General features: G+C 39.2%; 3 protein-coding genes across 9 annotated transcripts; 2 read left to right on the plus strand and 1 right to left on the minus strand.

The window, feature by feature from the left end:
* Nucleotides 1-5,101: 5,101 nt before the first annotated feature.
* SPAST (spastin) lies at nucleotides 5,102-40,583 on the minus strand. 4 transcript variants are annotated; one of them, XM_079327529.1, is made up of 17 exons: nucleotides 40,079-40,583; nucleotides 36,013-36,096; nucleotides 34,680-34,763; nucleotides 29,158-29,253; nucleotides 23,150-23,334; nucleotides 22,033-22,166; nucleotides 21,644-21,737; nucleotides 18,296-18,370; nucleotides 17,012-17,083; nucleotides 16,416-16,491; nucleotides 15,793-15,884; nucleotides 14,003-14,082; nucleotides 13,146-13,188; nucleotides 12,460-12,539; nucleotides 10,567-10,637; nucleotides 8,716-8,756; nucleotides 5,102-7,522 (listed from the first exon to the last, which is right to left on the minus strand). In XM_079327529.1, exons 1-17 carry the CDS (start codon nucleotides 40,485-40,487, stop codon nucleotides 7,400-7,402), a joined length of 1,839 nt encoding a protein of 612 aa, XP_079183655.1. In that variant the 5' UTR covers nucleotides 40,488-40,583; the 3' UTR covers nucleotides 5,102-7,399. The 4 variants fall into 4 exon arrangements, with proteins under 4 accessions (XP_079183655.1, XP_079183654.1, XP_079183657.1 ...); XM_079327528.1 differs by having other exon boundaries at nucleotides 36,013-36,099; XM_079327531.1 differs by lacking the exon at nucleotides 29,158-29,253.
* On the plus strand, nucleotides 40,372-50,305 carry DPY30 (dpy-30 histone methyltransferase complex regulatory subunit). Of its 4 annotated transcripts, XM_079327665.1 has the most exons (6): nucleotides 44,874-44,893; nucleotides 45,171-45,289; nucleotides 45,380-45,453; nucleotides 45,538-45,585; nucleotides 46,727-46,869; nucleotides 50,073-50,305. In XM_079327665.1, the coding sequence occupies exons 3-6, from the start codon at nucleotides 45,418-45,420 to the stop codon at nucleotides 50,143-50,145; spliced, it is 300 nt and encodes a 99-aa protein (XP_079183791.1). In that variant the 5' UTR covers nucleotides 44,874-44,893; nucleotides 45,171-45,289; nucleotides 45,380-45,417; the 3' UTR covers nucleotides 50,146-50,305. The 4 variants fall into 4 exon arrangements, with proteins under 4 accessions (XP_079183794.1, XP_079183793.1, XP_079183791.1 ...); XM_079327668.1 differs by lacking the exons at nucleotides 44,874-44,893; nucleotides 45,171-45,289 and adding an exon at nucleotides 40,372-40,375; XM_079327667.1 differs by lacking the exon at nucleotides 45,171-45,289 and having other exon boundaries at nucleotides 44,748-44,893.
* Nucleotides 50,306-57,019: 6,714 nt separating this feature from the next.
* Nucleotides 57,020-84,445, plus strand: MEMO1 (mediator of cell motility 1). The gene is made up of 9 exons (XM_079327653.1): nucleotides 57,020-57,372; nucleotides 69,240-69,321; nucleotides 71,224-71,292; nucleotides 73,163-73,275; nucleotides 74,580-74,691; nucleotides 75,621-75,763; nucleotides 76,903-76,979; nucleotides 82,329-82,433; nucleotides 83,748-84,445. Exons 1-9 carry the CDS (start codon nucleotides 57,312-57,314, stop codon nucleotides 83,877-83,879), a joined length of 894 nt encoding a protein of 297 aa, XP_079183779.1. The 5' UTR covers nucleotides 57,020-57,311; the 3' UTR covers nucleotides 83,880-84,445.
* The last annotated feature ends 21,650 nt before the right edge of the window (nucleotides 84,446-106,095 follow it).

The raw sequence follows: 106,095 nt of genomic DNA on the forward strand, positions 1-106,095 counted from the left end.
CAGAACAGCTATCAGATTGATCAGGTAATTGTACTCCATAAGATATATTTAATATATCAGACCTCATTCTAAGCTCATGGTTGTAACCAATAAACATTTTTTCCAGTGGATGGAAGTAGTTTTGGAAACTATTTGCAGAAAAATAGATTTGCAAACAAGAAATTCAAACTGCAGCTGCTGCCTCCATCCAAATTCAATGAGGAAATCAGAATTCAGGTAAACCACTGTATAATTTGCTCCACAAAGTTGTTTGGTTACTTCATTATTAACATAGTACTGGGATTTTTGATTTATCTGATGTCACAGGATGTTTCTTCCCAGAAGAGGCCAATAGTTATTAGAAACTGCACTTGCAGAAGTGTCTTCACAGAAGAAAAATTGTACAATAGCATTCTGCATATAACAAAACTAGATCTTCAAGAATGTCTTATAACTGAGGCAAGTTTGAGGCCTTTTAGAAATTGCTGAAACGAGATTTGAAAATAATAGAAGTTACAGACTTAGAACATACTGTTCTTACAGTATACACTTGCCAAAAAATTTGGAATTTTCAAAACTATGTGGTAAAAACATCACACTTTGCTTAATATGTTGGTTGTTTGTAGGCTGATATTCTGAAAATCATGTTAGGTTTTTTAACTATAACTACAATACAGCACCTGGAATAATCCCACAAGTGTTGAGAGATGGATTTTAGTTAAAATATATTTTTCTGCTTTCAGCACTACATGTATTTTCTGTTTCATCATGATACACAGAATAAAAAGTAACTTAGAGAAAGTTGCATAACTGTCTTCTCCAGAGCCATATGAACCCTTGTAGGAATCAGGCTGGATTTCACAAGTTCACGATAAATTTGGAAATTTGCAGAAAGATGGCATGATACGGGGAAAAGCCCCAACAAAAAATCCCAAAACAAAACAAACCCCACCCACAAAAACAAACAGAAAAAACCAACAACAACAACAAAACCCCCCAACAGAAAAAAGTTTTAAAAACAGCAAGTTTTAACTTATTTTTTCTGACTTTTCTCTGGCAAACTTGGAGCCCTGAAGTACAGAAATAAACAAATCTCCCTGTGAGATACACCAGCATCTAACAATCTAACACTAGGCATGAAGCCTTGCCTCCCCACCTTGGCTGGAAAGGAAACAATTTAATGAGAAGATAAACCTCCGCCCAAGGTATGCTCCCAAAAACAAAATCTATGCAGATTCCAAAAGAGCAAATGGTGGGATATATTTTTTCATGTTCTTCTTTCTTCACTAATTTTAATTTATCTGATTATGTCCTCTACAAGAATATTTGAATGTCTGTAACCTATACACAAAGTTACCAACAAAAATAATTTTAGTGTTTCAAAATCTACATCCTAGCAATATTACTTCAGCCAAAGAGAGATACCTTGGATAGACCCCAGTGATGTCTTTCTCTCCTAAGGAATTACTTCTTGACAGAAACAGGAATAGCTCATATGCTTCAACCCAAAACACTGTGTTTTTTCATCCTAGCTGTATTGATTTTTATTTGGTTGGTTTGTTTTAGCAGTGATTGACATGATGATGTGTGGAAGGCAGTGGTCATGGCTGGTTTTTGGGAGACCTCTAATGCTGCCAGACATGCCAGACATGTAATATTAAAATGAGTCTAAAAAATAAAAGTTTGATTAATTTTATCTTCAGGATGTAACTGTAAGAACAGAACACCCCTGGAGCTGTAAACAGTCCAGATGCAACCTCAAGACAAGAATTACAAATGGTAAGGCAATAGAGATAAGAAATTATATTGTTAAATCAGAATTAACAGCAGCACTCTCTCCTAAACAAAAGAAAAGCCATTTTGAAGCCAAGCAAATTTGCCTGAGATTTTTAAGGACTTCACCATGACCACAGGAATCAGTTATGTGAAACCTCCTGGTTTTCACCATGATCTAGCAAGACTAGGATAAGCACACACTTTCAGTTTAAGCACATTTATTTAGGAAGTAGCACTTCTGTTTACATTAGTTTTAAGAACTTGAGTTATGTTCTTTAGAAACTGATTTATTTACATATTTATTGTTCCATCATCTGGTATACAACACCTGATGTTTTTAAATTTTTTTTAAACCAGCAGCAATTTAATAGGGTTCAAGTTGAATGAAAAGGCTTTTAGTTTTGGACATTTTATCTGATAAACGGACAAGAAAACAGTAATAACAGGACAAACAAAACATTTTATTGTGAGCTAAAGCTATGTGACTGCTCATCATGCTTTTTTACATTGCTTCTTAGTAAAATGGTGTTTAACATTTCAGAAAACATTCTTAAAAGAACAATGAAACAAAAGTGCTTCTAAACAACAAAATACAAAAATTAGTCCCATCCCAGACTGGAGTTGTCCAATATATTTTATGGGGGTGGGGTATGGTGTTTTGTCTCCACCTTTGGTTTTCATCACTTTAATACAGATTTCTGAAAAATACTGACTAGCCCTTCACATGACTACAAATTGGAATCATGTGGCAAAAAGTTTCTGTTTCCAGTCCCTTTGAGAGGTGTACTTTATTCCCTACTCCTAATGGAGAAACCCCTGCACAGCTGAGAGGCCACACCCCAGCATCTCTGACGACCACACCTGTATTAACCTACTGCAAAGAATGCTGACCTTTTATCCTCAAAGCCACTTCTCTGAAGAAAGGATTTTTTAAGTGTATCATATGAAGGCAAGGAAAGTCTTACAGCAAAACAAGGCTCATGACCTGTTTCCAGAAGTGAAGTCAAGCATTTTCAAATCAAAACATCAGACTCTGAAGAATCTGCAGTGTTGTAACAGTATATTGAATCCACCAGAGGAGTGTATACCTTGCCAGTTATTGCTGAACTCAGGAGGTAGTTATTGACAAGGTAAGAAGTTTCCACACTAAGACAGTTAATGATTTCACAAGAAGCAGGAAAAACAGAATACACATTTTCCCATATTTTACAAGATGATTTTGACAGCTTAGGTTCCTCATCCTGTGGAATTATAATTACCATAATTAAACAAAAAGACACTGAAAATTATAACTAAATGAGAAATTCTAAAAGAAAATAGCTGATCAATTGGTCATCTCTTAGGATGTCTGCAGATCATCCTAAGAATGAAAATTCATATAGGTCAGTAAAACAGCATTCTTCAACATTAAATAGCAGCTCAAGAGAAACTAGTAATAAAACTGCTTCTAATTAGCACAATGACTGAGAAAACTAGTTGCATTCACCACCTTCTTGCTACTCTTCATTCCATTTTTAATATCTGGTAGAAACTCCAACAACTTAAAGCATCACAAAAGCTCGAGGCCACCAGAGAAAATGAAGGAACATCTGGTCAGGTACAGTAGCACTGGCCACCTCCCAAAGCTGCCACATGCAGAAGCATCACTGAAGCACTGGAGAAGCTAAAGAAGCACATCCTAGGCACAACTATACATCATCCATGTCTTGGGTAGGAAAGCACTATGAAAATCTAGGGCATGAAGTCTCACCATAGGTGATTAAGGAAACCCTAAGTTGAATGCTGCTTTCCAGTGGCAGAACAGATGTCTCAGCTCTATTTGCCAGCATATCTGACTTCAGTATTCCCAGTACAAAGTACTTAAATTTCACAAGAGGGACCTAACAGCATTACCAAGCAGTGCTAAACCCCACTTGTTTAGAACAGAAAAAATAGTATTTATTCTACATCAGAAGGTAATTGAGTTATATGTATAAAAACTGTCATTTTAAAAACATTTGAGAGAATGGAACAGTAAAACCAGCAATAGCCTCTAATTAATGTAGTGACAACCTACCTTCTCAGTTTACAGATCCCATTCTTACTCATTTTGAAAGTGTTACCACCTTTGTTAGCTACATAAAGTTGCAGGGCCTTATTCAACAGAACGGTATTAGTGACTGGCTTTGAGTCAGTAAGACATCTCGGGGCACAATGCCTATTTCTGATACACTAAGCACTGTAAAATCTAAGAAACTAACAGGACAGAGAAACTCATTTGTGCATATCCGAGTTTAAGGCTTATCTTTACTATTCTGTGTTGGTTTTGTCTTAGCATATGCAGAGAACTTGTACAGGTTTGCTGTAGTCCATAGGAAAGTCAGCATTAGGAAAGAGAGCATCATAACACACAACAAATTCTTTTTTTAAGGAAAAAGAGCAATCCACATACAATTCTTTTAGTATGTTGAAAGGCAAGAATCTGCTTAATAAAAGCAGAAGGATGTATGAAGAGGGTTGTTATAAAAAACACAAGGGGTTTGAGTTGGTTTTATTTTCTCCCTCCCGTAACTGCTACACTTGAAAGTCAGTAAAACACACTTGCAGAGAGACAGACGAGCTGCTTACTAAGCATGTCAAAAAAGTGGGTCAAGTCGCTCATTCACTAGCAGTGGGCAGATTCACAGGAAAAAAAAGGGGGGGGTTAGAAACAAGAAAAAAAAAAGGAAAAAAATGGTTCAGAGAGCTAATGGAATGGTAGTCTTCACAAATATTAAAAGCACCCAAGCTGCTGTCCTGTTTTTCCTGATTCAAGACATTGTATTTGAACACAACCTGATTTTATGGAAAATAGAGTTGTAAAGTTCTATGCAAGTACTATAGACTTGGGAAATACGGGTAATTTGAGAGGATTTGGGGTGGAGGGGAAGGTTTGGTGTTTTTTCCTGTTATGGTTGTTTTCCCCCAGATCTGGTCTTGGATTAACCAGAGTTAATCCAACATGTGGTGGGTCTTAGTATGAGTAAAAAGAGGAGTAAGATGCAAGATAATACCTTAAGTTGAACAGAATTATTCTTAAAAGACAGTATTCATAAAATAGCATTAAGACAAGATATTTAAAGGAGATTTATGAACCAAACAGCACTGGGCCACAGGCTAAGAGTCCAGCAGCTGTGGGGCAAACTGATGTTTTTCCTCTTTTACTGTTTTCCAGCACTAATTTATAGGGCTGTAGTTTATCCACTAAGCAGAAAACAGTGAGGCATAAGAGAAGACCAAAAAGCAGCTTTAGCAGTCACACAGATTCTCTTGAACCTGAACTGGTTGTAAAACTAGTGAAAGGGCTGGTCTCTTTTTATGTAGCAGCTGGTGATTCTGACTCTTTGTGCTGCACACTGGTGCTACTTTAGGAGATGGGGACTTCTATCCCAACATTTCAGGTACCTCTCCCAAGCCAAGGAGTATGTATTTGAAATAAATAAACAGTATATTCCTCAAAATTAAGTGGACAAAACAAAGAGTTTTATAACAATATTTCAGGAACACTTAAAACCAGAAGCATTATCTACAAAGTTCTCATTTGCAAAGGATGTCAAGGAATGTTTACCAAAGCTTCATGAATAAAACCAAGGCCCTTTCTTAGCTGTAGCTATTTGGCAGATGCTAATACAACAATAATATCCATGCTTAACATTACAAAGAATATTACAGATATGGATCAAGTCAGCCAGGAATCTCCAAAAACAGAGATGGTCTACAGAAGGCAGAACTAAGGCAAAGCAAGACATGAGATTTAAGAATCTGAAATCTTTTAGCATTTCTCCAGAAAAGTGAATCAGGGGAACCAAAGTCACATTTCATTTACATAAGATCTACATTTAAGAGAGTCCTATCCTTAGAAGGCTAGAAGTGGTTTGGTTAGACTATTTCAAAAGGCATAGCAGTAGAACACAATCTTCTCTTATTTGATTGCTTTTAATCTTAAGATCAGTTAAAAGCATCTCTGGTTGGACAAAAAAAAAAAAAAAAAAAAAGAATCCCAAATGTATTGCATATGTGCATCTCAAAGGTTTGACAGAGTTTCTGCTGTTTAGTACTCAATACCACACAGTGAGCACAGTCCTCTCAGAGTACTACTACACCTACAACTGCATCTATCAGCTAGGGTTGTTTTTTTTTCATATATACATATATTACTTATAGTCAACTTTCAGGTAAGTAGCTCCAAAAAATAAGTTAAATAAAAAATTAAAAACAAATTTTCTGTTAAAACCAAAAGCAAAACAACACTAACAACTCATTTTCATTAAAACAACAGTAAACATTTTTGCAGTATCACTATGTCAGGAGAGGTGCAAAAAAACCTTCCAAACCAACAACAAAAAAAACAAAACAAAAAACCTACAAACCTGCTTTAACAAGGAACTAGTGTTCTGCCCTGCAAACATCTGTGTCTAATCTGTGTAGAGTTTGTAAACAAGATGTTAGGCCTTTAGAAGTAAAGGCAAAAATGCTTTCCTTTATTATGGTATTTAAAGGCTATCATTTAAGAGTTTGTTTTTTTTTAATAGCTTGTCATTTATGTAATAAAAACAAGTATTTGTACAAAGATGCAGTTTCTTTTTAAAAAAGCAGATCAGTTGAGTGCTTCATACTTTAATATATAAACCAAAACATATGAAAGCTATAAAAACATTAATGTGTGCCATGTATTAAACATGTAGCCTTGTATTTTAATGCTTACATGTAGAGATTAAAAAAATTATCACAATGGAAATTTTACTTTCAATTATCATAAACAGACCAAAATACAGAGTAAAAACACATCATTTCTGAGACTCAACAATTAGCATCACTTACTCTCTCAAACATCAGCTGGGCTCAAGTTGTACACTGTAAGCATAAGCTAACATTCTACCAATGAAAGCGTTACAAAATGCATTAAGAGAAAATACTGCCAGTAAATGAATATCTCAGTCTATTCTTTTATTTAGTAATTTTTCTTTTAAAAGGCAGTTTGAATTGGTTTTACAAGGTTGGGGATTTTTGCTGTTCTGCTATCAAAGGTCTTCTTTAATCCTGTCCTGTGAACAATTCAGTCAAATTACAACAAAGCAAAAAGACAAATAATAACAGACCAGCTACTTTTAACATTTTAATAATCTTAGTTCCCCAATGCTGTTCATCCACTCTGCACAGGGAAATTGTTTTATTTGGCACATTACGGATAAAAAAGTCAAAAAAATGAACTGAAGTTTACAAACCTCCAACTGAACATCATTGTTCCAAGTTCATTGTTCACCAATGTCATGGCAAAATTAAAAACAAAAAAACCCACACACACAACATAGGGAAAGGTCCTCCAATGATCAATATCATCAGGGCCTTGTAGCAGAAACAATATACATATATTAATGTTCAAACCAGAATCGGATTGCTAGGAATCTTATCTCAAGTCCTGTTGTGCTCTTTCTTAGAGTGTGTAAATCCTCACTAAATGGCAAGGAGGCTTTAATGAACACATTTCACACTGTACAGTTTTCTCTTAATCTCAAGTTTTAATGCAGATACTTAAATATCTGTGAAGTCCTGTAAACTCTGGCTGCTTCCCAGTCGTCTGCACCATCTGCTCCCCAGGCAGCTCTGTTTCAGTTCCAGTAGTGTCTCACACTGTGGTATCTCCAAAGTCTTTGTTCCAGCGGATGTACGCTTCCAGGGTCTGAGGGCTCAAACTGCGCTTGATCTTCTTCAGTGATTCTGTGAAATCTGACAGTTTGATATTTCTCATCTAAACAGAAAATCAAAGACATCAGGGTCACAGGTGGTTTGTGCGCTTCGGTTAATATTCAGGAAGTACTTGAGGATTCACTTTTATCAAAACACATTCTATGTGTGCTGCACCTTGATGTCAGAACAAATTTTTTTTTTACAGTGAGAGCAGTCATTCACTGCAACAACCCCTCGAGAATGTGGCAGTCTCCATTGTTGGAGGTTTTGAAGATATGACTGGGCAGGGTGCTAAATAATCTCATCTAAGTTCTCTTTCCCACAAATGGATGGACCAGGTGATCTTTCAAGTCCCTTCCAAACCAGGGTATTCTGTTATTCTATAACCTGATGCAGGAGTCTGGTAATTCAAGACTACCAATATGTACCATTTTTAATAAACTAACACTTGCTAATATAAAAATCTGCCTTATTACTTAAGAGCTCATTAGACTGGGTTGTTACTTCCTGATTCAGTAGGTGGTGTGAGCTGATGCATATGAGGACATCACAAGAAAATAACACAGATGCTGTTCTCCTCCAGCAACAAATCCTTCCAGCTTACAGCTTTAGCCATGACCTCAGGCTAAACACAAAAAGCAACTGAGAAATTAAGTTTTGCTTCATTTCCCCCTATGTAACCATGGCTTGCACACACACCTGAACAGAAACTTTTGTAGACATGACCAATTGCTTCCTTTTATTTATGTGTACAGCTGCAGTTTGTTGTCAGGAGCTTAATCTTTTTAGTTATCATGGTCCATGTGAATGAATGCAACTATTATACATATATATGCACAAATTTGTTTTAGGTTCTCCCTATATGTAAAGATGGGGTGGAGGTACTAGAAATAATTTCACATAACACTTCTGGCAATGTTATTGGGAAGCAACACTGTGAGAAAATAAAAGCCAGGCCTCTGCCGTCATCAGCTAGGTAACAAATACTGCAGTTCAGTGTGAAGAAAAAGACAGGACAGTCAGCTGAAATGAAGAACAACAGATTTACTAACAGAAAAAGAGGTGTTCTGCAGCCTGAAAGCCAACAAAATACCCATTAAGAATTTTCTTTAATGAGGAAGTAATTGAAAAGGATAATACCCCCAAAATTTTTCCTATTTTGTATGATACTACACAGAAAAAAGGGGCCTTAAAAGTTTCTAGGGAGAAAACATTCTATTCAAAGGGGAAAATACAGCTGCTAGAACAGCTTACCTCACTGGCAGACATGTTCTTCACCTGTTCTGGTTTTAATTCTGTAAAAATAAAGATAGATGGGTGAATTTAATAAGAAAATCTGTATCACTTCTGACAACTAAAACATGTTAAAAGCACTTCTATTTCGAAAAAAAAACCTCTGCAGCTAAAAATTCTACCTTTCAGCCTCAACACAGTCTCCTGCACAGAAAGCTACATGGTGTTTTTGTCTCCTTCCTCCCCAGCTCCACAACCAGGCTGCTCCCACACTCAGTTACTGCAGATGCAGCAGAGTGGTAGCAGAATTATTCCCTCTTCCTAAAGTACAGAAAACAGCACACTAGCCAACAAGCTACCTTCCCCCTTATTATTCATGGTATCCACAACCTCCCTACTGAACTTCAGGAGACAGAAGATACAGTCAATGAAGAACACTGAAATAAAATCAGGCAGGGCACATCAAAGTGCTTCTTGCCCTATGTTGCACTCGTGGGATCTAAACATTCTTGTATCATTCACCAATTTATTCTTTTTACTTGCAATGCTCTCATGGTATCAACATGTAACAGAAAACATTTTGCTACCAGGGTACAAGAAAAAGAACATAGACAGGATTGGCAAGGATGGTATCACAAAACATTTTCAAAAATATATTATTTTATATGGAATACAGGAGCAAGTGAAAAATGTGTTGCACAATATTACACGGTCCTTTCTTGAAAAGGACTTGTGTGTGAAGTGAGTTGTCAGCAAAATAAAGCCTGCATACCTAAATGCATACATAATTAATTCCACCACTCTAAGTAAATATATTCAAATTCTTGGGAGACATGATGTCTCTTATGAGAGCCATTTAATCCAGTTCTGTTTCCCAGTTACTATGCAGGATTGTTAAAGATGTGCTTAATAAATTCAGCAGCTGAAACAAAGTGGTAAAAAACATTACATTCCAACATCTGCTTTCAGGAGAGGGAGTAAACTGGCAAAAATGCATGCTACAGGATTTAAAAAAATAATAAACACACCCAGAATACAGGAACAGACCTCTCCACCCCATAAATAATTTAAGAGAGTTGCAACACTTTTTATTTATGCATAATAGGCCAGTATTACAGAACACTTCTGCTCTGCCTGCTTTTAGTACCTTTCTGTCAAGTAGTCTTAATATGTCTACAAACAGAAAACCAACACCAAATCTTCACAATCTTTTCTACACAAAAATCCTACTACTGATTTCCACTAAACAAGATCGGTTCCCTTGGATGTGGCTACTGGATGCATAACTAGCTAGTTAAACAGAACAAAGAGAGGTGTTGGAAAAAAGTATTCACATTAAAACTGTGGGTTTTTTCTAGTTGGACATGTCAGATAACTCTAGTTCATTAACAGCTGTCATCTGGATCATAATTCAACACTAAGAATTAAAGATATAAAAAGCTATGCCATTCAAACTGTATCTAAAAAACCCCCCCAAAATTTCTTTGTTTCAGTTTTCCTTCCCTTAGACTTGAAGAGATTTGAAGAGATTTGACCCATTTATAAATACAAGTAATGCAATCAGCAATTGCTATTCAAGTAATAATTTAGCTACAACAGAACTGACGACAGCCTCAGAAAGACACTACTTAAAAACCCTACAATTCAGTGAGAAACACTTCACACTGCTTTTCTCATATGACACAAAAATTTTCTGTTTCATATGGTGAGATGCTGAAGGGTTTTGTGTAAGTAAATCTTATAAAGATGCTATTATGAGGAACAGACTAAAATCCAATGTAAAAAGTTACATTTTCTTACATTTTTATAATTCTCAAACCTCTGAAATGTATCTCCAACATCAAAACCTCAATAAAAATCTCTGCAGCTTACCTCGAATGGGGCCTAGGGCTGCATCCTTTGCTAATGCAGTTAGGTCACTTCCAGAGTATCCATCTGTCATTCTTTGTCAAAGGAAAAAGTAGGGTCAAGGAGGAAGGAAAAAACCAAAAAACCTGCTTCCAACCACATCAATTTAATTGCAGATAATCAAAATGTTACTTAATCAGGAGAAGTATTACTTTGATGTTATTTTGCAAGTTTAATAAATCAGAAGTGCATTCACTACAAGTGATCTATATTTCACTATAAGTGATCTCTCACAGATTAAATCTGAAGTACATATATTCAAGTTCCAAATAACATTCTAGAAAAAAAAAAAAAAAGGTAGCAACTAGGATTTGTGGATGAAAACTGATCCCAAGCACATTTACTATTTTTATTAGGAGAATTCTGTACCAGTAGTTTATCACTATTTGTCAATTACCATAAAACCAAAACCTCAACTGTCCTGTGCTTTTTCAATCCAATTAGTAAAATGAGAGAAACCAATACCATGTGTTTAATATGATAGCAAGTGAACTGAAAGGAAGGTAAATTCTGCTACCCACTAGGGTTGGTTGGTTTGTTTTATAAACCTGGCAGATCATCCAAATCCTCAGAACTACACAGTAGGGAGTAAAAAAAAAGTCAAACCAAGGAGCCAAACTCTGTGGAAGCTGTTCCAGAATTAGACCAAGTTAACCAATTAAATACTTTAGAGAATAAAGGCCTCCACTACAACAGGAAGCCAAAATGTCAACATAAGTGAAAATGAGTAGTACAGGTTACCTAAAAGAAAGTTTAAAAATGAAAATACCACTCTTATAGAGCAGTAGCTGGCTGCAGTAACAAGAGCTTAGTCTTCTGGAGATCATGAAGTCTGTTACAGTTTATAGAAGTTGCAGAGGAACAAAGGCACACAGAACCAGAATGGAGGTTAATGACTTCTCTCAAAACAAATAAACATGGAAAAAGAGGCAGGCAGGATGCTCAACTTTCACATTTTCTCTACATCCTGTAAAAAAGGTGTAGTCAAGTTGCATTTGTAATTTGGCTCTTACATTTGCAGTTAGAATACAGGACTCTGTTTTTCCTGCAGTTAGCTACTACTGCAGCCTGCATGTGGCCTGAGCTAACAACCTTCAAGCACAGAGGGAATATATTCTGTTTGATTACATATCAACTTCTGCAACATTACTAAGAGGCTGAGAAATGCTACATCCAGGAATGTACTAACCCCTGTATTACCACAAAGAGAAACAGACTGAAGTATATCCATCTATCTATCTTTGCTATCTCATGGTGTGTTTTCACTCCTTCCTGCCCTACCTGCTTTTTAGTCTAACCTCCTTCACACCCATTACTAGATTTAGGTGACTAACAGCAGTATGTGTCAATGATGAAAAACATAAAACAACTCAGATTCATTACAGGAAGGAAAAATTAACCCACATTTTCCCAATTAAATTGGAAAGTGAAAAGAACCAGTGCTTCCTCTGCTATGTTGGTAGTATGTTCAACAAGCCTAGTGAGGCACCAGGAAAGAGAACTTGCCTTTTATTTGAAATGAATGCCAAGTGCAAAACTGGTGCTATCTTTTTGCATCAGGGAGGAGAGCTGGACTCCTTGGGGGAGAGGGTGGAAAGAAGCATCCTCCTCCCTCCTCCTCAAAGGAAAGAGCTGATGGGCATGTTTCAACAACAGAAACCTGACTGGGTGTATCCTGCATATGTATACATATAAACATTTTCATACAGTCTGACAGGGAACCATCTTCCCCAAATGCACATAATTCATGTTGTCACTCTTGGATGATTTACATTAGTTATATTTTGAATGAATTAAACAGTCTGAATGAATGCAATAGAGGAACATATTTATTTAGTATGGTTACAAAATACTTACCTAGCTAGTTGAGCCAACTCTTTTTGGGTTAATGGACTTCCTTGCTTGCTTAGAAGATTTTTTAGCAAAATCAATCTTGTCTGAAAAGAAGATAAAATTATCAGATGTAAAACTCGTTTTCACGGAACACTTAAAATTGTGTTGCAAGATCAGAACTACACTTTTGTCAGTTTTGCTTTTGTGCTTCACCAGTTTAAACTTGCCTATAGTGCTTGTGCAATTAGACTGTACAGTATCATCTCTTCAGAAGCAGAGATAAGGACTGTGTAAAAATAAGATCAAGACCCTAATTATTAGAAGTAAGTATCAAAAGTAAGTCATTAGAATCTTCATCAAAAGTCCTCATCTCGTATTGAACTGAAAAACATTAGGAAAATTACTTTTATCTTTTACAATAAAACACTCTCCTTCAGCCAAACAAACATGCTCCTGTAAGTCCAACTTCAGACCTGCCTATGTCTGCCAGCGTGTTAGCAAAACCTCACAGAAAAACTGAGCAGCTATCACCAAGTTTGCTACTAGTATGAATGAAAAAACAGGCAAGAACTTAAAATAGTTCCCAGAATTAATGCACATTGTATATGATCAAGGTGAGCCAGAGGTTGGGTCATGGAATTGTAATCATCCATAAGTGCAAGTTAAGAACTGCCTGTGTCTTAAAAATATGAGTGAAAAACAACACTTACTTCCTCGTTTGGTAAAGACACATATACCCGTTTGGTGAATCGTCTGAAAAAAACCCAAACATATATACATAGTTCACACCATTCTCTAACTATTCAGCACATACAAATCTAACATTTGGTTAGGCTAAGTGACAAAACTTCACTTCCATCATCAAATTCTATGAAGTAGAACTGGAGCTTTTGAAAAAAAACCACCAACAACCAAACAAAAAATATGTACAAGTCACTGGTGTCACCTTCCTCTTATTTGAACTTGTAAGACTCCTCCCAGAGGGGAAACACTCTAAAGGTAGAAATACCACTGACTACCAGCAGTGAAATGAAGCATCTCTTAATTTTTACACAAAAAAATGTATTTGGAATAATTTCTTCAGGCAGTGCTGACATATCTATTTTCCTGAATCAAGAATGAAAAGAGAATAAAGTATGAGTACTTTTAACAAAAAAGTCCTAAAGTAAATCTACAGCAAGATCTGTAATTGCATGGGATGTCAGAAGAAAATATTTACAGAGAAGAAATGCTGGATTTCTGGTCAATATGCAACACTGATCAAATTTTCTCCTTTATTCTGCCATTTAAGATCCAAATAAAAAATAAAGAAAAATATTAAATTCAAGAAATTTAAAAAACACTGACTTGATCTCAACAAGTATTACTGCTTCAGACAATTCCAAGCCCATCATGATTGTGCAATGCATCTCAAAAGAAAAAAATTAAAGCTCTTCTTTGAGAAGTTAAATAATTTAGCCCTGCTGAACAGCTTTTACTTATTACAAAACTTGGCACCAGGACACTAGGCAAAACCTGTTCTTCATAATGAGTATCATCCTACTCAGAAAAAGAGATGTTTTGATACCTGAGAACAGCATCATCAAGCTCCTGAGGCCTGTTTGTTGCTCCCATCACAAGTATTCTGTCCTCTCCAGAAGACTGCACCTATATAATGTAGGAAGGCAAGACAGCTTTCAGTTTACATAGTCTACATTTCAATTAAGCAGAAATACAACAAAACCAGTTAGAAACTTGACATGTATTCAGCACACTGACAAGATCTTAATACATGTATGTTTTGGGGTTTTTTTCCATCAAAGTAGGTTTAAAATATTCCTCACAGAAATGTAAAGTCAAACCAGGAAAATATAGGAAAAAAAGAAATCTTTCTAGAAAAAAAAGAGAATATAAACTATAAAAGGCACTCATAAGTTTAGTCACCAGGAGATACTTATGTTGAAAAAGCCAGAGACTTTCTGCTGTTCTGGGGTTTTAACACCAAACACTGTTTTAAAGCCTACAGAGTGAGAATCAAAACTTTAAACTAAAGTATAGTGAGAACCACAAAATCAGAGCAGAGATCCATCTAACATAGGCCTCACATGAATCCAGTAACCAAAACAGGCTATAAATTAATCAAAACAGCAGAAAGAACAATTTCCTTCCCATTTCACTCATTTTATACCCAAGAATATGGAGACTTAGAGCTCCAAACTTCAGAGAAACATTGGGCTATCCAAGACATTATTATTCACTTAAGTGTTCAATGCTTCATAGATGTAGGTTCACTGCTACCATACCATGTTAAAAGGTTCCTCAAAAATGCTGTATGACATAGCTACACCTTAAATATTAAGTCAGCAAACTTCACATTATGCTTATTTTTCCCTTTTAATTTTAACAGTAAACTCTGCATGTGTGTGCAATAATTTCTGCATATCACAGTTACATTGCATTATTTGTCCTGATTCATCCATTTTGGAGTTTTTCCTGACCTTGCTGTCCCTCCATGTTCTTATCTGCTCCTCCTGTACCTCATTACCATTGCTTCACCACTGCAGCAATATTCCATTGTGCTAATGGAACAAAAACTAAAATTATTCAATTAAAGAATAGTGCTGTGACAGAAAAATATTCTGATACTCATTTGTGTGTGTGTGTTCCACTGTGAAATTCAGTTCCTCTTCCTGAGTATGTATTCATGCTGTTAAATACTTCTTACTGGATTCTGTCTTCCCCAGCTCATGATGCCAAGAAAACAGTTATAGTTCAATAAAAGGTGTACTGAGATGTATCAGAGTTGTGTATACATGGAGTACCTTGATATATATATATATATGTAATCTGAACTAGCCTCTTTGAAATCCTCATCCCTCAAGTCCCACCCCTTGACAGTGCATGCTTGTGACATATATTCCTTTCAAACCAAAAAGTATTTAAAAGCCATTTATTCTTGTTTTGCTTTGCCAGAATAAAGAGAAGTGACTCATCAAGCTATATAATTGCAAACATGGATGCAACTCTCTGTGACCCTCAAACGTCCCTCTTGCTCTGTAAGAACAGTTGTCCTCACAGCTCCTTTACTACTGCCATCTGTTATCCTTGCTTCTCTGTCCATAATCTTCCAGCACATTATTACAGCTCATCTCCAGATCACCACTTTTCAGTCCAGACTGTATCTTCCAGACACCCCAGTAAGCAGGCAGACAATTAAGACCAACCAAAAAAGGCTGTTTGCCAATTATGGTGAGATGGGAGGGAGGCTGTGCTAAGCCCCAGCAGCCAAACACTTTGTAATTCACCTATAGGTTGTACTGGCACCCACTACATTAGCCAGTTTAGCTAAATCAAACAATAACAAGACTAAATACTTACACCATCAAATTCTATTAAAAATTCTGTTTTTAGACGCCTGCTAGCATCATGTTCACCTTCTCTTCTTTCACACAAAAGGCTATCAACTTCATCTAAAAAACAAAGAAATACATCTTCATTAAGCATACATCAAAATCTTTGCATTTGCCTAAGCTCCTTTGCTAATATAGGGCTCCATTAAGAAAGACCAGATCTTTATTCTTTAGGAGAGTGACAAATCTTAGGAAAGTTAAACAACTTGTGTGATGTGCTGGCCTTTGAATAGGTAATGTCAAGCACAGATGGGGGGCGGGGGGGGGGAAATTAAAAAAAAATCTTTCTGATGATAAACTGCTACTCAGGACAAGAAAAACATATTTTCATATTTGAATTTTAATGGACTTACTCCATAAAGGCAGCACAGTATTTTTCTTTTTGAGAGCATCTCTTCCCACTATTACCACCAACTAAATAATATAACAGTAATCTGACATGCTTTATATGAACTACTGACTGGTCAGCAGGTAATACCTGAGACAGTTGTCCTGAGAGTACCCAACTATTCCAATAGTTAATTACTTACTAACCCTTAGTAAGTAAGATTATTTAAGAAAGCAAATAAAAGTTAATATCTAAGGTCTTACCAATAAAAATTATAGAAGGTTGAAGTTCTCTGGCTACTGCAAATAGAGCACGCACCAGTTTCTCTCCTTCACCCACCTAAAATAATAAACTGGTTTTGTAGGAGATTTAAATTTTTTAGTACAAGACAGCTAACAGAAGGACCTACAGAAAATCTTGCTGGTAACCAAACACACTCAGTCCATTTATACATATATATTCAGATTATCACTGGTTCCATACATACAGTATTGTTTATCTTAAAAAAACCACTACTACTTCTCCTATGATCACAACTGAGTTAACTGTCAAGAGATTTTGGTGCCTAAATTACCAGAGTGAAAGAGAGATGGGACCCAACTAATTTACTTTTTAAAGATTGAAAACCCACAATCACCTGTGTCTGCATTACTGCCAGTGCCATTGCTGAGCTGGAAAAACCTTTGACATTGATTTATCACAAGCACAAAACAAAAATTTTTAACTTCACAAGTCTCTTCTTAAAAACTATGCTCATTATAGGCAAACACTAAGTACTCATCAGAAGTCTCTGGCTTTCTTAAGCCCCAATTAAAGCAGGGGTGTTTTCAAATCAGTGTAATTTACAGTCACTACTTACATATTTTGAAGTCAGGCTTGCTGCGCTGATGTTAAAAAAAGTAGCATTTGATTCTGCAGCCACTGCTTTGGCCTAGGAAAGGGGATAAACAAAAGTACTTTTAAAAACTATCATAAAGAAGATAGTTCTCTTCATCTGTAGTGACCACTCATGTCCTGATGGACAGTTTTGAAAACCCCTATTTCTTCAAAGGGAGCACCTTGTAAATGGTACAGACAACTTCTGTCCAGGCCACTTACAAATGAGAATGGCTATGCAGTCAAATCAACAGAGAAATTTCCAGATCCCCATAGACTCCTCTAATCCCATTAGCTTCACAGCCAACTACAACTTGCTTTCAGAAGAGTAAAAGTCTCCATTTCCTTTCAATTTACCCTGAATAGATATCTAAGCTGGTTTTAACTAATTTAGGGAAGTAGTTTAAGGCATCAAAATGGATTTGGATCGAATGACATAAAAAATGATGGTGTTTTTCCCCCTCCTTTTTCTATGCAAAAGCTGCTTTTAGAGGAAAGCTAGGGCAAATAATCAGTTGGAATGCTCATTCAGACTACCCTCTTCCTTAACAGTTTCACCATATTCAAGAAATTATGATTCCCTGCTTATAGAGCCTAATTTTAGTGATTAGCAATTATATTCCAGCATGTCAAACAGAACAGATGAGCTTACATGAGCTGCTCTACATTCCCTCTCTGCACTTCAGAGCAGCTCCAGCTCCAATGTCAGCAGAGAGGATGCAGCTGCAGCCACCCCATGTGACCAGGCTGATGTGCCCAGCTCAGCTGCATGGGGACACTCAATGCTGCCTGCCTCCAGCTCCCCAGACCTAGCACAGCAGGCTGAGAGAAATGCTGTGGCTAGGCAGCTCCACAGCCCTTACACTCTGCACACCAGTGTGCCACTGAGACAATCCCTGCTTTTGCTACTGTGCTCCCTCCCCATTTCCAAAATGTACGTTTCAGTGGAGAGCAGAAAATTTCTGGTTAATCACTGCTGTACAAAACAACTAATCCACTTCCTTTTGGTCCCTCTGAAAATGAAACCTGGACTTGCTGGTTTAACTTTTAAAATACTACTTGTCATAAAGAAAATAATTAAAGATAGAACAGTTTAGCAATTCCCTCCATAAAATCCAAGGTTAAGAACAATTTTTATATATAAAATGACACCATAATACATATTCTGTAAGAATGCACAGTTTACTAATCCAAGCCCCAAATTGAAAACCACCCCTTGTGATTACATTTTAAGCCCATCAACTTATGCATGAAGTAATTTTCTCACCAACATTGTCTTCCCATTTCCTGGTGGGCCAAATAGCAATAAGCCACGTGCAGGAGCTCTCAGACCTGTAAATAACTGAAAAGAACATCATCCCAAATTATCATCAAAGACCTGAATAAAATGTTGCTTTACCTTTCTAAGAGAATGGTTTAAGACTGAGGACACTGGCTAGCACTGATAATAACAGTAGCAGTGAGTGCTACAACAGTACAGGCTTTGAGAGAACTACACTCTGTTAGTAACTTGACCTAATGCACACCACTATTGTTTCCCACACAGCAGCTAAATGATGTTCTAATTGTTCTGTGCCTGGATGCACTGTGAAAGCAGTTTAAAACACTTTCCACAAGACAGACTAGCCTATCAAGTTTAAAGCATCAATTCCAGTTAAAAATGGAGTAATGCAGGTGTACAGTAGAAAAGCTAAAGTAGTCTTCTTACTAACTCCATATGGAAGAACTCTTTCATCTTTCCTTATTAAATGAAACTTGAGAAGATAAGCTGTCAATGAAATGACTTAAAATATTACTTAACAACCACCTACTCTCTCCATGCTACTGATGGTCATCTCTCTCTCACTTTGCACTAGATTCATCTTTTCTACTCTATAAAATTGCCCCCACCATGTGAAGCATCACAGCAACCAAGTCTACAAATTTTCACAGAATACATGACTTTTAGTTATTACTCTTGCCTGTTTTCTCTTGCACCTTGTCTTTACCCCCTCCCTCAAAAGTTTCAGAGTTTCTCTTTTGGTCTCACACTCACCCCTCCCTTCCAGCTTCCAGTAATTCCAATAAACAAGCAAAAGCAATAGGAGGGTATCTCACATACATCCCATGTGTAAACAGCACACGTGTTGGCAGGCACTTCTTTCCACAATATCCATGACAATAAATAGCTCCATTACCAGTGTTGTATTTCTGTCATGACTGACCAACACGTGTTTTCTCTATTATTTCATCATCCACAGCATTTTGTTTGTGCTTGACTCTGATCCCTAAGAGTAGTTACCCAGCTATTCACTGAATGAACACTCCAGTGTTTCTGCTCTCCATGCTGCATACCACCATGTGCATTTTTTGTCTGACTTCTTTTGTTTGAAATAATTCTTGGGGAGTTCCACCATTTTCACACAGCCCAGATCAAATCTGTAATTCTTCCTCACTTTGATCATCACCTACAGTTCAGCTGCACTGCTATTTATTACTGAGATATACAAAGCTTTTCAAGTTCTTGTTTACAGACTAATTATACTGAACATGGTCTGAACTGTTACCATTTCATTAGCATCTTACCACTGAAATGGTTGCAGTCAATCTTTCCTGCTTAGGTACCTCAACTTTTGCTCTCCTACAGAAATACCATTGGCTTGTTAAATATGAATTTGAGTTCAAAACTCATTAAAAACTGAACTAGTGTAAATTTACTAAGTATCCCCCCTATAGCTGCCACATCTACTATCTTCATATGCAAGGAATAAAACCAACACTCTTAAGGAAAGGTTAAAAATTCATGGAATTCTCTGTTCTTATTAAATCTCAACCTACATCAAGGTCAGGCCCATTGCTAGCTACAGTAGTATGAGACAATCTTATTGAAGATACCATGTTACTGGAAAAGCTACCCCAAGCTGCCCATCTCCAAGTCCTTCCCAGCCAGCTCACAGTACTGGTGTCACTGAACAACACATTTGACCTACTATTGCACTGTAGTAACAGAGATGCTGTAATGACATCTTCCTTCTGCGTAACAACATCTGAGCACACACATTTGTTGCCAAAGTTTTGGTCTCCTTACAGTTCCTATTTCTGTGATGCTATGCCAGGTTTAGGGTTTCTTCCCTATGCTGCTTCAAAACTAATAGTTGCATTAAGGGGAAAAACCACAGAGCACCTCCAGTCACCTGTCCATGTAACAAATGAGACCCACAAGCAAACAAAAAGTACAAACAGCTATTTTTCTTCAATAAGCACAGAATCATAAAGTAGGGCTGGGTTGTAAGGAACTTTGAAGATCATCTGCTTTCAACTTCCCTGTCACAGATACATTTCCCACTACACCACACTGCTCAAAGCCCCTTCCAATCTGACTTTGGAAAACATCAGGAGAGGGTATCCACAACTTCTGTGGGCAACCTGTTCTAGTGTCTCATCATCCTCACTGTGAGTATTTTCTTCCTAATATTCAAATCTAAATCTTCTCTCAGTTCAAAGCCATTTTCCCTTTGCTGTCACTACCTGCCCTTGCAAACAATTCCTCACCAGCTTCCTTTTAGGTCTCTTTCAGATACTGAAATAATGTAATAAGGTCAGCCTGGAGCCCTCTCTTCTCCAAGCTTAACAACCCCAATTCTCAGTCTTTCCTTACAGGAGAGGTGCTCCAGCCCTCTGATCATCTATCTAGGTGTTCCTCCTCTAGACTTGCTCCAGTAGGTCCATGCCCTCCCTATGCTGGGACCCCAGAACTGGACACAGCACTTCAGGTGGGATCTCATGAGAACACTGCAACAAACCATTGCACACAACTTTCTCCAAAGTACTGCAGCTTTAGTAAGTTCAGCTTTATAAGATGACCAATTTAATATGAAAATTCCATTAGTATGTAGACTAGGCCTGAATCTAGGCAACCACAGCAGTTGAGGTATCATCTATGATAAATAAAAGCCTAAATTATCAACTTACATCCAGCCAAGTAAAGAAGAAATCTGCCCTCAAATGTTACATATCTCAATGTATTTGTTCAGTACACTTCTTTTCAACCTCTCCATCTGTGAATAAACTATTCAGTGTGTAATCAAAATCCTCACAGAGAGGCTGACAACAATAACAATAACACTTTTCCAATCAGATAGTGTCATGACCTAATTTACCTATACAAATCTCTCCCATGTCACCCTTCCAGTTGTGAGCTTTGTCCTTTACATGGCCATACAGGGTTGGACACACAGCTACAGCTATCTGGAACAGTCAGCCTGACAAATAGTGAGAAATTTTGTTTGCTTCTGTTGTTCGTTTGTTTTATGGGGTTGGGGGTTTTTGCTTGGTTTTTATAGGGGTTTGTGATTTGCTGATTTGATTTGGGCTTGGGTTTTTTGGGGGTTTCTTTTTTTTTTCTTGGTCCAGTCACTTTCTGCAACATTGATTAACCTAAGAAGACAAGGAATTACATGGTAGTATTTTAACACATAAATCCTATATTCTTATTTTCCAAGATGGCTAGGACCCCACAGCTACCTGTAGAAATCATAATCAGTGAAAACAGGACTCAAGAATCATCATTTAATGTGTAAGCACAGTACATTTCTTTGAACCTGTTACAGATTGATAACAATACTCTGTTACTTACCTCAGGTCTAAGTGAAGGAAGGATAACAATTTCTTGCAAAGCTTGTTTAGCCAGCTCCTGTCCTGCAATATCATCAAACTTGACAGCTGGCCCACTAACAAAGAAATGGAATACTAATTAGTCTAACAATGAGATACTCTTTTTCTACTGCAGCTGACTAATTTCATGCATTTGACTATTTATACAAAACCCTTCTGAGAAAATCTACAACTTATATTGTTAAGTATTTTAAAACATCCTTTTCCCAAAGTAATTATAAAAAACCTCATCCAAAAAATTCTCAAAAAAACCCAAAGTAGAAGTACTAATTTCATTCCAAGTGAACCAGGACTGTACTGAATGCAAAACTGATTTACTGGATTGAAAAGCCTACTATTCTTCCTACTTACCTATCAACAACTTCATTTAGGATAAGATTAGCAAGATTGCTGTCCACATTTCTAAATATCTTTGTGTCTTTCTTTTTCCGAGGAGCAGTGGTAGGAGTAGAAGGCTTATTTGTCCTGCTATTTTTAGAAGCAGCCTGGAGAGGGGGGAAGAAAACAAAAAAACCCACCAAAAACTCCAGATTAATACTTTGGAAGTGTAATGTTAAACTAAATAAGAGCTACATTTCATTTGCTCCAGCAAAACAACGTGTTAACAATTACCCAATATTCTAACGCTGTATTTTGCTACAAAATCACACTATCATATTATTCAGCCACGAGTATAATATCTTAGACTCCAGTAGTGAAGGGTCTTTGGTTTGAGGTTTTTTGTTTGATAATTCATTTATTTAACTACAGTATTTTCCCCCATCATACTCTGGAAATAAGCACTACAAACCATCTCAGGTTCTCAATATCTATAAGCAAGAATTCCTCCTGCTGCCATATTTAGTAAGAGGCCACTTAAAAGTCTTCATATTATATTATAGCAGGAATAATGTTTTAACAGAACAGTTATGTTCAGCCCATTCTGCTCTTTATTCTACTTTACTGGGTAAGAAGATGGAAGGGAAAAGATGGATCAACAGAAATGCTGTATTTTTCTGTATTCTTACTATAGATTTACTTCTGTGTTTCAGTCCCAGCCTAACCATAATTTGCTTTTCAATGTGGTTGCAAAACAACTTGTGCATGCATACAAACTTTGGAAGAACATGTAAGGTGAAAAATTTTGTAGTTCTGGAGTAAGAGGTTTTTCCTGCCATCTTTTACATACTAGAAGTGACATTTATTTTTTTTCTAGGTAACTTTCATTCAGCAATTTTAAAAACAAGTAGTAGGTATTACTGTGATTATACTTAAAATTCTTTTGCCCATGAACCCACCTGATGCCCTCCAATTTCTAAAGTCCACTCTGCAGCCTACCTCAAGAGGCTGGCTAAAAATTGGGAGTTTCCGATTTTTAAAAAAACTCTCTGCCACTACAATACTGAAATTAAGGCATTAAATCCAAAGCTTCTTCTGGAATTTACACTTGATTTTTCAAGTGTCTAGTTCCAGAATAACCTCACTATACCTTGTGAGCTGAAGGTGTAGAGTTAGATGTTGGTCTAGACACAGATGATGATACCCCACTGTAGCTGGGCGTTCTGTGGTGACCTGAAAGGCCTGTGGATCCGGATTTGGCAACAGTCTTTGAACGAGGAAGGGAATTACTCGTGTGTGTTAAGGGGTCCTTCTTTTTTGGAACTGCTCCACTTTCTATAAAGAAAACCAGTGTCATAAGAACATCTGCAGCAGTCATACTTTTACCAAACTGCAACTAGAAAACAGAATTGTTGAAACATATAATACCACATCATAGAAGAATAAGGCACATTTCTAAAGAGGTTTAGTATTTTTAAGGGGACATTGACTGCTGCTTTCACCTACAGTTAAAATTCTAATTTTTAGGATCTCTCAGAATGTACCTTAGCTGGCCATCCTAAAACCCAGAGATAAGTTAGTCCTGTTATCAAGGGAAGAATACAATCTATTCCTCATGATGTAAAGTCTTCTGGCTTGCATTCTGCTGTCTTCTTTCTCAAGAACTCTTAACAACAATCATTACAAAAACCCCCAAATTTCAAGCCTTTAGATTCAGAGTATTGATTCTTTAAGGTATGCTAGCAGGCTAGTTAATTGAATGCCACCTAACATTATCTAGCACTTTGCAAACAAAAGCTTCAGCAACGCATTTTAATCTGGAAAAATTATGGTAGGAATTATACTTGAAAGTGAGTGTCAGGTGTTTTTTCTCTCAACTTGCTTTCCCTTTAGGAATCTTGAGGTGTAAGTAAATCCTGAATGGACAGAAGCAGCTTACCTTCCTACATTAAAAATTAAGTCTTAAAATATATTTAAACATCACCAGACATTCCACTCACACTACTTATTCACCTTCATGATGAAGTTGAACATCTCAAATTAGGTGACAGATGAACTTGAAATATTGGCCACAGGTCATCAAACTACAAAAAGCCATTCTGATGCAGTGTAAACAAAACAGCACTTGATGTCTATGCTCTCCATATGGAATACATGACATAATAAAGTTCCTTGGCACAGAAAGTGTAACACATCAAATCAGAGATTAAGAGGAAAGAAGGTGATATAGCAAGCAGGTAGGGTGGTCAGGCTGGTTAAAGATTAGAGTATAGCTTTAGATTAGGGGTTTTTTTTGTGGTGGGAATACACTACTGGAAACTGTCTAGTACAGTACTGTTGTCTGCAATTAAATACTATCTTATTTTATATCCTTTTAAAAGGATTAAGGAGTCTTTTGATTAGGTAAGAGAAATAGGGCATCAGAGGTAAGGTAATTCAAAAGAGATACAAGTGTCTTCACCAGGATTGTAGAAACTTGCAACTCAGTTTGACCTGCAAGTCTTAAGGAACAGGCCAAAGAACTCTGATTTTTAAGGAAATTAGTGACTCTATGAAAAATTTTTAACTTACAACACTGCAGTTCAATGATAAATACTCTAAGTAAAAAGCCTTGTAATTTTAAATATTGTGCTTAAAAATCTCAAAGAATATTTCAGTCAAACAGTATAATGGAATGATCAATTAATTACTTCTATGCTGTCAGCCTCTTTAAACATATTACCAGGACCAAATCTCTACACACCCTGCAGGTATCCTTAACAAATCAGTGAAAAAGTTTCTGAAGTAGTTCTTCAGTCACAAATCCACCCCTTTTTAGTGTTACAGAAACTCTGCAGGGGTCACAATAAACAATGCAGATGTATCAATATGCAAAAAACAAGGCAACTTGAAAAATATAATTAAGTATATTTACCTGTAACATGTTTTTTCTTAAAAACAAATGAACAAACCAAAACCAAAACAGGAAAAACCACCAAAACTGGCTACTGACTAAAACACACAAAGCTCCAGAGTGGGATACTTAGTCATTCCTGCACAGGAATTTCCAAGTCAAAAACTCTTTTAGAATTAGGCACACTCAGTAACTTTCAAGTTTAAAAAAAAGTATATTAATCTATTAACACTTCTAGCTACTCAGCACTTTGACTGATCCAATTTAATCAAAAGCTTGCGCTCCATTTGGCTGGGGTTTTTTTAGGCCACCTCAACCTCATTTGCACAGCTGGCTTGAAGTCAATATGGGAAGGCTTCAAAAACCTAAATCAGTTTTTCTCCATGTCCTTTACCCTAACATGCTGCTCAATTATCTCATTCTCCCAGAACTACTCCCACACACTGAGAACAATACACAGATACTGCAGTTTTGAGGGTCATAAAATTGCACAGGTAAGATGTAGTAAGAAGTATTTCAGGAAGCTGGAAACAGAAAGGTGGAAAGAAGTGAAAAGAGACAAGAAACAATTAATACAAATTATGATTTCCTCTAACTCCTCCAGGACTCCAGACTGCTAAGTTTACATGTTTTGTTGTCAGTCCTGGTGAGTAGCACATAAAGAAGGCACTGATGAACACCTCCTGAACGTAGCTGTTTGCTGAATGTCAATTCCAGGGAAGCTTCATTTTATATGGAAATTTTCATTGAAATAACAAAAATGTTATCATTTCATTCAGAATTACAATTTTTTAAAGTTTATCAATTTCTAAAGCATGAGGTATTTAAGTGAACATCATATGTGAGACAGCTCCTACTGTTTCATTATGCAAGACAGATATTTTGCTGTAGCAAATGCAAACCCCTTCAAACACATTTCATACCCATTTTTATTTTTCATCTACTGAAAGACAGGAAATACATAGCAAATTACTTTAATGCCTTCATAATTTCTCCAGTAGCCTTTTGCCAAATGTTTCACTGTTCTGTTTAAAGTAAGGAAGTACCTAAAACATGTTCTCATCACAAAGAGACACCATGGAATTTTTTCAAGTGTGTCTGAAACACTGGACACTTCAACTGTCTACTTCATATATACTCATAGTATACTAACAGATGCTTAATCAGATTGATTTTACTCTCTAATTCTGGACAGAATAATTTACTTTATACCTCCAGGCTAACACTACTGGATTACACAGACATAATAGCTGTCTGGTCCTGAAAGCATCCCTGCAATTTTCATCTGCCATCCAAATACACACACAATATAAATTACAAACAAGCAAGTAGCAAAATTTTGTCTGGAGCTTTCTATGGGTTTAATTGTGATAAGCTGAAGACAAAGGTGCCCAATTTCAGACTCCCTTACAGAGAGAAATGTTAAAACTTATTATGTTATATAGATACTTATTACATTAAACTGGTTTTAAAGATAAAGTACAAATATGTTTGAACAAATCTAAGAGAAGCTTGATTATATTAAATATCTGAAAATGCAAAACAATCTTAGAATTGTGCAGCTGTAGCTCATTTATTTAATATAACAACATCTTTTATATTTCTAAAATGCAAATCCATTATATTTTCTTTTCTGTATTTAAACCAGATTAAAGCACATGTCAATAAACAAGCTTATATGAGTCTCTAACTTCTTAAGCATCCAAAAAGGAAGTTTAAATTCAAATTAACAGCAGCAATTCCAGTACTGCAGAACAATTTCTAGCCTTTAGTTGTGATATCTTAAAAATTATCAAGGAACATTCCTCAGAAATTCCCTACATCTGCCTATTGGTAAGTAAAATAAAGGGACTAAAACAAGTTACTGTACATGGGCTGTGGACACCAAGTTAGAAGAAAAACCCACTAGTCTAAAATTATCTGTAACTTTATGTATGTAGTTTCATTTAAAAAAACCAAAAAAAAAACCCCTTTAAATTGCTGCTTAAAACTTGCAGCAATTACAAGACCGATCATTACTCTTGATCAGCATTCACAATAGCCCCCGAAATTGCAATTCTTCAAAAATTCCATTTATATTTTTCAAATAGGTAGATCCAAGTAAGAAAAGCTGCTTTAACAGAAAACACCAGCAACTAAGAAGGACATGCTGCATGTTTTCACTGGTAGCACAGCTACACAAGCTAGAAATTACAGCTGTTCTCCTTTCTGAACTGACAGAGACACAAAGATCTGCTTTTGTTTTTAAGAGCATAATTTGACAATCTTACTGCTACTTGTTCTTCCACTTGGGGAACTCCTTTGAAAACTTCAGTATTAAAAATAGAACTTTTGCACCATGACAAACATTGCCAGTATATGTCTTCTATTAAAGACAAGCCAGCAACATCTTCCATGTCAAAACTGAGATGAAATGCTAGCTAGCTGCACAGTATTCATGCAGAGGTAATAGAAATGTAATGCTTTCTCTGGCCATCCATCAGGCTGAGATTTACATGTAAAATGGTATACACTGAAATTACTGTAATACTCTAAGTATGGCATGACTCATAAATGAGTTCATAAAACTTAAACTCTGCCTTTGGCAAGACTGGCATAATTCCCTTCCCTATCTTGTTTAAAAAAAAAAAAAGAAAAAAAATAATTCACAATGCAAAGGCAAACAAGCACATTTGAAGGGGAAAATATGGGCAAATGGTTTTACCTCTAATTTAAGACTGCTATAAGAAGAAGCATGATGAATATTAAATTAATATTATTTCCAAGTAAAAGTTTGGGTCAAGACTACTTGTTATTATCCTTTAGACAAGTTATTGATGTCTTGAAAATAAACTTTCAAGAAAATTCTCTAGCTATTCATGTAATTTTGGAAACCACAAATGCTGAAGGGATAGGCAGTCATTTGTGTAAGAATCAAGTAAATTGGTCACGAAGGCTGACACAAATAGAATCTTGAGAGAACAAAGAATCTCAAATCAGTAACACTTTGGGAATATAAAAAATGTCTAACATGCCTGTGAAAATAGAATCACATACAAAATTATGAAGCAAAAACATCTGTAAAGACTTTGGCCTTTAAAGGCAAATACAAGAAAGCAATGTAATTTTAGACCAAATGGGCAAAAAGACTCCTTATGTTAAAACTAGGAATGATTCATAAAATCCTGAATTTTTAACAAGTCCAACCTGATTAGGCAACAGGGCAGGTAATACTTTCCACAGACAGAAAACTAAACTTATGCCAGAGCCCTGTGGCTCAATGCCTCTGAAGTACCTCTACCTTCTCAGGTAGACAACAGCCCTCTTATCTGAAGTAGCCTGCAAACTGATTTCCTAGCTTTCTAAGAAATTCTGTCATCTACTTTGTGTTTTTAAATTATTAGAGCTGTCCATATGAAAATACTGTTTTACATGTATAAAGGAAGAACAGCAGGAGGATGATTAGCAGATTGAAGCATAACCACCTTTTTACCCAGCTTTTAAGGAAAAACTGTATTACTAGTAAGCTCGTATAAAAACACTCCCTCACCCTACACCCCAGAAAGAAAAAGCAAGCACAAGAGCACAGCCACCAGCCATTTAAAAAATCCAGATGCCTGTTAATAGCCTGACTTTCATGGTACTAGATCAGGGATCCCACAGCTGCAGAAGTTCAGTATTTTGGGTAATCCTTGGACTTCCACAACTTTACACCATGTTTATGGACAAAAAAAAAGTTTATTTCTGCTATGTTAGCAAGTTTGGTTCAGTCTTCTGGGAAAGGATTAAAACAATGTTTTTTGAAAAAATGCATGAGCTGCTGTCATTCCCCCTTCATTTCAATTGCATAACACTTTCTTGATGTAAAAACCACCTGAAATTTAAAGTTGCTTAATGCATATTCACAATATCATAAAGGAAGAGCTAAATAATGTAAGCACAACATATAACCTGCATATCCAACACTGGCACTTTCTAAAACAGGTTTGAGGTAGTTACTTGAAGAATATTACATTAGAAATATTTTCTAAAATGTTGCCTTGGTAAACAGATTTGAATTCTAGGATAGTCATTGCAAGAGAAAACTGAATACTACGAAATAAAACAGTGTTGTCAAAGCCGTGGAAAGGATGGAATGTACTTCATACAATGCCTTTAAAAACAGAAATACAAATAACTTTCTTTTAAAGCTAGTGGGGCCAGAATATAGCATTGCATTATTGCCTTGTAATACATCAGGAACTGAGAGACATCCCCTCAGCTGGTGCTGGTGAAACCAAACCCACCTGACTGGAGATGTCCATTGCGGCATGCCAGGTTAGTACTGTCATTATAGACCTCCATTTGCGGCTTGGAAATTTGCAAAACTGCCTGCAGCTTCTCTACACAGTAGAACAGAGGGGGAGGGAGGAAAAAGGACAAAATAAACAAACAAAAACCAAAAATGAACCAAGAAAATTTATGTATGTTGAACACAGAAATGTCAAGTTTGGCTTTGTTATAGTTAAAGATAAAAGGAATATTTCTATCTATTCTACACATTCAGCAAATGTGTAAGAAAATTCTGTTAGTATGAGTACGACTGAAAACAGCATTAAAACTCACCCTTTATGGCTGAGTCAATTACAACAATCTTTCCAGTCTAGTGATTGCAGTTACTTCTCAAAAACAATGTTCAGGATTAACCCAGTTTCATTTAATAAATATTTATGTTGATAACACATTTCTGAAAGTCCTCCTCAAGGTGTTACTTTCAAGCAGGTGTAAGGAGTCCTCACTTCTCCACATAATGAATGTTCCACTTAAGAAGTAACAGCCAGTTAACATTTTATAGGAACCTTCAAACTTCAAGCAGAACATATACATGTTACAGTGATATCTTTTGAATCTCTATTTAGATATTTTTCAATTGCCTTGAAATTAACTCAATAAAGTTGCCATGCAAATTGTGTTCTTCAGGAAGATTAACTTCAGAAACACCTGAATACAATATTTATAAGGCTAAAGGTTAAGGATAAAGAAATTAACTCTGAGAAGTAACAAATAACAGCCAAACCATAAGTCAAAGAGGTGTAAGGCTACAAACACAAAAGTTAAGGAGTACTTGCTCTCTGCAGCCCAGCTACCACTCCCACTTTTCCCACTGCAGTTAAAAACCTCTAGGCCATACTTCTGGGGCCCTTTACTGCCTCTCCAACCTTTATTTCACACACACCCCTCTTATTTTAAAAACCAACCATGGTCTGTAAGGATGCAAGGCATACATAAGGATACAAGTCATTCCCTGCCCTTTTTTTTTCATTCTGCTCTCCCCCACAAGATAATACTGCCAAGAAGCTGAAAGAAAAGAGATGCCAAGTAGAGAAGCAATGTCCTCTGATAATATGAAAGCATATATTGCAAAAGCAGACAAATTCTACTGAAAGTGTACACAATTAAAATCATAAATGACCTGGATGGAAGGAGTGCCATTCAGAGCCTGCAGATGGTACAACCAACAAGCATGAGCACTTCCTCTTCCTTAGGCTTCTTTACCCTTCACAGATCTTTTTCCAATCTTTCTGCTTCATTCCTTTCTTCTTCTTCCTGCTCCTCATCACTCACTGCTTAGCTTTCCTGAATAGTATCTTTACATCTCATAATTAAAGTGATAACTTAATAACATTTAGGTTGAACAAGATGTAGTTTAGAATGAAATCTTGGTAGTCACTGGCAAATACGAAAAGCTAAAGTTCAAGATTCATAAGTGTATACAAGGTTTTACTTCATTTAAATTGAAAGCTTTGAAGAGTCAAACAACAACAAAAAAAATGTCAGTCACACTGGAACAGCCTAGAAGTTACCTTCATTAGCTTTACTTTCCTCTCCAGAAGGGTAAGTAAATTCCTTTTAGTATGACTGACTGCAGAGAGTGTACTACTTTAGTGGACACAGCACTACCAAAGCAAGCAGCAGAATCATCTATTTCCTGCCTAGTGCATGCAACCCAAATGGAAATAACATAGAGAAAGCTTAGGAAGCAAAAGTAGTATTAATAGACTTTTAAGATAGATAATCAGCTGAGTTTTGAAGAGAACATTTCTGAGTTTAACAAAGAAGACTTTCTAGTAAGCGACCACAATAATCAATTGGCTTGTGCAGGAATTCAGGAAATACTACTTGTTTCAACACAATTTGGCATTGGGGTTCTACCACAATAATCAATTCAGGAACTCCAGAGCTCCAGCCAAAGGTAAAAGAAACAACGTAATCCAACTGTTGTCCAGTTTCAATTCACAGTCCTCTCATCACATTACCTATTAACATGGAATTTTAGTATTAAACATAAAATTTCAAAAAGCAAATATATCACCTTTCTTTAAGGACAGTACAGCTATAGGATCCTCTGGATTATCAAAAATAAAATAGATTGAGCTTTTAAATACTATCCCAGGGAATTACAGGATACCATCATCTTCCATTTAAACGCTTTCTCCCTATTTTTCCAGACACTGACAGAATGTTTCCATATTCTCATTCATTATTTTACCTTGATAACACAATGCTGACATAAACTTACCAAACAACACTACAAGCCACTGTCTTACTCAGGCAACACTAGAACTTGAATTCAAGGAAACTAATTTCTACTAAAAAAATACTACCCTGCAGCATAAGCCTGAAGCAAAAAGCTCCATCTCCTTCCTCCAAGAAAATATTGAAGAAATATTCCAAAAGGTGTCCATTGAAGATTCTATCTATACAGGCAGAATAGAGGAATATTAATACTCTCCAAAGTGGATATTGATGACATATATTTGAATTATGTGTCACATACACCCTTCAACTAAAATACACTAAATACACAGGAAGGTACTTGTCATGACAGAAATCTGTACCCCTATAAAAAGCCTCTCCTGTACCCCTATAAAAAGCCTCTCTAAAATGAGAAAACACAGATAGGTAAAACACATTAAGAGCATTAGAACTGAATAGTGCTGCACTGGCCATCTATCTTTAGGAACAACAAGCTTCCAAGTGTATTGATTGTAGAAAACAAATACCCGCCTGTCATTCTAAATACATCAAATTTAATGACTCTAACGTGGGTGATCAGTCATCCAGGAGAGGCCAGGTGAAGACCATGAAAGCAAGGTCAACTAACACACCCTAAGCCATGTCAAAAATGGGGTACCACCACCAAATCAAACTTGAAAGTCCCCTGACAGCCAGCACATCCCAATACTGTCAATGGACTATCCAAGTGATCAAGTCTCCTTGAGGTGACCTGAAACACACCAGCAGTCACTTCAGCTTTCAGACAGTGCCACAGTACAGCTTAAACAGAGTAAGATACATAATTTAGATTCAGGATGAAAACAGGGCTCAGAATAGAAAACCCAACATCCACTGTAGGTAGCTCCATCCTCTTTCAACATTAAAAGACATCACACCCTCACCAGTGGTACCCAGCACCCCCACCAGTGAGGTCGTGCAACACTTAAAAAAATAAAACAACAACAAAAAGACCAACAACACTGAGCACTTTCAATGGACAGCTGTCATCAGCATGATTTAATTTTTGCTATCTATGTACTACCAATGAAACGTGCTTGACTGGAAGGCATTTGAGTTAGGCAGTCTGCAATCACATCTCCATCTAGCAAGCAGGATGAAATATTTGGTATTATTATCTGGTTGGTTTTATCCTTTCAGCTAATGCAATAAAGGACTTGCCTATTCTGACTTAAGAAAGGGAGATATTTCACAAAGCTAGCAGATTACACTCTTAGGAGATCAATTCACACAAAAAATCCCATCATTAAACTATCATAGCTTCAAGAGCCTCATGTTTCATTCAGCTACAAAAGGATCTCTACATCACTCAAAAACTTCCAAATATCTGTTACTGTAAGTAACAGGTTAAAAGTGTGTTTAGAATGGCACATGGAATTCAACTCTAGATTACCTTAAATTTCTCCAAAATCCAAAATGACGTACAAAAACAATATAAAGGTGCTGCCAATACTTCAAAGTTGGATAGATGGCACCAACATATTACTCAAATAGAACCCTAATGATCAAACTTGCAGGGATTTAAAGCCACTGAAATATCTCTCCAAACCACACATTTTGTCTTCCTAAAGGGCCTATGACTTCACTTGCTCCTTTCATATCTGAACTTTGCTTTTAGGTACATTGTATGAAGCACCTCCCCAGTAAAAATTAACAAGAACCCAGGCAGAACAAAATACTAAATTGATAACTTAAAAATAAAAATAAAACATTATTTTACCTCAACTAACCTAATAAACACTATCCTATCTGTTTACCTTTCAATCTGCACTCTGAATGAAGTAAACAAATAGGATGTGATCACACGTTCTGGTAGTAGAGATGAATCTACTTCAGGGTTTTTTTGTGAATTTTACCCTTTGTTTCTTTTCGATCAGACCACAGCAAGTAAGCAACTTATCAACACTTCAAGCACTACTAAAGTAATACAAGCAAGGATGAAGCATTACTCACAAAACACAAACACTATTACTTCAATCTTTGAGGAACAGCAAACTTTTTCTTGAAATTCTCATAACTTGCCATTAGGATATGTGCAACAAGCCATACCTTATCAAAGTTTGCTAGCATGTAACCACTTTCACTCTGCAGTCCCCTAGTTCATATTACCTCTACAAGTCAGCCTGTAACTCTAGTAAGTGGAAAGACTCCATATAGTAAAACTGCAGCAAGAAACACCCATATTAAAGCATAAAAGACAGATGTCTCTTTTACCTCCTATCCCCTTCCGTTTTTTTCAAAACTTACTAAAGACATTAGGAACCCAAGGGAAACAAATGGGGCTCACTTCCTTGGGGATGTCACAACTTCCCTGTGAACCACCAGTTAGGACCACAGAAACACAAAGTCTAAGAGAAAAGAGCCAAAATTTGCCCATCTGCTCTACATGCCCCTAGAAGAATGAGTTAGTAAAACTACACACAAGAGAGGGTAAGATCACACTGAGATATGGAAGTTAAAATCAAGTACATTGGTTAGTGTACCCTTAAAGAGCAATTAAAACAAACAAACAAACAAAAACAACTTATTTTAATTTGACTGAGCTGAAAGCATTTTCAAAGTTTTAAATTTAGAGGAAAGACTACACAGAGCCATGGGTCAGTTGTTTGATGGGAGGATCTTTACTCTGTTAAGACCTTATATACAATACTTAATTATAATAAAGCTTAAGCTATATAACACTATGCTTCTCAAAAAAAAAGTGACCTTACCTTCTAATTTTAAAATAGAACACTACTAGAAAAGAATCAAAAAAATTGGAATTTCACAACCTTATGGTCTACATGATGTTAGATAATTATTATCATCATCATCACTATTACTATTTAACAATAATAAAGAAAATTGTTAATATAAGTGACAGCAAAATCAACAGAATATGAAGTAGTTATACTTATAGGAAGCACACTTGGCACTCACGATCAGCAATATATCATGAATTTCACTACAGTACTAATGAAAAATCCTGAACAAACTCCATCAGGAGTTAATCAAGACTTCCTCATTTTATGAATCAAGTGTGCTATGATATAAAGACTTCTCAGTTACTTTTATACCTGAAAGTGGGTCATGAAATTCCATTTTCAAAATCCATCAACAGCACTTACTCTCAACTAAAAATTAAACTAAAGAGATCCTACAAAGATAATGACTACTTCACTTTAAAAATCTAAGTAATATTTTAGAAGAATGCATTAAATGAAGTTGCACAAATAATTACAAACTTTCTAAAGTCATGAATTGTAACTGGTACCTAAAAGCTGCAACCGATCCTTGGCCATTGCCAAATTTGTCATCATTTTAGACTGGAGACGTCGAGCCCGTTCACACTGATCACCTTACAAAGAAAAATCCATGTTAAAACACAATTCCGTAAATTAACTTTAAGTGCCAAAATAGTGATACCCAGCCTTCCCTCTTCCCACCCCTTATCTATCCCTTCCACTATGGAGTTTCATTACATAACTAATGAAAAAAACCTCTAAAGCTTCCTATTAAATCAAGAATTTAAAGTTAGTTTACACTATCTGCTTTACAGTAGTGCTTATGGAGTGATGGGAACCCAAACACTGCTTTGCATATTACCTAACATTTCATGCTGATCTAGTATGTCCCTTGTCTCTGCATTTCTCTGAACAGAAACCAAATAAAAAAAGATTTTCAAAAAGCTTGAAAAGTGACTGAGAGGCAAGTACAATTTGAGAGAATTCTTTTTGGCAAAATTAACAGACTTAAATTCAGTTGACTGTGTCCCTTTACATTTCAAAACACACAGAATTAACACCACCACTTCCTAAGAAATATTGTCTGTACAAGTCAAGCTCTTTTTTTTTTACTGGGCAATTTATACATGTTCTATCAAAAGCCACTGGACTGCACCCTAAGTAAGATCACATATATTTATATACTTACAGCTGAGAAACAAAATGTAAGTCTGCAAAAACACAGGTTTAGATTTGGGGCAGGTAATTTGGGTTGCTATTATTATAATTATTATTTTGAGGACAGAAATTCTCAGCAAGTCCTTCACTACACCCATACTTCTATGGTACATACCTGCTTCTACTCTAAATATTAAAATGTTTCCACATAGAGAGATGTGGGCTTTCTTCCCTTGTTGGACATGTTCAGTTATTTTGGCCTAAGTTACTCAGAAACACAATGTCAAGCCATTCCAAATTGGGGGGTTTCTTTTTACATTATACTGAAGGGAATATAAAATTCTGCATAAGTGAGAACATGAACTGTCAACTTCAGCAAATCAAATCAAAACTTGGTATTTTGGCACTCCCGTTATATAAGAAATCATGTGTTTTGCTTAACAGTGTTCATGAACTCCTTATGATTTTGCAGAGTCTGAAAATATTTGGAGCAAGATTTGCAAGTGACATAAACCAGAATATTAAGGTGGAACAGAGAAATGGACCAGTGCTCACCTACAGCTAAAATGGGAGTAAGAAAGATCCTTATGAAATAATTCATACAGCAAGCTGCTCCTAGCCCCTACTATGTTTAGTAATATTGATTTCTCACTTCAAAGAAGCCATAAACCAAAATCAGTTCCACAAAACTCAAAACTGGCTTACCTTGACCAATTACTAAGACAGCTATTCCTTTTTCCAGTTCTTCAATTCCTTTCTTATACCATTCAACAGCTTGTTCCTTTTGTCCTGCTTAAAAAGGAAGTGAGCCCATTATTTTCTTGAACGAATTAAAGCTTAGGAATGATTCTATATAATGCTGCATAAAACAAGTAAGAGAGAGGAAGAGAGATTTGAACAAAATCCTGTGATTTAAATAAAGTCTTAAAGGGACACTGTCAACTTTATTAAATACCAAATAAGCTTTTCTATTAATATCAGGTACTACACCAAACTCAAATCACTTTTGCCTGTTTTAAGAAAAATTCTTCATCTGTCTTTCAGAAATAAATCCCCCCTCCCCCGGCCCAATTAAGAAAGATAAAAAAATCTCACCCCCACATACTCACTCCTAACAGGAATGATGAAATTAACAGTTTCTACTTCTGGAACATCAACAAGAGATGTGCCTCTTAATCTTCCAGTGACAGCCAATAATAACATTAACAACAGTCAAAATAACACCAGAAGCACAGAAACTCAAGAAAAAAAGCAACAAGTGTAAGACACTGTGTGAGAGAGATGAGAGACACTTCTTCTCTGGTTAACTCTTGTACAGTGCAGCTCATTAGTCATGAGGGTATTTCTTTGTTTATGCTATTATGAAACTGCTGCATTACAGGTGTGTGCCAGCTTTCACATGAAGCACAAGCAGAGTTAGAGCACACCTCTGCACCAGCCACATGCTGAATGGATATTACAGCAAACACAACCATGAACATGCCTATGCCTGACCTAAGCTATGTGATACCATGACTGCAAGTCAGCCACTTAAGACCTATTAATATCTGCTTCATATTCTCCCTTTCCATAAATACTCTGCATTAAAAATACATTTGCCTGCATATGGAAAAATACTTTTGCAACACAATTATATCACACTAAGTGTGCATTTCACCAGAGCAATATAACAGATTAGGTATCAGAATTTAAAACCTGATCAGCATTAACAAGCTACTATTGGTAAAAAAACCTAAAAATGCCGACCATGAACCTTCAGATATCATTACTCTAGTTTCAGATGACGTTTCACAAACCTATTCCTCAGTGACAGTTACCAGCGGTTGTGCTTCTACACTCAAATCTTTTGATAACTTCAGTCCCAAACCTATTTTCTAGCAAATTTCAGTGTTAGTAAAAATATTTCAGTTTCATTTTTAGAAACCTCTTCAGGGTTTTCCCTTGTTCTTCTTCAGATTAAAAAAAAAAAAAAAAAAAAAAAAAAAATCTCTTAATAGTAACATTTGGCAAGTTTGCCAGTGCAGATAATTTCATCCTTTGCTCTCTGTACCACCACATATCACAGAACACCTGCCTATAGTCATGAACACCACACACTTGGGAAGACATTTCATTACTGCCCTTTCTTCACCAGCCTCATATATCCTGACTGTTAAGGACAAATCTAGATAAATTACATCACCCAAGGTGAATTACTTCAATCCTCTCTTCAGACTTTTTCTTTAAGCATCTTCTGCTCACCACCCACAGAAACAGCTTCAACTGCAGTGTAAATCATAAATCTAATACAGATTATATCTAAATAAAAATCCAGTTTGAGATTATTCCAGCCAACTTTGCAAACAAAGCCTGAATTGCTTTGTTGCTCTTCGGGGCAGCTGCAAACATGCCAAGGTCATCACTAAAATTTCACTTCCAGCTTTTAAATGGAGGAAGTTTTAAAAGCACAATACCACACCGAGCTGTTTGCAAAGGTTGTACTCCAACTGCCCACAGAATGGTTGACTAGTTCTCAGTGATTATGACATTAAAAATACAATAAATGTCACATTCCTTGGAAGTTGCTGATTTGCTATACTGGCTTTATTGACTACATAGCTGCTATTGGCCATATTGAGCAGAAGGGAACTCATTTTCCTCCAACAGCCCCAATAGCACTGTGTTTTGGATTTGTGACTAAAACAGTGGATAACACAGAAACGTTTAGGATATTGCTAAACAGCACAACTTGAAGGTTTTCTTTTTCCCATCTAGATCCCAGTGAGTAGGCTGAGGGTGCATAGGAAGTTGGGAGAGGACACTAGCAGGATGACTGACCCAACAGAATATTCTGCATCATACAGTATAATACTCATCAATAAAAACCTGGGTAGATGAATAACTGGATGGGGGCTCTCTTCCAAGGGAATAATTGCTTAGAAAGATTTCTCACTTTTTTTCCCCCCTCACTTTTGATCCTCCTATGCTCTCCCCAGTCCCACTAAGAAGAGTAAACAAGCAGCTGTGTGGATGCGTAATTGCTTGCAGGGGTCAACACACCACACGGCCTTCTTAGGAAAAGATATTAAGCTTAATTGTGAAAATACCAAAACAAGAATAATTGCCCTACTAATTCAGAAGCATAAAACATTACCAAAAGTGCTGTCTAAATTACTAAAGTATGCATAGCTCCCACAACAGCAAAAATGGCACATAACTAACAGACTATTAGACAATTCAGAATTTCACACTATGTCTAATATACAGTTTTTTCTTTGAAGCTATAAAAAGCTTGTTTACAGATCAGAAAATTTTCAAAGACAGGCAAATATTCTGGTAAAATCAGATAAGCAAATGACAAATCTGTGTATTAAAGGGAGCTCTTTCTCAGTGGAATTACAGTGCAGTTGCAGGACTGTAACAGTTGTGCAACTGCTCATATTAGCAGCAAAGATCATCTTACTAAATGTGTGGCCTGTGCAGCTAATTCATGTATGATCACCCTAAAGGCATCTACAGAGTAAGTCCATGGTTAAAATTGGTATTTAAGGGCTTACCCTCCAAACCACCAGCAGTTAAAGGTCACAACACTGGAACAGGTGCCTGATAAGGCAAGACTTTGCTACTCCTCACAGAGCAATCATCAACACCACCGAAGCTTTCAGCTAGCTCACCTTCTTTCATGCTTTGCTCCTATGACCCTCAGTGCTCTCTCGCTGTACATCTGTGCTGAACTAACCTGGCTGCACATGGTGCAGATTTTTTTCCTCTCCCAGAGCACACCACTGCCACTCCCAAATCATCAACGTGAAGAAGGACACATCCCACGCTTTTATGGGGCTCTCAGCATGTAGCTTCAATTGAAGGCCTACTCCTATATTTTTAATCTCCTCCTCTAAGGATAGAAGTTTTATTACTGCTCAACTGAAAGTTTAGTAAAAAGCATGCTGACCTTTCCAGAGAATTTTAAAAGCCACCACAGCATGCCCCAAGGCCTACCTTTGGCACACTGACAGAATCATGCTTCTGCATTTAGAAAAAATAATTAAACTAAATTCAATATCAAGAGTTTTGTTTGGTTGGGTTTTTTTATTGCTCTACCAAAAAAAAAAAAAAAAAAAAAAAAATTCACTCCTCTGTTTTATTCCATTGAACCCTAAACATCTTCCTTAAGGTCTTCTCATCACACAGCAGTAGATTTATAGAATTTTTAAGAGTATGCGTGTCAAAGAATTTAAGAAAAACATTTTTTAAGAAACTGCCAAAATTCAAGTATTTCTTTCCTTAAAATCACACCACTCAAATGAGTATTCCGAGGGCCAAGTAGCCTGAAGCCTCGCTTCAGCACTCTCATCATTTGTCAGGCAGCGCATTATAGGATGCACCCTTATTATTGTCCTTGGTGCTTTTGTTGTCCGGCTGGCTTGGTGAAGGCTAGTTACAGTCACACACCCGCCCGCAATTTTTAAATCGCCTCACCCAGACCTCCGCGGCAAAAACTCGTAAGTTTTTGGGGAGAAATAGAAACACTTGTCTTGCAAGGGGAACGCGCCCGAGCCGCATCTTTGTGACCCGACCTGGAGGCTGCGGCAGGGACGGACGCGGCCGGGGACCAAAGCACCGCCGCCGCATGCGGGCACAGCACGGCTCAACCCCCGCACGCACCGTCCGCAGCCCGCATTTCTCTCACCAGCGGTTTTTGTTCGCTCTCGGCTGAACGCGGTCTGGGAAGGCACAGGGCCTTCCCGCCCTCCCCCCGCACCCCGAGCGGCCGCGGGCGCTCCCTCCCTACCTGTCTCGTCCTCGTCGATGCGCAGAGCCATGGAGATGCACTCGAAGGCCCGCTTGTGGCACGCCCGCACCGTCTCGGGCGCCCCGCCGGGCTCGGGCGCGTCGCTGGCCCCGGCCCTGCTGCCCTTGGCGGCCATGAGGGCGCCGCGGGAGAGGCGCTCGCAGAGCCAGGCGAAGAGCAGCCCGAGCTGGAAGGCGACGAAGCGGAGCAGGGCGAAGGCGGCGAAGAGCGGGTACGAGAAGTAGTACAGGTTCCGCTTGTGCGGGGACGCCGCCGCCGCCGCCGCCCCCGCCGGCGGCACGGGGGGCGCCGGCCCGGGCGGCGAGAACGGAGAGGCGCCGGCGGTCGGAGGCGCGGAACTGGAGCCGGCTGAGCCCTTCTTCTTCCCTCGGCCGCCCGGAGAATTCATTCACCGCCGTCGCCATAACCCGCTGCCAGGGACTGACAACAACCGGCCATGGCGATGGCGGCGGCGGCGACGCCCCTTTCGGCCGGCCCAGGGGGAGGGACGGGGGGCGGGCTGCGCGCGGCCCCGGCCGGGGGCGGGGAGAGGCGGCGCCGCGCCTGACCCTGTGGAGGGACGGCATGGCGCCCGCAGCGCCGGGGGTGCCGGGCTCCCACGGCCCGAGGGGCCGCCCTCAGCGCTGGGCCGGGAAAGCACGGAATCACAGAATCCATGCGGTGGAGAAAGACCTCTGAGATCATCGACTCTAGCCTCTGGCCGATGTGAAACTGGACCGCAGCACTAACTACCACGTCCGGACTTATTGAACGTCAGGGACGGTGACTGTACCACCTCCTCCGGCAGTCCATCCCAATGTTAAATAACCCTTTCAGTGGAGAAATTCCTCCTAGAGTCTGGTCTGGACCACTGCTGGCACAGCCTGAGGCCATGTCCCCTCGTCCTTTCGCCGGCTGCCCGGGAGAAGAGGCCTCGTGCTCCAGGCTCCTATGGGGAGCTGTGGAGAGCGCACCTCCACGCTGGAAGCACCAGCCGCTCCAGCCCTGGCCAGGCCCTCCAGAGCCGGCCCTGAAACGCACCGAGTGGCCGGGCGATGAATAATTTAACAGGATTAGTTATTGTGTCTGGGGTTGCGAGCCGCCCCCCAGGCACGGTGCAGCGCAGGTTCCCGGCGCCGCTCCGCCTGGAGTCACTGGAGCGGCACACGGGCAGAGCCCGGGGAATTCCCGGCACGGAGAGGCGGGAGCAGCCAGGCTCCGCCGGTGTGCCTGCTCCCGGGAGTGTGCGCCCGTGCTTTGTCTGCTCCGCGGCTCTCTAATGGCAATGACAGCCTGCCTCCTCCCTGCAGCGAGCTAATGGAGGGCACTATGCATTATGGATACAGCGCTCTGGAGGAGAAAAAATAAATCTTTACTCCACTCTCCTTACCAAAAGTTGTCCAAGCCCCCGCCAATTATTTACCCAGCTATAATGTTTATTTGTGTCTTTACCAAACAGATAGATCCTCCAGCTCCCTACTCCTTTGGTTATTTCGAACCTTAAAAATGCTCTGGTACCTTTGGTCCAGCACCCTAGGGGAGGCATCCATACACCAGCATTTCTGTGCCTACTGCTACATTCACCGCTTGAGCAAACACCTCCCTCTCGGCTCCAATCGTCCCCCCGTTGTGGTTGCCTTATCTGTTGGCTGATCCTTTTCGCCGTTGTTTTGCTTTGTTGCACGCTGTGTGTTCTATAAATAAAATACTGAGTGGTACTAGGTTATGTCAGATCATCTGCCTGCTGCACCTCTGAACTGCATGCAGGAGCTGAGACAGTCCCAAAACTGTAGACAGGTAATTCACTGCACAAGCAAGTGGGGTATGTTAATTAAAAGGACATGCCAAACTAAAATCACTACTGTCTGCAATATTTTATTCATTCTTCCAAAATTACTATAAAACTACTGGGTTTTTTTTCTTGTTTGTTCATGCCTCATAAGGTTACTTCCAGTTTTCCCTGGTAACATGTATTTATTTTCTTAAATGACAGAGTGGTTTTCCTTTAATGACAGAACAGTACACAGTATAGTTTTCTTGCTGTATGAAATACAGAATTTTATCATATATAAAATAATATACAAACATAACTATTAATGACCTAGACCATTATTAGTGAACCTATCAGTAATGAAAAAAATGCAGCGATGTACATTAACTATTTTTATTCTCTATTTTGCAAGAAGGATTATGTATTTCTGTTTTGAAAATATTATCAAGTATGTTCCAGCCCACTCATGAGTGGAGAAATTTCTTTTGTATACAGTATAGTATATATGTAGTATATTTCTATATATAGTTTATTTCTTTAGTACATGTCTTTAAAAAAAAATCTCTTGTTTACTGATATAAAAGTTTAACAGATTTTGTAGTACCAAAGAAATTCCAGAAGCTTTAAGTGGTGTTAACAATAAGTAGCATTGTGAAATGTGAAATAAACCTGTAAAAACAGATTATTGGTCTGTTGTCTTTATTATCCCACTACTATCTAAAGTATCATCCCATTCCTGAGCAAAATAGAAAAGCCACCAAAGGAGTAAGTTTATTAACAAGGACAGATTGAGTGACAACATCTCAATCAATCCTGACTAGTCAGTTTATTCCCTTATTTTTACTCTTTAAAAAATTTAGAATGACACCTTTGTGAATCATGTGACTGTATCATGACAACAAAAGAGTGCACCTTTTAGGGGCATAACAACATGTTAAGCCAAAACACCTTCAAAAGCAGAAATCCGTGAGAAATTGTGAAACAGTCTTAATCCTTTTAGTGAAAGCCTACAGAACCAGTTCACTATTGTAGCTATTAAATATTTTAGTGCTCTGCAAGTTGAATTTCCCTACCCTTTTTTATTAAGATCACGCTAGCAGTCATTTGACTTGCCAGTGAACCATTGTAATTAATAATTTGGCAAAAATTCATGTTAGTTTGGGAATAAAAAAAAAAAGGCACAAACCCTTAAACCACATCAGAGCAGTGAGTGGCTTGTGGCTTTCTGCTGGTTAGTGAGATATCCTGGCTCATCAAGGGTTCTGATGAACACCAGCAAGGGGTGGAAGAGGTAAAGCCTTCTTCTCTGGAGTGGGCAACTGTTGACTCTACTCTGAAGATTGAGAACTTGTGAAATACAGGAGATATTTCTGGTGTCTCGGCAAAAGATTTGGTAACCTGAGAAGAGCAGCATTACAGTCATAGGAATCAAAGGTGCAACTACCTTGACACCACGATTCACCATTGCACAAAAAGGCAAGTTGGAAAACCTTTTTTCTTCCCCAACACGACCTCTAAATACAATTTTCTAAAACGTCATTACTAGAACACGATGAAACATTCAGAGAGAGGCTCAAAACTGACTGAAAAGCTTCTACCTCTTCACATTAAGAATTTGTTTGTATTCCTGTTCTAAGTTTCAGTGAAGAAGTCTCAGTGTTTTCACCTCACCTCTTTAGCATCAGGCAAGTTTGGCAGCACTAGGTACTAAAATAGACACAAAGACAGGACACAGTTCTGCTCTAATTCCAAGTTCTTCAGTTGACTATCAAATCTGTGATTGACTGCACTAATTTTTGAGTCTGCTTATCACTGCAGTAACATTGTCAGTTCTGCAAACATTATTTCAAAGTTATTTACGCACTCACCTCATTATTACCACAACCAGATGATCACATCAGAGCAGAACCTATTGAAAAGACAGCATTTTCTGTTATGCCTCCATTTCACTAATTTTTTGGGAGCATCAACTAGATCATTCACGTGCATAGTCATCACTGTAGCAAGAAGACAGAAAAAGAAGTAGACTTATTTTTGTAAAACAAAAAAAGAAAATTTATTTTAAAAAAACCCAAAAAAACACCTCAATAAAAACAAAACACCCCAAAACCTACAGAAATAAAACTACTTCATCAGTTTGGACCTAAACATATTCTTAAGGCATTTTAATTCACTAGCACAAACCACAGTACCAGACAAAGAATTCAGAGAGTCATTAGGGTTGGAAGGATGTCTGGAGATGATCTAGCCCAGCCCCCGGCCAGGGGAGGTGACACAGGAATGCATCCAGGCAGGTTTTGAATCAGATTGTCTCCTCTAGAGAAGGAAACCTCATGACCTCCCTGGGCAGCCTGTGCTCCAGGGCTCTGCCACCTTCAGTGTAAGAAGTTCTTCCCCACATTTAATTCCTAATGAAAAGAAAACAGAGCAGCCGGGCGCAGATGTTCAAACAGCAGTAGGGTGCTACAGAAGCAGCACTCTTCCATTTCCTGACAGCTTTAAGTCGGGACAGGATGGCTGAAGCTGACCCCTAGGGAAAGCTGAGCAGCTGCGATTTTCTTAACAGAGAGACAATTTACGGCCCGCACTCACCTTTATGCAAAACACACTCTGTGCAGCTTAGGGAGGTTATTCCACTAACAAAACCCCGCTTTCAGACCTAAATCAACTTCAGCAATGTTATTTTTCGTGAACTCTTCAGTGACCTCCTCAGACAGCAGGCCGCATTGACCACGAGCACACCTGCATACCCCAGAGCCCCAGGCTGACCGGGCAGCGAACACAGCCCGCCTTTTATTCCCCTCAGGACACCTGGAGCCGGAGCCCCGCCCGCCTCGCGCCGCGCCCCGCCCCGCCCTCCGCGCGCCCGGGGCTGGGTGGGGCCCGCGCAGGCGCAGTGCGCCGGGGGCCGGCCGCGCGACCGCTTCACTGACGTCAAAACAGCTCGCGACAGCGGCCGCGGGTGCTGCGGAGCGGCGCGGGGTGTCTCCCGGATCCAGTGTCCTTCCGATCCCGGCGCGCCGCCCATCCCGGACCCACCGGCGGTGAGAGCCCTGCGGCGGGGCCGCCTCCCCCCGCGGGGGCCGGGGCACGGCCGGGGCGGCGGCCGCACGTGGCCCGCGATTGCGGCGGGCCCCCAGCCCGGCCCTGCCCGAGGGGGCTCTGGGCGCTGCGGCGCGGGGTGGGCGCGGGACGGACGGACGGAGGGAAGGAGGGATCGACGGACGGGGGGAAGGAGGGAAGGAAGGAGGGAAAGGGATCGCTCCGGCTTCCGGGAGGAATGAGTGCTGTGTTTTCTAATCCCCTTACTGCTCTCCTTAGCGGACATAACGCGAAACTTAAAGGCACTTCTGGGTTCTGAGTGCGGGAGAAACCAGTTCAAGTTTGGCGCGGGGGGGAGCACGGAGCAACTCTCTCTGCTTTCTTGCAATTGTGCCTTGGTAACCATTGGTAACCAAGTGATGCAATACCATTTAACTCTCATGGGCTTCAGCTTAGCCTGCTAACCGGTTGTTTTATTGCTTTCCAAGATCTTCCTGTACGTCCATCAAATTTCACTTTTCGAAACATGGAGGGAGAACAGATTATGGAGGGACAGCCACAGGTATTGCAAGAAATGCTTTATGTGATTTATGTTATATGTGTAAAGGGAGCATCTTATCTTTGCTAACTATGTGTTATTTTACAGGTTCCAGAAAATCCTCATTCTGAATACGGCCTCACTGAAAATGTAGAGGTAACAAAGATTTTGTTGCAGTGGAAGTCACTTTTCTGATCAGGAGAAAAAAGATGAATCCTGAGTCTAACTTCAGAAAATGTAATACTATCTGCGGTGCTAAGCAATACTTGTCCCTTGCAGAAATGGCTGTAAATATATTTTCTGTTGTGCTACTTCCATTGTACTAAATGGCACTGAAGTAAATAATGAGTCTTTTAATTAGTTGGGTTTTATTTTTTTAAGTATCTTATAATTATTATCTGTTTTATTACTATATATTATGGCACAAAAAAAGCATCTACATTAAGCTCAACGTGTGCTGGGTATACTGGGACAATCACTTTCTAACTCCATGGCATTTATTTACTCTTCCTACTAAAGAGAAGCCTTCCGTCTCTCTTTGGGATAAGTTGCTATTCTGTGCTAAGCTTTTGCAGAAACTATTCTTAAATCTTCTGAGACTTATCTCTGATAACTGCTTGTCTCTGTGCCTCAGCTTCCATGGTTCCTACAGAACCATAACACATTGGTCCTGTGTCAGTAGATTCATGTACATTACATTTAATATACTTGGCTTACTAGCAGTGAAAGGCTATCACTTTTCAATTACAGTTAATGGCATAAGATGATTCAGCACTTCTTGATCAAAAAGTATCTGGAAGCATTTTGCATATGTTTTCTTTAAAGTTTTCATCCACACTTGGGTAGAGCGCAGTCACAAAGGATTAACTTTAGCAGAGTCCCGTTTATCAGGCTTCACCTGAATTCCTTGTGCTTTTAGCATTTTTTAGAAGCATATGTCTACAGGAGCCATGTAACTGAGACTCTTGTTAGTACTCACTCCTGTCTTAGTGATGTAGAGTCCAAATCAGTGAATGCAAAAGCAGAAATAAAAATTACTGTGATTGGATGTCTTCTCTTGTAGAAAACTTAAACCTTCTAAACAATGTTTCGCCAAAGCATAGGAATTTAACAGAAGGTTCCTTTGGATTAGGTTTTTGTGCAAGGAAAAATGTGCAGTTAAATATTCTTAAACTATGTAAAGAAATTATGGCCATCGAATTGCAGAGATGGGTACTTTTCACACACACTTCAAAGTAGGTGTGGCTGCTATTACCAATGTTCATTCACCATTTTGGTGTGTTTTTTTTTACTTCAGAGGATAGTAGAAAATGAGAAACTAAATGCCGAGAAAGCATCAAAGCAGAAGGTGGATCTTCAGTCATTACCCACGCGTGCCTACTTGGATCAGACAGTTGTACCTATCTTGCTACAGGGACTTGCTGTTCTTGCAAAAGAGAGGTAAGATGCTTCTGTGTTCCTTGTGTTCCTAGGAAAATGTAGTTCTCAAACTTGGGCAGTGCAGCCCCTTTGAGGCCTCACACACTGAATATGGTTTTGCTCTTTGTAAGATTGTCATTGCAACAGGTTTATGAACCTGTGAATTACTGTGATTGACTCTGCAGGGCGTTCTTTATTGAATTCTTTATTGAATTCATGATCTCCCAATGAGATATGCTACTGCAAAAGTTTTAAAGGGAAAAATAGAAGGGGTTTTGTTAATTTTATCACATAATTCACCTTAGAAGCAAGGTAAGAGGATGTTCTAGTTCTGAAGATTTTTGTAGTGTGGAATTATAAAGAGTTCTGCTTAACATTTAAAAGAAGGAAATACTAATCCGGCATGACATGCGTCTTTGACAGAGATTAAAATACTTTCTAAGGGTGAGGCTGAGCCTGCTCTGTCTACACAGTAAAAAGCAGACTAATGGTTTATCCTCTGAGTAAAGATTATGCAGTTGAGATGCCCCACCCCTCTTTACTAGTCAGTGTAGAAAGTATCCTTCAATAACAACCAACAGGTCTTTCTCTTAACAAAACTAATTTCTAGCCTTTTGGTGTATCCTCACTAGTGGCAAATTGTACTGTGTGTAACCATCTCTCAAACTGAAATAATACAATCAAAACCTGGTATAGATGGCCATAATTGATTGCATCATGGCACCTATAGTTAGAAAAAACATCTACAGTTTATGAACTTCAGAAGGAGTTGGGAATTTAAGCTGCAGTGTACAGACAGCTAATTAAGCAAAATGAGGCACCTAGGGAGGTCCACCCATGTGCACACCTGCTGGATGTGCAGATCTTCAGCTGACAACTGTGGGAGTTCTGCTGCAGACTCAATGTAAAACACAGCCCAAGGTTAATACTCCACCCTTACACTCTGGATACTTGTGTGACAGGCAAACTTTTTCCTTCCCTTCCGCATGCCTTGATTTTTTTTTTGGCTTCTGTATGGGCACTCATCACAGGAGTGAAATTGGATCATTGATAGCAGGGGTTGGGGAACATACAGGTTAAAATGTGAATAGTATGAACCTGCCAGGTCAAACTGGCTGTTCAGCTGAGCATAATAAACCCTCAGGAGTAAGAAAGCTGAACTGTCAGCTCTGCTGTGTAATCTACTGCTTAAAATTGAACAGGAAAGTTACTAGTGGATGCTAAGTTCTTTTTCAAAGGAATATTGAAATGTTCAGGGAACACCCCAGTACGTCTGATGATCATGCCTGGAATTCAGTAGAAATTACCATCCAGGATAGTGAGCATATGGATAAATGACATATTTGGGAGGAGGTCAACACAATTTTTGTCAGGTCTTTTAAATGTCTTTGAGTTTATTGAAGGAGTCAGCAAACATACATAAAGAGGAATGCAGATGATGCAGTCTGTCTTTTAAATCTCAAAAACGTTTTTAACATAATTACTCACTAACAGCTTTTAAAGAGAGTTAATTGCTGTTGGTATTAAAGGAAACACCTTTATATGGATGAGGGACTCATGGGAAGGAAGATATGAGATAGAGGGTAGAAGTAAATGTTGGAATTTTCATGGTGAAACAAGCTCAACACTATAATTATGGAAAAGATTACTTATAATGATATGACAAAAGTTGATAATGAGACTTGAGTTGGTAATGAGTTTTACAGAATAGATTAGGGAGTTTTGTGTTTCAGTTTCTGTTTGTGTGTTAAGTTGATAAATTGTAAATAATTGTGCAGGAACTTCATAAAACCGTGAAGACTGCCATGAAAAATTTAAGCTGACAGAAAGTGACATTGAATTCAAGTAAAGACAAAATTGTGGACCTCTGAGGGTAGTGAAAAACACTACTGACAAAATGTTAGATTCTGAACTGAAAGCTACCCTTGTGGAAAATCGTCTTTAAACTGTTACATGTATATGCCAATGGACTGCTTTAATCAAAAATAAATTCTGGATGGTAAGCTTAGAAATTGAAGGGGTAAAATCAACTTTAAAATAAAGGGTAAAAAACAAGCATAATGTCACTCTTTAAATTTGTGAAGTACTTGTATTTTTAGTATTATGTGTAATTCCCCTGTATTCTGGTAGAATGTGAAAAAGTCAGAAGTATGGAATGCTATGTGTATACAGAGTGACTGATTAGATGATAGAGATTAGAAAAGAGACTTCTGTGGACGAACATATTAGGAGCCTGTTAAATCACACAGCACAGAGATGATGGATTGTGATGGAGTGTTTATTATCTCTTGTGATACAGTAATCAAATTAAACAAAACAAATTTTAAACAAACAAAAGGGCTGATCCTGATCAGACAATTCAGCTTTTTTTTTTTTTTTTCTTTTCATTGAGGACATTAACATTTTATCTGTTCTTAAGAGGCAGCTGGTCAAAACTGTAGAGGAATCCATTCAGGACTATTAAGGTGCTAGCTCAGGAATTGGTACAGGCTTGGAAGTCAAAAGGGTGGTCCCGAGAAGTATCTCTGCATGTTTTTGTTGTTGTTTTTGTGCTCTTTATAGGCATATTTGCTCACTGCCAGACCTTTGGTTTGACCTACTGTGGAATAAGTATGTGATTTATTCTGTGGACAGAATCCAGATTAGCAGGATTCACATGGTATAGCTGGAGGAGTTATTAAAAAAAAAAAACAACCAAACTACAGACTAAGGCCAGTGATGAAAAGTGTTTATTATTTACTACTTGCAAGTTACAGCACTTCTCAAACTTGAAGATTTGTTGAGTTCCTTTTATTTGCCAGAAACTGTGAAAACAACTAATACACTGAGATACACAATAACCACTAAAAAAAAATTTAAGGAAAAATCACAGATTCAGTTTCACTTTAAATGGCATAAGTTAAAGAAATGAGCACATGCTGTCATATCCAATGATGTACATACAGTATTTATGCTTACAGACTGTGGTTTTAGGTATGTAATTGTTGTAGCCATTTTGTAACACTGAACTTGCAGTGACTAAGACCTTTTTTTAAAATCTTTCTCATTGGACATACTATGGGAAATTTACAGAGTCACTCTTGATAGCTGATCATCCCTAAACTGGTGCTTAGAAATGTTTGGGAGAAGTTATGTTGCTTTTAAGGGAAGATGATTCGTCCTTCAGCTACCTAATTTCATATAATAAAAAATAACTGCTTTTGATTTACTTTTTTTCTTTGCAGACCACCCAATCCCATTGAATTTCTAGCAGCATATCTTTTAAAAAACAAGTCACAATTTGAGGACCGAAATTAACTCCATAAAAATGAGGACAGTTTGGCTGCTAGACTGAAATGCTCATTTGCCGCTATTTGTTTTCTGCTGTAAAAATCCTTTGGCCACGTTGTTGTCTTTCTTAACTGCACAGTTTGCTTTATCTTTTAAGTTTATTTAATAAAGAAGACTTTACATTTAATTGTTCTCTTGTTTTAAACTAGCTACTAAGAGACTTTCAGAATAAAGTACTGAAACTGCACTAGTGGACAAAAGTCTGAATAAGTCCATGAGGCTCTGAATGCGTGACATAAAGGGGAACAATTTATCACAAGAATCACATGGCTGGTAATGTATGTAACTTAATTGGATTTTATGTACCCTCTAGTGCAACATGCCTAAAGAGAATGCAAACAAATGCAGAACAATTCAAATTTATTTATTTATTAAGTAGAGAACTTGCTTCAGAACACTAGGAAATGGGTTTATTTATAATAAACAGTGAGATCCTGCAGCTGAACAGATCTACAGACAGCATCCAGGATCTCACATAGGTGCATTAATGAGGTTTGCTGTTCAGGATTTCTCACTGATCTTCTATGACTGGATTCAGTGAACTGGATTCAGCTGAAACACAAAATTAATCTGGAAGTGATGTATAGTGTGGGTAGCTAGGCTGAAAAGATAGTACAGGAGGGAATCTTTCCCACTGACTTGCAGCTGTACTGATTACCAAGGAGTGGAAACATCTGTGTCTAGCCAGTCAGTTTGGGGGATATAAAAGGATGGGTTAGGTGGCCACTAGTTACAGGTTGTTGGAGCTGGAGCTTGTGATCTGGGGTGTGCTGTAGTTTGGGATGGAGTCTGCTGGTTGTGCTGTGAGGAGGAAGGGACATGTGGTCTTGCAAGGGACAGACAAGGTAAGAAGAAGCTGTATGAGGGACAGATGGGGTTAGGTGGCTGGGTAAGGGACAAGTTGAGGTTAGCCAGTCATGTAGAAGGAAGAACGAAGAGAGGAGAGAAGGAGTCCTTGCTGTGTGGAAATGCCCAAAAGACAAGGACTCAGTACTGTGTGAAGCTGCCTATAAGAAAAGGAGTCAGAGTTATCTGAGAGGTCTATGAAAGAAGGAGTAACAGTTAAGAAGGCATGTAGAGTTTGCCAGTTAAAGGGCTGGTGGTGATGCCAGCTGTTTATGTCTTGACATATTAACTGCAGCAGTATAGGAGTTCAGTAATTCAGTTCTCTGTACTGCTGCTCTTAGTTGAATTGTCTAAAAACTTGCAGGGACTGAGGTCTTACTGTTAGTAGGAAGGCTCTCATTATTTTACATACATCTTAATATCTTAAAATAGAAACATTGCATTAGTACAGTCTAAGAGCAGTAAGAGTGGGGAGAAAAAATTGAAAGAAGCCTGCAAACCCCAAATCAAGCCTAAAAGCTGTCTTTTGGGAAACGTACCAAAATTTGGAAGATTACTAATTCTATTGCATTGTGGTGAACAGGGTCTCCAGCAAACAGTGACACTGAAAGGATTTTAACAGTGTTTTGACTGTCTGGAATGAGTAATAACATTTAAGTGAAGAAAAGGAAGCATCATAAGGACGTGGTACTGCTATTTTTATTGCTAAAATGGCATTTCCAATATTTTCCAGTAAGAAACAACTTTGCAAGACTGTAAGAACTCTTAAATGCAAAAAGAATTTATGCTGCTTCCCAGCTTCTATGCTCAGAATTTGTGCAAGACTGAACAAAAACAAGCACTTTGACTTTTAATCCTTCCCAGGCAGAGCAATCTTGTTAGATTGTTGTACCTGAATTCAGAATACAATCAGATTTCTTACCTCACAGTAACACCTGTCAAGCAGCTGCACAAAGCATGAAACACTCTGGCTTTCTGCATAGTTCTTGCATCAACCTGGAATTTCAAAGCATCAGTCCCATGCTAAGGGAAGCTGTCCCTGCCAGCAGCATGCCATCTACTCAGCTGCTGGTGTCACTGGTATGTAGTGTCATCTATTATTTTCCCATCTAGGCTAGGGATTTAATTCAAGAGAATGAAAAAGCCAAGTTAACACAGTGATGATGTTAGAAGATTTACTACTGCAGATTTTCTGGGCAGCTGCTTCTAATAAATAAACTGAAATGAGACTAGCAGCAGTGAACTCACCAGCTCTAAGAATTAAATCCCTTGCTAGATGGGAAAATAACAGCAGATGAATTTCCTCTGTAACAGGAATAAGTAGCAAGTTAGTACCTGTATTATCTAGTTCTCACTTACAAAAATAAGGATAAAGTCTAAATGTTGACAGTATTTACTTGTTTTACTACAAAACAATGAAAATTCTGTGAAGAGACTTGACAGATGCTTGCTATGCCCATTTAATTTAGAAATACTCTTCCACAGGAAATAGCAGTTCTGAAAGCTTAAAGATATGTTGTATTTAATTTTGAGATACAAATACATTTAGAGTAAAATCTTAAAGAAGTACTTGAAAATGGCAAATTTAGATGTATGACAGGCCACTGCTAAGTAGCTGAAAGCCATTTTCTATTTTTTTTTTTTTTTTATATTCACTACCCCAGGTAACTGAGTGTATACTCCAAATGGCAGTAAAATTGAGTAGACAATAAAATGGAATACCTAGTTTACTTGACAATATGCCTGTCAAGATGACTATTTTAGATCTCCAGTATCCAGAACTGTGAAAGAATTATATATGAGTCATATGTAGTATTTTGAAGTGTGCCTTTTTAACTGCTTCCAGTGAGAGCACTGTCTTTTACCTGGAAGGGAACAATGACAGAAAAAAGGATTTCCCACTAAAAGCAATTCTGATCAAAGGATTCTAAATCCTGCTATTCTGAAGCCTTTTACCACCTAAAATTACAGTTTGATTTGCCAAATCCTTTTTTTTTTCTGCTCCTCTGATTTATCAAGGACTTTCTCCAAAATCAGTACTTGTCTTTGAGCAATCAATTTTATTTTCTGAGGTGCTGTCACCATTGTAAAAGCAGTTTGATCAAAAGAACTTTTCTCTCCCCATCAGACTTTCTAGAAATAAAAGACCTGCTTTCAAACAAATGAAAAATCTGAAAAATTCTGGAAGATACAAGCAGCTGAAACCTGTAGGTTGGAAAGGAAACATAAGAAAAATTCCTATGCCTACCACGCTTCACAGAGTGGAGGTTTTGATGTATTCTTATCATTGTACTAATTGCATAACAAATTATTCTTAGCCAAACCTTAGCTTGTGTTCCCTATTCCATTTCATAGTCAGTATTCATTTTAAGAGTGACTACATAGCCTAGATCACAGAAATACAGAATGCCAGCTGTTACAAAAAGAGGCATTTTACCATGATGAAAAGTCTATCAGCACCGTTTCTGTCAATGTTCCCATTCAAATACAGTTGTAAGCAAGGACTTCAAATGTAAATGTACCATGAATAATTATGGGGCAGTTTACATCAGTGCTAGTGCAACACTGACTAGGAATGTGTCATATCCCTATTCCAAACGTGCTTTTAGATCTCTTCTTGAAGTTTGCTTTGTAATTGCATGTAACAGACCTGTTTTCCAAGAGGATCCTAAATTGATAAAAGACTGCTGGGTAATTGAGAAGTATTTACAAGATGGATAATTACCCACTGATATCAGATGCTCTTATGTTACATAGGAAGTGGAGATATTTCCCTTGTAAGGACTGTGAAGGTGGGGGTGTCTGCTTTTAACAGTAGAAGGAAGGACTGGTAGGAACAGCAGGTTCCTCAGATGCAGAATAACAGTTTGTAAATAGAAAAACATAAAGTAACAGTGAACAGCTTCCTGAGAAGGGAGGGGACAGGAAGCAGGCATTGTGAAAAACACACCATAGGAAAGAACCACATGCAAGAGGATAATGAGAGCAAAAACCAAGAAAGTAACAGACCATGGAAGCTGGGCCAGCTGAACGTGTCCCATCCCAGCTGGTCAGAGGGTTTTACATGCTAAGGACTCACCAGTGCCTTCATGCCTTTCTTCCAGATAAGGACCAAACTGCCAACAGACACACATGTGCAGCAGAAGTCTGTGCTTTAAGGGTGTGCAGACTTGGGGGATTGTCCATGCGTTGTGTCAGCTCTCCTGTCTATGAGAGAAAAATGACTGGAGTAATAGCTTGGAACTGTTATGTGCTCCTGTTACTGTTCCCCATACAAACAGGGCTTGGAAGAATTGTAAATGAATCAGGAGCATCTCCCAACTGAACCCTTGCTTCACATCACTCCACTGAAAGCTGAGCCTTCTCTGTTTGTGGCTAGAACATTTCCAAACTCTATGTCCTGAGCACCAGGAAGCCCAGCACTGCCACTGGTGGGATCCCACCCTGTGGGAAGGGACCCACAAGGATCAAATCTAATTCCTGGCTCTGCACAGGACACCCCAAGACTCCCACCATGTACCTGAGAGCATTTTCCGAACAATGCTTGAAGAGCTGACTGCTTTTCTGTTTCTGCCTCTTTCATTTCCACATGGTACTGAGGGAGCACATCACTGGCCCTTATCAGGAGAGGATAGTTACAAACAGGAACCCACAAATCACTAAACACTGCTCAGTGGTATTGTGACCACTTGTGATAGGGTACAAATTAATATCCTATGTCAGCCTTAGCAGTGGAAATGGCAGAAGTTCCTTTTGCAGTGTTATGGCTGACAAGCTCTCTCAGGAGCAAGCAAAAACTAGAGGACGTTCTCCAGCTTCCACAGGCTCTGGATTGACAGTGCTAATGGATAACAGAGAAGGACAGAGATTCACCTGTCACAGTGTTTGTGGCACATACCACAGTTTAAGGATTAGCAAAAAGAAAGCCTGTGCTTTCTGTGACCTGCTAACACTGAGCTGTAATGCTCCTCTGCATCTACATCGATGCTGCGTTCATGTTACAACCAGTAAAAACTTCATCCTAACCTGTGCCTGCTCTAGGAGAGATAAAACTACACACAAGGAAAGAAAGGTTCATGAAAGCAAGGGAGAAGGAAGCTTAAAAAAGCACAAAGAGAAAAGGAATCCAACCTGTTATATAGCAACAAGAAGAAGAAATATATTTAAGGAATTTTAAAAGGCAAGCAGAAGAAGAAAAAAAACACTAATAAAGAAAGGTAGTGCACACAGAAGAAAATACTTATAAAATACTTTTCCTTACTAAACCATCTGGATTACTACTCAGTTCTTATATTTCAATTTAATGGGAAATGCATATAGAAAATGGAAGCTGTCACTCTAAGTAATAGAAAACAATACCAGATATTTAAAAATTATGTTTTATAATAAAATGTTACTCATAGTATCCTCTTCTGTTGGTGATAGACTATGGGACAATGGTGTATCAATAATTTGAATATACACTGGTGTGACTCATTTTTAAAGTATATAATCACAACATCTATTTTTCTCTATTCATTAATATTTATCCTCTGCTGCATTTAGTTAACATTATTGATGTATTAGTTTATTGAAGGATCACTTCAGGAGCTACTCTTACTACTGAAGTTTACATAAACTATTTGAGAAATATAAATGGGTATCACAACTACCAATATAGTTTTATGTTAGCAGTCAGGTATAGTAGTTCTTCCAGCTTAGGTAGCAGTTATAATCTGCATTAACCTTTTTGAAGACTGTAAAATAACAATAGAATACTGTAAGGATATGTAGAGCAGTGAAGGCTTCATAAAACATTAGACATTTGCTGGGATAATTGGGCCCCATTTCCTCATGGCTACCGATTAGAATTATTATTAATTGGAGAATCCAGTTCTGGCAAGGCAGTGACATGAGTACAGAGGAGGATGCTCACTGATAAAAAGACCAGCCATGCCTGCAGAATGAGCCTCCAAGGCATACTGTGAATGATGCCTTTCCCCCCTCACTTCCTTTGTTTTACTGCAAAAAAATCTAAACCAAAGCAAAACCAAGCAAACAAAACCAAAACACCCCCCCCCCAAAACCTCCTTATTTTGCACGCATTTATAACTTCCTGGAGGACTTTTCGAAGCATTAGATGACAAAGGGGAAGGAGGAGAATGTGTTTCCTGGCCTGGCCCACACGTGCTCCACCCCACCGAGCGCCAGCCTGCCTTCATGGCTGCAGCCCCTCATCTCTCCTGTTGTGGTTTCCTCTCTGCTGGTTGCATCTCCCACGTTACCGGCTCACATTGCTTTTTCCCTTCCCCCTTCTGTACCGGCCACACTCCCCTTTTCAGTTCTGCCTCGTTAGCTATTTTGAGCCACGCTTGATGTCTCCATGGCAGCAGTCCATTCACCCAGATAATTAAAAAAGAAGAAATATTTAAAGGGGTGGGGAAGTATTAAGCCGAGAAGAACCGGAGTCTTCCACACCGCCGTACTTCCACGACCCTCGCTCCGTGCCTCGCTGGCACGGGCAGGGAGGCTCAGGGAAGGATCCCAGTTCAGAAACACGGAGCCCCAGCGCAGCAAAATCCACGTTCCCAAAGATGCCTTTGGGAAGCGGCGCTCCGTCCCTGTAGCCCCCAGTATCCCAGCGGCTCCCCCGGCCGTGCCGGGCGCGGCAGGCAGCGGCGAGCGGGGCGCTCCCGCGGGTCACCCCGGGGGGTCTCCCGGCCCCCCCGCGCCGCTCCCCTCACCTGACCCGCGCCCGGAATCTGCCCCGCCACCACGGAGACACGGCCCGGCCAATCAGCGCGCACGGCACCCATCGCCACGGCAACGCGCCGGCCAATCCGCGCCGGGGTCTCCCGCCTGACCCCGCCCCCTGCGCCCTCCCCCGCGGGGCGGTGCCGCACTTGTCAAAGAGATGGGCGGGGCCGGCGGAAGGCGAGCGGCCAATCAGCGCGAGGCTTTTGCTTTGGTGCCCAATGGGGGCGCGGCGCCCGCGCGGCCCTTAGTCCACGGGAGCCGAGCGGGGCCAAACCCAGCTGCGGCCGCGGCCTCGTTCTCTCCGCGCCCCCCCACCCGCCGGCGCGGAGTTGGCGGCGGCGGCTTCGGGCTCTGTCCCCGCGTCCCCCCTCCGCGACCCCGCCCGGCCCCGCGCCCCCGGCTCGCGCCGCTCCGGCAGCGCCGCCTCCGCCCGCGGGGCCCGGGCCGTGCCGGGGGAGGAGGGGGAGCAGCGCCGCCGCCGCCGCCGCCGCCGCGGGCGGGCCCGTCCCCCAGCGCCCCCCCCGAACACCATAGGCGGCTCCGGCTCCAAGATGTCCAACCGGGTGCTCTGCCGGGAGGCCAGCCACGCCGGCAGCTGGTACACGGCCTCAGGTACCGCCGCCGGGAGCGGGGAGCGGGCGGCGGGGGCTGAATCAGCACTTTGGGGCCGCCGGGGCCGGTACCGGGCGCGGGGAGGGGCCGCCGGCTCCGCCCCCGCCGGCACATGGCGGCGGCCGGGGGGCTGGGGGCCGCCGGCGGCGGGAGCGGGCTGCGCCGGGGACGGGGTGCCGCGGAGCGCCCCGAACGCACCTGCCGGCCGCCGCCGTCCCTCTGCTCCGGCACGGTACCTGCAGCGGCGCCTCTCGGCGGAAACCGGGATCGGGCCCCCGGCTGCGCCTCGTGTGCCTCGCCGCGGCTCCTGTGTCACGGCACAGCCCGGGGCTGCGCTTCCTACCGAGCGCCGCTCTCCGGCACAGCCCACGGACCGATTCCAGTATTTTCCGCTCCTCCTGTTTTGTCTTTTTTTTTTTTTTTTTTTTTTTTTTTTTCTTTGGTTCTGTTTTGTTAATCTTTTAAGAAAATACCGGGTGCTGGCATTAGAAAGCAGCAGGAAAGGTGTGAGAATAAGGAGGTTTATTTTACTTGTTGTCGAGGTGTGAAAATAGGGAGATTTATTTCTCTTTTGGAGTCCAAGGAAACCTATTTTTCCTTCACGAGCGCTTTCTTTAGTAAGAGTGAAAAGTTTCTAAGCAATAGTGCAGAGTGGCTCTGTCCATTTAAACATGTGGTACTTGCAGAAGAATAGAAGAAAACGTGGTGCATTGGAGAGCGAGCTACAGATCCCCGCACCCACGCCGAAAAAAAAAGGCAGAAACACATAATAATGGCTTGATAGCACATGTGTTTGGAGATAAGTTTTGTTCGGTTTGGGGGCAGAGCCGCTTTTGTGAAAAGGATGCACATTTGTCTTTTCAGAGCTGTTAATAAGATTTGTAAGGGATGTTCTTTTACTGGCCTCGGGAGTAAAGATGATTACAAAACTGCAGGTGAACGAGCTTAGATGAACAAGAGGCTGTCGTCATGAGCAGTTCAGAAGGATAGGGGGTACAACTGAAAGGAAACCAAACCAGACAATGAAGTGTTGCATTCAGAATCCTAAATCAACATCTAAGAAGAATTGGCTGTGAAAATTCATACGCTTCTCTTGGTTAAAATAAATGTGTTTTCCCCTCTCCTCCATAAATTGATGAACGAGGTATGAGGCAATAAATGGAAGAAAAGAAATACAGGGAGGAGGGTAATACAGGAAGAGGCGGATTGTGAGATAAGTAGCTGGGCTTCAAATGGTTGGGTAGGCATTTTCGAGACAACAATAGAGGATGTTTGTTTTCTTTCTGAGCTTAATATTCTAAACATAATTCTTGTATCCATTACAAAACTGGCCTCAAATTTTTGTGCAGCTTGCAACTATATTTATGTCCAATGATCTAGAAAAGTAGGTAGTACTCCCTTTGCAGAAAGTGTACAAAATCATGTTAAAGGTATAGATTTAACCATGTGCAAAGACATCAAAACGTCAAAGCTGTGTTGTAATCACCTTGGTCCTGCAATTTATATTTTCATTTATGAGTAAGGCAGAAAACTAATCTGTGATATGTAATGGCTGCATGACCTTATATGCAAATTATGTAGTTTGTTTGGTATTGGACTTGATATCAAGTTATTACTGGATGCTTGCAAATAAGAATTTTAATTTTTAAAAAATAATTTAAGAGGCATGGATACTGTCTTTGACTGTTTTCTATAAAAATTCAGTGCATAATTTAGTTAGACTGTACTCTGGTGTCTGTCTAGTTTGGCCAGTACTAGTTGTTTGTAGTAGGACATCCCAAAGCATGTTACTCCCATTGCTTTTGGGCAGCCCTCTGGCAATTGCTTGTTGAGGAGATGAGGGATAGTTGCACAGACACACTGCATGAAAAAAAAAAAAAAACCCAAACTTAATAATGTTGTAATAATGAATTATGACAGCTGTGCTTGTGACAAGTTAAATTGTTACAGTGTCTACGGTGGGGGTAGATGGTTGATGTTGCATAATCTGGGGATTTTGGAAATATATTTTTCCTTAAATGAACAAGAAGTATTATGTGTCTTTTGCTGTTTGCACTGGTATGTAGGAATTGTGCCTGTTCAGCAAGACAAGGACTACCTATTGTTAGTTGCTTGAAAGCTGATTTTTCTGTGCCATTTAGGAAGGTCCATCAAAACTCGAGAGAAAACAAATGGGAACCAAGAGGCTATATGTTCATCATAGATTTAACTTAAACTCTTCCTGTATTTCGAGCCAGATTCACATGTCAGCTGCTACATCAAACTTGCAACACAGGCTCCTCAATTGTACTACTTGAAGAAAGTGGATTTTACCATGTGTTTTCAGCCTGCATAACTTCAAGGCTGGAGCTGAGGCAGGGATTAGTTTGAATTGTGATAGTTCTTCAATGTGTTCCCATGGTTCTCTAGGGATTGTCTTTTCAAGTCCTCCTACCTCCTCTGTTCTTTGTGCTACTGTCTCGGCCCAGAAGCGATTTGCTGTGTTATATATAAACTGGTGAGCATTTAAGCTTCACATTTCCTCCAAACTGCTCTCTTTCTACAGAGCTGAGTTTGATTACACAGGGTGAGTGGATGCCCTGGCTACCCTCATCCTGCTCTGCAGTTAAGATGACCCATCTAAAAGGGTAATAGAAATGTGATTTTTGACGGGTATGTCCAACATCTTTACATCTGAAAGAATTTTAAAGGGACTGAGTGAGGATAAGGTTTTTAAGTGGTAGTTTATACTGAGGTGTCTGGTACCTAGGGCTAAAATATCAACACACCATCCAGGATGGTGCATGGCATCCTGGACTTGAGAGAGGGTTTACTGTAAAAGTGAAGCATCCATTGTTATTTGGAAAAAATAAAAAGAATTCTCTAAAATCTGGCTGTAGAAGTCAGCTCTGGGAAAGAAGGACCAAAGCCAGCTGAGGGAGAAGAAGACAAAGCAAGGATCCAGAATGTAGTCCAGCTTTTGTGGTCAGAGGATATTCTTAAATTGTTTTAGCTGTCTCCTCTGCACTCCAGGATTGGAAGCAATATCAGAAATTAAACCACAACCACGAGGGAGCTACTGCTCTTTGTGGATGGTCAATGCAGTGCATGTGAGAGGGTTTGGAAGAAATGCTACTTCTTGTGTTTAGAGACTCCTCATTTCCAAGGGACAGCAATTGCTTCAGCTGAAAATAGACCATTGCTCCATGATTTGCTTCAGCTATGAGATATGCACTGCTTAGGTTCTGCCTTGGAAAATATAAACATGCACTCCATTCTAGTATGAATATGCTACCTACTTGTATGATGCTAATGAATGCTGTAGAGCAGGTGGGGCTGGCTGAGCAATTATGCACATCCAGGCATGTTCACATGTTACAGTGTTTCATCTAAGTAAACAACTTTGTATTAGAGGCAAAGTTAGGTCCCCGAGAGAAAGCTCACTGCTTCCTACTCACTGAAGCTGAGAAGGGGCAAGTTGTGGAAGATGAGCTTCACCATGATTTTACAGCATTTCACTTCCCATATGTTCTTCATTGTGTGCTGTTGTAACAACAACAACAACAAAAATCTAAAAATTAAGTTCTTTAAGAAGTTGCCGCAGGTGAGTTCAGTACCAAAATTTTAATCAAAATGATTGCCATGTCTTTTCTTCTAGAATTCTTGGTGTAGGGAAGTTAATGTTCATTCCACATCAGTCAATGCAGCATCTTATTGAATTTCAGGTGTGTACCTCTGGAGCATTTGATGGGCAGCAAAGAGAACAGTGAAATCTGGTCAGTTGTTCCTCCTCACTTAGCAGCACTGCTGAGCATGGAAAGCTTTACAGCCGAGCTTCCAAACGGAAACTGTGCTGTGCCCATTGCTAATAGTAGGCCACTGGTCTAAACAAACTTGTTCTTTACTTGGAGAGCTTGATCTGCAGATGTCTGCTTTTAAAAAAAGTTAATGGTATATGACATGCCATTGCTTTTGTGGACTAGCAGTTTGGTGTTTGCTGGCCACTGAAAATATTTGCAAAATTTAGATACAAGTATACAATGTAAATAAAACTATCACACAGCACTGCTGTCATGTATATTGTTAAAAGAAAAAAAAAAAAAAAAAAGAAAATATCACTGTTGTGTGGTAAAAAATAGTACACTCTCATTTATTTTTGGAAGGAAGTCCCAGTCCTCCCAGTCCTGCTGTGTTAATTCAACCACCTAGTATCCAGACCTCTTGAGAAATTGATTTTTAACCAGCAGGTGGAAGAGGAAGATTAAGGACAACTTGAAACAAAAATGGCCTAATTTTCAGTGTCTTTGAATGCAGGCAGAGACATTCCTAGATACAAGAGGAATAGATGAAATGCAATGGAAGTAACATGCTATCCTAAGCATGGACTGTATGCAGGATAGATGTGTTTATTCTTCACTGTGAGTAGCTTCAGTAAGTGCAGGGCAATTACTGCTGTGGGAAATCAATCTGTATGCTCCTGAAATGGAAATTAACATCAGCTATGTGCATATTTTTTTCTTCTGTAGCATGTCATGACAAGTGGGATGTCACATTATGGTGCTGAACATGGCTTATTGGCTTACAGCTGGCGTCCCTTGTCTGGCCCCTGGAAGTGCTAACTGAATACTGTACTGCTCCTTATTAATGTGTGTGATAAGAGTTCTTGTTCCAACTTTTCCCTAGTCAGTGGCATGGTGATACAGGTAAAACATGAAGGTTTTTATTAGGCTCTTCTAGGTCACAGGAGAAAAAATCAAATTGAGAGTGTGTATGAATAATAATACTATGTGATGTGTAACTTGCCCTGCAAAACAAGTCTGTTGTATTACTTAGGGCTTATTTCTCTGCTTTCCCTGATCAAACCATAGTGGCCAGAGGTGTGCTGTTAGCCTGTGCCAACTTGCTTGAACTAGGAGAACCTTCATTTCCATAAGCTTATTAATGCAAATGTGAGTTGGCAGAGTAATTGCTGTTTCAACTTGAAACACCATTGCGCTCATTGTCTTCAAAGCTTTTTTTATGATGAGCCAAGTAAATGGCCAGTAAATATTTGAAGAGACTTTCAACTTAATGGTGCACTTGTATTTACAGTTTTCTGCTTGTCAGCAAAAGAACCCCGAAGGAGGTAGGCACTGACATCTTGTTGCTACCATTTATAGGGATTAAGCTTCTAACTTGTTTGGACAAGAAGTGCCAGAACTCTCGAATAACTGGCTGTCATACAGCCAGTGATGTTTTAGCCTTGTCTTTTGGGTGGAAGACTGCATGATGGTGTGTAGATCAGCAGGAAAGTATAGTGCCTTGTAGAATTTCAGCAGCTCAGAAAATAGATGAAAGGGCAGTTGTATGCCATGAATGATCAGTTTGGAAGTTGCATTTCCCTCCAAGTTGGCCACTGTTTTCAAACATTTTCAACCCCTTGTCTTCCTTTGTAATCCCCAGTAAGACAGGCATTAATGATCTTTTACTGCTTTTGTACCACGTGCTGTTTTTTCTGGTGTCTAAACCTATGTACCTGTTAGTAGCTCTGTGAGGTAGGCAGCTTCAAGGTGCAATAGCAGTGTGATTCTGAGATAGTAAAACTGTTCTCATTTGTACCTTCTGGGGCTTGGGGGCATTGAGGAATGAGGTGAGAATGCCTGTTAGTTTTAGCGAATGGTGCTGTAATCCCAGTATTTGTATGCTTGTTGGCATAGGCTGGAACTTCTCATCAGCATTAGAGAAACTGCGTACATCAGTTGCAGATGTTTCTGCTTTGCTATGATGTTGCTGAATGTGTGTAATCCATTCCCCAGGCTTGCTGCCCACAGTTTCTGAGGGCAGATGCTGCTGCTGGGTTCACTGACCCTGAGTGGCTGTATCCCCCTTTAACTTGGGGCAGAATCTCTTCTCTGTAGTCTGTTGGATATGGGTCTCTGCTGCAGCTAAAGTGGTCAGAAGGGAATCACGTGTGACTCTGTGGTTTAGGCTAGGAATGCAGATGAGAGGTTGAGGAAGATGTTCTCTATGTCAGAAAAGAGTCTATAAAAGAGGTTTACTGTAGCATGCCAGGAACCCTGGCATAGTCCCCAAAATTGGAATAACTCATCACAGCTCGTTCATAAATGTAATGTAGAAGTAATGAATCATCATGTTGTTTGTAGATGCTTGTAGACAAATGGATCCAGGAAAACATGGAAAAAGCTTGTGGGGGTCACTGAAATCAGATGTATTTTAGTGGTGGACTTGGCAGTGTTAAGCTTATCGCTGGACTCTCTGATCTTAAAAGTCTTTCCCAACTTGAAAAATTCTATGATCTCTTGTAGTGAACAGAGCTTTCTGCAGTAGCAGGATAATTAATGTACTGATCATGCAATCTTAATGTTGTGACATTAACTGAAGCATTACAAATACAACTGTTAACTTAAGTTCTTACCTTGCAATCTGTGAACAACTAATCATAGTGTCTTACAAATTCATCAAGTATTTGCTTTGCAATGTTAAATACCAAATGTAATATCTCTCTCTCCCTTTGGTCGTTTATCTTTTTTTAGGCTTTTTATGGAGAAACTGGATGTGTCATTACTGACTCTTTTATGAATTAAACATGGAACACAGCATTAATATGCAGACTGTATTATTCAGCATTGTATACTGAAAAAGTGGACTGGAATAACTTGAAATACAATTTCTAGGCTATTATTTCTAGCTGAATCACTTAAATACTGTCAAAATCAACATACTTCAAGAAAAGAATGTAGATTCAACTTTCACTGTACAATTGGAATTGAAAAAGAGTTGTATATTTGATGTAGTTCTGGTATCATTACAATAGGACTGCAAGTGTCACTTAGTGAATACTTTCACAAATTTCATTTACATTTAGTGTGTATTAGAGCCAAAGTCATTCTCAGAGGCATGGAACAGAACATCATTTGTTTGGATCTCTGAATAATCAGAGTATAAAGGTTTTTTATGAAGCTAGGTAGGTACATGTTGGTTGATATTCTTATTGACTGGTGTTATAGATTTAGTTTGTTTTTTTTTTTTAATTCCTGCCTACTTTCAGTAAAGGAAAATCAAGAACTAGTGGAATACTGGAAGACTGGGGCATGCAAATAAGAACTGCCACCAAAGCAGATTTCAATGTCTGTTTCAATGTTTCTGTTGTGGCTTCGGTTTTATATTCTCCTATTCAAGCACTACTTGCAGTTTTAGTTCCATCTTACAATACATATAAAAAGGAATTGATGTGGCATTGGTGTAATCTCTATTTGCATCTTAATTTTCCCCCTGGCTCTTGTTTGCATAGGTTTCTATAGTCTGATTTCACCATTTTGTCAGTATTGGAGGAGGCAATATGCTAGCAGTGGAGATTGTGCCCATTAACACGAGTTGTTGGAAATCACCTTCTATTCCTGACAAATCCTAGTCTTTGCATAACTGAAACTTGTTCTTCATTCAAGGATTTGGCTTTTGTTGCATTGAGAAATTGGTTTGTTGATTTTTTTTTTTTTTTCAAATCTGTGTTTTCTGAAAAATCCTTACACTTTCTGCAATTTTAACTGTTAGTCCTCTGTCATGTTTCAGATTTTAGTTTGCCTAACAATTTAATTGTTTCAGATTCACATCCAGAATCATGAAGGAGTTCCCTAAGTTCCAGTTGCTAAACTAATTGTATTCCAGCCCCCAGGGTTTCACTATTACTTTGATTTTTCTAACACCCTGCAGGAATAAAGACTTGTTCACTCCTTACCACACGTTTTAGTTTTTATTAGACACATTTTAAGGTATAGACTTTTCATCGGTGGGAAAAGATAGTTAAGAAGGGGAAGACTCAAAGAAGGGTGGTGTCTCCTACAGGTAGGAGACATTCTTGAACAAGTAAAAGCTGTCAAGGCTGGGGACTGCAGTATTCCTGTCATTGTGCCCCAGCATTACTTACCTTGCTGCAAGTGCTGTACATGTGCAGCCAAGGGGGGCTTGAGCAATTTTCCCTGGTGCTGCTCTAAATTTTGATTGATGCTTATGCTCTTCCTGTAAAAAAAAAAAATAAAAAAATTCACTGAGACTGAGGATTCAGAGCAAATACTAAATCTTCCCTGCCAATGTGCAAAAGTATGTTTTTATGTGTAATGGTGGCTGCAGGAAAAGGAGCAAAATGCCATTACATTATGTTGACACTTGGCATAAAAGCACTTCAGCCTCACTGACAAGGTGAGACTGGCTGTGGAAAGAATGTACTGGTTTGGCTTAACCTATAAAGTCTGGGCCATGACAGCTGTAGATTGGGGTGGTGAACTTAGCTGACTCACTACCAGATGTCTTTGTGTTATTATTCCCTGGGTGACAATGGCATGCAAGTCATGTGGAAGGATTCTTTCTTACTTACTCTAGGGCTTTGTGATGGGATAATGTTGATTGTTAAAATAAGTTGTCTTTTTAGGCATGATAATTGAATAAATGCTGTTTGTAGTCACTTCCATAAATTTGACTAGTGGAGACTTGTGCTTGCAGTTATTTTAAACCTTGGCATGGCTTCTATTGGTTTTCAAAACAAAACAGGATGTGAAATGTCCATAAATAATGTCAGTAATCTTTTATTGCATGCCTGTGTTTATACCTGCCTTCATAGGTTTGAAATGCAGATTCTAATGTTACATACTTCAGTGTAGCTCATATTTTGCTGCTTAACCTTCTTTTGATCAATGAAAGGTCTAATCTTACAGTATTAATGCTAAAATATATTGATTGTTGCATTCACAAATTGCATCTGTAAGTCTTTCTGCCCTCTGTCTGGTTTAGCTTTAAAACCCCTGTTCTCATCCTGTCAGCTTTCTCAAGATGAGCTTTCCACCTGAGCCTCAAGGAGCCAGGACCTATTTTACTTCCCACCACAGCAGCAAGAGAATACATGGGTGGCAATGCTGCTCACTGTCCATGCTGGTCAGCTAAGGAGATGCATGTTCACTGGATTGTCTTGATGACTGTTTTTCCAGTTAAGCTTCATTTAAATATGAACAAAACTTACTTCTTTATGAAGAAGTTACTCATCTCCTATAATATAATTCCATATGGCAGAGCATAGCTACTGTGATAGTGTGGGTTTATTTATATTTTGTATAGCCAATTCAAATATTTTGACTTTAGCCTTAAGCATCCTCATGTTTGAGAAATTGGGAGAACAACTTCTCTGAACAGTTCAAGAAGAAGTTGGTGCTAATTTGGTAGCAAGAAAATTACAGTTATAGAGTATCCCCCTTAAAGTATTTGTAAGCCTAGAGAGCTGTAGGTAGCAGCTTTTGTCAATTCATGTGGGTGCTGCTTGTTTGTTGTCTTTTTTTTCCTTTAGCTAAAAGGTCATGGGTATGTTGTACTCTCCATTCTCTCTGTTAGTTCTCTGAAGAGACAAATTTGATTGCATATTTTATTAAAATAGTGCAGATAAGTATAAGTTGAAATGAAATCTACATTAATTAATTATTTAAACAGGCAACTTATACTTGGAATTACAGGGAAAAAAATCTGAAAGCAGATGTGTTGCTTGGTCCTTAAAGTAAACACTGACAGAAGTTTCATCCCTTGGGTCATACTTGTCTGTTATTTTACTGCCTCCAGGAAGAAAATGGTACTTTTTTAGAGTGTGTATCTGTAATAACAGACTAGGCAAACCTGGTCATCTTACTCCACTGCTGCACTGTAAGATTGGAAGTTCTAGTCAGATTCGAGCAATCATGAAATTTTAGGTTATTAACAGATGTTCTGACATTTGTCTTTAAACTGCTCAGCAGGTTACCTGATTTGTCTCAACCAAGAGCAAATTGCCTTAGGCACATCCTTAGTGGAAAATCCTTGTTAAAGAAGAGATGGAGGAGGGCTGAGCACAGTGCCTTGCAGGGGATGAGTTCTCCTTGCTTAGCAAATTCATTTTGCAGTTGTGCTGCATGTGGATCCTCTTTTTTGAGGAGAGTGGATCAGGTGGGGCACACTAATGTTTAAGTCAGGATAGTCAGTGTTGGGAAGAAGTGTCCTAAAGAGCTTTATTCAGAAAGTGTTTTATCTTTCTATGTATTTTGTGGGAATTAGGAAAAAATTGTTATAGGTGATTTGTTTCTTCACTCAAATATGTAACAAATAAAAGTGGTAAAAGAGTTGTGTTTTGTAAGTCTATTATCTTAGATGAAGGGTGGAAATAGAGACTTATATATTTTACTTAGCTTCCCCAATAGCCTCCATTTTCTGAGATGTCATTATGCTTCTCTCTATTGCACGTCAGCTGCTTGTCATTTCCCCAGACAACAGGAGCAACAGAACAAAGTTGGTATATGGTGGAATTTTTATAACAATTCCATCATTGCACAAAGTCACTTTATTACATGAGTGATGTAATTATTAGAGTTGTAGACAGTAAGGCTTTCAAGGTGTAAAAGAAGGCTTAGGAAAATGGTGCTTAGGAAATGTGGTCACTTACTTCATGTGAGAAGGTAGGGGTTCTTCACAACTGCAGAAGCTGTCCTTTTCCATTAAACACGTGGATTTAAGTTTGGTATGAAAACTAGTGGCTTTAACACCTCTACCCTTCACCCCTGCATTTTCTAGGGAAAGCTTTTTAACTATGCCTGGTCAGGGGCTGATTGGATTCTGCAAGAGTTGACGTCTTTTCTCTCATTCTCTGTGGTTCTTGTCAGCGTTTTGGAGAGCTGTCAGCCCTTGCCAGGGCTGTTTGGGACATATCTGTGAAATGGCTTCAAATATCTAATTAGGTTTTGACTCACACTGGCAGTTGGTAGTTCAAGACCTGCTTGGGGAAGATAGAAAGATCTGCAATGTGCATGGAAGAAAAAAACAGGGTACTGCACCATACTGCATAAACTCTGCTGGCATGGAGTTTTGTCAAAAGCATAGTATCACCTAAAAAAAGTGCATCTATTTTCTTTGTTTATTTGTTACAGTATCAGCTGAATGAGTTTTACTTGAAAGCTTGTTTAACGTTCTTTAATATGAAAGAATTTTGTACTGTATTTACCAGACTTGCTTCCTGAAGGATAGCTTAACATCGGAAAGTTTTCTTGTGATGGGAAATAATCAAAATGTGGCTTGTCTGATTTTCATTTTTAAATGCTGTATTTCTAGAAGACTCTTTTATCATCTATGAGGTGATTGAATTAAAAATATTTGCTGAGGTACAGACTTCATAAAAAGAAATTAAATTCTGGATTGGCCAGTTATTGAAGTTAGTGTTGATGGAGTGACTGTGTGCTTGTAGCATATGTTGATTGATCAGAAGTTGTTAAAGTGTTAGGATAAGTATAATACCTTCTCACTTTTAGCTTTTTCCTGTGAATTTGCAGATTTTCCAGGTTACAGTCTTTTGTATTATGCTCTTGCATTTGCTTAATAAAGGATTTATCATCATAGACATTGGCTATCATGCAAGTGTCAGACCTTTGTATTATGTCATTTTCTCATATTGGGCTGTCTTGATAAAGATCATAACTTTTTACTTCTGAATTCTACAAATCTGGTTATGAGAAGAAACAATCATCTGTTAGTGATTCTTTTGAAATTAGCAGCCATTCTTTCAAATGGTGATGTGTTCATTAGTCTCCACAGAGCAATAAACAATAAAAAAGGGTGTGTTTGGGTGTGCAGTAAATGAACTTCCCAGACCAGGTGGCTGAAACTTTCCTGCTGTAACCTTCAATGTTACAGGGTTGGGGTCTGTTTTTGTTGTTGCATTGGGTATTTTGGGGGGATATTTTTTTTCTGTTGGTTTGTTTATAGATTTAAATCCAGCTTTTAATGTTTAAGATGACATTTAAATCTGCTGAAGTTTCAAGCTTAATTTGTAAGTTTTTGAGATGTATTAGGTCCTTTTATGGCTTCAGTATTTCCATGTCTCTTTACAGGACCCCAGCTGAATGCACAGCTAGAAGGTTGGCTTTCTCAAGTACAGTCCACAAAAAGACCTGCAAGAGCCATTATTGCACCGTAAGTATATCTAATACTTGATTGGTTAAATGTGGGGCTTTATGAATGATTGTGAAAACTGGTAAAAGCTAGTATTTAGCTGAAAGGAGTGTTCTGTGGTTTCTAAATAATTATTTGGGATATAACATAAAATGGCAGAAATCTGTGCATGTTTTGATGTATGTTTAGCTTGCTTTTGCACATGGACTGCACGCATAATTTGTCTGTGATCTAGTAAGATGGGTAAGAGTTACATTACTGGGTAAAACAACCAACCCCCTCTAATAACAGGAAAAAACCAAGCCCAAAACAAAATAAGCGAAACTCCTGCATCCTTCACACACCCTAAATAGAGTTTAGCAAATCTTAAAAGCAAGAAGTAAACACTATTCAACTATCCAAAATGGTTTACTTTTGTTGTTTTTGTTTGGTTTTGTTTGAGTGTTTGTCCACAGCTTGAAATAGAAATCATCTGAGCTATTTAGGGAGAATTCAGTTTCCTGAAGATAGCTGAGACATGTAATGACAAAATATGTTGGTCATTCCAAGTAATGATGAGTTGGAAGGAAACACTAGAAAAAAGCACCTTAACTATGATGTTTTTTCTGTGCTAGCATAGTATTGTCATAATGTTTGAAGTATTGCATAATGGTATTGAGTGTGCAGAAGAAATTGCCCCACATCTGCCTTAGACTTTCTTACAGGAATGTCAGGAAAGAAGACCTTTCAGCTACAGATTATGTAGTTTGGTTCTTTTTCCAGAATTTCTGGGGGGTCTTCCTGTCATCTCACCACGTTTTTTTGTTAACTGTGTGCTTTTTTGCCACTTGTGAAGTGGAATGTGTCTGATATTTTTGTGGAAGGTGGAAGAAGCCTGTAGCAGAGGGAACATTTCAGCAGGCTCTTTTGACATTGTCTAATGACATACCTTGATCATTTGTGAGGTCTCAGTCTCCTGTTTCTCCCCTAGTATGTGAGTTAATACTTTTCTGAGCTCTTTGGAATGAGTGGGATAAGTGATGTTGAAGTAAAATCCCAGGGTCATTTTGAAGGTATCTTGCTCCAGGTATCAGTTTGTGGATGAATACAGGTGCAACTGAGCATACATACATATAAATACATATAAAATCCTTCCTGTATACCTCAGGGCTTGCAGCATGCATCATTCTCAGTCTCATTGGGTAAAGCTGTGGTGTAGGCATACTGCTGAGTGACCTGGAGCCAATTTCTGCCACTTGACCTGGGACTCTTAAGAACAATATTTGAAACAACTAGTCAAAGTAATTGTAAATTGTTTTGGACCACACACAGAAACAGAAGTTGAGAAGGACCAGGCCAGGCTGATAGGTAATGATAAAACATGTAGCTCATCACCTGAAGTAAAAGCTAGTGTGCTACCTTCCACTCCTTTCCATTCTGTCACTGAGTTATTCTTCAATGACAGAGCATTTTTATTCTCTCTTTATCTGCTGTGACATGTAGTTCTCTCTTTGCCAAGACCTCTCTACTGTAATTGTATTCAGTTACTGGAGTTCTCCAGGAGTTTGCCACTCCCTTGTTCCCTGGCTGCACTGTTAGCATTATCATGAGCTTCTGATAGCCACAATTGTACAGTCTGCATACATCCTTTGCAGATAAGGGAAGGTCCTCTGGTCTGGGGGTTTCCTGACTGTTTGATGGTCACTGATAGTTTTTTAACTGGTCAGTAGATGGTCACTGCCAGTTCTTCAACAAATACCTGTCTTGTATGATCAATATTGCAGCAGTGCTTTCCTGTTCTTTCAGGAGTTTTGGATCACTCTTACGATTTCTAGTTCACTGGGGACAAAAAAATAAATCCTGAGAGATTGGCATTGAATATCAACATATTTAATATGTTAAGCAATATTTAAATCTTAACATTTTGTACACTTTGGTTTGTAGCCATGCAGGATATACTTATTGTGGATCTTGTGCAGCCCACGCTTACAAACAAGTGGACCCCAATATCACGTGAGTGTTACAGCTTTCTTTATAAAGCCTAAGACCCTGAGGTTGCAATTCTCTGATAAGTAGAATGTTCTTGTTTCATTCTTACAGTTTGAAGTATTCAATTTTAACTTTGTATTCTTTTTAGCCTTCTATGCATCACTTCTGTTCTAAAATCATAAATGTTCAAATAGGATCTTACAAAAAGGGAAGAAAAAGGAATATTGTTAAAATAATTGGTAAATAACTTTTTTACAAGGAAGGGATTAAAGATTGTGGCACTGCTTTTATAGAAGCCCAAGCTGTTTTTTGTTGGGTTTTTTATTTTTTTGGTGTTGTTTGTTCATTTTTTTGTTATTGTTGGGAGGTTTTATTTGTTTTATTAAGTCTATTAAATACTTCACCATGATTCTACATTGGTTTTTTAGTGGAGGATAATGGGTTGAACACTGCCAGGATTCTCTTCTGGTGTGGAGGAAGTAACCAGTGTGTTTAGATAATATATTAAGTCAGTGAAAGTTAATTGTTCCAATAATTTTAAATGGACTTTTGTTTCTAACAAGTTTAAAAAAAGAAAAATTAAAAAAACCCCACCATGCTGTTGTAGCCTGTGCCTGCCTTTGAAAATATGAATCCAGTTATTTTTGGGTAAAGGAATATAATTCTTATGTTCTGCTGACTGCAACTATTTTTAGTGACAGAAATATAAAAGGCCTTCGGTATTTACTCAAAGTATTTATTTTGCAATGCCAAATAAAAACTGGCTAGGCTTCCCAGTTGTTCATAAGATAACACACTGTAATACTTTTCAAAGGCAATGGTTTTGATCTTTCTAAACTATTGTAAATGATGTGAAAATAGCTCATGATATGACAGATAGCTAATTTCTCTAAAATTTCCAGAACAAGCTGCATTCCCTAGGTTTCCTGATAAGGAAATGGTTGAACTTGCTGGATCATTTGCTTTTTACTGCATGAGATGTTTAGAATTCATCTTTGAGCTAAAATATTGCATATTTGGATATTTGCTTTTATTAGCTTTGCAGGAAGTTTGTGTTTTAGTATACTTTGTTATAGCACTCCATGTGTAAGGGATTAAAAAAAAAAAAAACCCTCGGGACTATACATGTCTCCCACCCCTTTAATTCATTGCCAGAAAAAAGATTATATAATCCTGAATCTGAAAAGCTAAATTGCCTATTTTTTTTTCTTTTTTTTCTTGTTAGTCTTGTGGCAGGAGACCCTTAACATCTAATCAAGAGCCAGGAACTGAGGACTTGATGAAATAAAGATGTCATGATGACATGTAAAGGTTGCAGTATCAGCTAAAGCTATGAATGTGCAGGTCCAAGTCTCTGTTGTTGATGCAACAGCAAAAAGCCATAACATATACAACATAAATCCAGCATTTGAGAAGGACTTAAAATTTAATTTAGTGAAACATAAGTAAGGCTAATCAAGTAAATAAATGAAAAACTCTGAGTAGATGATAAACCCATAGTAGTTATTTGATCCTGTATGTATTGAAGGTGGTGAGTAGTTGAAGGTTGTGTTGATTCAAGGAGAGAATTCGAAAATCTATGTGGCTGTAATATGTCATTCAGCATCCAAATGAGTCAAGTCAGACAAATTTCTAACTGATGAGTGCCCTCTGATATATAACCTGCTTAAGAGATTTGAGGCTAGAGCATTATTGAATGGATCTCATGATAATTCCTGAGATACCAAACCAGGTTGGGCCATGGATTGATCTGGGGTCTTACTGACAACAGAGTAAAATTATTGTGGCCATGAGAAAGTATTACTTTGTATGCTTTTATTAAACTTGTTACTCTAAGCTGAGTTGCTGTGCAATTGCAGTTCTCTAAATTGTGGCCTTGTGTTAATTATTGTAGCCGAAAAATTTTCATTCTTGGGCCTTCCCATCACGTGCCCCTCTCCCGATGTGCACTTTCCAGTGTGGACATTTACAGAACACCTCTGTATGATCTTCGAATTGACCAAAAGAGTAAGTGCATTGTAAAGCTTGGACTTCACTGAGGCTTGAGTATTGACCGTGCTACTGCAGTGCTGAGGATGTTCTTCTTGTTGGGCACTTCCTTGTTGTAAGTGGCATACAAGTGCAAATCTGGTGCAAAAACTTAGTTGTGAGTGATCCTGGTTGTTTCAGACATGGTCACACTATAACCATAGTTTCTCTTTCTTCTGGCAAAATTTCTGAATTTTTGCTTATCTTTTCAATTTCGAGTGTGTGCTTCAGAGTTTTAAAACTAAAAAAGTGTTACATCAAATAATAACTCACTAAACATCTTCTCCATTCTCATGTGAAGTGTTCTGGCTGGAATGCAAGGTTCTTTAGTTGGTTTGAGTTTGATTTCTGATCAAGGAATAACAGAGAACCAAATATTGCTTTTATTTGGATTGTATGTGACTCTTTAACTTGCAAACTTAGAAACTGTTAGTCCATTAAATGCCAGCCTTTTGAACTAAGTACAATGAAGATAAATTTGATATTTTGGCTTTTATGTATTTTGAGGTACACCTAAGTGATACAATATCTTTATCAGAAAGGCTAATTAGCACAGATGTGCTGTTTAATTGTAACTGTGATTAAATGAGCTAATTCAGGCTTTCTACATAGTGCCTGCAGAAATTTCCTTGGTTGAGAAATTTTTTGCTTCCTGTAGAACTCTTTTATGGAGTTGAGAAGAAAGCACAGCCCTACATCAAATCTTTCATCCAGTGGAGAATTATCAAAATGTGGAGATAACTCTATATTCTCAAGTACACTTGAGAATAGAAAAGATAATTTTCAAATGTGAATTACTTAATCAGTTGTGGCTCTTTCTAGATTTCATGATTCAGTCAATAATAAATTCAGTTACATAGTAACAAATCAAGCAACAGCTCATCTGATGGATTTTTATTTTTTTAAACGTATAATGGGCAGTTTATGAAAATTAAAATTCACTGTCAGGGCAAATGCATATATATTTTCAAATGTGTTTTATTTCTGTAATTAAATTTTGTATCATAACTGAAAGTCTTTTTCAGTATACTAATAAGGTCACTGATTTAGCACATTTTCTAAACTGAATCAATTATCTGAATATTTTAATGACTTGAGCATAATTTTAGTTCTGAATTTATTTAGAAACAAATGGTTTATGATGATAGCCCTTGGAGAGAAATAATTTTTTTACAGTGGGTATATTCTGATAAAGGTACACTGTAGCTTGTTTTTTGCACTTGAAATAGTTTTCAAAAATAAACCAAGAAAAGTAATAAAAACTGATCTTGATTTCATTTCAGTTTATGGAGAGTTGTGGAAGACTGGAATGTTTGAGCGCATGTCCCTCCAGACAGATGAAGATGAACACAGTATTGAAATGCATTTGCCTTATACTGCTAAAGCCATGGAAAGGTACTGGGGCTAATTACTTCTGCAAGAATGAACATTATGTGCATTAAATGTTTGAGCTGCTGTGAAGTGCAGTAGGAAATAATAATACATTTTATGGCATAAAACCTTATGATGCATATGCTCATACTCCCCTGTCCTCCAATAAAAATTTTGGTAAGGAGAGGGTCAGAGACTAGGATAATTGACTGTAATTGCAACTGTGAGCAGAGCAAACACCTAAATGATGAAGTTACAGCACCTCCTATGAACAGGTTGATTTATTAAGGTTAGTATTAGATATGCTTTCCTGAACTTTTTTAATAGCTGGTTTTTTTCCCCCATTTTTCTCTGAAACAAGTTCAAATAGTTTTCTGTGGGATTTAAAGTTTGTTTGGAGCCTTAATACTAATTTTGAAATCAGTGGTGTATTTATAGCTGCTGTTTCAGATGTTTACTTGAAGTAAAAATTGTTGGTCTGTGTTGGGGTTTCTTCCCTAATAGGTGCCCCTTTTTTTTTTTTTTTTTTTTTTTTTTTTTTTTTTTTTTTAATTTCCATTGTGTTTTGAATTTTCCCAGAGTATCAGTATATACCTGGGTACTGTGTTGAGCATTTTCATATAAGTTTCATACACTTTGGAGAATTACCCAACATGCAGCATCTATACAGGGAAAATTGAATTCTTATTTTACTCCTGATTTCACTGTGTCTTTTCTTTTTGTTTGAGTGGTATTTTTACTTTGCAGCAGAGAGAAATACTGGTTTGGGGGGGGGGGTGTCTTCTGAAATTAAAGTACTTTGAGTTCTAAAACAACATCCTAGTACAACCTTACCACATTGCTATCCTCAAATCAATAGCAACCTTTTAAAACATTCTGCAGTTTCAGTTAGCAAGCCCTGAAAAATCTTCAGATGTTACTTGAATTACAACCTGTTTTCTTTTGCTTATAAGCCATAAGGATGAGTTTACTATTATTCCTGTGTTGGTCGGAGCACTGAGTGAGTCAAAAGAGCAGGAATTTGGAAAACTCTTCAGTAAATACCTAGCTGATCCTAGTAATCTCTTTGTGGTTTCTTCTGACTTTTGCCATTGGGGTAAGTTTCATATCTCATTATAAGAGTGTATTGAGTATTTTGTAGCTCTTTTCAAAGAATGTATTTTATTAAACATTTTAACTTTTGACAAATTTATTTTTGCTACTTAAATGCCTTCATGAAGTTAAGAAGTCTTTAAAATCTGTAATAATAGGTAAAAAAATATTAATGTGGTAATGTGTGTTCAGTGTAGCGGAGAAAATAAATGGTGAAGGTGTGTGGATTTATATGCATCTCTTTACTGTTGCAATGAAATAATTCAAGTTGCTTGCTCCTTTTACTCTTCTTTTAAGCATCTCAAAACAACTTTCAAAACTAATTAGCTAAAAATTCACTGGGCACAGCCATATTCCTCTGGCAGAAATAAGTTTTGTATGTTTTACTGCTGGGTAAGATAGCAGATGGATTATTTATGCCAATTCACCAGTGCTACCCCAGTTCATCTTGGTGGCAGAGCTATAGACTCCAGAAGCCTTGACTTCTGTCCTGCTTTATCATTTTATTTTTCTTTTAAGTGTGATAGTAGCTGGAAAAGAGACTGCTTCAGAAAGATATTTGGCACAACAGACTTTCCTTTTTTTCCATTGTCATCTTTGGTCAACTTAATAAAGTGCATGTTTCACTCATCTTTGAATTATGGAGTAGATGGAAGTGTATCTAAGAATGACCTGGTCCTGTTGTGGTTAATGACCCATCTAGAACTGCTCATTGAATTATCATGAATTTTTTCTTTTAACCTTCCTTTACTGTGGATACTGTACAGGCAGAAGTAGCCTGACTCCATCGCTGACTTTGTCAAGAGGGATAGGGAAATTAAATGTTGCTTTACTTCTTAATTTACAGAATCAGATTCTAAGGCATTAAGAGGCAATTAGTGAGTGATACTTCAGTGTCAATTCTAAGTAGTAGATTTCTCTTTAAGAATATTGCCACCCATTGTGTATTTTTTTACTTTACTTCTGGGCTGCTACTACTACTTCAGCATTGCCCTGGAATCTCCTCAATGGAGCTAAAAAGTATAAAATAAATGAAGATTACTACTTTATAAGTATTATACTTTCAAATATTTAGTAAGCATTAGGGAGTGGTTTAGCTACAATTTTTCCCTTTTTTATTTTATACATGATTTTTGTTTCAAGGTCAGAGGTTCCGTTACAGTTACTATGATGAATCCCAAGGAGAAATTTATAGATCCATTGAGCACCTAGATAAAATGGTAAGTTTTCAGATTTGGTGGAACTAACTAACAAATTTCTCCTGTACATTCCATTTCTTTGAACACGTGAGAAGTTTCTCTGACAAGGTATTATAGATCAGCTATTTTATTCAATGTATAATTTTACTTTGTTTACCACAATAAGAATTTAGCTGCTGGTTTTAGCTAGTATCCTCCCTTTTACTGACTGCACACAATTATATCATGGGTATAAACTAGTAAGCATAATTAATGAGAATAAATGCATGTTCACCTCCCTAAAATGCTCTAATGTCATGTGATTTCTGTCCACATACCCTCTTATGCTTTTGAAAATCAATAAGAATTATGTATTGAGAATTATAGTAGTTCCAGCTTGGTAGCTGTGATACCTGCATATAGAAAGAGCGTTGTGATTATGCAAATGTTTCAGCAACATCCATTTGGAGGAGGAAAAGCTGTATGGCATTGCACTGGTCAGGAAAATGAAAGCCAGCATTTCCTTGGGAGTAGCCTTCTCCCTGCCCCTTATTCTGTAGGCATGGTGGGGAAAAAGCAATAGACTATCCTTCATTTTGGGTTTGGCCAAAGGCTGAAAGGAATGCTAAATACATAAAAGTCTGATGCCAATTATGTTGCATTTTTTTTGCAGTCACAGTAACCAAGGAGTTATTTATAAAATAAAATCTTAATGTTCAACACTGAAGGCACAGGATAGAAGTAATTTTTCTGGAAATATATAACCTTAAAATCTGTTTTACAACTGTTTGCTCATTTATGTAGCTTCCGTAGAATATGTTAGAAGAGAGAGCTGTTCTTATTCATGGCATGTGATTTTCTGCCTTGTCTTGAAGGAGTAAATCCTAACTGCTGGAGAGATCTCTAGACTTTTTTGCTTTGTGTATACATATTAACCTCTGTTTTTCTACTATTCATCGCTAGAATAGCAATAATAATGGTAAATAATTTGCTTTCATTCTGTTAATCCCATTTTTAATAATTGTCAATTGAGAGGTTTCTCTATCAAGAAGAGCATTTTTCTATGGAATTCCAGAATCAGCAGCCTTGAGTGTTTTTGCAGGAGAGCAGATTATAGTGCATTAGCAAACATTAGTTTCCCCTTGTTAATTTCTGTGGTGAGAGCTTGAAGAAAGACTGGACTTTGGCATTTAATTACTTTTAGGGAATATATTGTTGCACCAACCCTTCCTTTTGGTAGTTATTCAGCTAAATGGAAGTGACATTTTTTTGTAACGTAGAAAATCATGTCTACTGTTCCATAACTATGAAAATGCTTTTTCAGTCTTTAGTTTAACTGGAAAACTAAACATGCTGTATAGCAGCATACTGTGGTTATTTTTTGCTTGTTTATATCATGCCATATCTGAACACATGACTCCATATTCAGATGGTATATGGAGGAGGTTTTGCTTTGGGTGATTTTCAGAGATGTCTTGTTAGCAATATCACAAAGATCTTACTCTCACATTTTTCCAGTTTTTGGAAGTTTGTTCAATTTCATGTCCCACTTGGCTACTTTTTGTTTCCATAGATAAGTATTGGATTTTTTCATGTGGTTTGATGTGCTAAACAAACTTGTACTTGTTGTAACCAATAGGCCTTTACACAGACAAAATAGCATTAAGACAGAGACAAGACCGTACTAAAACTGTCTTGATTTTATTGGCCCTAACTAGGAAAGCAGTCAGCTGAGCACTTTGTAAGCAGGAAGGTATTCTGGGGCAAGATTAAATCAATTTTCCTTAGAAATGCCTTTGTGGGAGCATGATGGCCTTTTCCTTAATTGGATTGGACCTTATATAGATGTATAGATGCATTTTCTCACTTGGTGCATAAAAACTGCAGAACATTTTGGGCATTGATGTTTAGAGCCATCATACTCCAGCACAAAACAAATACAGAGTACTAAATATTGCTGGGCAGACATCAATTTCTCCATAGTAATTGTTGATCTGACCACTGTCACCACAGCACACTTTGTGATGTAATGGCAAAAGGAGGAAATAGGCTTGTGGTTAGAAGGGGAAACTTAGGGGAGAATCCTCAAATGGAGAGTTATAACTGAGCAGCTGATGTGCAAGAGTTTGTATATCATAACCTGAAACATGCTATCTTTTTACATAGAAGGGGGGAAGTATTTTTTAAGACATTGCTGAAGAGTAATTGTTTCTGACTAGTCAGAAAATGCAGACTACTCACTTCAATCTTCCCTGCCACATTGCTCATTTTGTATGAGCATATATTTGGCATGGGATACTTTGTGCCTCACTTGAGTCAATGGGAGGATTGTGTTACCCTGAATGCTGATGGGGGAAAATGCAGGCACTGAGGAGTGCTGTGCAGGAATAGCCAGTACTTGTTGTTCAGGAAAAATGTTCAGCACCAAGGGCTTCTCAGGTACTTTAATGACCTGCTGAGTTGTGGTGGCTGCTGCAGTGCTGCTGCAGTGTGCCAGGACCTTCCACAGTGCTGCAGCCTGGGATGGCTTCCTGGGCTGGGCATAATGTAAGATGATGAGTCTCTGCCTGCATGCCCAGGTCCCTGTTCTCTTCTCTGTTCCCAGACAGTAGTTTTCCTGGTGGTTATTTATTGTGTAGTCTGAGTGATTCACACATGCAAAGATAGTTGAGCTAGATAGTACTAAGACCAAGTTTGTTTCCACTACCATTAGAGTGCTATTAGTTTAGATCTTTAAGTGTGAAGAAACAGCTGAAATAACTGATAACAAAACTTTAACATGACCAGCCAAAGCATTATTGGCATATAGTATAAAATGAGCCTATTGGTTGTTGGAGGGCATTTTTGTTTGTTTTGTTTGTTTTTGTGTGTGGGGTGAATATTTTAAAAGTTTTTTGGTAGGCTTGTAGATACTCTTCAAAAATATTTTAAAATGTAACTTTTATATTAATTATATTAATAACATTAAGTGCACTGTTCTGGGATACTGTAGATGCCATTACCCCTATCTGGATAACTGAGGTATGCAATTTCTATGTGATGCCATAATGACCATGTGATAAACTGTGGAACTGTGCTTACAGTTTTATCATGAATGGGTGGGTTTTGTTGTGTGTTTTAACTCTGTTCTAAGCCGTGCCTGGCTGAGTTGTTTCGAATACTGAAAGTTATTAGGTTCATACCTCTGCTTTTCATAAAACTGAACCTGGCAAAAGTGTTTCCTTTGTTCCTCAACACCATTTTAGAATGAGAAACAAGCTTGATAGTCTCTGCTCATCTGCCACAATGGTTTTTAAATCTAAAAGACTGAAAAATTCAGTCCAACCTAGTGCTTATAGGACATCTGTTCATACCAATTCCCCATAGATTTTCTCCAGTCTGTGATGTATGGAACTCTGTTAGCATTTTCTGGGATGAACTGCATAGCTGTGAATGTTTTGCAGTGCTGAACTGTGCATTGCAATAAGCTTACTAGGCATTCTCATAAATCCATGTCCATTCATTTGAGACAAATGCTCAAATGCCTCTGCCCAGTACGTTCCAGTGACTTACAACTGTAAAATGAGTCCCTCAATTGAGCTGCCATTTTTCACTTTTTTAAAAGGTCATGAAAAGGTTTTAGAAAGAGATAAAATATATTCTCATGAACTGTTCAGTATCTGAGTAAGTGCCTTATGCATCTTTAGTTTCACTGGAGTATGTAGTCAGGTCTAGTTCTGCTTTCTTTAGGTGTGTATAGACATGTGCAATCTACAAGTAAATGGATGGTTGAAAGATATGCTTTGGAAATGCAGTGGTATCTATGTAATCATTGCTAGGTAGAGAATAGCTACCATTATGTTTTTGACACTCATTTAGACTAGATCTGGAGTAACAGCTGTAATTACTGGCAGGGGATCCAAACACCCTCTCTGTGACTCCAGAAGAACTGAGCTCTTATCACCAATTGGCCAGCTTAGTTTGGTTTTGTTTTTTCATAAAATCTATTTCTTTATTAATTCATCTAATGTCTGTTTCTATTTAAAAGTACACAAGGGTAGTGGTTATCATTGCTGTTTTAGAATTCTCCCAGCTCTCCTGGGAATCTTCTGCTCCTCCATTGTAAGCTGTGATCCAGCCTGAATAATTAGCAGATATCTGCCAGATCAGCCAACACCCTTGCAGAGTGTGCTGGAGATTTCACTCCTGTGGAGACTTGAGACTGACTGCTTCCTGCATTGTGGGTTATCCAGTTATCACTCAAAAGTAGGGAAAGAGCTGGGACAAATACAGAAATTTTGGAAGAAATTATCTCCCTTTCTGGTATCAACCTCTAGTTATTCCCATGCAAAGTATGTTTTTTCTAATCTCTAAGGAAGAACTTGCTGTTTCACCAACAGAAGCAGCATAACTATGTGTTTTATTGAGTTAGTGAGTGTCTGGAGCTCATTTCCCTGGTGAAGGCAAGTAGTAATTTTCAGAGGAAGGAAAAGAAGACGATGGAGTCTAATACAGGGAAAAGAGCAAACTTGTGATGAAACAGACAATAATTGATTTAGACTTGTTTTTAAGCTACTTTCACAGTTGTTGGTCTGCTTTATGGGATGGGGTAAGAGTAGGCTGTATCTAGAGTTGTAAGATTCTTTTTGCTTTTAAGAATGCAAATGTTTGTATATGTGGAAGGTTTGCCACACATGGGTCTCGCTCTCAGTGGGGGAAAGGATGTATACAAGTGACTGTTGCATGTAAAGTGGAAGTAACTTCTCCTGGTTCTTACATTTCCATTGTGCACCAACTTGATAGTGCTTTAGAGATTTTCTGGATCTGATTTTTATGCTCTGAGCAAATGGCCAGGCCATGCCCAGATGAACTGTCTTGCTTGCCCGATGTGTCTGGGATATCTCACACTTTGTTATGCGTGTGAATTGCACCTGTGTAGTGTTGGTTTCATCTAGGATTTTTTTAACATCTGGAAGTCCCAGATGAGTGCTTGGCCCTGAACTTTGTTACCAGGGAGAGCAGATGGAGGCACAACTTCTTCCTGCTTTGCCCTTTTAGTAAATTTGTCTGGCTATAGTTGCACCAAATCTTATAGAAGTAGGGCAGTCTTGGATGGTGGGGATCAACTAGTCTGCAGGATGAGCTTTTTTAACATGAGCTTCACTGGTATTTGCAAAGATAACTTCACAGATCTGTGGATTATTGGCAGCTTTGGAAGAGCTCCTGCACTTCTAGTTTGGCAAGGAATGGAAACAAGATGACTGCAAGCTAGAGCTCACATGCTGAGATTCCCTTAATATCCTTGGTACAAAGTAGAGGGTTTCTCCTCCTGCTCTGTTGTAACAAATAGATGATGTATAAAGAGCTGCTTGTGAATGTGTGATGTAATTATTACTATAAATTCTTTTTCAGGGTATGAGCATTATAGAGCAGCTAGATCCTGTATCTTTTAGCAATTACTTGAAGAAATACCATAATACAATATGTGGAAGACATCCTATTGGAGTGCTATTAAATGTAAGTAACCTTTGAGTTGAAGAATGTAACTCCTGGTAAAATGCTTGTATTTGTAAAATAAAATATTGCTGCAGTATTCCTTAGTTCTGAAATATCAAGCCTTGAATTAATTAATTTTTTTAAGTGATCTTGATTTGGTCTCTGATTTTTGTGTCTTGCATATAGACAAATGTAAGCTCTTGAAAGGGCTGAGAGCTTTCAGTTCCCTAAGGGAGATGAGATACCACAATCCTTTTGAATTTCAATGAAATGCAATAATTCACTTTCTCTTGGCCCCAAATAAATGAACAAATAAATCCATCTCCCTGAAGAAGCATGTCCTTACTCTCTTAAACACACAGTTCATAAGTACAGATTCATTTTCTGTATATTGTTATTACTAGCTATTGTGAGTGCCTTGTGTTGTCTGGCAGTGTTTTTGAGTTTTGCTAATATGGTGAGAGATGGCCTCTGTAAGTATTAGTGCAAAGCATGATTAACTCAAATTAACAGCAATTAGAATTCAAATTACTTTCTGGTTACTGGTTTCTGGTATTCTGCTTTGGTGATGCAGCACAGACATAAACCTGGCTTGACTTAGTTGTCTAAATTTGGTTGCAGCTGCTTTACAGCACTGCTGGAGTGCTGCAGATTGGTCATACTGCTTGAATGGCTCTCACTGTATTTTTACTGTAGTTCAAATCTGAAACAGGAAACATGTTAACTTTTTTAAAAGGGAAAACTTAACTCACTGGGAATGTAGTCTGAATGGAGAACACAGAGAGGAACCTTTAAAAGTGGACTCTGTAAAAGTTACTATGAACAATAACAATGTTGGGGATGCATATAGCAAAGTTCAGTACTATGACAACTCTGCAAATATACCCGACTCTTGCCCTCAGCTAATTATTAGTTTTGCAGTGAACCACAGCTAAATTCTGTTCATTCACTTTTGTCAACTGTCACACTTTAATAAACTGTCCTTGTGCCTTCTTTCTCCTTAATAGAAGAGAAAGAATCTGAAAAGTGTTAATAGTGTTAGGTTTTTTTCTGTTGCATCTGTTTTTCTACATAAATTCCCCATGGAACTGAAAGCATTGTTTCTAAAGGAGGTAACATGAAAGATTTAGTGTTGCTTTAAAGAGCTGCATGGATGTGCACAGTGCAATGGGGGAAGCATCAGTGAATGAAACAGCACAGAAATGGGTTAGGTCCACTAGTTACTGGGAGGTGCTTATTTAATGAGCTTATGAGAGATGGTGCAAAGACCTTTGAGAGCTAGGAAATGTAATTTCACTGATACCTCTTGTTAAGCAGCTCTTTTTCTCTCCTCAGGCTATCAACGAGCTCCAAAAGAATGGAATGAATATGAGCTTTTCATTTTTGAATTATGCTCAGTCAAGCCAGTGTCGAAACTGGCAAGACAGCTCAGTGAGTTATGCAGCTGGAGCACTTATGGTCCACTGAACTGCTGAATGCTCAGGGATGGCACCTGCACACACTCTATACGGGGTCCCAGCCTAGCCCTTACAAAGATACAGTCCCTGGTCTTTGGGTATACTGAAACCTCAAACTAATAGAACTCTGTTCTTTTCTAGTAGGTGTAGTCCTTCCTTAGTTTCAACTCATTTAAGAATGCTTTCTTGTTTAGGACAATGGAAGGAAGACTGGTATCAGAGCTTTTTGTGAGAGTTTTTTTTTTTTCTTTGGAAAAGATAATGGCTATGAAGGCATGGTGGTAGACTGTCCTTAAAATACAACATGTAAAGCATTTACCATATCCTAAATTTGCACTCTTTGCAGACCTGTGCACATATACTCAGCTTTCAGAATAGTTTTGCAAGTTGTAAACGGAAAAAGGGGGGAAATGGGGGTGGAAGCTTTTTAATAAAAGAAAAAAAAAAGAAAACAACGCATTTATAAATGATTCTGTATTAGAATATAATAAAACTCCAGTATAGTCAGTTACTACCCGTGATGTACAACAGATATCTTCTATTTTAGTTGCTAATAAAGGGCTACACAAACCAAAATAGTCTGATTTAAACTTATTGCTTTGTGTTCTGTATGTGGCTGCTTGTCATTAACATTCTTTATCCTCAGTTCTTATGCTTGATAATTCAACCATTCTGTAAAATACTTTAGAATGTATTTTGTATTCAACATTTGTTGACTACATCATTTACAGATTTTTTTGTCTTAAACCTGCACTATGAGTTCAGCTGCGCAAAAGAATTTGGAAAACTTTTTGTATAGTATCATCTTTGTTTCACAATTAATCTATGAAGTAGTATCTTTTAGTATGTGATACAAATTTGTATCAACAATAGACTTAATGATTTTTATACTCATTTTGATTATTCAAGTCAAATAGACTAAGTATTTTTGGTTTGAAGTTACTAAAAATTGAAGACCAACAGTAGCTTGAAAATGGTAATTCTTAGAGTATCTATCTGGCATTCATAGGCCACAGAAGCCATACAGTGCTAATCTCAAGCAATTATTCCTCAAAGATTATTTGGAAGGGGAAGGTAAGGCTTCTCTTTTTTCCCCATTTTTATTTTTTTATTCTTTGACAGTGGGTAGAATTGTTTCATGTTTTTTAAACATCCCATATTAAACTTTATTGCAGCCAAAATAATGATGGAATGATTTCAGTTGTCATTCCCAAAGATTTCCTTTTGTTCTAATAAGAAATGCAAAGTAGGATGCAGTATTGGCTCATTATCTAAATGGAGATTCATTCCTTGGTATTTCACCTGCTATCAAGAAACCTCTTGGTACATTCAGCTTTTCTAAGTAGCAGAGGGGAATTTCAGAATTCAATTTAGTTTATCTCAAAGTTTTGAGAATTGCTTCATGCAAAGTCTTAGCTGAAAGCATGCCAGACATCTTGTTTATTCCTATTAAATTACCCTGTGCTTGCATCACTTTCTATTTACCTTACCACAGCTGGCCACCATTTTAATAATAGCAGGTGAATGCTCCATTTATGAAATGAACTACTTTGCAGGTGTTCAAAATCCATCCCAAATGCCAAACTCCTGTGCATGCCTGTTCTTTTAGTTGCCTTACTGCTCTGCCTTGTTTTTGGAAAGTCTCAGCAGCAGACAGGAAAACAACTTTCACATTACTGTTGACAGACCAGCAAGAAGGCTATGCAGGTAAAACTGAATTGGTAGCCAGTCTTTGTAAATACTTGTCTGACTGTGCCTTATTAACAAAGTAGTTTGATCATGAAGTTGTTTTTAAAAACCTTTGGTGAATACAAGTTTAATTAGGGCTTGGGATTCTTTCAGTCTTGTGCCAAATGCTTAACATCATTATTGAAACATACTGTTAATTGGAACAGTTAAGTATATACTTTCTCCCTAAGGTAAACATAGTAATTAGCTGCTCAATACAAATGCCTAAGTTGCATCAGTTCAGTAAGATAGTTTTAATGAAAAAAGCCCATAACTGGAAGAGCTTTGAGGAAATTGGTCAGCCATTTTGCTCAGCATAATGTTATTAAATATCTTATAATGAAAGCACTTCACATGTGAACTGTACAATGTATTTCAAAATAAAGTTTCTAATTAAAATGGGAATTTCTGTGCCTACTAGTAATAACCAGTAATGACAGTTCAGAAATCCACTCAGAAATTTAAACCTTTGTGAAACCTGTTCTAATTTTAAAAGCCATTGTAAAAGCTTATTTTTTTATTTTTATTTTTATTTTTTTTTTAAGCAGGAAATACCTGATTTCAATGAACTCAAGATTGTTGTTTTGTTTTGTTTTCCCCTTTTGGTGGGCTTGGAAGGAGTTGACTTCAGTGCTCTGTTTGCTGGTGTGTTTAAGATGTGTCAAGAGGAAAAGCACAATCTTCTGAAAAATCTTCACTGAAGACTATTAATTCATTATTTTAGCTTTACCACAAGTTATTCTCATTTAAATATATATTTGTAGATAACGTGTTGAGACAAAGAGTGTCTGGTTTAGACAATACTGAATATTAAATCCTGTTCACTTTTCTGGAGGTTTCTTCTAGGCATAGAATGCCTGAGCTTTGACTGCTCTTTTGGTGCAGGAAATCCAGCCAGGGGCATGATTCCCATTTGAAAATTGTGGCATTTTAGAGAAATGTTCACTCTGAAAATATTGATTAAAATACTCCTGGTGTTCTGTTCTTGTGTTGTTCACAAAGGAGCTTTATGTGTTTTATTTCCCTTAAATACTTCCCTTAAAAACTTTTTTTTATGTACTGTCTACTGAGTTCATAGTTCTTCAGTTCAATGTTTTTGACACTGAAGTGGCACAATAGGTCTTCCACTGCTTTGTGTTTAGATCAGCAGAATAGGAGGAAGCAGAGGCAGAAACAGTATCATTCTGTGGGGCAGTGAATGGCTCTGTGGACATTGAGAGCCACCTCCTGCCTTGTGGCAAGGAGTGAGTTGGGTGCAGCTGCTCCAACTCTCAGCCTTTGTCAAGTTAAAATGACAGTTTGGCTGTATTTGTTTATTTTAAAGATCACTTGAGTGGCTTTGATCCAGTGTTCTCATTTAAGTTGGACTTCTACTCCAGTGCAGCTCTCTTTCCTCAGTGCCTTCAGAAGTGTTGAGTCTGCCCTCACCTTTTTAGACAGCTCTTGCTCTCACTGGTTCCCAGTCAGGGCTCATTGCTGTGTCTGAGGAGCTTGCATATTGCTTTAGGCTTTACTTGGGAATTTTGGATTGATGTGTCAAGTAAGTAGTGAGATTGGGGAAGGGAGAGCAGGGTGTCTATTTGACACTTGCACACAGTCTCACAGTACTTCAGTGTGGTGTTTCTGTAGCTGTAGGGTTTTTCCATTTCCTGTTTCTAATTTTCCCTTTGTTCCCTCAGGAAAAAAAAAAAAAAAAAAAAAAAAAAGCTCTTCTCTGCATCCAAGGAAGCTTGGCTCTGAAATGGCATCAGTTACCATGATTTGCAGTTGCTATTTCCTCAGGCTGAGTTGTGCTAACTAACATCTGATCCACTCTCAAAAAATTGCCAGAACTATTGTGTTTCTGGAGAAATGTTTGAAATCCCTTTGCATTCCTACATCAGTGGCAAAACTTACTGAAAGTTAGCCTTGAAAAGTTCTTCAGTGTGACTGAGTGCAAATTTGGGGGTCCAGTGTAGTGCATGTCAAAGCTGTGAGATGTTTTGGGTTGGGACCCACAGTGTAGCCAGATGGCCTTTTCAAAAAGTGGTTGCAAAACATGACTTGGAAATAGTCTGTAGGGGTGAAATTACTTTATTCTCTCAGAAATGAACAATCTATTGTCTCTAAATTTTGTTTTATTTAGGTTTTTTTTTTTTCTTACTTGATTTTGCCTGATTGTGAAAACAATTTGTCTCTACAGACAACTTCCAGATACCTGATTTCATTTGGGGGTTGTTTTATGCCAGGATTAGCTGAAAACTCAGTGTTTGTTTCTTTGTGTATTTTCTGGTACCTATTTAGTGTGTGCATTCTCTATTGCTGGGGTCTGAGGCATCTCTGCTATTGCTTATGCACCAGGAATGAAAATGCTCTGATACTGATATATAAAATTAAGAAGGCAGTTATGTCAGTTTATATGTTTTCTTGCAGGTTGCAGGAGGGTGTGGTGGTAGAAGCTTAGATTTCTTTGGAAGGGGTAGAGAAATGAGGAGAATATGGGGAAGAAAATGGTTGCTTTTCAAGTTTGATGTCAGCAAAGTGCTATCCCACTTGGGAGCTGACATGCTGCCAAGCACTGTCCAGTGCAGCTGTCAGTCAGGTGGGCAGGGGGGGCAGCCTGCTACTGCAACTTCAAAGAGAAGGAATGCTGGAGATCTTGTCAAGTGGAGCTGTGTTTGTTGAAATTCAGGGGTGAGAATCCTATGCTGACATAAACTTTAAGTTCTAAAGATAATGGAAGTATCTCCACCTTTTTGCAAAGGTGACAGATGGACCTCTATACCCCCCAGGTTTCTAAGGTGATGTGTTTGATTCTTGGTGGATTTGAAAGAAGATATTTAAATAATTTTCTCAATCCTGTCATATTTATTGGTGAAAAAATGTATTCCCTATAAACACTTCTAGATACCTTTTTCAAAGTTTGTGGGGCCCAAGTTATTTTAATTATTCTAATTCTAGTAGTTATGTTTAAATCTCATTAAAAGAATTAGCCAGGGCCTCAAGTTCTGCAGTGACTGAAGCCAGTAATGAAACTTTAGATTTGAGTGATCTATTCTGTATATGACAATGACCTAAATGACAGAAAGAATAAAACATTGTGTTAAACATCAAACTAAGAACTCTACAAACCTAAACTTCTCAGATTTCTTTTTTTCCTCTAGTGAGTTTTTAAGAAGTGAGAAATTACTTTCCCGAGTCTGTGGCTATAACTTCACAAGACTGAAAACTTGGATGAAGTCCTTTTTTTGGTAAAAGATGTTTATTTTTCTGCTGAACTCTTGCAGCAGGAAGTGTATTGTTGGCATCTTAGTGCCTGGGCTGCACAGGCTTGTCTGTGCTCCTGATCTGTGTGGGCAGGTAGGGAAAACCATCCCCTGGGATTTGTCGGCTGAAACTTAAACTGCTTTTCATTTGTCTCCAAGATTGTTATACAGATTTTGAAGAGTGAGCCTTTAACCTCAGCTATGATTAATAAGTGTTGAACTTGTGCATATTTTTTACTGTTAATTTTTTTTTTTTTTTTTTTTTTTTTTTTATTTTTATTTTATGATCACAGCAAAGAGCTGGTGTTACAGATAATCTGTCAGTAAGATGTCCGGTCTAAATGGGTGGTCTGGAAATGCAGTCTGGCCTCAGAACTGCTTTCAGGGAAAAAGCCCATTTCTGCATTGTAAGGAATGATTTTCTGTTTGCAGAGCTGCAATGTAACCAAATGCTGCTTTCAAGCTGTCCTGAAATAAACTGCCCTAGTTGTTATATGTAAGCACAGAGCTCTGCAATGGGCTCAGCAGTGCATCCATCAGATGGGCAGCAGGACAGCGAGATGCATTACTGACAAGTGCCCCACGTATTTCCAAGCCAACTTCAAAGCGCTGGGCTGCCGGGGGAAATAACTCCGTTTAAGTGGAAAACAGCTATGTTGTGGCAGCTGTAAATCTACTTTGAGACTACGAGAGTAGTCTCATGTTCACATAAAGAAAAAAATTAATGCAGACGGCAGGAACGCAGACAAGTGCCCAGGGTTTAGCCAAAATCAGGAGGCAGCAGTGAGAGAGAGCGAGCGAGCGGAGGAGCCGGGCAGGGCTGGCCGGCGCTAGGTGTCAGTGTGGGAGCGCGGCCGCGCAGCTGCGGCATGGGCAGCGCCACACAGCCTTGCCTCTTCTCGCTGCTCCTCAGCTTATTGCCACCCCAATAGCCCCTTTCCAGCTGCTTCTGTGCTGGAAATGCAAATCCTGATTTGTTATTTGGAGATGGTCACCTGCTGAGTTACCTCTGTCACAAGGGAAAATGGAAACAGCATCTGTTATGTTCTAGTGTTTCAGCTGACAAAGCTCATAACCAAACACTCCAAGAGAAGCAATGGCACAGCTCCCACTGTACCCAGACCTTCCTGCTCTGCTGTAACCAGTCTGTGTTTTGAGTCCTGCACAGGCTGCTGCACTTGGTCTTGTGGTGTTTCAGAAAGGGTGTTCTTTAACTCAGGACAACGTGGCAGCCTAGCTGGGTTACTAGCTCTTGGGTTTCTCCCAAGCTCTGCTACAGGTGGCACTGCAGCTGGCAAGTGTTCAGCATGTGCTCCTGCTGCTGTGAAAGGTGTGGCAAAGATCCAGTGGGTTTTGGTAGTGTGGGCTCACAGAGGCAGCTGCCTGAGCTGGGGGCAACAGGAGGGTTGTGAGCATCTTCTGTGGCTTCTCCCACCCTTGCATCCCAAGGTCTTGGTGTGTGTGTTTGGTGTAGCCTGGCAAGTGGAGGGTTCCCTCCATGGTGCTGGGAGACACCCACTGAGCCATGATCTTTGAGCATCCTACCTCTGCACATATATTTATTTTTTCAAAGATTGAAAGAACACTTCTGCATCTGACCGAGCTCTCACTGAAGTCAGTGGGAGATATATTAAACTTCACATTCTTAAGGAGATTTGGAACCACTCAAAAAAGTGGTGAGGGAGCCAGGTCTCAGCCATTGTAAGCTGGGGAGGAACTGTGGGAGGAGGATGCTGGCATCCTATGCAGTGGAACAAAAACAGAGATGAAGAAGATGTGCTCAAATTGTACCTGGAGATAAATATCCATGCTGTCTAGCCCTAAGCAGAAGTTTTGTTTATCTGATCTTCAGTTAATTTTACAAGATTATTCTGTTCATTAAAAAAGGAATAGGAGTCAAGCTGCTGAGGTTTTTTTAATTTTTTAAAACATGTCTAGATTTTCTTGACATATGAGCTTTTCCATAACTGGAGTTTCTTTTAGCTAACCTCATCTTTATCTGAGAAAGAAATCTCAGGCCTGATCCAGCTTAATTTATACTTAAGCAGCATTCCAGAATGAAGTCAGAAGGTGAGGGTCTAAAAAGTCACACTGGAAAAGACAAAAATAGAAAAGAAAAAAGAGAACATCCACTTTTTTCCCGCAACTGTATCTAAGTGGAACAGAGTTGACCCAGTGAAGAAATCTTGAAATTCAGTTTTTTTCCTTTTCCATGTTGTGTTTTTATCACTGGAGGGCCGTGGCAGCTCCTGATGTACTGGAGTGTGCCATTACTACCAAGACTAGTTTGCTCTCTGTCCAGGAGCAGGAAGGTGTGTGCTGAAATGGGCCCTGTAGCTACTCTGTCTAGGTTTATATTTTTTTTTTTTTTTTGCATAGGTGTAGCTGACAGGATGCTAAAGATGCCCTTTTGAGGCTGGCTGTTGCTAGTGCAGAGCTGTAGCCTGGTAGGAGGAAAGGTAAAACAGAGGTAAGAGGCAGTGTGTCTTGGACTCTCCAGCATCTTGCTATACTGAGAGAAACAAAAACTGAAGGGGAAAGCCCAGCTTGACCAGGGCCAGAAAGCACAGTTGGACCTGGTGAGCTGGAAGCTGTCCTTAGGTGATGTAGGACATTGCCAAACAAAGCCCTGCATGTTCCATCTAGGGTGATACCACCACACCTCCAGGCAGCCTCTGCCAGCCTTTAGCTGGTCTCAGAAGGGTTTTTCTGTGTCTGGAGACAAAATTTGCCCTGAAACGACTTAACTGTCCATCACAGTGAAACTTTGTGAAGAGTATGCCCTCATCTCTCAATATCTAACACTGGAAGGCAGGAGTGGAACCCCCTGAGCCCTCACTTCACCAGGCTGAATGAACCCAATCCCTTCAGCTTTTCTTCATGTGTCAAGGTCTCCAGTCTTACAATCATCCTGGGGCACTTACCCCCACCTCCCCACCCTCGCCTGCTGGGCTGGCCCCAGTTTTTTAATGTCCTTCTTGACTGTGGAGGTAATACTGGTCACAGTGTCCAGATATGATGTGGGATCAGGAAGGACCCCTTGACGTGCTGGGTTCAGTCTCACTGATACAACAGTCAGGTACTGGTACAGTCACTGCCATGGGGTATTTTTAATTATGAGCTTTCAAAATACTTTGTAAGAATGTTTTAGTATTAGCTCTCAGTTTTGGCTGTCCTGAGATCTTCCAGGGTATGTCAAAGCTTATTCAGCCTTATCTACAGATCGTAAGAATTAAGTCTTATTTTAGCTGCCCTCTTCATTTTGGCATAGCAAACAAATACTTCACCTTCTGCAATGTATAACTCTAGGATGAAATTTACTGGGGGAAAAAGACCCCCTTAAAGAGTAAGAGTGGCACATCAATTTTGCATGTAAATGAAAGGTGATGAAATCTTGCAAGTTTCTCTTGTGTCTACACCTCATAAAAGGAATTAAACTTTTTCTAAACTGTTCTATAAATTAAACACCATCTTTTTCTTGAATATTTCCCTGAGCAACATGATGTTGGCATACAAAGAAGTCCTGATTCTAATATTGATGATTTTATCCAAAAGTCTATGCCAGCTAGGCAATTGCTCTGCCAGATCCCTGGTGCTGGGTTGCATATTCTGTATGAGAGTGCACTGACCTTCTTGCCCAGCTCTGTGCTTGACCAACTGTTGAACTTTCATCCAAGCAAGCATCTAGAATGAGGTTCCTCCTGTTTATACCAGAAACTATGGTACTTGTCTTCCTTTTGATAGCAGAAAGACAATAGTAATCTCTACTATATTTGTCTGGGTCTTTACACAGAATCACAGAACAAACTAGGTTGGACTAGACCTTTGAAATCATCACGTCCAACCTATGACCTAACACCACCTTGTCAACTAAACCATGGCACTGATTGCCACAGCCAGTCTTTTTTTTAACATCTCCAGGCCCATCACCTCTCTGGGCAGGTCATTCCAGTGCCCAATCACTCTTTTAGTGAATAATTTTTTCCTAATGTCCAGAGTAAATTTCCCCTGGTGCAGTTTAAGACTGTCCTCTCGTCCTGTCTCTGGTTGCCTGGGAGAAGAGACTGACCCCCACCTGACTACAAACTCGTCAGGCAGCTGTGGAGAGTGATAAGGTTCCCCCTGAACCTCTTTTTTTTCCAGTCTAAACAGCCCCATCTCCCTCAGCTGTTCTTCACAGGACTTGTGTTTCAGACTCTTCACCAGCCTTGCTGCCCTTGCAGGCATTTGGAGAGATGGCAGTGTTACATCGTGTGACATTTGGGAGGTCCACCACCCATCTCTCATTCAGGACGCCCAAGATTAAATTGTCTGTGGCAGATGTTTCTCCACTGTGTTTGTGGAAAACCTTTGCTGTGGTTATCCCCAGACCCCCAGCACGATCCTGCCAGGGCTTTGCTGCCTTTCCTGGGAGGCATTTGGGTGGAGCTCTCTTCTCTGCAATTTAATCCCATTTGCTTTCCTATCCCAGCAGATTTATTAAACTCTTCCACCTCCTTAGCAGCTGCTGGTTTTGATTGTGAAAATCTTATTGTACCTCTTTTCATTTTTCTCTTCCCTGTCAGGAACAGCCCCAGTTCTCCCCATCTCTCCAATACACCATGACTAGTTGCTCTTGCTGCTTTCCTCCTGGTCAACTGGAGCATCCACAGTGACTCATTTATGCTGAGACCAGACTGGTGCCAAGTGTGGGGGAGTATAATGTCGTGTTTTCCCATATGTCACCACTGCACGGTGTGACCCAGGATGATGCTCCCCCTTGCTTAGCAACAAGTCACTGTGACACACACTGACACCTCAATTCAACAGAACAACTGTATAGCCCAGTGTTGCCTTGTTAAATGTCTGCTCTTCCAGAAAGCCATGGCAGGTTTGCATTTTTGCTTGTCCTTATCAAAGTGCCTTCTATTTTTCAGATACTTTCTCCAGTTTGGCTAGATGATTTTGAATTTCTAGGCTCTCTCCTGTATACTGGAAGTCCTTCTACCCTATCCATCACCTTCAAATTTATCAATGTATTTCAGGAGCTCAGTATCCATTAATGAAGATGGAGTGTAGTACCATAGATTGGCTTCAGTGAAGTCCATATTTAATGCACCTTTCTAGCTTGACAAGAAATTTACTGACCCATAGAAGCAAGTTTTCTAACCAACTCTGAACTGTCCTTACAATGGTGTCATGTTGACTCAAGTCACCTCCCCCTCTAACACCCCATGTAAGAAAATGCTAAAACTTTACTGCAGTCAAAGCACATCTATTGCTTATGTAGAATGGCAGTTTCCATTTTTATCATCTCACAGAAGGAACCTGCAAAGGTTTGAAATGTTAGCTCCTCATTAATCCATATTTGCCATCACTCATCTGCTTGGCACCTTTCATGTATTTGCAAGTATCCTGGTTTGTTCTTACAGTGCTTTTATGGATACTAAAGTTCAGCCAGCTGGTCTGCACTTGTCTTGTTTCTCTGTCCCTCCTTTATTAAACTCATCACTTCATTTGCCCTTGATCAGTTTTGTGGGACCCTGGTCACCCACCCCAAATTCTCAGGTAACCTCAGCCAGCTCTCAGGTAGTTTCTGCCAGTGGTGGAAATACCTATGGGGAATTTCATTAGATGCAATCAGTTTGAAAATGTTTAATTTATCGAATTTTTAAAATAAGTGTTGATGGCTTTCTATCTTTTGAGTACTCTGAAATCTCAGTCTTTTGATGGCAGTTCTGTCAGCTGTCCAATCACAGCTTGACCCCTCCAGTGGAAACAGAAAAAAAAATTAGACAAATTTGACATTGACAGATTTAAGTGATAGAAAGGTGTGAAGGCAAGGGCAACCTGGTTCAGCAAGTCCCATCTCAAGTGCCCATAAAGTGGACTACACAAGCCTCTGCACTTCACAAGCCAAACCTGCTTTAGCATGTTCCTATCCTGTTCCTGTCCAGGAAGACCTTACCCTGAGCTGCTAACACTGAAAAGGCAGGCTGAGCTTTAGGAAGCCTGGGGTTTGCCTTTTGCCTTTCCCCATCACAGAGGATGATGTTCCTGTGCCTGTGGCTGCTGCCTTGCTGGGTGGGCAGCTTCTGCAACACTGCAGCATCACTGCTGGGCTGGCAAAATGGGCTGAGGCTGGAAGGGGAGGCTGGGGGAACAGTCCCCAAGGAGTGTGGCCCTAGAGTGGGATGTGACAGCCAAAGGGCCCCTCCCTCAGCCCTTGGTGCCAGGGGGGATCAGTGCAAGGCTTGGACTTGTGATCCCTTGGTGCAAAGCTTTGGCTGGTGGTGGAAAAGAGAGGAGAAAAAATACAAACAAGAACTCCAGCAGAGAGCCTGGGGTAATGGCAATGCTCATCCTTTAAACAATGCTTTTGCTAACTTTTATACAGGTTCTTCTTCTCAGAGTAAAAGACACTTAATTCAGGGCTTCACTCTTTTTCCTGTAGCAATCCACAACTTGCCTATGGCTTTATGATGACTGTACAATTTCTAGTTATCCAATTTTTTTCTGCAGCATCATCCCAGATCAGATACCCTCAGAAATTTCCCCAAGCTTTAAAAATGGCTTAATCATTTAACAATCTCTTGTTTCAAATTCAGTAAAGTATTATGCAAGCATTCACAAATTATTATCTTTAAAAATAAGAGCAGCTTTACATGCAATTGTTTGTACAACCAATGTACAAAGCAAAATGTTTTTGGAATGTTACATTATTGTTATTTTTTTTTAATACTAGTTGTCCTTTAGTGAGTGTTAATCTCTGACAGATGGCTCTGTCCATCTGGCACTACTGAAAAGCGTAAAAATCTAATTTATGTGGAAAATTTATTTAAAATTGTGTATTAATTAGAAACAACTAAAACAACTGATCTTTTCATCCTGGGAGAGCATGATGGTGCCAAAGCACCACTAATAAATTCCACTGCCAAGAAGTGGGGGAGAGCTTGCAGACAGAACTCATGGCATGAACACTTTTTCTCCTTTCTTAGTTGTGAAATATTTCTAAGGATAAAAAATCCTGTGAAAAAAGTGCAGTGTCCCTCAAAGACAAATTCACACAGGTTCTGGCTTGTGCTGAGGAAGGTGTGATATCAGCCTGTTCCTCATTCTCTGGTATGAGTGAGAGCATCCCTCGTGGAAAGGCAGACTTGAGGTTCTGGATCCAAGTGTGCCTGGCTCAGTACAGACCTGAAGGGATGTTGATCGACAACATTTCTGCTTCTCCCACCAGACTAGCAGCTTTATCTTCACCCTGCTGCCTGGAAAGCCTGCAGCTCTTGCTGGCTGCCCCAGTGGTTTGGGGTGCTGGGGGCATTGCCAGGAGAAAGCAGTGGGGAAAGCTGAGCACAGAGTCTGCAGCAAGAGGGAGGAGGAGTAGGAGATGGGGACCCTCTAGAAAGTCTGCAGCACGGCTCAGACTGTAGGAGTAGGGAGGTGGATCCACGTGCGACCAGGTTTATCAGTCTGGCTGATCGTGGAGCACTGCTGCTTGGGCAGGCATCAACTTCAGAAAAATTTAAAAGGCAGGAGGGGTCCCGCAACTGACAGTTGTACGAAATTTATAATAAAACATAGATTTTACTATTTTCACATCATGATCCCACTCCCATGGTGACCTGTTTGGTGAATACATTTAAATTTTTTGGGACCTTGACTGGTTTGCTGCATTGCTCAGGGAATCTGAAAAATTATTTGGATGTGACAGCATGCTCAGAGAGCAAAGCACACCTTGACTATGGCAAGATAAACATTCATCTGTTATATTTTCTTCTTTTAACATCATTGAGTATTCAATTTGAAGAGAAACACAGTTTTAAAATTTTTCATGAAATAAAAACCCCAACATTCTTCTAATGTTGGTTCAGAAAAGTTCTCTGTCTATAATGGGCATGATGATTGTCTTATCTTGAACCATGAAAGGGTTGAGTATTATTTTGTGCTGAAGTAAAAATATTTCATCCTGAAGATTGGAACAGATTACTCAGTATTCCTCTAGAAAGCAGATTTATATTTAGAATGACAATCCATAAAGTTTTCTTAGCAATGGCAATTTTTTTCCCCTACAAAAACAGTGTTCTGAAAGTAAATCCTTAGACAAGAGTGCTTTGCATTAAAAATGTGCATGACTGCTAGGTCAGGTTAGCCTCTTCAATCTGTTTGGAAAATTCTTAGGTGATTTATTAAAAAGGAAACTAATCAGAATTTTGCTATGCAATAGCAATCTATTAAAATGTATCATTTCACTAAACATGTATTTTTCTGGTGGTGGTATTATCAGGAAGTATCTGACACCAGAAGTATAATTTCTATTAAATTTCAATTGCATAAATTTGAAGGCTGTAAGTCACTCTTTATTTCCTTTTAAGTGCTCCATTATGATTCCCTAGCAGCCAGAGGTAATAGCTGCAAAGATGAAAGCCAAGCTCTAGTCTGCATTGGATGCTGGGGAAAGCCATCAGGGTGCTGGTCTGTGAACCTGAGAAGCTGAAAGTGGATCCTTGGTCCAGCACACTCTGCCTGCACAACTATCTCTAAAGCCTGGAGTGTATTAAGGGACTGCAAGGCTGCAAGTCTGGAAACAGAACCTGAAGCTCCTGCTTTTAATCCAGGACAAAGAAGAGGTTTGGCACCCTTTAAGGAGGATTGGAAACCAGGCATACTATGGGTTAGAGTACCTCTAAAATTTGCCTTCAAGAGACATAACAAGAAAGATCAAGACCTAGTCCCTTCCTCAGACTGTGGTCACCCAAACCTGGGTCCTCTCCTGAGGATTAGTGCTAACATGTTGCCCTTCAGGACCAGAGTTCTTTGCATCCTTCAAAAGCAGGGGAAAAAAAAGGGCATTGGTGGTAATACTTAAATTTTATGTTAGTGGTTTGAACACGTGCTCAGGAAATGTGACACATGCCTTTTAAGCCTTTCTCAGCTGGAGGATGTTCAAACCCACATCAGAGAAAATCAGCCAGAAAGAGCCTGTAGCTGAGGGATGAGAGTGCTCTTGGGGCAGAGGGCAGCTCTGCTTACACATTGCTCTCTAGTCTTTGGATGAAAAGCAAGAATAATTCTGGGAACACAGACTGGAGCTCTGCTGGCCTTGTGACTTCTACTTTTTCTATCCTACTTTCTTCTGCTCTGGAGAGCTGCATTTCTACTGCCTCTGCCCAAGGGTCCTGGTGCTTGAAAGATACTTAGAATTATTACCCTGGAATAAAACTGCCGTGATAGAAACCTCACAGAGGCAGGGCACAGGTGATTTGTAACTGAGTGCTGGTTTTTGAGGTTGGCCACATGCTCACAGCCTACATTTTACCTTTATCAGCTTTATGAAAAAAATTACCAGCACTTCATCTCCACTGAAACCCATGAGCTCTGTGTCTCAATGCAAAACACACATGGTGGTCACAGCATTGGCAGGCTTTCATTCTCCACACACTGAATTTAAAGCTGACTTGCAGTTTTTGTCTCTGGAAATGCCAACTCAAAAAGGTTCCAAAGCACCCAGATGCTTTAGAAGAGAGTGGTCCTGCCAGAAAAGGTGCCATGTGAAAGCTGCTCTGTCAGCTTTTTGCATCCTCCCAAGTGCAAAGATAACAGAAATCCTGTGTTGTAGCGGGGCTAAAGCTCTCTCAGGGTTTCCCATGGCCCTTGCTGGTCAGGATGAAAGCCAGACTATCTGTGCTGATGGGAGAGGCTTGAGCCCACCCTTGGAGAGGCACATACTGCCTGAATGTAAATAACTGAAGGAGAAGAGAATTAAATTCAAAAGCTATTTAGAATTATATTCACAAACAGATCTGCCCTTCCACTGCCAAGGGTGTGCTCTGTGGAACTGAGGCATTTTATTGTAATTATCGTGCAACCAGAGGGTCTCTTAGAGCCCTGACTCCCACAGCCCAGCGAACACAGGAAAATCCCAGAATTGATTAAATGAGTAATTCAGACTCTAGCTGTCATGAGCTAGAGAGAAACTTGAAATTGTTACTTGTTTTTAATTAAAGGGTTCAAGCAAGCAAAAAGTCATTTTTTAAATGTAATTATTTTTAAACTAACACCTTTATATAAAGAAAGAACCTGATGTGTGATTTTTGTACAGTGTAGTTGGCAATTCTGTGAGTAGGACTACCCTGCATTTTTGAGGTCACTTTGGATGTGTTCCACCAGATGTACATATCAGGACCCTGATGTCCATTTGCCAACTACACCTCCAAATACCTGGAGCTGTTCTGCAGATGCTGTCCAACACTGGTTAGTATTTGCATTGCAACATCTGGTGCTGTCTGTGGTGTCCCTGTAGAAGGAAACACTTTTCCAGAGGCAGCATTCACAGTCAGGCTTCTCACCAGGGGCTTGGCATTCACAGCACCACAGGGTCTTTTCAAGCTCTCTTCTTTCCTGTAGTTGAAATCTTTGGAAAAACAGCCCAAAAAAAAAAAAAAAAAAAAAAAAAAAAAAAAAAAAAAAAAAAAAAAAGTACAGGTAAAGAGGGGCTGCCCAAGAAACTGCTGAACTTCTGCTTTAATTGTTGTGCTATGACAGGAGCTATTTCTGATAGAGAAAGATAAGTAGCAGATAAGTAGCACCACCTGGAAATAATGCTTCTCCCATGGCAGTGGGATTTTTGTGCTGTCATTCAGCTTTGCAAGACAGACTTGGCCTACAGGCATGGGAAAGCAGTGGGAAAGCCACAGAACAACCAGAGCCCTCCATCTGTAACACTGTTCCTCTTACCCCTAATCATAAAAGGAGTAGGCAAGACTTGTTTTCTTCTTCCTCCCCATTTCTTCCTTTTTTGCAGAGAAAGAAAGTTAACTGGGCCAGTCTGATCAGGGAGCAGTTGAAAAACAAAACAAAACGAAACAAAACAAAAACAAAAATGGAAAAGTTAATAAAAACTGAATTAATTCTTTTCCCGAAAGAAAAGAAATGGGTTTTGAGAAGATAACCAGTTCTTGACATTGGAAGCCCATTCCCCAAAGCCAATACTCAAGCCAAGAGGTCAGGTCTTGTATCTTGCTGTTTGCTATTATGTTTGCATGTTACTAAGCTGGAAGGTTTGTGGTTTATGCCGTGACTATGAGGGAGTGGAAGCTTTCAGCCACACAAACAAATCCTGAGGCTTTAGCACGAGCTCAGCTTGTCAGTACAAAGCAACATTTAGTTAACCTAGAAACTGTTACCCAGGAGTTTGTCTGAGCAACAAATGATCAAAGAAGATGTCTCTCCCCCATTTCATTGGTCTGGTTTGACTCCCTACAAAGGTATGTTTTGCACTCTGAGCATGGAGGGGGGATGTTCTTCTTTGAAGTTGCTTTCAAGTGCTTTTGGCAAAGGTGGTAGGAAGGGTGATGTTTTTAATCTGCTTCTCTTTGCAAAAAATTTACCAGCTGCAGAGGCCAAAACCTTTCCCCTAGAACTGCAGAAGAGTGCAAAAGGCTGCTCCTCCAACAGGTGGTGAACTTCTGATAAACCTCCTCCACTTTTGTATTGGCTTTTCCAGGAGCCAAGGCCCTCTTGCTCAAGCATGGCAAGTGACAAATCAAAGGACATGCTGCCCAATGGGTCTGCAGTAAGCCAGGACAAGAAACTGGCTGAGAGCTGAGCCTAAGACAAATTGTTAAAGTTTTGCTCTTGGCAGCACTTTCAGCCCCAGCCAAACGTGAAAGGAAGCTGAGCTGGAGCTTTACACAGCTCAGCTCCCTGCTTAACATGCTGTTCCCAAAGTGAAAGGCAGCAGGCTTCAAATGGAACTTTTAAGTGCCACATAGTTTTATTGAATTCTGCTTCCTGATCCAGAGGGAAGGAGCAGCAGCAGGGGGAAAAGGGGAGACCATCCTCTTCATGGTGTCACAAACCAATTGAAGTGATTAAAGCCATGCTGTATCCATGGCCTTAGAGGACCTGCAGCAAAGACACAGCAGGGCATGTGGCTCAGTGGGTAACTATTTACATAGAACCCCACACAAGGGCTCATAATGTATTAAATCCAGCCTTCTGGCAGCAGCAAAAAAGACAAACACATGCACAAACCCCACAAAATTGACTTATTTTGTATTTTTAGGAGAGATTTATGGAAAAAATGAAGATGCTGTTCGATAAGGAATTGAAAAGGAGCTGAGGATAATATCTTTTTGGAATCCCAGAGGTCCTTCGAGGACACTATTTTAGAAATTGCCAGTAAATGCATCTCTCAGAGGAATAAAACTTTTGAAAGACCCCTGATAAGGCAAATAAATGCATGTGGTTAACCAGCAGAAACTAACAGAAGTTTACAAAAAAGCAAAAACAAAAAATCCACAACAAAACAAACAAACAAACAAAAAGAAGAAAAAAAGGGGAAAGATTATTTCAAGCAAGGGATAAAGATGATGTTTGTCAAGGTAAATGTGCAAACACAAAAAGGTTGGACCAGATACAAGATTTTCAAGAGCAAGTCACCAGAGGCAGAAGTTAATATTAAATGTTTTAAACACATCAGAAGCAGGAAATGGTTAGGTTATGTAATGGAATCTCATTTGCACACCCAGAGGGGAGCACAGAGGGTATATATATATGGGGGGTGTATACAACATATGTTACACCCTGCCCAGTTCCTCCCAGGCCCAGCACAGGGACCATCAGACCACCAAAGGTCCATCCCCAGAGGATCACAGAGGCCCAAGTGGGAACCAACTCAAGGATCCCCAAGGAATGAGGAACTTCTCCAAGCTCCTCCCAGGGCTGTCCCCAGAGGACTTGAGCCCCAGTGTCCAGACTTGGACCCATCACAAAGTGTCACTGGGAGCAGCTCTCCAGACCCCTTTTGATCTGCAGGGGTCACTGTCTTGAGCTCCAGGACACATTATGGGAAAAGCAGTTTGGAATTACTCGTGCCTCATGACAAGGTGCTTAGAGGAGGACCCAAAGGAGGGATTTCAGTCACCTGGAGTGCTTTGTGTGCCAATACTCACTGGGAATGCACTTCCAGTCTCACTGCTGGCTTGGCCTGGGCTATGGGACAGTGGCAGACTTGCCTTTCTTGAGCTGTCAGACCCAGCATGATGGATTTTGCCCTAATAAACCAGCCAGAGGTCTGTGAGAGTAACATGAGATTGAGGTGTAAAATGAGCAAGCAGGACAGTTAGTGGGCCCTGGCAATAAGGTTAGCAGGGAAATTTTGGTGTCCATTGTGTTGGACTTTAGCCTTCCTTTATGGCAAATAAAAAATTCCTCTAACTAAAGAATGAGTAAATGAGACTTCAGAAGTGCTGGTATGATTAATGTCTGGTTAGCAGGACCAGAATCTATTCAGGTTTCTGAATATAGCTATAACTCAGATATTGAGTCATGAAGCTACTGCTTGGATACATAATCCATCTAGGCATAATACCTCAGCTGTGGTGCCACAGGAATGGAAGATGATAGATGTGACACTAATTTTTAATCCAGGAAACAGATCAGCAATCCTGACTTCCACTCGGGGTCATGGCACGGACTAAGACTAGTAGTCACAGAGATAAATGTGGTATGTTGGGAAAGGTCTCATACTGTCTAGAGAAAAGTCACAATGCCTGTTGGATTCCTTTGAAGCTTTCCAAAAAGAATTAAATTGCCAGAGGGTAAGAAGGAAGATAATTTGTGTATCAATAACCAGTTGAATAATGGAAAACAAAATTTTCTCAATGGAGAAAGGACTTCAGTGGAATCCCTAAGGAATCATTGGTGGAGCCTGTGCTCTTCAGCATGCACATAAACAACCAGATGTGTGTGAACAGCAAAGCTACAAAGTTTGTTGACTAAAAAAATCTACTCAGCTGTAATGTGCTTATTTGAGTTCAGCCAAGGATTTCCAGTCATGTAATGACTTACAAGCAGATCCGTAGTGGTAAAAATGGGCAAAGTTACAAAAAGCCTAAGACATAACACAATTTAACTCAGGTGCAAATAAATTATCAACTACAATCTGGATTTATAGTCTCATCAATATAGATTTCAAGTAAAATAGTACAACAAATTAGTATTATAAAAAGTTCTTATTGTAAATGATCCTGTCTCTTTGGAGATACCTGGCCAAAAGGACTGGCTGGAATCTGCTATCAGATATTATCTTAGCTTAAACTGAACAGCTTTACAGGCTCCTAGAAATAAAGGCTGTAAAGAGACTTCTGAGACCAGTCAATCCAATTGACCTAAACCTAAATGATGTGTACTTGATTCTTTCCTGACAGACTCATGTTTCAAAGACCTGCAGCCTTAGGGAAACCAAAGGCTCCACCTTGCAACCCTTAATACTGTAATGTTTCCCTTAATGCTTATGTTCAGTGTCCTTTGCAAGTAAATTAAGCCTACTATTTTTCATTGTGAATATGGGGAAAAACAACATTATACATGTTTAAAGGCATAAAAGAACTTCCTGACTGTTTAAAATATTCTTTTAGTTCAGTCTGAGAACTCAGCTCCTTCAGTCTTCCTTCCAAGTTGTATTTTCTAGATCACTATTCATTTATGCTGCTTTTTCCTTGCCTTTCTCCATCTGCAGGGACGAAAGCCAGACCACCACAAGGAATATTCCAGATGAGCTGTTACCAGGCTCTGAGTAGAGCAGAATGGTCATTTCTCATGTCTTGCAGTCTGAAGTCTTGCTTTTATAAGAATGGTATTTACTTTATTGTCACCAGACAAGCACTGTTGATGTGAGTTCAGCTTCTTCAATTAGCTTATTGATTCCCCTTGGACCATTCCCAGCTATGATTTATGACTCCACTGTGCTTTTGGCCCATTACCTAGAGACAGAGCAAATGGAGAGGAGATTCTATAGAAACCACCTCTATATGTTTTACACTGAATAGTTGACCACCACACCAGGATGGTCTGTAGTCCTGTGTGCCACCAGTTTTGTGCTGTGGCAGTTTTGTGTGAACCAGTGGTTGGGAAAGTATTGTCTTTAGGCTTTGGATGTGCCACCTTTAAGGAGTTTCTGAAATGTAGCAAAGGGAAACTGGCATGTTTTCAGCAAGCAGAATTTACTGTGGAGCACTGTGAGCTTCCTCAGGGTTCTACATTAGAAAAGACAGAGAACCAACCATCTAAATTGTGCTTCCCTAAATTGTAGTATCAAAAGAAATAGTGCTGGGGAAGGCCTGGCTAGAATCATGGGATGTGGAAAACTCTTGCTTTTGCCCTTTCTACAAGATGTGTTATCCCTGTTGCAGAAGAAAAACAAACCGGTTCAACATTATTTATACTTGACAAACCTATCTTACATAATACTCACCTTCTTTGTCTTCCATATATAGTTTATTCGTTTATTTCCCACCAATCTTCCCTTTCATCAATTGATAACTTCCTATCTTCTTTTAAAATTATCCCCTGGTTTTGATTTTGTCATCTTCAGGCCATCTTGTTTGCTCTTTGTGGGTTTGCTGAGGTTGCATCATTCTGAGGTTACTTTCACCCAGCCTTCAGGGTGTCAGGCTGAAGTTTATTTGTTCTAGTCCCCTTGAAAACTTCTAAATTATTTGAATAATTTATTTGTCAGGCTTTGCGTATTTTTGAGCAAAAACTTTCATTTGCATCTAATTCCAATTTTTTCAGATACCTGCTTCAAATGCTTTTGACCACTCAAATGCTTTTGACCACTCAGCCAGGAACATGCAAAATGGAAAGGCCTCAAAAGCAATCTCACAATATTCTTTACTAAGTCTCAGTTAAAAAGAGACTCAGGGAGGGCCAAGCCCTGTCTCATTTTCTAGGCATTTTACAATAACTGAACACAGGAGAAAAATGCAGATGTTACTCCAAAAGCACCTAGAATACAGACTGAGAACCCTTAATGCTCATAATCAAAAAACATCCACCATCAACAGAAACCAAACTGGTGGAAGAACCTCAAATATTCTAGGCAAAATTTGAATGCTCCAGAGACAAAACCCTACTGAGAACAAAGGAGGAATGATGAGAGTTCACAGCCAAACCACACAGTTTGCAGCCTATTTGCCAGATTCTTGGCCTAGAGGTGACAGCCAAAGAAGGGACAAAACTCTGCACTGCCTCATTCCCTGGAGGATGGTCCATCTCTCCTCAAGCCTCAGGGTAAAGGCCTGGTGATAACTCGGTGGCTTTTCTATGAAGAAAGAAAACTTTTCTATGGCCTGAGAAAGGAGGCTAACGTACAGAGTTTGTGAATCTCAAGTGGCATTGAACATGAGTGCTGGGTGCCACCCCAGGAGCTCAGCTGCCTGAGTCAAGGGGCAGAGTGGAGACAACCAGCTCCAGTCCAACCCATGACAGCTCCAAAGCTGTCAGGATCCTGATGAGATCTGATGGGTCACCACTGGATACATGTTCTGCAAAAAGTAGGTGTTGGGAGGATTGGATTAAAATTAGAAAATTTGGTGAGGATGGAATGGTTTTTGCTTGAAGTGACCTTGCAGCTGGGAGTGCTAAGAAAGCTGGTGTGGTGTGGGATAAACTCCATTTATTATGCCTGGTGTCACTCATCCTCTGCCTGCTTCAAGAAGCAGAATTCCTGTGAAGAGATAAGACTCTAACAGACATGCTTCAGCCTCCTGCTGGGAGAGAGAGCATAAAAACACAGCCTTGTGATAAACTGCATGTGCATGAAGCCTCTGAGGATGAGCTGAGCCTAACAGAGCCTGTCCCTGTGAGCCTTTGGTCTCTGGGATGAAGTGAGCCTAACACAGCCCATATCCTTGTGTGTCTCAGTTCCCTGGTGTTGTTAGTGAGATAATGCAATAAATCCACTCTTCATATTTCAGCTGCATTTTGGTGATTGCCCTGGTTTCCTTTGTGTATTGATTCACAGGGTAGTTCAAAGAAGAGCTGATCCTCTCAGGCTCTTGGCACTGTCACTTGTCTTCTGTGTCCCACACTTTAGCCTAGGGCAAAGCAGAAGGGAGCTGGTGCAAATATTTGGGAGCTCAAGAGCCAAGCCCAGACCATTTCCCCCAAACTTTGTCATACCACACCTCCTATCAGACTGATTTTGCTATTTTGTATTCTTGCTAGTTCCTAAGGCTCATCAAAAAATTGATAGTGTTAGTTCTATGTACCCCAGAACTTCCATGTGCTGCTTACAGAAAATTATTATTCACTTTCTTACTTCCCAAAACCAATAAATGGAGAAGAAGTCATCCCTCAAAAGAAATCCATCTTTTCAGGAGAAATTCCAACAGTACTACAATTACATGCTTTATATAGGGTGAGTCATAGAAAGTCATGGGAGGAAAATGTTTGAAATAAAACATGAGCTACGAAGCATCAGTTCAA

Source organism: Erithacus rubecula (assembly GCF_903797595.1).
Source record: "Erithacus rubecula genome assembly, chromosome: 2".
Classification (NCBI taxonomy): Eukaryota; Metazoa; Chordata; class Aves; order Passeriformes; family Muscicapidae; genus Erithacus; species Erithacus rubecula.

Bases quoted from the DNA above. Each gene is read 5' to 3' on its own strand.
- SPAST (XM_079327528.1), bottom strand. From the start codon at position 40,487: ATGAATTCTCCGGGCGGCCGAGGGAAGAAGAAGGGCTCAGCCGGCTCC. The intron at 36,100-40,078 runs GTAGGGAGGGAG...TTCCTTTTTAAG, and splicing joins CATCGACGAGGACGAGACAG to CAGGACAAAAGGAACAAGCT. The intron at 16,492-17,011 runs GTAAGTAGTGAC...TTATTATTTTAG, and splicing joins CAAGCCTGACTTCAAAATAT to GTGGGTGAAGGAGAGAAACT.
- DPY30 (XM_079327668.1), top strand. From the start codon at position 45,418: ATGGAGGGAGAACAGATTATGGAGGGACAGCCACAG. The intron at 45,586-46,726 runs GTAACAAAGATT...TTTTTACTTCAG, and splicing joins GCCTCACTGAAAATGTAGAG to AGGATAGTAGAAAATGAGAA. The intron at 46,870-50,072 runs GTAAGATGCTTC...TTTTCTTTGCAG, and splicing joins GCTGTTCTTGCAAAAGAGAG to ACCACCCAATCCCATTGAAT.
- MEMO1 (XM_079327653.1), top strand. From the start codon at position 57,312: ATGTCCAACCGGGTGCTCTGCCGGGAGGCCAGCCACGCCGGCAGCTGG. The intron at 69,322-71,223 runs GTAAGTATATCT...TTTGGTTTGTAG, and splicing joins GCAAGAGCCATTATTGCACC to CCATGCAGGATATACTTATT. The intron at 75,764-76,902 runs GTAAGTTTCATA...TTTTGTTTCAAG, and splicing joins TTCTGACTTTTGCCATTGGG to GTCAGAGGTTCCGTTACAGT.